The sequence below is a fragment of the Lynx rufus genome, unplaced genomic scaffold (assembly GCF_022079265.1).
Source record: "Lynx rufus isolate CCGP_SWC_20201006 ecotype Redwood Valley unplaced genomic scaffold, mLynRuf1.p SCAF_8, whole genome shotgun sequence".
NCBI lineage: Eukaryota > Metazoa > Chordata > Mammalia > Carnivora > Felidae > Lynx > Lynx rufus.
The window spans coordinates 114,734,851-114,879,029 of record NW_025814896.1 but is presented as its reverse complement, the minus strand read 5'-3'; the positions used below and the strand labels follow the sequence as shown (position 1 = coordinate 114,879,029).

Below are 144,179 nucleotides of genomic sequence, written 5' to 3'. Positions count from 1 at the left end.
AAAGACGGCGGCGTGCGCGCGCGCGCCGGAGAAAGATATGGGTGTGCGTGCGCGTGCGCGGTCACCGCTCGGAGCTACCAGGAGGCTGAGAGGACACCGAGAGGGAGGGGCAGGAGCTACCGACCGCTGGAGGAGGAAAGGGGTTGTGCTCTTGGCCGAGCGCGGAGAAAGGGGCGGAGCCTGCGAGCAGCGCGTGGAGGTGCCGAGCTCCTGGGACCGGCGGGCGCGCGGGCGTCTGTGGCCCTCGCCGTCCCAGTGGCCGCCGCCGTCGCTTGGTCGCCGTCGGTCTGCGGGAGGCGGGTTATGGCGGCGGCGGCAGTGGGAGCTGTGAATGAATTCTCCGGGTGGACGAGGGAAGAAGAAAGGCTCCGGCGGCGGCAGCAGCCCGGTGCCTCCCAGGCCTCCGCCCCCCTGCCTGACCCCCGCCCGTCCCGCCCCCAGGCCGGCCCCCCCGCCCGAGTCGCAGCATAAGCGGAACCTGTACTACTTCTCCTACCCGCTGTTCATAGGCTTCGCGCTGCTGCGGTTCGTCGCCTTCCACCTGGGGCTCCTCTTCGTGTGGCTCTGCCAGCGCTTCTCCCGCGCCCTCATGGCTGCCAAGAGGAGCTCCCGGGCCGCGCCGGCGCCGGCCTCGGCCTCGCCCCCGGCACCAGTGCCGGGCGGGGAGGCCGAGCGCGTCCGAGCCTTCCACAAACAGGCCTTCGAGTACATCTCCGTTGCCCTGCGCATCGATGAGGACGAGAAAGGTAACTAGGGGGCTGAGGGGAGGGGGGAGGCGGCGCCAGGAAGAAAGCGGTGGGGTTGCCGAGGGATGGCAACACCTGCGTCCCTTTGCTCTGGGAGTGGGCAGTGCACCCTCGGAATTGATCCACCCCACCAGACGGCTTCACCGCGGTCAGACCCTCGTCCTGTTCTCAGTTAAACCTCCCCCCGTTCAGCCACCCTAGCTGTCGACTTTGTTTCAGACACCAGCCTTCCCCTTCACTTCGACATGACCCAAGTCCCTGAGACAGCCGGACGTGCTAGTGACAGTTGTCCTAGAGTGACCACACGGATCCTTTCTAGCACTGTAAACAGTGTGTGGCTTCCTCTGAGCCAGGTTTCCAAAAGGTTTTGGTATCGGAGAAGCTGTGCCTTGTTAGAAGCTTTTAATGAAAGCAAGGTACTGTAGTGTCAGAAAAAAAAAGAACAAATGGTGACTTAATTTTGAAAGGAACAGCTGCATCGGATTATAGCTAAATTGGCATTTTGTTTGAAGTTACAGGACAGGCATTTTATCAATAGAATGACTCCCAAGTGCTTTTCTGTCAAGTTCTAGTTTAACGTGAAATTTGTGCCTTGTTTGATTTTATGTAAATCAGTATAACAAGGTTGCCTCTAAGTTTCTAAATTGAAATGTTAAATAAATGAACAGGAAAAACTTACATAGCTCGTTTTATAATAAAACTTGAAGCAAAGATGTATATCTTTTTTTTCATCTCCCTCTTTCCCACTTTGAATGAAAGCGAAATCTATATCCTTTAGATTTTTTTAAACGTTTTTAAGTGGTTCTGTGCACCAAGCACTGTACTATTAGGTTTGTGTGTATTACCTATTTAATCCTCACAATTACCCTGTGAGTTAAAAGTACTGTTAGTATCAGCATTTTACAGATGAACAAACTGAGTCCCAAAGGATTAAAGCATTTCAAACCTATGCTGATTGCTTATGAAAAAAAATTTTTTATGGAAGATGAGAGCTGAAGTTAGAAGACGTCTTAAAACATTTTGAAAATCCCTCCTTTCATCTCTCCCTCTGGTACGCTGAGATCTTCTTTTTCCTGTAACTACCAAAGAACATTTTTCTATCCCACCTCAATTAGGTGTTCACTTACATTGTCAGTTAGAAAGGAAAAAAAAAATCTGTTCATTTGCAATATTTCACCACTGTCAACTGCAGAAACTGTTCTAGAATTTCAGTTTTGTTGAAACCTATTTCCTTTGGATTTAAGGAAAGGGACAGGCATTCATGGTTTTTGATTGTTAGGACAGTGGAGGTTAAGAGAGTTCTAGGAAAGGACACCTTGCTGGCTCAGTTGGTGGAACACACAGCTCTTGATCTCAGGGTTCTGAGTTTGAGCCCCCCGTTGGGTGTAGAGATTGCTTTAAAAAAAATCTTTATTTAAAAAAAAAAAGAGTTATAGGAAGGAGTCTGTTTAAGAACAAAAATACCATGTGTTTGTGGAAGGAAGTTTTTTGTTAACTGCTTTATGCTGTACCACCACTTAGGAACATCCAAGGATCCTTGGTGAGGATGAAGAGTACCATCGTCTCTTCCTAGAGAAGCACTGTTTTATTGAACTATCTGGTTACAGTAGGGTCTTCAGAAGTTTACCAGTCTAGGTCAAAAGATGGTTTAGAATAGAGGGAAGATCTTTAAAGGTAGGTTCATTGTAGTATTTAGGAAAAGAATGCCAGAAAATATAAGGATATTTTATTTAACACTGAGTGATGGGAGTTAGGAGGGAGGTAGGATAAGAGGAGAGGGCAAGGAAAACCTAGATATGAGAAAAAAAAAAAAAAGATCTGAGGCTATTAGATTTAAAGAGAAATCAGTTTCATGTGAGGGATAAGTGACAGAAGTAGAATTTAGACTTTGTGTTTCATACTTATAATTTATCTTAGAGTATCACATGTATGCCTGCATCTATTATAGTTAAATCCTCCTAAAATATTTTTTAAGTATAAATATTTCAGCAATCCATGGACCACATCACCCTCATTCTACCAATAATGTTTCTATTCAAAGTTTTTTGCTTTATTTGAGTTTCTAAAAGATGTCGGAATGGGCTTTGGTAACTCTTCACTTTGAGTTCTGCAACTGATGCCTTATATGCCAAAACTAATTCAAACTGAAACAAATTATTCATTTTCCTTTAAAAATGAGTTAAAGCTAAGTTTATATTGTCATGGTTCCCTTCTATCTCCTATTTTTTCTTTAGAATATTGAAACTTTTTGTACTTGAGCCTTAATCCAGTAGTTGCAAGAGTTCACATTTGAAGCCTATTTATCTCTCAGCTGTCTTTGACAATATAGAAGAATACGAGAATTTCATTCTCCCTCTTTCCCACTGTGTCAAAATACTGTATATATGAACAAATAGAACCCTTTGAGGCTGCTGGGTGTCTCCATCGGTTAAGTGTCCGACTCTTGATCTTGGCTCAGGTCTTGGTCTTGGGGTCGTGAGTTCAAGCCCCACACTGGGCTCTGTGCTGGGCATGAGGCCTACTTAAAAAAAAAAAAAAAAGAAAAAGCAAGAAATGAATTGTCTTTAAATCAGTCATCAAAGGTTTCCTAACTCTGGTAAACCATCAAGGGGCTAGTAATGTGATGCAGTGCTATTCCCTTAGCAACTTGATTTAGCTTCTAAATGTGCTGAAAGCCACTTTGTTTCTGCAGGTGAAGTGCGCTATTTCAGACTGTAGTGGTGTTAATTAATTGAAACATTTGATGCTTTGAAGTAATAAAGGCCAAATTAAATCTTATTTTAATAAAGTAGTGTATACGTGTGGATTATATAGTGACTGCTTATTTTGTATTTTATTCTTTTGGCATACTCAGCTTTGATACTGAATTTTCATAAATGGCTAAGTTTGTATGAAGCCACACTATTTTAAACAGAGAAGAATAACACAGCAAATTCTGTTTACCTAATGTAAGGATAGTTGAGTTCTATTCATTAAAGCAAGAATTTATTGGATACTAATTCATTTGCATAGCTCTGCATTCTCGATGCTACTTAAGAAAAACTCACTTCCTCTCCAGTGAGATAAGACGGCATTTGCTATGTGATTAATAAAAGATGTGTGTGTTTTCATGCATTTTATATATTTCTCATTTTTGTCAAGGAGTTAAATAATTTGTGGATATATTTTTAATTGTTGAACATCTTTGGAAAACTGATAACCTTTTATATTCATCATGTGTATGGAGAAACTGAAATTTAAAGAGTGAACTCACATTAGCAGAACCAGGAACGGAGTTTAGGTGAACTTAAGAATATTGTACTTTCTGCTTTATACTAGGCAGGTTCTCTATTTTGTAATGCTTGCACTAGACCCTTTGGAATACTTGGGGGAAAGGAGGAGGTTGTCATAGTGGGTCTTTGGATTAACCGGAACATGACCAAACATGTTTGGCATGACTCCTGCAAGTAGTGGTGCAGGTTTTGTAGGTGTGGTTTGATTGCCTGGAGTATGTAGAACTTGACAGTAAGGGCCCAGTATGTTGTATGAAAGAGAGAGAGTTGGTTTCTCAGGATATTGTAGCGCTGAAGAACCTGGCATCAAGGACAGAAATTGTCTAATAGAATCTTTTTATATTTATTCCCAGTTTATATTTAAAGCAGAATTTTGAAAAATTGTATAATTGTATAATTCCCTATAATGCATCCTTACACTGTTTAAAACACGCACAAAATACTTGCCTATCTGTATTTTCAGAAGGTAAAGATAGAGAATAGAGAAAATAAATGTCAGATTTGGTATGCTTTCTTTTACCCTTAAAACCTGCTAGTCACCATGTTGAAAAGACTGATTTCAGACAATTTTCTTGGGCCTGATGATTATGCTCTGAAGTTTCTATGATTAGAACAAGGAAATAATTATTCTGATGGATGGACATTCACATAATATCACCCTTTTCCAAAAGAATAACATCATCTTTTATTAAATACACAATAAACATTTCACATTTCTCTTCAAGACTAGTTAGTGGCATTTGCACTAAAAAGACAAAAAGGCAGCCACTGTTCGGAACTGTATCCCTTGCTGTGTTTTTAGATCTTTTTTATTGCAGTTTATATTTTTCCTAATGTAGAATGTAGTTAAACCCTATAAAACTCACCTGGTAACTAGATTCCTAAGAATCTATCCAGATGAGTTATCTAGATGATAGTTGAGGAATAGTCAGTAAATGGATATTAAATTATTAAATTATTAAAATTATTAAATTATTGACAAAGGATCTTCCCTAACCTTTCCTACCTCTTTTTTCTACTATCATATTCCCCGTGCTCCATCCAATCCAGTAGTTGGCCTTTTGACTTCTAGCAAAGTATGGATTCTCTATTTTTCTAATGGTTTCCTCTTTTTTTGACTTACAATTCTCCTTGACCTATATAATACCCGTGAAATTATTAATGTGCTAATGTAGCCTATTTTTTCTCTTTGTGGATTAACTGCTCACGCTAGATATCCTATAGAATAAAACTTTGAGCAGACTCACATGTCAGCAGTTGTTCTTTCTGGTCAATGAAGAAAGAAAAATAGCAAAATCTATGATTATCTTGGAGACTTGTTTTACAGCTAACTAGGTAGAGCATAGACATTCTAAACTTATTCATGTATCTTTCCAGCTCTTCTACAGATACTTTATGCTACAATAGAGAGGAAGAGAAGTAACTGTTGTTTTTAAGTGGGTTTTGTCAATGTCTTTCAGTCAACCATCGCTAGGAACACACACCTGTAATTGAACAGGTGTGATTTATCGTTGAAGCAGGGAGAACGTGCACTGTGGAAACCATGGCATCCTAGGGAAGGGGTGTTGGAAATAACTTACTCTAGGATTTGGGCTTGTATTGGGTGATTTTGAGGAGGATTTAAGGAAGTAGAGTTTTACTCTGGATGATATGAGGAGGTGGAGATATTCTATGATTAAATGTGATTAAATGTGATTTAGGAAGAGGGAAGAACAGAATAAGGCTAAAGCTGTTACTGGTTGAGAAGCACTCATTAGGCTGAAAAGGGGGGTGTTTGGTATTTCATGGCTTGGACAGTGTTCATGTTTTGTCTGTGTCTTGTGTTTGTCTTGATCCATCACCATCATAGAGTAGCCTTATCTGATGCTAATGTTGTATGAAATTGTTTATGTTCAAAAGAACACCAGACCTAGGTGTAATGCCAGATCAACTCTTAGTTACACCAGACCCTAGCTGATACTGATAGTACTAGGCCAGCTCCTGGGTGTTAGGGACTGCTTTCCTCTTCCTTAGCTTTGAGGGTCTAATTTTATCCTTTTTTTAATTGCAGCGCCTAATATCCAAAATGGCATTTGAATTCTGACTATTTAAGATCTTGGGCAAGTTACTTACTATACTGAGACCATGTTTGGAAAATACTTAGTGCTTGCACCTAGTAGGTCCTCAGAAAATGGAACTACTGTTTTTAATTTCAACAATCCTCTTAAATTATAACTTCTAGAGGTTATGTTAGAACATTGTTTTAAGCCTTCATACCTAGTTTCTGTTACCATTTTTAGGACACAAGTGCAGTGTAAATTACATTTGGGAAAGACAGAGAATTATCTAAAGAGTGATATAAAAATCTTTTTGCTAATTGTGACCCTTAGTTCAGAAAAAAAGTTGGAAGTCTCTGCCTAAGCTCACTTAGTGTCTTAGCTTCTTATTATAAAAGAGATAAAATTAATGTTTTTGTACTTTCTTTAAAATTTTGGTAAAGTTTATTTTGAGAGAGAGCAAGAGCATGCGCACATGCACGTGAGCAGAGACAGGGCAGAGAGAGAGGGAGAGAGAGACAATCCCAAGCACGCAATCAGGCTCCACACTGTTAGTGTAGAGCCCGATTCAGGGCTCAAACTCATGAACCATGAGAACATGACCTGAGCTGAAGTCAAGAGTCAGACACTTAACAGACTGAGCCACCCCGGCGCCCCAATCTTTCTGTATTCATATATGAATGTAATGCAAGCTTTTTGTGGAGAATTTGGAAAATAGAGAAAATGCACCGAAAAAAATTAAACTTACCCACTACCCATAGTAAATACAAAAGACTTTTAAAAAGATAAATTAATTGGCATTCTTAAGGTTTAAAGAAAATGTCCAAAACCGAAATGATTTCTTTACAAGGGATTCAAAACTTTTTAATTCAAAACATGGGAATTAAATGGGAAAATAAGTTAAAAAATATTTTTTTAATGTTTATTTTATTTTTGAGGGAGAGAAAGACAGAACATGAGTCAGGGAGGGACAGAAAGAGAGGGGGACACAAAGTCTGAAGGAGGCTTCAGGTTCTGAGTTGTCAGCACAGAGCCCGATCGGGGGCTCAAACCCACAAGCAATGAGATCATGACCTGAGCCGAAGTTGGACCCTCAACCGACTGAGCTACCCAGGCGCCCTGGAAAATAAGTTTTTACTTTAGAAATAAACCTTGAAGTTAGAAAGTGAATGCAAGTGTGACTTTCTTGCTGAATTAAAACACAGTAGAAAGTGTCCTTTTCAGGGGCGCCTGGGTGGCTCAGTTGGTTGAGCGTCCAGCTTCAACTCAGGTCATGATCTTGTGGCTCATGAGTTTGAGCCCCACATTGGGCTCTGTGCTGACGGCTTAGAGCCTGGAGCCCGATTCGAATTCTGTGTCTCCCTCTCTCTCCACTCCTCCCCTACTCGTGCGTATGCACGTGCTCTCTCTCTCTTTCAAAAAATGAATAGACATTAAAAAAAAATTTTTTTAATTAAGTGTCCTTTCCAGTGATAGTGACCTATGAGAGAATTAATCTGGGGGCTATTTGCTGATGCTTCATGGTCCCTGTGGTTTCTTAGTATTTAGCACACAATAAAATCTATTGTAGGATTTTTAAAGATACTTGTTACTCTGTCAATTGTGACACTTGCAAGTTGCTAGCAGAAAATTGTGTAGGAAAATGAATATATTTGTTCCCTGGAATTTTTTGTAGGCATATACTAAGGACTAAATAAGTAAAAGCAGTGGCTTTATATAACTTAAATGAGGAAAACTCAAGAACGTACAACTGTGCATGCAGTTTAGAAGTAGAAGGATTTAAATTAGTCAACCAACAAATGTACTAAGTAATAAAAATAGTAAAAGTAATGTTTACATGCTTCTTTATTATTTAAAGTATTGTCTGTCACATATCCTATTTCATTTGATTTTTGACATAACTCGGTTAGGTAAAAAAATGTCATCTTGCTTTTAGGTCAGGAGACTAAAGCTCAGAGAGATTGACTGACTTTCCCAAAGTCATACAGCTATTAAATGATGACCAATGGGGTGCCTGAGTGGCTCAGTCAGTTGAGCGTCCGACTTCGGCTCAGGTCACGATCTCACGGCTCGTGAGTTCGAGCCCCGCGTTGGGCTCTACGCTGACAGCTCAGAGTATGGAGCCTGCTTTGGATCCTGTGTCTCCCTCTCTCTCTACCCCTTCCCCATTCATGCTGTCTCTCTTTCTCTCAAAAATAAATAAACATGTAAAAAAAATTTTGTAAATGATGAGCGAGGACTTATGTCCCCATCTTCTTACTTACTACAAACACATACCCTCTCTCTCTACCTCAAACTACTCTTGTTTTGACCCTCCCTCTGGCAGTGTGGGTACTACTACTGTATGAATGAAAAAGATGAAGTAGATAATTCATAACTTAGTCCACTATATTTAGCTCTATTTATTTATATTTTTTAAATTAAAATTGTTTATTTTGAAAGAGCGAGCGCAAGTGGGGAAGAGTCAGAGAGAGAATCCCAAGGAGGCTCCATGCCATTATGCAGAGCCCAGCATGGGGCTCGATCTCACCGATCATGAGATTGTGACCTGAGCAGAAATCAAGAGTCAGCCCCTTAACTGATTGAGCCACCCAGGTACCCCTAGACTTACCTCAAATTTAAAGACGGATGTTGTTAGTATTTCTGTTGCTTGTACAGTAGCACATACTCAAAAATTAAAATAATGAACAAATATAGGGAGTAAAAATCCTCTGTAATCTTAGCCTTGGGAAGATGATTGCTAATAAGTTATCTGATTTTGTTTACTTATATAAATGTAAGTATTCATTAGAGGAAACAAATGTTATAATAAACTGATCTGTACCTTTTCAATGTATTGGGACTCTCTTTGCATATCAATATATCTGATCTCCTGTTCTTTAGTTTTTAAGTAAACTTTGATTAACTTATATATAAAGTGCACAATTACTTTATTGCTTAATGAATTTTCAAAGTGAACATAGCAGTCTGAAACCCCACCAGGTTAAGAAATGGAATATTACTGGTGCACCTGGGCAGCTCAGTCAGTTGAGTGTCTGACTTCAGTGCAGGTCATGATCTCGTGATTCATGGGTTCAAGCCCCATGTGGGGCTCTGTGCTGACAGCTCAGAGCCTGGAGCCTGCTTCGGATTCTGTGTCTTCTCTCTCTCTCTCTCTCTCTCTCTCTCTCTCTCTCTCTTTTTCTCTCTTTCTCTCTGCCTCTCTTTCTCTCTGCCCCTCTTCCACTTGCTCTCTCTCTCAAAAATAAATAAAAACATTAAAAAAATAGAATATTACTTCAAAAAGCCTGCCTTTGTCATGCTTTCTTCCATCTTCCACGTGCTCCTTTTCCCCATCTTTTGTGAAGGTATCTACAAATCCTAACTCTAACACTATAGATCAGTTTTTCCTCATCTTGAGCTTTACAATGAAATCAATAAATGCTTGTCAATTATTCTGTGATGTTGCACATGGCAGCAGTTTTGTTCATTTTCATTGCTGTATACCAAGGGATAGCAAATTGCTTATAATGGGCCATTTAGTAATTTTTTTTAAGTTTATTCATTTTGAGAGAATGTGCACGTGCAGGGGGTGGGGTGGGGGGAGAGGCAGAGAGAGAGGGTGAGAGAGAATCCTAAGCAAGCTCTGTGCTAATGCTGGGCTCAATCTAATGAACCATGAGATCATGACCTGAGCTGAAATCAGGAGTCAGACACTTAACCAACTGAGGCACCCAGGTGCCCCAGTAATTTTTTTATTGTCGTAAAGCATAGATAACATAAAATTTGCTGTTTTAATCATTTTAAGTATACAATTCAGTGGCATTTAATACATTCCCAGTGTTGTGCAACCATCACTACTATCCATTTCTAGAACTTTTTATCAATCCAGACAGAAACTCTGTACCTATTAAATAATAACTCTCCACCTATATTCCCTTCTCCATTCTCCCCTTTCCTCTGTCCCTGGTAATTTCTGTTCTACTTTCTGTTTGTATGAATTTCCCTATTCCAGGTACCTTATGTAAATGGAATCATATGGTATTTTTTGTGTGTCTGACTTGCCTCACTTAACATAATGTTTTCAGGGTTCATTAGCCATGTTGTAGTATGTATCAGATTTCATTCCTTTTTTTAAATTAATTTATTTATTTTAGAGAGCAAGATCAAGCAGGGCAGGGGCAGAGAGAGAGCGAGAGCACGAGAGAGAGAGAGAGAGAGAGAGAGAGAGAGAGAGAGAGAATCCCAAGCAGGCTCCCCATTGCCAGTGCAGAACCCGAAGTGGGGCTCAAACCCATGAACCATTACATCATGACATGAGCTGAAATCAAGAGTCGGACTCTTATCCGACTGAGCCACCCGGGCGTCCCAGATTTCATTCCTTTTAAAGGCTGCCTAATATTCCATTTTATATATATATATATACATATATATATATATACACACACACACACACACACACACACCACATTTTGTTTAACTATTTGTCTTTTGATGGACATTTGGGTTGTTTCCATCTATTGTGAATAATGCTACTATGGACATGAATATACAGGTATCTGTTTGCTTCCCTGCTTTCAGTATTTTTGAGTATCTGCATAGGAGTAGAATTGCTGGATCATATGGTAATTCTGTGTTTAATTTTTTGAGGGACTTTTCCACATCAGTTGTACCATTTGTATGTTGCTACTACCAGTGGGCAAGGGTTTCTAATTTCTCCACATTGGTTAGTTTCAGGGTTTTTTAAATAATAGCCTTCCTAATGGATGTGAAACAATGCCTCATCATGGTTTTGATTTGCATTCCCTAATTTCTGATGTTGAGCATTTTTTCATTTGCTTATTGGTTATTTCTATATCTACTTTGAAAATGTCTTTTTATGTCCTTTGTCAGTTTTTATGTTGGGTTTGATTTTTTGTTGTTGAATTTAGTAAATATTTAGTAAATATTTTAAGTTGTCACAGCTACTCAAAATTCTCATATAGTAGGTGTGATCCAGTAAAGTTTTATGTACTAAAACAGGTAGTTGACAATATTTGACCTTTGGGTCCCTGCCATAGATTATGTAGTTTGCTTGTAGTTAAAATTATTAGCTAATAATTTCAACTACAACAGTGAATGTAAGTTTCTGCCGCCCCACTCTTCTCTTGACTTGGTCCAGTTTGGTTGGTTGAGTTTGAGTATTACTTGGGTTTATAGAGTTAAGAACAATGTATAAAGGAAACTAAGAACTGTATTGAGGGCCTTTTCTGTGCTGGAGACCATTGGAAGCTTTGGTTTTTCTGCCACAGTTTGGTCAAAAGGGTGATCAGTGGACGGTAGGGGCTGTAGTTTCCCTTACTTTCAGGGTAAAGGTAGTGAAGTGATTTAAGTATGGTTTCTAGCCATTGTGCAGGCTGGTCTAGTTCTTAACTCTTCAGTAATGCAGGGTCCCAACCAAAATCTTGGAAGCTTTGCCACTATTTTTTCTGGACACGTCCTGGAATTTGCATTTTGTCAATTTAGTTCTATGAGTCTGCTGAAAGCTCTGCTTAGTTTCTTGGCCACTTTTGCTTTCAGAATTGGCAGTTGCTTCAGGTAGAAAAGTGCTCCAAATGCTAGACCCACCTCTGTTGGCTTTTTTCCTTTCTATATTTTAGTAATTTTTGTAATTTTAGTAATTCATCCTAATGAATATGAAATGGTACCTTTACAAATTTTGGTACTTTTCACTGTTTTGAAAACTCTTTTATCCCTTTAAACAGATGTTTTAAAAATATTTTTCTAATTTTTGTATTTTAATCTTGTAATGAAGATTGTAGTTCAGGTGTAATATTCTAAGCCACAACGAATATACTTCTACATAAATGTTGAGAGTATTGCACTTTTTAAGAGTCAGATTTATTGAGGTATAATTTACATACAGTAAAATTGAACCCTTTTAAGAGTGTGTAGTTAAGTGAGTATTTACAAAGAGTTGGGTAACCATAACAACAACATATACTGAATGTTTTATCATTCCAAAAGCTACTTTGTGCCCCTTTGTAATCAGTCCCCTTGCCTTTCGATTAGCCCCTGGTAGTCACGGATCTGATCTGTCCCTATAGTTTTGTCTTCACTGAGTGTCATTTAAATGGATTCATACAGTCTGTAGCCTTTTGTGTCTAGCTTCTTTCGTTTAGCATGTTTTTCAGATTCATGCACATTCCTACATTTACCAGTAGTTTGTTCCTTTTTACTGCTGGATAATATTCTACATATGGATGTACCACATTTTGTTAATCCATTCACTAAATGATGGACATCTAGATTGTTTCCAGTTTTTAGCTCTTATGAATAAAGCTGTTGTTATAAGCATTCATGTACTGGTCTTTAATGTTTTCATTTCATTTCTTTGGGTAAATACAAAGAAGAAGGGATTGCTGGGTCATGTGGTAAACATGTGTATGTTAATATCATAAGCTATCAGACTTTCTCCCAAAGTGGCTGTACTTTGTATTCACCCTTCCAAGTATATGTGAGGTCCATTTTTATTTTGTCTTATAATTTTAAGTGCTTTAAAAAATTTTGGGGGGGGTATAGTCGATGTATTGGAATTGTTTTCCATTCTAAATTAGGTACTTAGTGGGATCTTGTGATTTTAATTTGTAGTTACCTAAAAGCTAATAATGTTGAACATCTTTTCTTGTGCTTCTTTGCGAGTTACGTCTGTCTTTGATAAAGTATACATTATTTGATCTTTTGCCTACTATATTTTAATGAGGATAATTTTTTTTATCATTGTAAGAGTTCTTTATGTATTCTGGTTACATGTCTTTTTTTAGACATAGTGGTTTGCAAATATTTTCTCCCATTCAATTTGGGGCTTGTGTTTTCATTATCTAACTCTGTCTTTTAAGGAGCAGGAGCTTTTAATTTTTTTTTTTTTTTTAAAGTAGGCTTCGTGCTCCACACAGAGTCCAGCATAGGACTTGAACTCACAACCGTGAGATCAAGGCCTGAGCTGAGATAAAGAGTTGGACGCTTAACTGACTGAGCCACCCTGGTGCCCCAGCTTTTAATTTTAATGCAATCTAGTTTATCAGGTTTTTTTCTCTTAAGGTTTGTGATTTTTATCTTCTAAATCTCTGCCTAAGCCACAATCACAAAGAATTTTGTCTGTTTTCTTCTATCAATTAAGTAGTTTTAGGTTTTACATTTAGGTCTGTGATCCATTTCAAGTTAATTTTTTCTATGTTGTATGAAGGTTTCTTTTTTATATGGAGGGCTGTTATTCTAGCATCATTTTTTGAATAGGCTGTTCTTTCTTCATTGACTTACCTTGTCATCTTTGTCAAAGTCAATCCATGTTATGTGTGTGGGTCTATTTCTGGACTTTCTCTTCTGTTCTATTGACCTATATATCTATCCTTTCTCCAGTAGTCTTGTACTTATAAGTCTTGTAATAATTATTTATGCATTTTCTACTATCATACTGACTTAGAGATTCAATTAATATAGCAAATCAACTACCTCGTATCAAAAAATGTTAGGTAATTGAGTATTGAGCACGTGAGTTTATCTGTAATCAGTCATTTCATTTGCAGATAGTAATATACTCAGCCTCCTTAAAACATTTATTTGGATGTTGCCAGTGGTAAGTGTCATACACTGCTATTAGGAGTGGAAATTGGTGCAGGCACTCTCGAAAAGTAGTTTGTTGATTCTGGTGGATGGAAATGAACTGAACTATGACTCATTAATTCTACCCCTTAAACATACCCTAGAGAAATTGGCACATATACATACAAGGACAGGTACAAGCATGTTTATTGCAGCATTATTTGAAATACTGAGACACTGGAAATAAACTAAATATATTTTAATAGAAAAATAGTCAAATAAATTATAGGATGATAAAGGATACTATATAGAGAGGCACCTGGGTGGCTCAGTCGGTTGAGCATCTGACTTCAGCTCAGGTCATGATCTCACAGCTTGTGAGTTTGAGCCCCACTTCGGGCTCTGTGCTGACAGCTCAGAGCCTGGAGCCTGCTTCGGATTTTGTGTCCCTCTCTCACTCTCACCCTCCCCCCGCTTATGCTCTGTCTCTGTCTCTCTCTCTCAAGAATAAATAAACATTAAAAAAAATTTTTTTAAAGAATACTATATAGAAGTCAAAATGAATGAAGTAGATCTCTATATGGCAACATAGAACTCAAAAGCGATGTAAAATTTTTAAATGGTAGAAATAAAATAGGTACAATAGAAAAACATGTACTAGAAAGATACTCACTGAATATATTATAGTGGTTTCTAGAAAGGAAAGGAGCTTGGAAATGGGAAGAGGCACAAAAAAGGAACTTCTTTTGTATCTATTATTGTAATTTATGAAAAAAAATGTTTAAGCAAATGTGACATTGTTATCATTTCCCACCACTCAGAATGCAAATGCTATTTTACTGTTTTCTATATTTCCCTCCCTTTTTTTCAAATTAAAAAACCAAAAGTACATGTAAATAGGTTTTTTTATTAAAAAAATAGGAAGGTCAGCATCCAAATAATTTGAATTGGATGGTAAGAAATTTGAATTGAATTGGTATGTAAGAAATTATTTTTTTTAAGTTATTTTGAGAGTGAGTGGGGACGGGCACAGAGAGAGGGAGAAAGAGAGAATTCCAAGCAGTTCCACGTTGTCAGCATGGAGACCCATGTGGGGCTCGAACTTATGAACGATGAGATCATGACCTTAGCCTAAACCAAGAGTTGGATGCTTAACCGACTGAGCCACCCACCCTTATAACAAATGCTTAATAATTTCTTCATGTGTCATTATTCTGGCCTAGAAGCTGTGTGAAATACTAGTGGCACTACAATTAGTAAGAAATTACTCCATCCCAGGGGCTGAATCTAGTTAGTGATTTATTTGGGGGATGATGGAAGGAGTAGGTGGTACACATTCATAAGGGGACAGCATTACTTAGTTGTGTGTGGTGCTTCTGGTAAGACTACTTCATCTTTGTTAATCAAGGGAGTCATGATATTTTCCTGGCTTTGAAATTTCAGATAATATTAAGGAATGACATGGGAACTGTTGTTTGATTAAATGGGGATATAAGTTGGGAAAAAAAGAAAAACTTAGTTCTGATAGATGATTTCCACCTTTACTGTATCTCTGTGCCACTTTTCAGATTCTAAAGACTAAGAAATTAATTTTCAAAAACAATGAGATTTGCATGTGGTTGTTACCACTTTACATACATACACTTTATAGAAATATTCTACATACGTATTGATACATATTGATTATGCTGAATTTTTAGGTCTTTTTTAGGCTTAACTTGGATCAAGAATTAATGTTGTAAACCAGTCATTTGTTTGAAAGAAAATAGACATTTACTAAATGCCACACTTGTAATCTCATGTATCAGTTCTCATGATGCAATCATTTTTAAAATAAAAGCTAACTCCAAAAAGGAGGCACCCAACAATGAACAAATTACATCCGATTTGAATACAATTGGGTTGGTTAAATAGTGCTTTTTTCCCCCATTATTGAAATCAGGTTTATGTTTTCTAACTGTATGTATTTTCAATACCATTATTTAAAATAAATTCTCCCTAATTAAAATTTCTTTCCATAGTACAGCATTTCAGTGGTTATAAGCATCAATACCATGAGATGATAAACAAAGGACTCAACCCTAAAATTTTGAGAAATATTGATGTCTATACCTCCCCTTTGGGAAATGTATACACATTAGGATGCTAAAGGTACCAAGAAGTTATATAGTAATACTCCTCAGATTTATTTGATCACAGTCCTCTTTTTCATATATCATCTAATAACAGCATGATTTGGGAAATGTTTAGTATATTCTAGTATGTAATGCCTCGTATATATACAAATAATTATTTCTGTTTTAAAGCAGGACAAAAGGAGCAAGCTGTGGAATGGTATAAGAAAGGTATTGAAGAACTAGAAAAAGGAATAGCTGTCATAGTTACAGGACAAGGTAAGATTTTATTTACATTTGTTTGGTAGCCATCCCAAATAATATTCATGTGATTGCCCTGATTTCAGATCCAGCTACTTCCTGAAAGTATTTGACAGATTTTTAAGAGTTATTATTAATGTGTATAGACTTACAGTTAATGCTTTATTACCTGTGTTCAAACTTGATTACCTATAGCATTCTGACAAAAAACCAGGATATTACTTGTGTCCTCCTTGGACCCACTGTTGGAGATGTTTTAGCCTCATTTTTAGCTCTGTTTTGAAACTGGTCCTTCCCTCATTGTCAAGGCAGGAAGGAGTGGTTTAATCAGACTCCCTTTTGTGTTTAAGGGTAATGCTTGACTGCATGTTAGAATATGAGCTGTAAATGTCTTACTTTGATGTACACTTGGCATTTTAAAACCAAAGCAGTTATTTTTCATCTTTACTTTCCTATCACCTAAAATTAAAAATTATAGTCTAATATAATCTTTATATAGGCAGCATTTATTTTACACTGTGCTGTGTGCCCAAGCATCAGTGTGTGTGCTTCATGTGTGTTCTCTCTTAATTTTCACCACAACCCCACACTCTGAGGCTGCTGCTATTATCCTTACTTTTTACGTAAATAACCTTAAGTACCAAGAAGTTTAGTAACTTGCCTAAGGTCTCATAGCTAGCAAGTGGTAGGTAGAGTCAAGATTTGAACTCAGGCAATCTGACTTCAGAGCCTGAATTCTAAAATACTATGCTGTGACTATTGTGCAGTATGTGGGCATCACTATTAAATAAGTAAAATATTTTAGTTATCATAGATAAAATAAATTCAGAAGGAAAAATTATATAGGATGAGAATCTTAGCCTTATGGATCAGTCCACCCAGGGATATTTGTTCTCTGGTTGGCTGATATCTACTACTTACATCATGTCATCCCCAGTAATTGCAACATGTCTAATGTCTGCCAGGTTTTTTTTCTTTGCCCTTTTGGACTACTTCTCTAGCTACTGGTGTCCTATAGAAAAGAGAGCAGAATAGAACAAGTATATATGGGAGGTTAGGCCTTTGAGACTTTTCATGAGTTTATGAGCATGACTTTATGAATTATGTACAGAATGTATTTGCTCTTCCTTGTCAATTGTGTAGAAGAGCTAGAAGAAAATAAATTATAAGAAAAATGGTACTTCACTGAATCGAAAATGCCTTTGATTATACCACTAATAGAAAAAACAGTGTCAGTTAAAATATGACACATTCTCTTCTTATCATCACTTTGAATTTGACTTTTACCTTATTGAATGTACTGTCTTCATCCTATTTAGACAAAGCTATAACAGCAATATTAACATCAATGACCAAATTTGTTCACGCATAGGCAATGACAAACTGTGGTATGACTGCAGCCTGGCTGATAGCTTTAGTAAGTTGGTACTGGTTGTAAAACCCATCTCAGTTTGAAAGATTTTTAAATGTAGGGGAAAAGATATGCTTCAAAATCCATGAAATAACACAGGAAATCCATGAAATACAACAGTAGATCTGAAACCATCAAAAGGAATGTAACTGATTTTTTAAAGATACTCTTTTCATTATAAAGACTATGACTCCCCATGAGATTAGTTGGGATAATATGTTATCTTCTTTTTTTTTTTCAAGTTTATTTACATATTTTGAGAGAGAGAGTGAGCAAGAGCAGGGGAGAGGCAGAGAGAGAGAGAGTGAGAATGAGAGTGTGAGAGAGTCCCAAGCAGGCTCCGTGGTGTGGAGCCCGATGTGGGGCTCGAACCCATGAACTGTGAGATCATGATCTGAGCTGAAACCAAGAGTCAGACACTTAACCGACTGAGCCACTCAGGTGCCCCGATAATATTTTATCTTGAAGTAATATTAGTAGGGAAATGTAGATGTTTTCACTTTTTTTCCTCTTTGTTCTTTCAGGTGAACAGTGTGAAAGAGCTAGACGCCTTCAAGCTAAAATGATGACTAATTTGGTTATGGCCAAGGACCGTTTACAACTTCTAGGTATCACTTAATGAATTGTATAACTGGAATGAGATGTATTTGAAATGTGTGTTCAGTGAAACTTTAAAATTAGATGGAAATAGATCAATCTTAAAAATGTGTTCTAGGCTTTTTTTATAACTTACAGAAAATTTCTAACATATAAAAAATAGAAGAGTATAATGAATTAATTATCCATCATTCAGCTCTAATAGTTATCAACTCCTAGTCAGTCTTGATGTATCTATATTCAAGGGCTGGCAAATTACAGCCCATGGGCTAAACCCAGTTCACTACCTATTTTTATAAGATGGCACACAGCTACTCATTCCTGTAGATACTGTCTGGATGCTTTTATGCTACAGTGACAGTGGAGTAGTTGATACAGAGATCATAAAGCTCTCAAAGCCTTTTGATATATAGCTTTTTAAAATATTTTAATATTTACTATCTGGCTTCTTACAGAAAAAGTTTGCCAACTCCAGTGTGTGTGTATGTGTATATATACATGTACATATGTGTGTGTGTATATATATATATATATATATATATATATGTACAGAATTTGTTTCAACATAATATGAAGGGGGAAGTGGGTAGCATATATACCCACTTTCCCCCCTTCATATTATGTTGAAACAAATTCTTGACATTTTTTTAACTCATTTATAAATATTTCCTATTGTATTTCTAAAAATGCCTTAAAAATAAAATTATCAAATGCCATTATCACATCTAAAAAATAACCAATATTTCTTTTAATATTAACAAAAAAATCATAGCCAAATAAATGATTAGTGTCCAAATAGAATTTATACATAATATATAATATAATATAATATAATATAATATAATATAATATAATGCATAATATAATGTTTAGTTAGTATCTCATAATTGAATAACTTAGTATTTTTCTGGTCATTTTTTGAATCAGGATCTCCAGAAGATTCATACGATATGCCTCTTTTAATATCCAAGTTCATCTGATAGGTGGTTTGTCAGTACTTCTGGCATTTTGTGATAGTAGTAGCAATTGATGACTGATGCTTAGTGATATAATTCTGTCATTCTTTCTGCATTTATCAGTTTGAATAGGTCTATAAAGAGAAACTTTTCATCTTCTCTTTGAAGGTATAGATTTTAAACTTATTTTTTTAAGGTAAATCTACCCCTAAAACAAAGTGGAACTAAAATCCATCCTTCTTGGGTGATTCTGTACCATAACTTGTTTTGATAGAAGTATATATTTGGTAAACAGATAGACCTTATATATTTATTACTCTGTGATTTATGGTAAGTTATTTAGCATGTTTGAGCCTTTTTTCATCTCATTTGTAATATGCTAATAGATAATACTTATCTCACTATATTTGTGACAGTCACAGAGACCATAGTAAGTACTCAAAAATGCTGGTTTTTATTCACCTCCTTATCTATCTGTAATCACCACCTTGCTTTTGTGGAAAAATGTGTTTACACATGCATATGTAAATATTTCATTCATTCATTCATTCATTCTTATATGACCCATTGTGTTGGTAAATTTTTTGCCCCACAGTGATGAAAAAGAAGCCTTTAATGTTTTCAGGTAATTAACAAGGCAATGTTCGCCTAGTGTCTATGGCTGACAGAGTTTGTCTTCTTACTTCCTATGTGAAGATCACTAGTGTATCAAGTAAAATTAAATATAATATCAAAGGTTATTGTAGTAAAATAATTAATTGTTCTAGTTGGTATTTTCTATGTTTTAGCTATAATGCCTTTCACTATATGTACAAATTATCATATCTATAATGCAGATTAAGTTTAATTATGGCACATTTAGTAGCATGTTTCTAATTGAGTAATTAGGAGTTGGTTGATTTATCTTTTGAAGATGTGATATGATGAATTATTGGAAGCATCTCATCTATTATAGACTTGTCTTTTAATGTGGCTTTGTAATTTCTTATTTGTGCTAGGATGAAAAGAGAATCTATAACAAGCTAGGCATTAAAAGAATTAATGTTTTGGATGTCATTGTCTGTTGTCATCCTCAAAAGTGCTCTTTGCCCGTTCATGCAAGAGGTTCCTTTAAAAAAGAAGAGGTGGAATAGAGGCCTCAACATATTCCTGTCTTCTGAGATCTCAAAGTCTAGGACCGTATCTACCAAAGACAGTAAAAAAGAGTTGTGCACACGTGCATAGTAGAGCATATTTATATACTACGTATTGATTGAGAAATGGAACTTTTCAGAGGTGGAATGCCCAGTAGTTACCTAGTTAGGATGGAGAATCATACTAAGAGTTCTGCCTTACAGATTGGTTAGAGAGGATGCAGACTCTCTGATAAAATGGGAAGAGTTCATATATATTAGATTCAAGTTAGTAAGCCTTCGAGCAAAGCTTAACCATAAATAAATAATTTTGGCATACCTGGAGGTTACCCTTTTGTAAAAAAATAAATAGCTTCATTCAACATCCACTTATTAAATCTTTACTCTGTACCAGATACAGTGCCAATAATATTAACTGAATTTATTTAGTAATTCAGCAAAATTTTTTTAATGTTTATTTATTTTTGTGAGAGAGAGAGAGACAGACAGACAGAGTGTGAGCAGGGGAGGGGCAGAGAGAGAGGGAGACATAGAATCCAAACTAGGCTCCAGGCTCTGAGCTGTCAGCACAGAGCCCAATGTGGGGCTTAAACTCACGAGTCATGAGATCATGACCTGAGCCAAAGTCGGACACTTAACCAACTGAGCCACCCAGGTACCCCTCGAATGTTTGTTTTTTTTAAGTTTATTTATTTTGAGGGAGAGAGTGCATAAGCGGGGGAGGACAGAGAGAGAGAGAGAGAATCCCAAGCAGGCTCTGCAGTGTCAGCGTGGAGCCACACATGGGACTCGATTCACAAATCCCGAGATCATGACCTGAGCTGAAGTCAGACGCTTAACCAACTGAGCCACCTAGGTGCCCCTCATCAAATAGTTTTTGGGTCATTACCATGTTCTACATATAAATGTTAGGGTATAGACAAGGATCCATCCTTCATAGAGTTTTTATTCCAGCAGGGGGAAGACTGACAGTAGGGAATAAACATAAAAAAGAATTAAGTTATACAGTATGTTGGAAGATGATAAATATATGGAAAAAAAAGAAAAAAATAAAACATAGTAATGGGGATTAGGAGTGGATGGGAGGTGGTTTGAGCTTTTAGTTTTAAATAGGATGGTTAGATACACCTCTTTGAAAAGATGACAGGAGTTAGCCATGCAGGTCTCTGGGAGAAGAATGGTCCAGAGAGAAGAGCTGATGTAAAACCTTAAGAAAACATACCTGGTGTGTCTGATAAGAAGCAAAGAGGCCAGTGTGCCCCAGCCAGGAGAGTATGGTAGAGAGGAGGTAAGAGAACTGATGGGGCAGGGAGGTTCATCCTAACAAGCAGGGCCTTATAGGCCACCATAAAGATTTGAACTTTTGCCATCTCTGAAAAAAGGAGCAGTTACAGGATTTTTAGGAAAGGAATGACATAATCTGACTTATATTTTTTTAAATGTTTATTTTTGAGAGAGAAAGAGAGACAGAGTGTGAGCAGGGGAGGGGCAGAGAGAGAGGGAGACCCAGAATCTAAGCAGGCTCCAGGCCCTGAGCTTTCAGCACAGAGCCCAGTACAGGGCTTGAACCCACAAACCATGAGATCATGACCTGAGCTGAAGTCAGATGCTTAACTGACTGAGCCACCCAGTCACCTCTCTGACTTAAATTTTGAAAAGATCACCTTGCTAATAGGCTCCAAGGGTAGAGCCAGGGAGAACAAGTTGGATCACTATTGAATTGTAGTAAGCTAGGAGAAAAATGGACCAGCATAATATGAGGAGAAATTGTAACAAGTGGTAGGATTGTAATTATATATGAAGGTTGACCAGATAGATATACTGACATATTGGATATAATGTTCCTCTCCCTAAGGCTCTCATGATATATTGGCTGAGGCAGATACATAAATAGATGAATCGTCATTACTGCTGGACGAGGTGTACAAATATTTTATAGGGGTGGAAAAATAGGTGTCTGAGAAATATTCCTGGAAGAAGTGAAACCTAAAGGGGAGATTAAAAAAGATAAAGCTTTCTTTTTTAAATTACTTTTATTTCTTTTTTAAGTTTGTTTATTTTGAGAGAAAGAGTACGAGCAGGGGAGAGGGAGAGGGAGACGGAGGGAGAGAGAGAGAGGGAGAGGGAGGGAGAGAGAATCCCAAGCAGGCTCTGCACTGTCAGCACAGAGCCTGAGAGCCTGATGCGGGGCTCAAACTCACGAACTGTGAGATCATGACCTGAGCCAAAACCAAGGGTCAGACACTTAACTAACTGGGCCACCTAAGTGCCCCAAAAAAGACAAAGCTGTAAAGAATGTTTGGAAGAAAAGACATTTCAGGAAGAAGTAACAGTATGAACAGAGGTTCTCGGTAAGAAATAGCATGGCAAGTAGGGAAGGGTGCTGGAGAAGAAGTGAACATAGGATTACTCCAGTATGAGAGATGCAGGCAGATCATGGAGGGCCTTAATGTTATATAGCAAGAGGTTTGAGCTCTGGTCTGTGGGCAGTGGGAAGCTGCTGAAGGGTTTTAAACAGAAAAGTTACGTGGTAATATTTTCCTTTTAATAAAGTAGATGACTCGGATGGTTGTGTGGGAGCCAAGAAGCAAGGTGATGGTTTTATTTTAAATCATTAATGAATCTATACAACCTTAGTGATTCTAAACAGAAACATTAAACTAAGTTTACTTTCTTTAACAAAAATGAATTGGAGCAAGCTCATATTAGCAGTATAGTAGTATTGTGTATATGTGTGTTTCCACACCTATAAATCTAAACCCTACACACCAAAACAACTTCTCTGGCTTTTTATTCCTAGTTATTAGTTATCAAAACCAAGGAGTTAGTTACTTTATGTTTAGTATGTAATGAATGTATACGTGATCTTCTTGTTACATTTCAGTGAAGGGAGTGTTAATTGATAAAGAAGATATTTACAGGTTTTTTTCTAAGTTATGTCTATTACCAACATAAATGGTTTCTTTCTCAGTGATTTGAAAAGTATTATCATTGAGAAAAATCAGATGACCTATCTGTTAACTAACAACAACAACAAAAAGCTCCAAGGTATATTGTATCAGCCAGTTCTAGGATACAAAAACAGTTCAGTACTTTGTGCTTTGTGCAGAAAGGGTAGCTGCTATTTAACCTGTCCCAAAGGCATGTGTGGTTGTACCATAAACCAAGCATGGCGCCTGCTTGTCTGACCTTAGAAATGAAAGTTTAGGAGAGTTAGTATATATGTGCTACATTTTTTCGTATATTCATTGAGCTCCTAGTACAGAAGAAAAGAATCAGTATGACAGTTGGGAGTACTGCAACAAAATAATTATGGTAAGAATTGGGCCCCTGTGATGAATAGGGGCACACAGCAGGTTCTTCCTGTATATTATTTTGTTTAATCTTTGAGACCCTCAGAAAACTGAGGCTAAAGCAAGTTCATGCTGGTAAGTGGTGAAGCAGGGTAAACAGGGTCAACTAGTAGTATGGATGACTTGAATGGGGAAATGGTAGTGCATCAGTGATAGGGGCAAGATAGCACAAAATGGTACCCTCCTGGGCTTGAGGTGCTAGACATAGCGACCTGGGTCTTGAGAGGATTTGTCGTTACTTGAAATTGAGAGTAGGGTTGAAACAATCTTTTTTTTTTCTTTTTAAAAATGTATTTATTTTTGAGAGAGAGAGAGAGAGTGCAAGCGAGAAGGGGAGAGACAGAGAGAGAGGAAGAGAGAGGATCCCAAGCTTGAACCCATGAACCATGAGATCATGACCTGAGCTGAAATCAAGAGTTGTATGCTTAATCGGCTGAGCCACCCCAGGTGCTCCTATACAATCTTTTTTTTTTTTAATATATTTGTGTTGTAAAAAAAATAAAAAAATAAAATAAAAAATTGTGTTGTAAGTTGCCAGCCATGTTAAAGAAGTATCTGGATGATAAAAACAATATTCATTTTTTTGTCTCCAGGCTATTCCCCTACATAATGATGCGGGTATATTAGATGCTCAGAAAATATTTGCTGGTGATAGTGGTAATATGAAACCTGCTTCAGGTTACAACACCTATATAAAGCATATTTTGAAAATAACCAGTTGTGAACTTCTGTTGCTATTTTAATGTCTGAGTTTTTACTAATTATATTTTTAAGATAATTTTATATAAATGCCAAAATCCTTCATCTTCTAACACCTTGAATTACTTTTTATTTTCACATGTACATCTTATTTTTTCATTATGTGTTTTTGCTTTTTATTTATTTTGTTCTTTTTTTTACCTGCCTCTGTTGCATAGAGAAGCTGCAACCAGTTTTGCAATTTTCCAAGTCCCAAACGGATGTCTATAATGACAGTACTAACTTGACATGCCGCAATGGACATCTCCAGTCAGGTGGGTTTAGGTTAACTAACATGGAAGATAATAAAGCTTGCATGCAGAGTAGAGTCCTATATAACCTGATAATGTTGATTTGATTTTATAATGGTTTATTTCATTGGCTTTTGTTTTCACAGGGCTGTGTTGAAAATACAGTATCCCTGTCATTCATGGTATATAAATATGTAGCAAATAGGATATAACCATTCTCAACATGCTTTATTTGCTTATTTTGCAACCACCCATTTTTTGAGATTATAAAATATGAAGGTTCATTTTCCTAAGCTATTAAAATATTCTTTTGTTGCTGTTGCATTTTCAGCATTTGTGGTTTTTTTCATGCATACCTGTACCAAGTTTTCATGAAGTGGTGTTTTTTAAGTCAGAAATTTTAATTTCTCTTTGTTAAATATCAATATTAATTGCACATATTTAATTACAATTTTAATTACTATGCATGAACGTTTTAACATAGTACCTTAGGAAAAATTTGAAGCTGAGTTCACATAGTAAGGGGAAACATTAGAATACTATTATTAACTATGGGTTAAATTTGTTTTCCACGAACTTTGGGGTATCAACTCCTACAGAAGCTTACAGCAGATCTTCATTTCCTAAGTTCTCTGACATCTTGGCTAGTTTTATTGGTGACTTTTTCAGCATTAGTTTCATGTACAGGGCTTAAATTTTATGAAAGTAAACATTGCTTTGTTCAATTTGTAGCAGAAAAACCTTAGTTTAGACTATAAGACAACTGTCTTCTTTATTCATACATAATACAAACCTTCAAGACTTGAATTAAGAAGAATTAAGGTAAGTGGACTGGAGACAATAGGTCATCAGATCTTTCCCTTCTGGCTTTACTTCTCTCTTACGGAGTTCTCATTTTGGTTTGGTCTTCTAGTACAGAGCCCCTTGTGACTGGCTGTATTCCTTTTCCTCCCTGTACATGATTTAAAAAAATAATATTTAAGGTTTATTTATTTTTGAGAGAGAGAGGCATAGTGCAAGCAGGGGAGGGGCAGAGAGAGAGGGAGACACAGAAGCTGAAGCAGGCTCCAGGCTCCGAGCTGTCAGCACAGATCCCAATGCAGGGCTTAAACTCACGAACCGCAAGATCATGACCGAGCCGAAGTCAGACGCTTAATCAACTGAGCCACCCAGGTGCCCCCTTCCTGTACATGATTTAAAACACCATTTCTAGGGGCGCCTGGGTGGCTCAGTTGGTTAAGCAGCCGACTTCGGCTCCGGTCACGATCTCGCGGTCCGTGAGTTCGAGCCCCTCGTCGGGCTCTGTGCTGACAGCTCAGAGCCTGGAGCCTGTTTCCGATTCTGTGTCTCCCTCTCTCTGACCCTCCCCTGTTCATGCTCTGTCTCTCTCTGTCTCAAAAATAAATAAACGTTAAATAAATAAATAAATAAATAAATAAATAACACCATTTCTAATATAGAAATAAATATTTTGCCTGTTTCTCTCAGCCCGGCTATGAAGAGCTGACGTTTTCATAAGGAACTTTTTTAAAAACCAAGAAATGTAAGAATTTACCACATATAAATAATTAAGTTTCTAAGATATAAATTTGAGATCCTAATAATCCTCCAATGTAAACAGCAAAATTTTCTAGCCCTGAAGAGCTGGTATGCCTTTCCCTTGTTTTCTTGCTTCTCTTCTACTTCATTTCACATGTGAGATCCCATTGTATTTTTCTGCCATGCAAGAAACCCAAAACAAAACAAAAAAGCAACTTTCTCTTCCTGATACCTATGTTAAAAAATCAAACCATCTTATTTCAAATCCCCTGTGATCAGTTTTTATATTTATTTATTTATTTATTTTTATTTTTTAAGATTTACATCCAAATTCGTTAGCATATAGTGCAACAATGATTTCAGCAGTAGATTCCTTAGTGCCCCCTACCCATTTAGCCCATCCCCCCTCCCATAGTGATCTGTTTCATCCTGTTTTCTTGATGGGGGTATTTACCAAGTGCACAGCTAATTAATGCAGCACTGGTATTTGATACCCATTGAGTCCTAGTCAATGAACTTGCTTACTCAGGCCTATTTTACGAGTGTCACACACTCCTGGAATATTCTGTGATGTTTCACATGGATGAGTTATTTCATCTCTCTTAGGAAATAGTTATGCGTTATCTATAGTGTCCAGTTTTCAACTCAGAATTTCCAGACATACAAAGAAATAAGAAAGTGTGACCGTTACTTAAGAAAAGAATCAGGGGCGCCTGGGTGGCTCAGTCAGTTGAGCAGCTGACTTCGGCTCAGGTCATGATCTCGCAGTTCTTGAGTTTGAGCCCCACATCAGGCTGCGCTGTTCTGACAGCGCAGAGCCTGGAGCCTGCTTTGGATTCTGTGTCTCCCTCTCTCTCTGACCCTCCCCTGCTTGTGCTCTGTCTCTCCCTCAAAATAAACAAACATTAAAAAATTAAAAAAAAAAAAAAAGAAAAGAATCAGTCACGGGTGCCTGGGTGGCTCAGTCGGTTAAGTGTCCGTCTTCAACTCAGGTCATGATCTCACAGTTTGTGAGTTTGAGCCCCACGTTGGGCTCTGTGCTGACAGCTCAGAGCCTGGAGTCTGCTTCAGATTCTGGGCCTCCCTCTCTCTGCCTCTCCCCTGCTCACACTCTCTCTCTCTCTCTCTCTCTCCAAAATAAATAAACATTAAAAAAAATTTTTTGTAAGGAAAGAATCAGTCAATAGAAATTGACTCTTGAATGGGCCCAGTTGTTGATGTAGCAAAGACTTACGAGCAGCTATTATTAAATGTGTTCAAAGAGTTAAAATACGGCATCAGGGGGCACCTGGGTGGCTCAGTTGGCTAAGTGTCCGACTTCAGCTCAGGTCACGATCTCGCAGTTTGTGGGTTCGAGCCCCGCATCGGGCTCTGTGCTGACAGCTCACAGCCTGGAGCCGGTTTCAGATTCTGTGTCTCCCTCTCTCTCTGACCCTCCCCCGTTCATGCTCTCTCTCTCTGTCTCAAAAATAAATAAACGTTAAACAAAAAATTTTTTTTAATAAAAAAAAATACGGCATCAGTTAGCAAACCTGTGATCTTAGCACATAACATACTATACAATAAAGATAATGGAAATTCTAAAGTTGAAAAGTATACTTGCTAAAATAAAAAAAAAATTACTAGATAACCTCAACAACATATTGGAGATGTCATATGAGAGATTCAATGATCTTGATCCTAGATCAATAGAAACTACTAAATCAGGTGACCCCCAACATTGTCAGAAAGCATATGAGTGTTTGTGTAGGGCCAGGGGCAATAAGGGATGCAGTGCAAATGAGTACAAAGAAACTTTTGGGTAGGATGGAAACATTTTGTATCTTGATTTTAGTGGCTATTTCATCTTTTTTTTTTTTTTAACATTTATTTTGAGAGGGAAAGTGTGAGAGGGGGAAGAGCAGAGATAAAGGTAGAGAGAGAATCCCAAACAGCCTCCACAGCCAGCACAGAGCCTGAGGCAGGGGTCAGTCCCACCACCCATGAGCTCATGACCTGAGCAAAAATCAAGAGTTGGATGCTTAACCTACTGAGCCACCCAGGCATCCTGTCATCTTTATATCTTTATAAACTCAATCAAATTATACATTTTAAATGGATGCAATTTATTACTCATAGATTATACCTCAAAAGGTTGACTAGAAAAGAAATACTGAAAGGCTTGTAAAGAAAGATAGTAATCCTGGGATGCCTGGGTGGCTCAGTTGGTTAAGTGTCCGACTTCGGCTCAGGTCATGATCTCACGGCTAGTGAGTTTGACCCCTGCATTGGGGTCTGGGTGACAGCTCAGAGTCTGGAGCCTGCTTTGGATTCTGTGTCTCCCTCTTTGTCTGCTCCTCCCCTGCTCGTACTGTCTCTCTCTCTCTCAAAAATAAACTTAAAATTTTTTTTTAAATGATAATAGGTTAACACTTTTTTCTTGCTACCGTGTTTTGAACCTACCTACTCTGTTGCCTACTAAACTTTTGCTATTTTTTATGAAAAGTCTGCTGTCTGTTCTCTTAGTTCCTTGTGGAAATTTCTATTCACTTACAATCTTAGGACTGTATGTTTACTGTCTGAAGAAATTCTTCTCCACTCTTTTTTTTTTTTTAATGTGTATTTATTTTGAGAGAGAGAGAAAGAACTTGAGCAGGGGAGGGGCAGAGAGACACGGAGAGAGAGAATGTCAAGCAGGCTCTGCACTTTTAGCGCAGAGCCTGACACAAGGCTCAAACTCACAGACTGAGAGATCATGACCTGAGCCAAAATCAAGAGTCAGACGCTTAACTGAATGAGCCACTCAGACACCCCTCCCTCTCCTTTTTTCCCTCTGAAATGAATCTTTATCTTATCTCACATGCTTTTTTATTTTGGGGTGGGGGACAGATACTCATTTCCTAAGTTCTGTGACATCTTGGCTAGTTTTATTGGTGACTTTTTCAGTATTAGTTTCATGTCCAGGACTTAAATTTTATGAAAGCAAACATTGCTTTGTTCAGTTTGTGACAATAAGAGCAGATTTTGCTCTTTTTTCACACCTTTGCTTTCCTTATTATTTTCCCCTTTTCTAGATTGCTTTCCTGCTTTGTCCTTTAGGGTCACTATCCACTAGTTCTTTGAACATATGGTTCAGAACTTTACATTTATTTACTGGAAGAACCTCTTGATCACCTTTCTCTACTCTAACGTTCTCTTCCTTTGAGTTTCCTTAAAACACTTAGAGGGATTTGATGAAAAACACAAAAATAAGGTTTTTGTCTTTTCTTTAGGCTGTTCTAATTTGCTGACTGATTTAACATTTGTCTTTACTGTAAACATTGTTGCTAATAAACTGATGTTTGTTAGGGAGTATATAAAAATATTAGAAGTAGTAAGATTTGAACATTTGAAAGCCTGTAATGTATGTAGAAGTGCAATATAGGTAGGTCAGGTAACCTTTTAAGCTTAATTGAAAATGTTTTATATGTGTTTATTTACATATATACAGCACATAGAATACTCAGCATATAAAACCACATCTTTGTACCCTTTAAATTAAAAATTGATTGATATTAAATTAATTGATTATTTCCTTTGGTGGGCACAGACTGTGGACTTTCATACTATTTTATAGTCTTGAAAGTTTGGAACAAGGTAATGCAGTGTCCCCCCCCCCCCCCCCCTTCTTCTACAACATAACTTTTTTTTTTTTTCTATTTTTTTTTTTTTCTAAATTTTTTTTTCAACGTTTTTTATTTATTTATTTTTGGGACAGAGAGAAACAGAGCATGAACGGGGGAGGGGCAGAGAGAGAGGGAGACACAGCATCGGAAACAGGCTCCAGGCTCCGAGCCATCAGCCCTACAACATAACTTTAATGCCTTTATTGCATTTTGTTTTTTAAATATTCAGCAACTTTGGGTAATCTTCTTATGTCCTCCTCCTGTCCCCACAAATAAATGTGGTTCTTCTTATTACAAATAAATATTCCTTATAAGACTATTATAATATACATCAGGAAAAGGAAAAACCTAAATACCCATAATCTTGTCCACCAAGTGATAACTCCATGACCACCCTAGTAGATAGTCTAATTGAAATCTTATTTTGAAATATTGCTAATGTAAAAAAAAATAGTATTTAGCTTAGTTTTGCAAATTTGTACCCATCTTTATTTTATAATGTTTAGCCACAGTTTTCTATCCATGATGATTGTACTTTTTCTTTGATAGAAAGTGGAGCTGTTCCGAAAAGAAAAGATCCCTTGACACACACTAGTAATTCACTGCCTCGTTCAAAAACAGTTATGAAAACTGGATCCACAGGTCTTTCAGGCCACCACAGAGCACCTAGTTGTAGTGGTTTATCCATGGTTTCTGGAGTGAGACAGGGACCTGGTCCTGCAGCTGGAACTCATAAGGTATTTGGAGATAGTAACTTTAATTGCTTGCTTAAGATAATAACAAATACTTTATAATATCTTAAAGCATTGATAAGTTTATACAAAGTGGAATGTAATTTTTTTTTTAATCTACAAGAAAAAAATCTATAAGGACAACTTGCTATTAAAAAGTAAATCTTACTTTAACTCCCTTTGGACCTAATTCGGTATTGTTTAGTAAACTGCTTATCCAGTCTGTTTTATATAATGCTATGGAGTTCATTTTAAATTTGTTACTCAGTTGTTTAAGTATATGTACATGTTTTATAACATTAACCACAGAGTTTTGTTAGAATTCTAACAATAATCAAAATTATCATAGTGTCTTTTTATTTTATGGTATCTAAATCTTTCTGGATTAAATCCTCTCGTAAGCCCACTTCATGCCAAATGTAGTTGTGTAGTTAATACCATTTTGCCTTGGAGTAAATACACAGTTTTGGGTTTTTTATATCCTTTTTCCTATTGTTAAGCTTTTAATTCTGTGAACTTGGAGGTTAATTTACTTGTGAAAACTGTTGTTTGTATTTTTACATTATAATTTTGTGTCCTTTAAGAGTACACCAAAAACAAACAGAACAAATAAACCTTCTACCCCTACAACTGCTGTTCGCAAAAAGAAAGACTTGAAGAATTTTAGGAATGTGGACAGCAACCTTGCTAACCTTATAATGAACGAAATTGTGGACAAGTAAGTTTTGCCATCTAAAGTGTTTCATTTAATGGTTTTAGTTTTGAATTTATTTATTTAATATAAGTAAAATAGATAACAAATATCTTGTCAAGGAGCACCTGGAAGCCTTGGTCTGTTAAGCGACCGACTCTTGATTTCATCCCGGGTTATGATCTCACAGTTTGTAAGTTCGAGCCCCACATTGGGCTCCATGCTGACAGCACAGAGTCTGCTTGGGATTCTCTCTCTCCGTGTGTGTGTGTGTGTCTGTCTGTCTCTCAAATAAACTTAAAAAAATAAAGTATCTTGTCTAATATACTTATTTAATTTTTATGTTTTCAGTTACAGTAAATGCAGAAAACCATTGTTTTACTGATTTAATTATACTTTCACAGTTAACATAAAAATAACTGTATTTCAAAAAAAACTTTATTTCATATGGTAGTAACTGAAGCATATTTTGTTGTGGAGCTAACTGTAATTCTCTTTCTTAGTGGAACAGCTGTTAAATTTGATGATATAGCTGGACAAGAGTTGGCAAAACAAGCCTTGCAAGAAATTGTTATTCTTCCTTCTCTAAGGCCTGAGGTAAGCACTTTATATTATCATTTTCCTGTAGCATCATTCATTACTGAATCCATACTAGCAGTAAAGAAATGTGTGAGCTATGCTAGACTGATTAATTCATATAATTCATTTGATGTTTTTAAAAAAGAAAAAAACAGGGGCGCCTGGGTGGCTCAGTCGGTTAAGCGGCCGACTTCGGCTGAGGTCATGATCTCGCGGTCCGTGAGTTCGAGCCCCGTGTCGGGGCTCTGTGCTGAAGGCTCAGAGCCTGGAGCCGGTTTCAGATTCTGTGTCTCTCTTCTCTGACCCTCCCCCGTTGATGCTCTGTCTCTCTGTCTCAAAAATAAATAAACGTTAAAAAAAAAAATTAAAAAAAAAAAACAAAAACATTAGCAATTGATGTTGACTGGTTATTAGAGGAGAATGACTATAATGGTTCCTAATAACCAATCTATTTTTAACATTCAGAGGGAAAAGTAGGTAACAAAATAATTTTTATATCGAGGGAAGAGGAATTTAAAATTAAGAGACAAATCATACTGCAGACAAGGGAAGTTAAGATAAAATTATGAAGTTTGAAGAGAACTATTTTCTGTCAAAGTAGAGTTGAGATACCATGTTATTTCAGTTTCAGGTGTACAACATTGACAACTCTGTACATTAAGTCGTGCTCACTATGATAAATATGGTTATCATCTGTCACCATACGATGTTACTACAGTAGAACTGTCTATAGTCCCCATGCTGTGTTTTCATCCCTGTGACTTACTTATTTTAAAACTGGAAGCTTGTACCTCTTAATTCCCTTCACCAGTTTTGCTCACCCCTCAACTCCTTCCCCTCTGGCAACCACCTGTTTGTTCTCTGTATTTATGATTATGTATCTGTTTGTTGGTTCTCATTGTAACAACAACCAAAAAATGATAATTGTGTGAAGTGAAGGATGTGTTAACTAACCTTATTTTGGTAAATATTGTTCAATATATGTATGTATCAAATCATACCGTACACGTTTAACTTAGCGTTATGTCTGTTATATCAAAGTAAAACCAGAAAATGTTAAAAACAAAAAAAAAATGCCACAGTAATCAAGATAGTGTGTCTTTGGCAAAAGAATAGACAAATAGATCAGTAGAACAGACTAGAGAGCCCAGAAACACAAGAGACACAAATATCATCAGTTGACAAAGGCACAAAAGTAATTTGATGGAGAAACTATGGTGTTTTCCACAAATGGTGCTGGAACAAATAGGCATCCATGTGAAAAATAATTCTAGAACTGTACTTTCCCACCTTTCATAAAAATTAATTCAAATTGGTTATAGACCTAAATGTGAAAAGGCAAACCTAACTGTAAAACTCCTAGAAGATAATATAGGAAAAAAATCTAGGTCATCTTTTGGTTTGAGGATAGCTTATTAGATATAACACCAAAAGCACGATCCTTAAAAGAAAAATTGGTAAGTTGAACTTAATTAAAATTAAAAACTTTTCTGTGAAAGATGTTAAGAGAATGAGAAGACAAGCCACAGACCAGGAGAAAATCTTTGCAAAATATATTACATGATAAAGGACTGGTATCCAAATATATACAAAGAACTTTTAAAACTGCACAGTAAGAAAACAAATGACCCAGTTAAAATGTGGGCATAACCGTAAAATACCTAGGAATAAATATAACCAAAAAGGTGAAAAACCTATACACTGAAAACATTAGAAAGCTAATGAAAGAAATTGAAGAAGACAAAAAAAAAAAATGGAAAAATATTCCATGCTCCTGGGTAAGAAGAACAAATATTGTTAAAATGTCAATACTCCCCAAAGCAATCTACATATTCAATGCAATACCTATCAAAATAACACCAACATTCTTCACAGAGCTAGAACAAACAATCCTAAAATTTGTATGGAACCAGAAAAGACCCAAATAGCCAAAGCAATCTTGAAAAAGAAAACTAAAGCTGGAGGCATCACAATCCTGGACATCAAGTAGAATTACAAAGCTGTAATCATCGGGGCGCCTGGGTAGCTCAGTCAGTTGAGCATCCGACTTCCGCTCAGGTCATGATCTCGCGATTTGTGAGGTCGGGCTCTCTGCTGACAGCTCAGAGCCTGCAGCCTGCTTCGAATTCTGTGTCTCCCTCTCTCTCAGCCCCTCCCCTGCTCATACTCTGTCTCTCTCTGTCTCTCAAAATTAAATAAATGTTAAAAAGAAAATTAAAGGAAAAAAGCTGTAATCATCAAGACAGTATGGTATTGACATGAAAACAGACACTCAGATCAGTGGAACAGAATAGAAAACCCAGAAATGGACTCACAGACATATGGCCAACTAACCTTTGACAAAGCAGGAAAGAATATCCAATGGAATCAAGACAGTCTCTTCAGCAAATGGTGTTGGGAAAACTGGACAGCGACATGCAGAAAAATGAACCTGGATCACTTTCTTACACCATACACAAAAATAAACTCAAAATAGATGAAAGACCTAAATGGAAGACAGGAAGCCATCAATATCCTTGAGGAGAAAGCAGGCAAAACCTCTTAGATCTTAGCTGCAGCAACTTCTTACTAAACACGTTTCCTGAGGCAAGGGAAACAAAACAAAAATGAACTATTGGGACCTCATCAAAATAAAGAGCTTCTGCACAGCAAAGGAAACAATCAGCAAAACCAAAAGGCAACCGACAGAATGGGAGAAGATATTTGCAAATTACATATCAGATAAAGGGTTAGTATCCAAAATCTATAAAGAGCTTCTTAAACTCAACACCCAAAAACCAATCCAGTGAAGAAATGGGCAAAAGATGTGAATAGACACTTCTCCAAAGAAGACATCCAGATGGCCAACGAACACATGAAAAAATGCTTAACATCACTTGTCATCAGGGAAATACAAATCAACACCACAATGAGATACCACCTCAAACCTGTCAGAATGGTTAACATTAACAACTGAGGCAACAACAGATGTTGGCAAGGATGCGGAGAAAGAGGATCTCTTTTACACTGCTGGTGGGAATGCAAACGGGTGCAGCCGCTCTGGAAAACAGTATGGAGGTTCCTCAAAAAATTAAAAATAGAACTACCTTGCGACCCAGCAGTTGCACGACTAGGTATTTATCCAGGGTATACAGGTGTGCTGTTTCGAAGAGGCACATGCACCCCCATGTTTATAGCAGCACTATCAACAATAGCCAAAATATGGAAAGAACCCAAATGTCCATTGATGGATAAAGATGTGGTGTGTGTGTGTGTGTGTGTGTGTGTGTGTATACATACAATGGAGTATTACTCGGCAATCAAAAAGAATGAAATCTTGCCATTTGCAACTACATGGATTGTAGTATTGTAATCATTTTTTTTAATACTTATTTTTTTTTTATTAAAATTTTTTTTTTTAACATTTATTTATTTTTGAGAGAGAGAGAGACAGAGCATGAACGGGGGAGGGGCAGAGAGAGAGGGAGACACAGAACCGGAAACAGGCTCCAGGCTCTGAGCCATCAGCCCAGAGCCTGACGCGGGGCTCGAACTCCCGGACCGCGAGATCGTGACCTGGCTGAAGTCGGACGCTTAACCGACTGCGCCACCCAGGCGCCCCTTAATACTTATTTTTGAGAGAGAGCATGAGCAGGGGAGGGGCAGAGAGAGAGGGAGACACAGAATCTGAAGCAGGCTCCAGGCTCTGAGCTGTCAGCACAGAGTCCGAAGTGGGGCTCAAACTCATGAACCACAAGATCATGAACTGAACCGAAGTCAGACGCTCAACCGACTGAGCCACCCAGGTGCCCCCAAAATAAAGTTTTTTTGAAAGTTGAATATCTGCCAGATCCTTTGTCCCCTTCTCTCTCTGCCCCTCCATGACTCGTGCTCTCTCTCTCTCTCTCTCTCTCTCTCTCAAAAATATATAAACAATAAAAAAAAATTTTGTTAAGTATTAGCCATTTCATATAGTTCAACTTAAAAATACATACTCTTTCACTATTAAGCAAAGTGATATCAGTCTCGTGCTTCACACTTGACTCTTTGCCATGCCTGGTGTCTTTGAGTCTGGAGACTCAGGTTTAATATCTCTAAAGAACAAGATTTTTGCCTCCTTTGTTTGTGAAAGAGGAGTACTTGGATCTTGGTGATCTTGGTGGGGGGGGGGGGGTGGGCACCTCAGTTTAGTTGTTCCTCATACAAACTTTCAAGCAGTTCCTCTGTGGCTGTCCGCCTTCCTCCTGCTTTCTCTGATACATCATACTTCCACGTCCTGACGTTTTCCAGGGTTTTTGTTCACTTCCACTCACTGCTGGTATCTAGGTATCCCTTTACAATCAGGCACTTAGGTTTTAGCTCCATCACCTCTGCAAAATAATTTACCACACTTTGTCCGTTCTCTCTCTACAAAAATTTTTGTGTCTTCTGTTTTTTCCTTTTGTGTTCTCTTTATTTTGAAGATTTATATCTTCTTTTTTCATCTACTATTTTTTTGGTGAGATTTCCAAAGGAAGTAGAGAAGCATATGTGTTCATTATGTCTTGTTTAACCAATTTGCTTTAATTTTCAATGAGATTCTTAAAAACTTTGTTTTCTTCTGTTTTTAATAATTACACCAATTTATTGATTGTATGTGTTCTCCTTAGAGCTCTGAGGAGTTCTGTTTAGGAGGATGCTACGGAAAAATGCTTTTTTTTTTTTTATTTTTAACAATTATTTTTTAGAGAGAGAGACAGAGTGCAAGTGGGGGAGGGGCAGAGAGAGAGAAAGACAAAGACAGAATCTGAAGCAGGCTCCAGGCTCTGAGCTGTTCACAGATCCCTATGCAGGGCTCGAACCCACGAACCATGCGATCATGACCTGAGCCAAAGTCAGATGCTCAACCAACTGCACCCCCAAACGTCCCCAAAATGATGCTTTTCAGATGACAGACTTAAAATGTTTGGGAAAAAAAGTGTCTCCAGAATCATAGTTGTGAACTAAAGTATATGATTTTAGTTGTTCACAGGGCTTAGAGCTCCTGCCAGAGGATTGTTACTCTTTGGTCCACCTGGAAATGGAAAAACAATGCTGGTAAGAATTCTTTTAGAATTTGAATGTTCTGTTTAGATAATTAGAGATAATGTTATGAAAAAAAGTTTATATTGCCTCTGAGTTATTTTTTAGTATATGTGCTGCCGAAGCGTGCACAACCCGAGTTATTTTTATGATTTGCTTTTGGTTATAATATACTTCTCCTAAGTTTTTTTTTTTTTAAAGTTCTTTTTTTTAACGTTTATTTATTTTTGAGACAGAGAGAGACAGAGCATGAACGGGGGAGGGTCAGAGAGAGAGGGAGACACAGAATCGGAAACAGGCTCCAGGCTCTGAGCGGTCAGCACAGAGCCTGACGCGGGGCTCGAACTCATGGACCGTGAGATCATGACCTGAGCCGAAGTCGGACGCTTAACCAACTGAGCCACCCAGGCGCCCCTTCTCCTAAGTTTTTAAACATGTTTTCAATGAAGAAGTAGATGGAAAAACACATTATGTTCTCTTCAGTAGTATGTTTTGGAGTGGTTAAATTTAAGTGTAGTTTTCATTATTTTCCCAAGTTAAATAATAACATTTTTACCTCAGAAAAGCTTGCCTTACTATATTCTGTATCTTCCTAGCCCTTGATTTTTTTTTTCTTCCTATCTTAACAGCTTTATTTAAATATTCAGCAGAGCGGGTGCCCAGGTGGCTCAGTCTGTTAAGCGTCTGACTGTTGATTTTGGCTCAGGTCGTGGTCTCAACGGTTAGTGAGTTTGAGCCCCATGTCAGGCTCCCAGCTGGCTGTGTGGAGTCTGCTTGGGATTCCCCCTCTCTCCTCTCTCTCTCTCTGCCCCTACCCCCCCCCCCTCTCAAAATAAATAAAATAAATAAATAATCAGGATAACACACTTTTTCTTTTTTTATTGAAGTATAATTTACATACAACATTTTTTTTTCCAGTATCCTTTTGCCCAAGGTTTTACTGGGATCTGGATACCTCTTTCTCCTGTATAGCTCTTTTAGAGGGGAAAAGTAAAGAGGAAAAGAGTTTAGCTGTTTCTCTTTCCCCAACCAGTTATCTTTCTATAACTTAGAAGGGAATTAACACCCTTTTTTTTTAACCACTCCTTATCCATCTCCCTTAGAAAAAATAGGGAGAATGGAAAGAAGCATAGCTCTTCCTAGACTTTTTCTTCATTGCTGAGAAGAAACACACTGATTGCCACATATCAGGAATCATGTAATATTTTATATTTTTGGAAAGTCTTTTTTAGTGTTTAAGTTGATCAAATGTTCTTTTATTTAAAAAAAAATTTTTAATGTTCATTTGAGAGAGAGACAGACAACACGAGTCGGGGAGGGGCAGAGAGAGACGGAGAGAGAGAATCCAAAGAGGCTCCAAGCTGTCAGCATAGAGTCTGACGTGGGGCTCAAACCCACAAGCCATGAGATCATGACCTGAGCTGAAGTTGGATGCTTAACTAACTGAGCCACCCAGGCGCCCCTCAAATGTGGTTCTTTGTAATGTTTTGCCCTTGTGATTTTTAAGGCTAAAGCAGTAGCTGCAGAATCCAATGCAACCTTCTTCAATATAAGTGCTGCAAGTTTAACTTCAAAATATGTGAGTGTTCTTTTTCCAGTATTGTCATATTTTATGTTGCTGTCTAGATGTTACTAAGTATAAATGGTAATAACATTACACAAAAAATATTTTTGAGTTTTATATCTATTATTTAGCTCTGATGGACATTAATCACTCTTCAAAAGACAAAGTTAGGCTTTTTTGAAGTTAGGATTGTGCTCTCAAATACTGTTTTAATTTGCTGGGGCTGTGTAACAAAGTACCATAAACACAACAGAAATTTATTGTCCTATAGTTTTGAAGACTAGAAATCCAAGATCAGATATTCGCTGAGTTCTCATTTTTATAAAATAATTAAAAGTAACTGTAAAATGATATCTCTTTTCTTAGTTATATTTTACTTTCTATGTGAAATTTTATAAGTGAAATTGTTATTAAAGTAGATGTACCCAACATGATACACATAGTATAATGGAAAACACTGTCTTGGAAGTTAGGAGATAGGGATTCCAACTTAACTGTTGGGTACTGAGCTGGTGTTAAGAAAAGAAAACTTTTAGGCCTTATTTATAAAGTGTTGATGTTGTCAGCAGGTGATCTCTCACGGGGGTCCTTCAGAATATTTGCTTTGTGATTCTAAATCTGAGGCCATTCTTTTTTTTAAAGAAATTTTCAATTAAAAAAATAGATGCCACCTAGAGGACAGAAGAGTTTTTACAGTGGATTACCCCAAACCTCATGAACCTTTCATGAGTTGATTTTAATGCATAGAATTGTTTTATTATAGCATTTCATCCCCTGGAATGTCGCAAGGGGTGTTCATAGATCTCCTTGGCTATCTAGAAATACTTTTATACTTATTGACAGTGATATTGTGAGAGTTAATTTAAGTAAGTTTAGTTTAGTAGAGCACTTTGCAACTTACCTAGTTGTATGAATATACCCTACAACCAAGGGCTTAAGAAATATGTACAGTGTCTGTTTCTCTCTCCTAATATTCCATCTTCTCACTAGTTATACCCCTAATAGCTATTCCATTCTCAAGTCTTAAGAATGTAGGGTCAAGCAAAGCAGAGATGTATTTCATTTTTTAAAGTACTTACCGGACCAGTCTAGGGGTCAGCACCAAAAAAACCCCAAAAAAACCCAAAAAACTTATCAGACTGTATTAAATAATAGTCTTTTTTTTTTTTTTTTTTTTTTTTTTTTAATAAGCGATGGTTCAGTAACCTTCCTCCCACGATTCCTTAAACCAAATCTTTGGTTGTTGCAAAGAAAGGAAATTCCTAGATGTAAGACTTTTAATCGGGAAATTTAAACAGCTGGAATAATGTTGCATTTTATGTGTATTACAGTGTATAATGCCTTGTTTTTAGGTGGGAGAAGGAGAGAAATTGGTGAGAGCTCTTTTTGCTGTGGCTCGAGAACTTCAGCCTTCTATAATTTTTATAGGTAAGAAAATGTTTTCTAACTAAGTTAGTTGAATATTTATGAAATTCCCTTCTCCAAGTTTGAGAGATATAATGAAAGAGAGTATTCAGAAGGAACACATTTTAAAGAAGTGCAAAGTTAAAGACTAATGAATTGTGCAGGACCTACAATATTAATAACTTAAGTAGTAAACTAGATTAATCTCAGATGACTGGTGTTGTGTGGCTTTAAGTTAAAGTCTTACCCTTTTGTTTCCTTTAGATGAAGTTGATAGCCTTTTGTGTGAAAGAAGAGAAGGAGAACATGATGCTAGTAGACGTCTAAAAACTGAATTTCTAATAGAATTTGATGGTGTAAGTATTGATTATGGTATTTTTAAGGTGGTAGCATCTTAGTGTAGATATTTTCAAATTAAATGACTCAAATTAGAAATACAGATTTTATTGTATTTTTGTTATTACTTTACCTAAAAGTACTGAAAAATTTTTTTGTCTTACAGGTACAATCTGCTGGAGATGACAGAGTGCTTGTAATGGGTGCAACTAACAGGCCACAAGAGCTTGATGAGGCTGTTCTCAGGTAGGGGGATTTATGTAGAAACACACATCGATTACAGGTGTATTTGCTCCTGTGTTCATCTCACATATGTCTTATTTCCTTCACTCTCAATTTGAAGACAAATTATTTCCCTCCTGGTATTCATCCTTTGGCCTCTTGTTACCTACTAAAGATTTTGAAGGCAGAGCCAACATGATACCACGAAAACTAGTTTTCACTTTGGTTGCAGGCAAATTGTTTATTTCTTCTGATTAGGATTAAATTATCTTAAAACACCAGAATTGATTCTTACTTTTCTTTTAGTTGGCTTCATGAAAAGCCAATAAAAGCAGGATTCATGGAAATTATGTTCTGTGTTCTTGTATGATTGAACAAATTTATTCCCTTCCCACTAGAAGGATGGTTTGACTCAGCATAAAATTCTTGGGCCTCCCTTTCTTGGCCTGACGAATTTATTACATTGCTCCATTGTTTCTAGGATTAAATGTTGCAGTGTAGAAGTCTGAAGCCAGCCTGCTTTTTATTCACATTTATGGATTAACTTGATTTTTTTCTCTTTATTGGATATAATTTTTAACTATTGAAATCTAGTTATTTGAAAAAGATGTCGATCTGTGTTTATTTTTTCTGGGATTTGGTGTTTGTTTAAATTGAGAGTTAGGAATCTCTTTTGTTTTAGGAAAGTTATTTTGAATACTACCTTTAATTGTTTTTCCTGATTCATTATTCTGGTTTTTTTTTTCTTTCACACAATTTATGCATTATGTTGCCTCTTTTTGTCTTCCTTATCTTTAATTTCCTTTCTAGTCCTTTTTAACTCTAATGTCTTTTTTTGTTTGTTTGTCTTCTTGTTTGTTGTCCTTATTTCCTACTTAGTTTGTGTCTGAACTTCTTTGTGCTACCATTGTAACCTCTGTGTCTTTGGTGGTTTTCTTCTTCGCTTTCGTTGCTTTCTGGATCTCTGCAATCCCATTTTTCATCTTCTATTGTCTTATTTCCTTGAGCTTTTGTGTGTCATTGCCTTGAGACACTTATATCTCATTGAGCTCTTGTTTTGTAAAAAACTTTTTTTTTTCATTAAATAATTTTATTTCACAGAAAGTTACTTGGTCACAAATTTAATTTGCTCTATGGCAAAATCTTTTTGTGTATGTTCTCTATATTTATTGTAACCTTTTCCCTCTTTTTTTTTTTAGCACTTAAAAGAATAGCCATGTGCTTTTGCCTGTTTGGTTACTATTTTTATTTGAATAAAGGGGAGTTTTCTTGGCAAACCTAGTTTTGGAGTGATACTCTAGGAGAAGAGCTACCGAGCAAGTATCTTGAGTTGTCGTATGAGTAGACTGGACCATCAGGCAGTCTCCCTGAGTCACAATCAAACCGTACCTGATGAAGATTAGTCCACGCAAGACAGTTTGTGATCTTGCCAGGCTGATTGATGTTTTCTTACAAAGATGATGTGTCTTTGAGTTTCTTCGTTCAGCCCCACCTGCCTTGCAGTTCCCCTGCTTCTGCCTGACTAGGTTTCACATGATATGCAGAGCCGTTCTTCACATGCTTGTTTAAATATGGGGAGGTTGGCTTTATTCCTCCTGAGTGTGCTCTGTTTCCTTTGGAAAACTCTGTGCTCTGATAGCCGTGTCTGGAACCTCCAGCAACAGATGCTATGTGTACCCTCCTTCATCGGTATAATTTTCACTGCCCTAGGCAGCCCTTCTTCATACACTCTAGTTGTGTAAATGTTACCTGAGTTTGTTGATAGTGAAGTTTGCATATCTGTTTCTGTGGTCCTTGTTGATTTTAATTGTTTTCCCTTTCAAGAAGACAGTGGAGATCTCTATTCTCCTCATATCAGATTTTTTGTTTTAATAGCTCTCATATGTTTGTATTAAAAACATATGAGAACTTGACAATAGTGAATTAAGGAATTTTAAACATTATCTAGAGAGTTGTAAAGAGTAACTCAAGGGGCACCTGGCTGGCTTAGTCGTGTGCCTCTTTATCTTGGGGTTATGAGTTCAAGCCCCACGTTGGGTGTAGAGATTATGTAAAAATAAAGTCTTAAAAAAAAAAGTAACTCAAAATAACTCTTCATTTTAATGACTACTAAAATGCATTCAGATACCTTGAGTATAACACTTAAAACTTTTTTTATTGTTGGGGCGCCTGGGTGGCTCAGTTGGTTGAGTGTCTGACTTCGGCTCGGGTCATGATCTCACAGCTCATGAGTTTAGCGTCGGGTTCTGTACTGACAGCTCAGAGCCTGGAGCCTGCTTCAGATTCTGTGCCTCCCTGCCTCGCTGCCCCTCCCCCAGTCGCATTCTGTCTCTGTCTCAAAAATAAATAAACATTAAAAAAAAAAAACTTTTTTATTGTCATTTGCTGCTTGAGTGGAGTTACCTGTAAATTCAAATCTATGTTTCTGAAGTTGTTTGAATCCTTTTTTTTAGGCGTTTCATCAAACGGGTATATGTGTCTTTGCCAAACGAGGAGGTATGTATCTATGTCTGAATTTTTTTTTTTAACATTTTTTATTTATTTTTGAGACAGAGAGAGACAGAGCATGAATGGGGGAGGGGCAGAGAGAGAGAGGGAGACACAGAATCGGAAGCAGGCTCCAGGCTCTGAGCCATCAGCCCAGAGCCCGACATGGGGCTCGAACTCACGGACTGCGAGATCATGACCTGAGCTGAAGTCGGCCGCTTAACCGACTGAGCCACCCAGGCGCCCCCTGAATTTTTTTTTTTAACATGGAAACAAGGACTACCATCTTGACAATATTGATCTTCCAATTATTGGTACAGCCAGATTGGAAATCAGTTTGGCAATTTCTTAAAAAGATAAATGTAAACTTACCATAAGACCCTATAATTCCATGAAAACATGTCTACACAAAGACACATATAAGAATTTTTATAGCAGCATTATAAATAATAGCCAAAAACTGTAAGGAGTGTAAAATTTTCATCAATTAGACAATGGATAAACAAATATGGTATATGCATTTAATGGAATACTGTTTAGCAATGAAAGGATTGAGATACTTAACACATGCTGTAATATGGAAAAACCTCAAAAACATACTAAGTGAAAGATACCAGATGTAAAAGATAACCTATCATATGATTCCATTTATATGAAATATCCAAAAAAGGCAAATTTCTAGAAACAAAGGAAACCGTGGTTTGCAGAGGCTGTGGGTGGGAATGGGAACTAAGTGTAAATAGGCGTGATTGAACTTTTTGGGGTGTTAGAAATGTTCTAAAAGTGGAGTATGGTATGGTTGCAAAACTATATATTTATTAAAAGTCACTGAATGTTACACTTAAAATGGTGAGATTAGTGTTATATGAATTCATACCTCGAGAAAAGTGTTTTTTTAAAAATTGTGGTTGTCTAGCTCAGACCTTAACATCCTTGATAGTAGCAGCAGCTAATTCCTTAGTGCTTTATTTGGATTATCTTTAAGTCTCTTAAGAGCTCTCAAAAAATGGTCGTTTTAACTCCAATTAACAGACATGAGCGAGGCTCTAAGAACTAGAGTGATTTGTGTGTGATCATTCAGCTCGTAAATGAGGGTCAGGATTTGAATCTAGTTTTTGGATATTTCATTAAGCTAATTCTTGAGACTGATAATTCTTTAATATTTCTTTTTAGACACGACTACTTTTACTTAAAAATCTATTATGTAAACAAGGAAGCCCATTGACCCAAAAAGAACTAGCACAACTTGCTAGGTGAGTAATTTGATTTGGTCTATCTTAAAGTTTTTTCTTTTATAAAGAAGTCTTTTTCTTTTTTGTTTAAAGTAAACTCAAGTGTGAAATGAGTAATTTATTTTTCAGAAAACTGCTCGTCTCATCCTCTGCTTCCTTTGTTTTTTCTTATCTCTCATTGTTAGATATGGTATCTAAATTTAAATTTCTAGATCCTCTACAAGACATGACCTAAATATCTGATAGTAGTACATGCTTTTTATAAATTTATTAAAACTTATAAGTGGTATTAAAATAGTTTAAAAATTTTTAAGACACTTACCTCTGCCCACACCAGCACAAATATTCTCATATAAATTTGTTCTTTATATTACACATAATTTTTTTAACTTTCACATCTTCTAAGTGGTGTACTTAAGTAGAAACTGAATATGGGAGGTGCACTTGTTGAATTTTAGTCTCTGAAAAATCTCACAAAGTAATTTAAATATTCAAGAAGTATGTGAATAGCTGGTAATTTTAGTAAATACTCTGAGTCCCAGATAACCTATGAAGAAAGAATAAATTCAATACTTGGAAATAGTGAAGTTCTTCTTTGTTGTTCCAGTAAAGAATTCAGCTAATAATGTTTGATCTCTATAGTTATTTAACATAGTACATGATAAGTAAATGCTTTCTTTTCGTGTTTTATTTTCTTCTTCCCCTTTGCCCTCCTAGTTCTTAGTTCCCTTTGATAATCTCTTGGCTGCCCAGGACTCTCCACTGTGGCATCCCATTCAGGTGTGCCTCTTTTTGCCAATGTCTTCTACCCCAGACCCGTCCTTTACCTTGTCTGTCCTATATTTAAAGAAATGTACCTTGGACACCTGGCTGGCTCAGTCAGTAGAGCATGCAACTTTTTATCTCAGGGATGTGAGTTCAGGCCCCATGTTAGGTGCAGAGCTTACTTGAAAAATTAAAAAATATATATTCTTAGTTAAAAAAAAGAAAAGGAATCTACCTTGACTGGCAGTGTTCTTTGTCAAGGTAAAGAAACATTCATTTCATTAACTTACTTACAGAGCAATAATTAATGGTTATGTATCAGTTGGCCAGCAATGGCTTATGGCTGTTACCTTTCCAGGGGATGTATTTATAATCTAATGGAGCTTCCTGGACATATAATATGCCTTAATGTAAAGAAATGATTCTTATGATGAAAATTTGAGACATTCATTCTAAGGAGCCTTGCCTGCCATAGATGGTTTTCTTTGTTTTCAGCAAGTGGGCCTTTCTGTGCCCTTAAAATCAAAGTGTGTAGCTGTCTGCTTGATGACAGAGGCAAACTAGATTTTACACTCTTTCTACATGGAGGATTTTAAATCTGCCAAGATGAGAATCATTTGCTCTTTCTTCCTTCCCATTCTCAGAATGACCGATGGATATTCAGGAAGTGATCTAACAGCTTTGGCAAAAGATGCAGCACTGGGTCCTATCCGAGGTATGTGTACAGAGCTTGAGACATTTAGACCTATTTATTAGACCACTTTCGAAGTTTAGGAAGCCCTATTGAGAGGTGTTTTTTAAGTAGTAGTAGGAAAGCATTGAAGCTGCTGGAAAACTTGATATGAAGTAGTTTCTTTTTCTTGTTTGTTCTTTTTAATTTTTTTTTAATGTTTATTCTTGAGAGAGAGAGCGAGAGAGAGGGAGACAGCACAAGGCGGGGGAGGGGCAGAGAGAGAGAGGGAGATACAGAATCCAGAGCAGGCTCTGAGCGCTGAGCTGTCAGCCCAGAGCTCAATGTAGGACTTGAACTCATGAACTGGGAGATCGTGACCCAAGCCGAAGTCAAGACACTTAACCACTGAGCCACCTTGGTGCCCCAGTATGAAGTAGTTTCTAGACTGAGTGTCCACAAACTTTTCAGTGAAGGGCCTGATAAATATTTTAGGCTTGTGGGACCACATAGGCTCTCCATTGCATATTCTTTTTGTTTTTTGTTTGTTTTTATAAAAAAACAAAAATGTGAAACCATTCACAGCTCACAGACCATACAAAGACAGTCCATGGGTCAGTAGACCATGACCCCTATTATAAACAACAGGTTTCAGTTGTTTTTTTTTTTTAATTAAAAAATTTTTTATTGAAATATAGTTAATATACAAGATTATATTCGTTTCAGGTGTACAACATAGTGATTAGACAGCTCTGTACGTTAAGGAGTGCTCACCATGATAAATTACCATCTGTCATATGTTTCACTTCTTGATAGTAGGTAGCCAGCAGAAAACCCAAAGGAAAAGAAAACATTTTTAAGCAAGCAAAAAAAAAATAAAGGGAAAATGTTCTTTTCTGGTTTTGGGCTTTTTTCAACTTGAGTAATCTGATTATCACTTGAAATTAAAGTGTGTAAGAGAAGTTTTTACTTGTATTATTATTTGTTATCTTTTGAGGAATTGCTTTGTGTTGATTCCTATTTGTTGTTTCTGAAATACCGTTCTGATACCACTTTAGACTAGATATTCTCAGCTGCTTTTCCACAGGCGGCATCGGCAGTGGATGGGTGATGCTCTTAACTATGCACTCAGATTGCTGGCTGTGGTAATAAAATAGAACATGGAACATGCAGCTTCTAGAACACATCTCCTGCAGTGAGACAGTGTACTGACTCGGAATTGCTGCTTTGGAGCAAAATAAGTATAACCTTGAGAATATATTTTGAGATTCTGGCAAAGCATTCTAGTCAAACTCTTACTGCCAGAGGTACAAAATCTTGTTCAAATAGTGGACTCAAAACAGTAGCTAATATAAAAACCATTTGTATTTTTTCCAGAATGTTTTAGCTATTAATTCGGAAGCAGACAAAAGCTGTTGGCTTAAAAAAAAAATAACCTAAAGCCTTTGTAAAGAACAAGTTGAATCTTTTAAGTTCAATCTCAAATTGGTAAAATTTATGACTCCTAGGCAATATGCAAAGAAATTGAATGCCTCCCAGTTACTCCTAAGAAGGAATGTTATTCTAAGCATTTATAAATTGTGCTTAATATTTTGTGTCTTCCTTTTAATACAAATAATTTATATCAAACATGTACTTTTAGATCATTTTACTTGGTTTTGCTTTTCAGCAATTTAAACTTACAGACCTTTTTTTAAAAGTGGCTGTCTTATATTTTACAGAACTGAAACCAGAACAAGTAAAGAATATGTCTGCCAGTGAGGTATACTGTTCTATAATTTTCTTTGCTCTGGTTCTCTATATTGTAAGACTTCTCTTTTGTCTGGATTTTTGTCTGTGATTTGGTTAGAAGCTAGAAAAAGTTCTTTGTTTCATTTCAAAATCTAGAGGCATATCAAATTACAGTCTCTTACAATGTTCTTTGGTAATGGACAAAAAATATTGTACATAGTCATTAGGTCATTTTCTATCAAATCATGTTATGTAACTACTAAACAGAAGAAAATCATAGAAAACTTGAGGATTTTACTCTTTGTAACAAGTTAATCCCTTCATATTCTATTAGTTTTTCAGTGTTTGTTTTCCTCCTTATAAAAACAATACCAATGTAATGTGATTCATTACAGTTTCTTAGTGTGATAGGCCCTCTTATGAGATGCTAACGCATTTCTTTTTTTTTTTTTTTTTTTAATGTTTATTTCTGAGAGAGAGAGAGACACAGAGTGCTAGTGGGGAGGGTCAGAGAGGGAGGGAGACCCAGAATCCGAAACAGGCTCCAGACTCTGAGCTGTCAGCACAGATCCCATCGTGGGGCTCGAACCCACCTGAGCCGAAGTCTGACGCTTAACCAACTGACCCACCCAGGCACCCCCATACTACATTGTTTTTTATTAGTACTGGTGTTGAATTAGACTATTCCAATGGCAAGAGCCTGAAAATACACGTATTTTTAAAATACCATGAATTCGTTCTGATGGAGTACATTTATTCCAGTATTACAGCATAATATCTACTTGAATTTTAATCCCATACTTAAAAATATAACTTTATCCACTATTTTAAAAATATATATGAACCTTATGTAAAAATCTTTTTAATGTTTATTCATTTTTGAGAGAGAGAGAGACACAGAGTGCGAGTGGGGGAGGGTCAGAGAGAGAGGGAGACGCAGAATCTGAAGCAGGCTCCGGGCTCTGAGCTGTCAGCCCAGAATCCAAGGCAGGGCTCGAACCCACCAATGGTGAGATCACACCTGAGCCAAAGTTGGACACCTAACCGACTGAGCCACCCAGGCGCTCCATGTGAACCTTATTTTAAACTAAATGTTAGGAACACTAAAATTAAATATGAAGCTACTGAATGAATTACAAGAAATAACATTACGGTACCTTTTGTGACCTTGTTATAAGTTTTGGTTCTGTATGTTTTATCCAGTTTATTTTTAATCTGATGGTTTTAGTATTAATTATTTGGTAGACTTTTAGCTGTTAGTTCCAAACTTATGAGTAAATATATATAGCATGCTTAAAGCAGACTGGCACTTACATAGTATCCTAGTATTCACAGTATCCATACGGAGACTTAGTTGTGTGTAATGTGTGGATACTGTGTATCCATATGTAAGTGTCCATAGACTTAAAAATACATAAATATTTAATAATGGCATTTTGATATAGAAATTAAGGAAATCTATTTTATCAGTCACATTTATGAGATGAGAGGAAAACAAGTAATTTGGTTTTTAAAATTGTATACTAGAATTTTGTAATTTTTTAAGTTTTATTTTTTTAAAGTTTACTCATTTATTTTGAGAGAGAGAGGGCACACATGTGAGTGAACATGAGTGGGGAGGGTCAGAGAGAGAGGGGGGGAGAGAGAATCCCAACCAGGCTTTGCACTGTCAGTGTAGAGCCCCACACGGGGCTTGATTTCACAAACTGGGAGATCGTGACCTGAGCCAAAATCAAGAGTCGGACACTTAACCGACTGAGCCACCCAGGTGCCCTAAGTATACTAGAATTTTATTTAGTACTACTTTAATAACTAACTGTATTGTCAGGTACTGGTTTGTATACACACGTTTAGGTGAGATGAACTCCATTTGACTTTTCTAGTTTATCAGAATAGAAACAAATAATTGTATTGGAATTCTGTGTTTTTAAAAGTTAATGCTAAAAATTTGGGGTTATAAATTCAGGGTATAATATACTTTGTTTTTAAAGCGCACAGTTTGTATCCAGCTTAACTTTATTATTTCATTATTTTGTTAAGACATCTTTGCTATTTATTTTTCTCTTTCTCAAATTAGCTACCATTTGCTTTTTCCTGTTGTATACATTTGTCTCTTACTAACTTCAAAATATCATATATAAATTCCATATGTATATGTACACCATACTTTACAGTTCAATTAGAATTTCGTCAAAACCTTTAAAACCTTAATTTCTATAATAAATTTTATTCAGGAATATCATAGGTAATACATTTATCATCCTTCCACACTTTGGCCTTTAGGAAGAGCCAGTGTGTGTTTTATAGCTAAATAAGAAAACATGTAGGGCTCATATAGTGATTATGTGGTAACAATATATCCTTTTACTTTTTGACTAAGATTAGGCTACAAGTTACAAATGTGGGTGATTTTCTCAATCTGTGCACATCAAGATATCAGAGCGTGCGTGAAGTATTTAGGTTGGGTTTTATAAGAGTCATAAAAAGAATATATATAAATATCCAGTTGACATTTTATCTCAGATTCTCCTTTAACTTCTTTTTGGGCAAAATACACATGTATATACTACTGACAATTTTTAAAAATGGGTCGTTTCGTGCCAAGCTCCTTTTGGGTTTTAAAAATCTCTCAGTAGATACAGATACATGTTAACTCAGCATTGTTTTGGTCTACATTCTCATAGCCCATTAAAAAGGTCAGAAAATGAGACAAGAAATGTAAAAAGCAATATTTCCTTAAAGTCTCATGTGCTTCTTGTAAACCCTCTTTCCCTTTTTGATAAACATAGCATGAATTTAGCTAGTGAGTGAAACTTGAGAATTCTGAAGGGTGGGATTGTGATTCTTTTTTCTGCCTGTCTATATTTTGTCACATTTTGTATCATGAGTGTTTTCTGTTTTTAAAATGGGAAGATACTATGATTTAAAATGTTAATGCCTAAGGAGCTAAACACATATGTTAGTATAGCATTTTTGTAAGATTTCTTACATAGCAAACTTGCGTACCCTATAATAGGTAAAATAAGATGATTGGCGTGATTTTCTACGAATATATTTATATAGATTTATAACATTAATAAGCAATAGCATCATTACTTCAGTCCATCTTTGGGTTAACTACTGTGTACGTATTCATCATTTGTATCGTCGTGTGTTTTTTTAAAATCTAGATGAGAAATATTCGATTATCTGACTTCACTGAATCCTTGAAAAAGATAAAACGCAGCGTGAGCCCTCAAACCTTAGAAGCATACATACGTTGGAACAAGGACTTTGGCGATACCACTGTTTAAGGAAAGACCTTCATAAGCCTGCAGAACGTTTTTGCTTTCGAAGAGAGTAACACACCATCTTCGTCGAATAGTTATCAGCTACAGAAATTCAGCCTAAGTTTACAGGACTTTTCAGAGTCTTACAATTACTTGTGCACCCCAGCAGATGAACCATACAACAAAGTTAAATAAAATATACAATGCAAATGGAGTATTTTGTTGAAGGCCTTCTTGCCTATGTTGCTAGTTATCCCAATGGGCACTGTAAGTTAGAGCACAACAAAAACTGATTCTGGTCTTCTTTACCAATATAATCATAATGTAAATAATAATTTGTATATTGTGTTGCAGATGAAAGTATTCCAGAGACAGTGAATGGTAGAAGACACAAGCGCCTTTGGTTGTTTGTCTTCTGATGTCTTTTCCTAAAATAGTAATTTTTCTATTTTCCTTTCCTACTGTTGTCTTTACTACAGATTAGAATACCAAACACTCTAAGTTACTTTTTTTTTCTTCCCTCTTTACAAATCCAGTGTGCCAAATGAAACTTCTTCCTATGTAACGGTAAAAGGAAAAAGTGTTTTGAAGATTTTGTTTGTTTTTTTTTCCATCAATCTACAGTCAGGATACAATTCCATTTTCACCTTTCTGTTACCTTGCTGCCAATTTAGAAAGCCATTTGTTGATAGCAACAAAGCAAATCTAGTAAAATAGAAAAGGAGAAGGTTAGAAGGTTTGAGTCACTCTGTCATACAACGTGTAGATCAGTCCTCGTGTGACCTGCAGTATTTTTTTCTAATATATTTGTCAGAAATCTATTGTAGACTGTTAATTTATTCCTAATGGAGTTTATTTTCTGCTAGATTTATTCTAATATTTAAGAAGGCCAATTTTAACTGCCGTAAAAGTGGTTCCTGTGTGAGAGAAGGGAAGTACTGAGAGCTAAGACGTTTCTAATTTATTGCTCATTGCTTTCTTACTGTTTACAGGATAATTATAAGCCAGTGGATCTACCATCTTTTATTCCTAATAATGATTAATCCCTTCAATGAAACTTTAAAAATTACTGAATTTTTATACATTGCGTACATTTTATAGGTTTCTTGTGCTCACTTTGTTAACTGAAAAGTTAGTCTGTTAATCTGCCTTTTGTTCCCCCAAAAATGTACAGTAATTCCGTTTCTTGTTTGTATAAGTATGCCTGGATTTTATTATAAAACTGTCATTGTAGGAAGTAGTGACTCATATCATGGCTTTTTAAATACTGTAATAAAGGCAAATGGATATTTGCCCTTAGTTTACTGGTTAAAAGTTTGTTTACAGAAATTTTCTTTGGTGCTTTTATGTAAGATGTCATGGGTGGAAAGAATAATTTTATAGTAGTAACAAAGATTTTTTCATTTAGGAGAAACACCTTTGGTTTTGAAAGAATACATTAAAAACTTGCCCTGGCTAGATAAGAATTTTATAATGAAAACATACATTCTTCTTAAATTTCCTCTTCTTCCTGTCAAGGATTTATGTAAATATAGAAGATGTATCATTTCTTAAGATAATATGCTATTTGTAGCTGTAATTTAAATGTTTCTTCTAATCATGACCTTAGAACTCCCTAGGTAACAGAAGTGAGGCTTGGGATAAATAGAAAAAAAATTTTTTTTTAAGCCAGAACCATGCCTATTTTCAGTCGTATGTTCTATCTTTTTAAGGTCTCAAACATTAAAGCATCAATTATAAAATCTTGGTAATAAAAGATGATGCAATATACATACCTGATGACAAGAATTGGGAATATCCAAAGTTAAGACATTTTCAATAAAGCTCATAAAATTTCACTTTGTATTTTCATTTAAATAAAGGATTAGCATTATTCATATGTGAATAACTGTTCAGTCATATTAAAGATCTGTGTGCTTCAAGCCCAGCTTTTAAAATATAATCTTTAAAATTATCATGATTCTACCTGCAGTAATTTAATGTAGCTCACTATTTTTATTGGAATAGTTTTTATGTAACAAAGATTTCAAATATTAAAAGGTAGACAAGTTAATATTGTCATAAACACTAAGAATTATATTATTGTATGAATAACCATACAGTATAGAAATTATTTTACTTCCCTGACTAAAGTCTGAAGTTGAGCTTAGAGCTAGAGACCTACTTTCTATGACTTACTATGACCAAGTTTTATTTTAAGCGTTTTTTGTTTTTTTTTTCATAGAAGGATCATGAAAATAAGATAATGATTTAATAGTAGGTGTAAGGAATCGGTCTGGTCATTTTCGATAAAGATAGAAGTTGTCGAGGCTTTCTGAATTAATATTAGATTGTGACCTTTTGGGTTCTGCATTGAGCTCTGTGTCATATTAACGTCATGAAAGGTAATGCTTTAAAACATTCAGCTTTGGTGTGCTCAGGTTAACATGGCAGAGTTTTATAAACTACATTAAAACTTACTGATGTACAGGACTTTGAGCTAGGGGAAAAAGCAGTACTGTCTTTCCAGATAACTTAAGGGTAAAAGCTTATTCTTTTTTATTTTTTGTTAATGTTTTTATTTATTTTTGAGAGACAGAGTGCAAGTGGGGGAGGGGCAGAGAGCAAGGGAGACCCAGAATCTGAAACAGGCTCTAGGCTCTGGGCTGTCAGCACAGAGCCCAATGCAGGGCTCAAACCCACAAACTGTAAGATCATGATCTGAGCTGAGCCAAAGTCGGACGCCCAACTGACTGAGCCAGCCAGGCAACCCAGGTAAAAGCGTATTCTAAGTCAGTCTACCCACTGAGGTTATTAGATTTCTGACTGCTTTGTGCTTGGGAAGAAGTGGAGGAAAAGCAGCTACTAGCTTTCCAATGTAAGTAAATATGCAGCAGTCTTTGTTTATAGGCTAGAATTCTTTATATTTTGTACAAAAATGAATTCTTAAAAAAAATTTTTTTTAACGTTTATTTTTGAGACAGAGAGAGACAGAGCATGAATGGGGGAGGGTCAGAGAGAGGGAGACACAGAATCTGAAACAGGCTCCAGGCTCTGAGCTGTCAGCACAGAGCCTGACGCGGGGCTCGAACTCACGGACCATGAGATCATGACCTGAGCCGAAGTTGGCCGCTTAACCGACTGAGCCACCCAGGTGCCCCCAAAAATGAATTCTTTTGGTAGAATGAGCCTTTTACAGGTTGGTTTTTGACCCTTAAGTCAAAGGATTTTCCTTGAAATGCTTCAAATTTTAATTTGGTCTTTTGTACTTTTCTTCAGAAAAAAAAAATGAATTAGGTTCAGCTGCATAAAGTGGGTTTTTATCCTAATGGAGTGGAAATAAATGATAAATTTTATTTTGCCTTTAACTTGTTTATTTGAAATGTGAGGTTTCAGAGGTTGCAGTCTAGCAGTAGCTTGTATTGGACTAACTCTTGCCAATAATTATAAACTGAATATAAAAAGCAATAATTAGAAGACTCTAGAGAGCAAGCAGAAATAGGCAGAAATTGGACAAAATCATGTACTAGAAGAGATCCACGTTAACTAGCTTTTGCCCCAAGGGCAATTTCCAGTTTGTGCACTGTGCTTAGAAATAGACTTCAAGTAGAATGTAATAGTCTTTCTGGGCTGAGGGGACATTTGGGGCTTGTAGAACAGCTGGAAATTAGGAGAGAAATCTTGAAGAGAATTTCAGAACTATAAGCCCTAGAATATGCCTACAAATTTCTTTCAAATCCTTAGTGAACTCCAAAATTGTACCTGTGCGGTATAATAGTGAAACCTAGCAGAAAGCAATAGTTGAAGTCTAACGAACTGTAGAGAAGAAGTAGCTGCCAGGGGAATACAAAGTTCGAAATTTCCACTAAGAGACGTTTAGTCAGTATTTTGGGTTTCCCATTGAAATCCAAAAAGGACCATAATAAGGAGAAAGCACAGCATCCTAGACCTAAGGACCATACTTTTGTTAGGACTATGGGCAAAAGGATAAACTCACTGTAACAAAGTTTAAAATAAAGCTTTCACAGCATCAAGATTATCCATTGGTAATTTAACAGCTAGCCAGAAGAAAACACATTTTAGAAGAAAATAAAATCCAGAGTCCTCACAACATATCCACAAAGTCCAGTACACAATAAAAAATTAATCATACAAAGAAAAAAATCCATAATCAATATAAAATATGTAGAAGCAAATGCAGAGATGACCCACAGGTTGGAATTAACACAGTTATTTTAAAACAGTTTTAATACTTCTTAAAGAATAGGGAAAAAAGATGGATGAACAGATTAGGATTTTCGAGAAATAGAAGTTAAAAACCAAATGGAAAGTCTAGTAATGAAAAGTAAAAATCTGAAATGAAATCTATAGTATCTGAAATAAATTTCACTGGATGGGCTTCAGAGTAAACTGGACACAGCAGAAGGAAGACCCCCAGAAGACAAGCCAATATAATTACAAATTCAAGCACAGAGGAAGAAAAAAAAAATAGCAAAGGTTTGATACCTGTGGGACAATATCAATCTTTTTGCTTTACTTTATTTTTAATTCGTGTGTCATTTTTGTTTTACATATTTTTATTTAAATTCTAGTTATTTAACATATAGTGTAATATTGGTTTCAGGAGTAGGGGAAAATATCAGTCTAATTTACCTCTGGTTTGAGGACCGAAAAGTAGAGGAGAGGAAGAGAATGGGGCAAAAGAAACATTTGAAGCAGTCATACCTAAAGTTGCCCTCGATTTGTTGAAAGACATCAACTTACAGATACCAAAAGTTCAGTGAACCCCAAGAAGAATAAATACAACAAATATCATATCTGGATACATCAGATTGCAAAAAATAAAAAAAGCAAAAATATTTTATAAGCAGCCAAGGAGAGGAAATGATATTACATTCAAACCATCATTGACCCCAGAATATAGACTAACCAAAATGATACATGGACAAGACAGGGAATGTCCTCACGGAAGCCCAGGATAACCAAGGCACAATTTGACAAGTCACTTTTTCAACAATTGATTGCCAGTCTAATGGAACTTCCAATTGTTAGGTCTTAGAACTGGCTAGGATTGAATTGAAGGTTTAGCAGGTTTATACTCCACATCTGTTTCCTTTGGAACAGTCCCTTATACATTAAATAATATGTGAACAAAACACATGCAATGAGACTTTATACTACAGATAATAGCAAAAGAGCTGGAAGGAGAATAAGGTTAACAGCAAAAATATTTTCAAAATAAAAAGCCTGATGACATTTTATACAAAGATCTAGGTCTAATTACAAAATAGTATGCCTCCAAACTAAAAGGACTAATTACTCAAATAACCCGTTTCTGTGTTTCCTACTTTGTTGAGTGTTTTTCCAAGTAGGGGTGTTGGATTTGTCAAATGCTTTTTCTGCATCTATTGAGATGACCATGTGATTATCTGTCCTTTATTATTATGGCATATCACACTGATTTTCATATGTTGAACCAACTTTTCATTCCTGTGATAATTCCCACTCATTCCTGTTATATGATTCATTTTATATGTTGGTGGATTCATTTTGCTATTTTGTTGAGGTTTTCTGCATCCATATTCACACAGAATGTTGGTCTGTAGTTTTCTTGTCTTTGTCTAGTTCTGGTATCAAGGGTAACTCTGGCTTTGTAGAAGGAACTGGAGAGTGTTCCCTCTTATTTTGGGGGAAGAGTTTGTGAATGGTTGGTGCTAATTCTTTAAATATTTGGTAGAATTCACCAGTAAAACCATCTTTGCCTGAGCTTTTCTTTGTGTAAAGTTTTTTTTCTTTTTTTCTTTTTTAATTTTTTTTTAAATTTTTTTTTCAACGTTTTTTATTTATTTTTGGGACAGAGAGAAACAGAGCATGAACGGGGGAGGGGCAGAGAGAGAGGGAGACACAGAATCAGAAACAGGCTCCAGGCTCTGAGCCATCAGCCCAGAGCCCGACGCGGGGCTCGAACTCACGGACCGCGAGATCGTGACCTGGCTGAAGTCGGACGCTTAACCGACTGCGCCACCCAGGCGCCCCTCTTTTTTAATTTTTTTAACATTTATTTATTTTTTTTAATTTTTTTTTTTAACGTTTATTTATTTTGGGGACAGAGAGAGACAGAGCATGAACGGGGGAGGGGCAGAGAGAGAGGGAGACACAGAATCGGAAACAGGCTCCAGGCTCTGAGCCATCAGCCCAGAGCCTGACGCGGGGCTCGAACTCACGGACCGCGAGATCGTGACCTGGCTGAAGCCGGACGCTTAACCGACTGCGCCACCCAGGCGCCCCAACATTTATTTATTTTTGAGACAGAGAGAGACAGAGCATGAACGGGGGAGGGTCAGAGAGAGAGGGAGACACAGAATCTGAAACAGGCTCCAGGCTCTGAGCTGTCAGCACAGAGCCCGACGCAGGGCTCAAACTCACGAACCGCGAGATCGTGACCTGGCTGAAGTCGGACGCTTAACCGACTGCGCCACCCAGGCGCCCCTAAAATATAGGCATTTATAGCTATAAATTTCCACCTACAGCTTTTGCTATATCCAGTACATTTTGTATGTTGAATTTTCATTTTCATTCAGGTCAGTGTGTTTTCAAAGTTCTCTTGAGATTTTTTCCTTGACCTACTGACTTAAAGACTATGTTTTTTAAATTTCCACAAGATGTGAAAATCCCAAATTTCCTGTAGTTTTGGATTTTTAATTTCATTCCAGTATGTCTGGAGAACATATTTTTGATTTTAATCCTTTTAAATTTTTTGAAAAATGTTTTATGACCTAACATATGTACTATCCTGGAAAATGCTTCAGATGCACCTGAGAAGAATGTGTATTCTGCTGTTACTGGATGGTGTATTCTAGAGATATATTAGGTCTAATAGGTATATAGTATTGCTCAAGTCTTCCGTTTCATTGTTGATCTCCTGTATAGTTCTTTCCTATGATTTTATACCCAATTCCCTGTAGTATATCTTCTTTTTTAAAATAGCTTGAGAGATTTCTTTATGCTACATTTACACCCTGTTATACTCATCACTGAGGAATTATGTACGTTAAGGCACATGCCTATGATTGAATTTTTTAAGGCCAGTAATACAAAATTCTGGAAAAATTAAGATACAAGAGAAAGAAAAGTCAGAATACATCCTTACACAAAACAGTACAATATGTACTGTTTGATTCCAATTTTGTTTTTAAAAAGACTGTAAAGAAACTTCAAAAATCAATGATTTGCTCTGTGTAAATGAAGCAATAACATCCTAACCTGTCTTCCTGCTTCTAATCTTGTCCAGGAGTAGTTAGCACAGAGAAACAGGTAAGGCTTAGAACTAAGTTGTATCCTACAGAATTCCAGCTTTGTTAGTAAGTGTGTGACCTTGGCACACAATTTTCCAAGCAGGGATTAAAATAGTATCTGTATCAAATGGCTGTTATGAGGATTAAATGAGCTAATACATGTTAAACGCTTAGAATGGTGCCTACCACATAAGTGCTTAGTAAATGTTTGCTCTTATCATCCACCTCCAGTCCAGTCTCCATATCACAGTGTAAAGGTCACTCCCTTGTTAAAACCCTCCACCAGCTTCCTGTTTAAGCAAAAAACAACAATCCCCTTACCCCTAAGTTAGAAATTCCTGCTTCATCTGACCCATTTACCATTTAGATCTCTTCATTTCTTCCCCTCAAGCACAAAGCTCCAGACATACTGTCTTCTTTCAGTTCTTGAAACACTCCTGCTTGTTTTTGACTTAGGCACACGGCTTCTTTATCCTGCCTTGAATAATCTTCGCAGAAAGACTTTTGTCTTTCAGAAGTCAAATTTTATTTCCTTTCTCTGACTAGTATAAATGAGCTACTCAATCACACTTTGTAGCATGACTCTATTAATTTCCTTGTTTCAAGCCAGCTCAACCAGGGCTGAACCCATGACCTGGAGATCAAGGCCTGAGATGAGATCAAGAGTCAGATACCCAACCAATTGTAGGACTCAGGCTCTACCCCACCTCACCTCATAACTCTATTTTTACATGACACTATCAATATATTAAACATTGTTTTCTCCCTACTTGTTTTGTGTCTTCTTACTAGTATATAATTTTCATAAGACTATTTCCTGATACTTATGTGCTGGGTACTCAATCGTTATCAAACTATTTTATTTCCTGTATTCTATAATATTACTTCCGTAATAAAATTAATTGTATGTCAATTTAGTGTTTTAGGAAATAGAACACGATATTCTGTAATTAGTCTGAGTTCAAATTCAACTACTACAGAGACCCAGATGTACGCCTCTGGGCAAGCTTCTTGCTCTTCCGGCTTCCTCAAATGGGAATACTATTTATTTCACAAGGTATTGCAAAAAAATTAAATCACGTAACATAAAAATGTTCAGCACTAAGTGAAAATTTGCCAGCATTAGAAATAAATGCCAAAGTCTCCTTGACTTTAGCGCTCTACTCCACCTAAGCCTCGGTAGGGTCGCTCTAGCCTCTACCTTCACCTCTATAGAACTCAGGGGCAACCCAGGAGGGGGCGGGAACAAGAGGTCCATGCACGCACTTCCGCCCCCGCGTCTCTCTCAGCCAATCGGCCTCTGATACCCCACCCCTTCCGCTCTAGGGAAAAACTAGCTCCCAGGTCGTCTTCCGGCGGGAGCTGTGCTGCTCCTTATCATGGTGAGTTGGCTGGGGGTGTGAGGGCTTCTGTCGTAGGTGATTCCTCTTATCTTTTCTCAACCTGAAGCGGCCTTGACATGCCTCAGCTGCCCAGAGGAGGGGGTCCTCGAAGTTGTCCTCCGGCGTCCGGGGAGAAGCGGCTGACGTCCGAAGCATTCCCCCTAGAGTTCTGATCCCCCTTCGCTCCCTCACCCCGTTCCTTAGACGCTCGGGATCCCAGCCCTGCTCGAGGCCGAGTTTCCAATTCTTAGCAAGTTTGACTTTCCCCTGCCGAGATTTACTTGCTATAGAAATAAGTCTCCACTGGCGTCAGCGACTACCCCAGCAAAAGATATGAAAACAAGTCCCCAGCAACAGCGACCCTATTTAGTGAGGCTTATATCAGTGACAATTGTTATTGGCCTTAATATGAATAGGGTACTGAGACTGACGCCCCACTGTGCAACTTGGCTTTATGGAGTGCCTGATGCAGCTTTCAAAAGGCCAGTGACTGGAGAAAGTCCAGGTGTTGGTAAAACGTCTTTGGTGCACTTTTCCCCGGCGTTTGTAGATTCCAGTATACCTTATGGTTTGGGGGATGTGATGTTTAATCTAAAGGGGTTTTGTAAGAGAAATTAGTCTCGTTATGCCTTTAGAAATCAAGTGTATGGCTCTCCGAATTTTATCAAAAGATATATTGATTGTAACTTTAGCGTCAAAAGAGGTATGCACCATTTTATCTAAAAAATTCATGGATTTCTTACTGATAGACTACGGAGGAGAAAAGGACCACGTTTCAGTGTGCCTAAGCCATTGTTACTCTAAGTCTTTTTCCTTGAGTGGGTATGGTCGATAAAATGTTTTATTTGTACTTATTTTTTTTCTGCAAATTTTCTGTAATCCCTCTTTTACACACAGAAAGTGGGTAAAAGTTTACTTTTGGGGATCTAACCAAATAGCCTTCGAGCTCCTTTCTTCAGAATACTCACCACTGTGTAGCCAGAATTAAGTTTATAAAATTTGACCATGCTACTCCCTTGCTCACTTGATTAAAATCCTTCCATTCACCACGCCGCATAATCCTCAAGATAAAGTCCTGTTTGCCACGGCATACCAACCTGTTGTCAAGCTTCTTTATAGCCTCTTTTTGCATATACTTATATTCATTTTCCGGTCACAGTGAACAGCTTGCAGATCATGCTCTAAGGATTAGGCCTTTGCACCTAACTTGTGCATGCTCTTCTGCCGAAATCATTGATCTCTCACTACTCATTATTATCAGTGTAATCCTTACATGTCCTTTAGTCTCTCATGAGCCTTTCTGCCATGTCTCCAGATTCTGTTAGGCACCTCCTTCATGGTCCCATGATAACTTGGTGCTAATTACCAATAACATCTGGCCCTTAACAGACTGTTAAAATTGTGTATTCAGGTGTGTTTCTCACTTCCTAGACTGTAAGCTCTTTGAGAGCAGGACCTCTGTATTCACTCTGGTATTCCCAGAGCCTTGTAACAGTGCCTGGCCCAGAAGAGGTTTTTCAATATAAACCTGTTTTATAAAACACCAAATAAATATCTATGGCACTAAATTTTTATGCTTGAAACATTAGTAATACAGGAAAATAGTAGCATTTAAGGTATTATATGCAAAGCACAGTGCTAGCTTAGAAAATGTAAAGGAAATAATAGCCCTTGTCATTAGTGAAGTTACCAAAAAATTAACTTCAGTGCAAGATGACAAGATGAAAGCTATCCTCTGGTTCATTACAAAGCAAGTGGCATAAAAAACAGTATCGTTTGGAATAATCTAGGAAGGCTTCATATAGAAAGTCACCCATGAAACGGTGCTTTGTGCCTTACTCCATCACTCTGAATCTACTTTTCATTACTCTCCTTTGAATGAGGAAACAGAGGTCAAGTAACTTGCCAGGTATTACAGGGCTGTTAGAGCTTGGGTTAGACAAGTCTGGCCTTTTCATTCTAGAGTGTTAACCATCATGAGACAGGGGTACACCAGTTTAGTTTGAGTTGATTTCCTACCTGAAGCAAGAGGTAAAGCTGGAAAGAAACTGAGGCTAGGTCATTGAAAGCATTGAATTTCAGATTGTAAAATTAGGAGTTTATCTTGATAGCAGTGGACAGCCAATGTAATTTTGGAAAAAGTGACATGAATTTAGGATTTTCGTGGGTTCTTACCTCTTTTAGCTAATATCAGAATGGCATCAGAAATGGCCCTCTGCCTTTTAAAAACCTTATTGTCTCAAGCTAAAACTTAAGTTAAAGTAACTTAAATAATTTAAAGTGGGATGAAGGTAGAAGATAACAGTATTAAGCAGAATTTATCTTTGGGACAAAATAACTGACATATAACTCATTAAGAATAGGGTATATTCATTAACATTAACATTCATTAGCATTTCAAATGAAAGTAGCATATTGTTCCTTTTCACCTGAAGTAGCTTAGCAAAGCCTTAGAGTTACACACACACTGGTCTTTATTCGGATAGCAAAATCAGTAACACTTTGTTCTAATGCTTTATTTTTATATTTTAAAGTCTGTTTCACTTAAAAATTTTTTTATTATGGAAATTTTCAAACATAGGAAGTAAAGTATAATGGGCCCCCGTGTAGCCATCACTTGGCCTCAACGATTATCAACATTCTGTTTTTTTATGCCAGATTTCTAGTGGCTCAACCTTATTTTTTGCCTCTTCTGAGTCTCAACCTAATGTAACTAATGACATGTCTGAGTTTTGAAGGATGGGATATATCTTTTTTTTATATAACTACTGAGATGTTCCCAGATGCTAACTGTGGGAAAATCATACCTGTGCTTGAGTTGAATCTGAGTTTTCCTCACTTTAAATCTGTTAACATTCAGTTCCACTGCTTTCTGTGGAGTTTAAGTGTTTAAGTCAAAGCAGCCAGTGGTAATGAGGTAGAAATGTAGTATGGTTGTTAATGGTGATCATGGCCTTACCATCTAGGAAAGCATTTTGCTAAAATTAAAATCCAAATAAATATTTAAGTACATGGCACTTAGCAATCAAATTATTGTACATGACCCACTGAAAATTGTGAAAGACTTTTTTTTTATCCCTAGAAACAATACTCTGCTTTTGGAATAATAATTAAAAATTATTTTTTCCACAGTTTGTCTTTCCTCCCAGAGTTGTCTTTGTTTTTATTTTTCATAGGGTATTATATTCCCAAGATAGTGATGAAATTATACATCCATAAATTTCTTCAAGTACGCGATAGTTTTGTGTTTTAACGTGAACAGAATAAAAAATCAAAGTAAGAAATATAGTAAGGATCCAACTTAATTTTTCCAAGAAACCATGTATTGAGTAGCTTTTATTTTCTCCTGCTGATGTTGGATACTGCTTTAGTCATAAAACAGTTTCCCATATGTGCTTAAACTCTCCTTTATGCTAAGGTTTCCTATACTTGAGTGACAAATTCTAGTCTCCAGTTAACATTTCTTCTCTTGCTAACCCCACCATCATGCCTTTTCTCTACTGGACCCATACTGTGAACTAACAAGGACTACAGAGGCTAGCCAGGATGCTAGATACTTTGCCTAAGACAGAACCTCTTGATTAGGTAAATGTAATATTTTATTTGCAGCAGAGCTGTTTGGCAAATGGTTTGCTTTTCTGGTTCAAAATTACCTAATCCACTTAAAAATAAAAGAGTATAGTCTGGTACTAAAATGCCTGGGTTTGAATTCCTGCTCAATCAGTTGTTAGCAATGTCCCCTTGGACAATTTACTAAAAATTGTTTCCAGCTCATAGATGATTGTGAGAGTTAAATAGATACTTATAAAGTGGTTAGAATAATTGCCACATACTGAGTGTTCAGCAAATGTTGTTACCATTATATCGCATCACAGGATATGAAAAAGATTACATGCTTAAATGCTGATTTGTTTATTTTTGTTTATTTTAAAGGGGACAATTCATCTCTTTAGAAAACCACAGAGATCTTTTTTTGGCAAGTTACTACAGGAATTTAGACTTGTAGCAGCTGACCGAAGGGTAAGTTATTTATTAACTCTATTTTTAATCATTGCACAGACAACATAATGACATTGAAAAAGATCATTTTTCAGGTACAAAGAAATTACTCTTGATCCCACCACACTGGTTTTGTTTTTAAGTAAACTCTACACCCAATGTGGGATTTGAACTCAACAACCCTGAGATCAAGAGTCACATGCTCTACTGACTGAGTCAGCCAGGCGCCCCACCACACTGTTTTCATTTTTTTATGTTGGATAAGCAATTTTTTTTTAAGTAATCTCTGTGCCCAGTGTGGGGCTCTAACGCACAACCCCAAGATCAAGAGTTGCGTGCTCTACCAACTGAGTGAGCCAGGCACCCCTGAATAAGCACATTTTTAATGTAAAAGTATAGTATTTTCATACACAGTTGTTTGCTTGGGAGGAAGCTAGGCTTCAGTTAAGGTTCTTATTCTAATTCTAATGAGTGTTAAAGATAAATTATTTTGTGATTGCCTTTTATTTATTTTTTTCAGCATCTCAACTTTATTTTTTACCTTTTTTTTTTTTTTTTTTTTTACAAATCTAATAGGTGTAGTTTGAAGCCATGTTTACGTATTTTTATTGTATGGAAAGAAAAATAATTTATGCTTTGATACTGTAAGTAAAAAGATAATTGGTTTGATCTCAGGGTTGTGAATTCAAGCCCCATATTGGTCACCAATATAGACCTAGTTTTGTTTTCATTGTTCTTGTTATTGTGTAAATTATACTATAAGCTCCCTGAAGACAGTGACTGTATCTTATTTTGTCCACTTTTTAATAAAAGTACAAAATAAGCAATAAATATGTGAAGAATTTCAAATACACCTAGCTTCACTGGAACATAAGTAAACCAGTGATATTGGCCATGTATTGTGATACTCGACTAGAGACTCTGTTCTTTGTTTGTTATCACTGTATCTTCTGTTTGCTAAAACCTTGGAATATAGGCAGAACTCAATAATTCTAATATTTGCAAACAGTATACTGCTGTGGTTGTTAAACTTAAAGAGCCAAAGGTAGGAAATTCATCTGCTACTTGTGTGTCTAGTCCATTTAGGATGATCTTTTGAAACAGATAAGTAGAACTTTATAATGTTCTGTGGAAAGCAACCACATTACAGAAGTAAACAGGAAACTCCTGAACCATATACAGTACACCACGGAATTGGTAGTAGGAACAAAACTGATCTAGGAACACCTACATTGTGCAGATAACTCTATCATAACTTAAATCTTACAAGATGTACCCTAGCTCGTCTCTTTTTACTACTACTCCTATCTTAGTTCTTGGTAATTTCTTATAAAGAAGATCCTTACCTCTCAGTTCCTTACTTCCTTACCACAAATAATCTTGTCATACATCCCTTCCAACTATCCACTTCTGTGATCATACTACAGACATTATCATTTATAATAGCTAAAACTGCCTGTTGTCTCATTTTCAAGCATTTCACTCATAGTTACCATCTGTCTTTCCAGTTCACTCCTTGTATTACCCCAATTCCAGTAATTTTTCAGTCTTACTAGGATCTCTAATCCATTGACTGCCATCCTTTCACTATTTTTTACTTCTCTTATCCTCATTTGCTTACTTATCCAGTTTAGATTCTTTGGTTCATCATTACCAATTTCATGCATATGTCTTAAACTCCTTTGTGCCCTCCTTCCATCTGTCTCTCATCCTCTGATACTTTCTGCAAATCCTTAACATCATTAAGTTTGCTTTCCTCCTACTCTGTGGCTGCACCCAATTGAATGTAGCCTAAGAGAAACATGGTGACTGGTCTGATTTTAAATTCATGGTCAAGTATGCCATTAGAGCTGCCCATTCTATATTTTTTAGTTCATTCACTTTTCCATTTTTCTAGATGGTTATTTCAACCCATTTTCTTTCACTTCTGTCCTCAAACTTCCAAAACCTTATTCATCCTCACTCTGACCTATTGGTCTTGCTTCCTGTTTCACTAAAGGAAAAGAAGTAATCAGAAAATGCTTCCACATCCTGTCATCCACCAACACTATCTTTGAGCCTGTCTCTATAAACGAACTCTGTTCTTTGTAAGGCCAGTGCCTCTACTTGTTGCTTACTCAAAGACAACTTTCCTACGATTGTTCCTTCTGTCTCTTGCATCATTGTTCCTTCTTGCATCATTATTACATGCCATGTCTTCCACTGTCAGCTACTCCCTCATTTCTCTGCTTCCTTTTATAGAACAAGTACTTAAAAGAATTGTCTTTACTCTGTTCACTTTCTCTTCTCCCTGGCTCTACTTCCCACCAATCCACTCTAACAGCTTTAACAAATAACCTCTGTGTTGCCAAAATCAATGTTCATTCTCATTTCCCATGTTACTTAACCTTCAATAGCATTTGACAAAAATTGGTCACTTTCTTAAAGCCCTTTTTTCATTTGGACTGAAACATCACTCTTGGTTTTCCTTCTACTTACTTGGCTGTTGTTCATCACTTTCCTGTCATCTTTCTGATCTTTAAGTTTTAGAGCATCCCACCTCTTAGAGCTTTAGCCTCTGTTGCTTATGTTTGTTACATCTAGGTGACACTGACTTCATATGCTGATGACCCCATATATATATCTCAATCTCTAACTTCTCCCCTACTTCTAGATTCCTATGTATAATGGCCCTTTCAGCATTTCTTTTTTTTTAATTTTTTTTCAACGTTTTTTTTTTTTTATTTATTTTTGGGACAGAGAGAGACAGAGCATGAACGGGGGAGGGGCAGAGAGAGAGGGAGACACAGCATCGGAAACAGGCTCCAGGCTCCGAGCCATCAGCCCAGAGCCTGACGCGGGGCTCGAACTCCCGGACCGCGAGATCGTGACCTGGCTGAAGTCGGACGCTTAACTGACTGCGCCACCCAGGCGCCCCCCTTTCAGCATTTCTACTTGGATATCTAACAGGCATCTCAAATTTAATATGGTCAAACCTGAACTTTGATTTTCTGTCCCTTCCTCACTAAATGGCCACTCTTTTCTTGCGGTGCACAGGCCAGAAACCCTGGAGTTGTTCTTACCTCTCTTTCTCTCGTTCCTCATCCATTTTATGAGTAAATCTTGCTAGCTCCATCTTTAATATAGTACTCAGAATCTGACTCTTTTAACACTTTCTTACCAACTTCAAAGCCACCATTTCTCACATGGATTATTGCAGTCATGTTCCAAATGGTCTTCCCACTTCTCTCTTTGCCCTTATGCAGTACATTCAAAATAGAGAAGCTAGATGATCTTTTATGAAAGCTAAGTCACTTTCCATCTCATTTGAAATAAACCCCAGGTCTTTTGCTAGCATACAAGATACTACTCGATGGAGCCCCAGATTCCCTCTCACCTCTCTTGCCTAGCCTTCCTAGGCCAGGTACTCTTCTATCTTAGGGCATTTGCACCGTGGTACCCATTTTCTTTCCCAGATATCTGCATGCTTAGCACCTTTGCCTCTGTAAAATCTCAGGTCACATGTTACCTCACCAAAGGGGTCTTTTCTGACTACCCTGTCTACTGTCTAGTAGAGCAACCTTTCCATGACACCCATTACTGAGTTCTTACACACTTTATTTTTCCTTTGTAGCGCTTACCACCACCTGATGTTATATATTTGTTTGTTGTCTGTCATCCCAGCTAGATTATAAGGTCCATATTTTGTTCATTGCTGTATCTCCAGTGCCTAGAAAAGTGTCTGTTACAAAATAGGTACTCAAATATTTGTTGATGAATAGCTTGATTCATCAGTAGAGCTTCAGAGAAGGTCATTTTCAAATTACATGCTTTTATCCTCTTTTTCTGACTATTCTTCAATCCCTGTCCTGACTAGAGCTCATGTCCAGTCATTTCATTAATGTCCTCACTTTTAGAGTCCCTTGTCCCATTAACCTATCCTATCAGCTCTCAGTCTCTGACATCCCTACCTCACCTATTTCTCTGGTTTTGCTCCTAGGGGTAGGGGAACCTGCAGAATGCTGTCTACCATAAATTCATGCTGGTAATTCTTTTCTCTTTTTTGACAGTTCTGTAGTATTCTCACTATAATAGCTATTCTGCAAACTCTCCTCTTGATTTAAGTCCTACTTTACCATATCCCTTAATTTTCGAAAAACACGTTGTTCTTTTCTGGAGATTTATAAGGTATTAGCTCTGTGCGATTTCGCTGTCACTTCTTTCTGCCTCACAGTTTCTGTCCCTTCAGTCACCTTCTTATCCTTCTCACCTTTCTGAAAAGAGTTGTTCTTCATTCTAAACCTGCATTTTCCATCTGTGTTCTAAAGCCATCCTATCCCACACTTGACTTTTGCAATTATATCTGTTTAATCTTAATGCCTACATACAATTCCCTTTTCACTAATTTCTTTCACTTCTACATTCACACAATTATAGATCTCCCTTCTTTGTACGGAGTAGAGTGGAAACAGAATTAAAAAAAAAAAACGCTTGATCTCTTGTTTTTAGAATTCCCTTTCTCCTTCTGATGAAATCTTCTGATGAAATCCTAGCTACTCTCAGGGTGTATCTCAGGTCTGTGAACTTCTAAACCATGGTAGTCTTTCCCTCTTTTGTAGTCCTATTTCATATGACTTATTTGGTGAATAAGTAAGTGCTGCCCTTTATCAGGGGAGGGAAGGAATAACTTTATTTTGATATAATTTCAAGTTTACAGAAAAGTCACAAGATTAGTGTGAGGAACTCCCTTAAGCCCTTTACTCAGGTTCGCCATTTGCTTTATATTTTGCCCCATTTGTTATCATTGTCTCTATGTACATATTTATAGAGACAACATGGTGTTAAAGTAAATGCCTATTTTTCAACTGTTTGAGAGTTTTTATGGCAGGATTTTTTTTCTTTTGAAGAATTCCCCTTCTATTGTTTTAGATTTACATATATTATAATAATAAATTGGTTGATGATAATTTTGGTAGCTATAGAAAATGTGACACTGACTTTTTGAAGGAAGTTGGGTTTATTCCTTTGTGGAGTATGAATTGCAGCAACTTGAATAAACCCAGTGAAGTTTATTAGCACTATGCAAATAAGAGTGATTTTCTTTTTCACAGTCCTGGAAGATACTGCTCTTTGGTGTAATAAATTTAACATGTACTGGCTTCCTGCTTATGTGGTGCAGTTCTACGAACAGTATAGGTATGTCACCATTCTTATTTTTGTGCAATTAATTATTAGTTTCACATTTATTGTTCTGATCTTAAAAAAAGGTATGTCTTTCTTTACATGGGGTATATTATTCTGAAATATAACTCAAAAGATTTAATTGTGAGAATCTATTTGAAAAGTATCTTGTAAACGGTACAGTATGGTTTAATTATTAGGTATTATCATTTTTTTTAATGTTTGTTTATTTTTGAGAGAGAGAGACAGAGCGTGAGTGGGGAGGGGCAGAGAGAGAGAGGGAGACACAGAATCTGAAATAGACTACAGTCTCTGAGCTATCAGCACAGAGCTCAACACAGCTCAAACTTGGGAATGGCGAGATCATGACCTAGGCCGAATCGGACATTTAAGTGAGTGAACCAGCCAGGTGCCCCTAGGCGTTCTCATTTTAAATCACCTCTTTTTTTTTTAAGTTTTAAATCCTTTAAAAAAATTTTTTTTTGTTGTTTATTTATTTTTGAGAGAAACAGAATATGGGTGAGGGAGGGGCAGAGAGAGAGGGAGACAGGCTCCAGGCTCCGAGCTGTCAGCACAGAGCTCAAAGCGGGGCTCGAACTCATGAACCCTGAAATCATGACTTGAGCCAAAGTCAGATGCTTAACTGACTAAGCCACCCAGGTACCCCTGTAAGTTTTAAATCTATTTGAAAAACTTAGATGCCTATTTAACGTGATAGACTGTCCCTTCAGTTTATACGGTTTCTCCGTAAGATTTTGACATTTATGTTTATTGGATTTTCCTTGTAAAGGGAAATCTGTAATATTTTGTTTCTTGACCTCGTATATTTAAAAAAAAATTTTTTTTTAATGTTTATTTCTGAGACAGAGAGGGACAGAGCATGAGTGGGGGAGGGGCAGAGAGGGAGGAAGACACAGAATCAGAAGCAGGCTCCAGGCTCTGAGCTATCAGCACAGACCCCAACGCGGGGGTCGAACTCACGAACCACGAGATCATGACCCGAGCCGAAGTCGGACACTAAACCGACTGAGCCACCCAGGCGCCCCTTGACCTCGTATATTTTTATGTATCCTTATTTTCATCCCGCTATTTAAAGAAGATATTTAAAATAGTATTCAGATGACAGAAAACGGCAAAAAACCAAAAACGATTACAGCACTTTTGGGTATATGCTGCTTCATTTTTCCTGATGGAGAAATCAGGTTCTGAAAGTAAACTATTAAATTTACCTTCTTTGTTTTTTGTTTTTTAAACTTTTTTTCTTCTTTAAATTAAGTAGTCCCATGCCCAGCATGAGACTTGAACTCGTGACCCTGAGATCAAGAGTCACATCCTCTAGCCATTCAGGTGCCGCTGTACTTATCAACTTTAGCTACATATATATTAGTCTAAGTAACTGCCAACATATGAGGTTAATTAGTGACTCCATTTTTTTTTTTTTTTTGTAATGGATACTTCTGGTGTGAACAATCCTGATGATGAGCTATATTTCCTAACAGCAACATTTTAATCATTTGTTTTGTTGTTGTTTTGCAGCTTTAACTGCCTATACTTACTTGACCATATTTGACCTTTTTAGGTAAGTTTTAGAAGATCTCTTCAGTGTTTTGAAACTAATAAGGAATTTTTGCACTGAATTTATGAAGCTTTCTCTGCTTAAAGCAATGTGTGTAACAAGTAAAATTCTCAACAATATATATACAAACAATAACAATTAGGAGATATATTGGAAGAAATTATCTCATTTATAGAGGAACAGAAAAGGTAATACTAAGGCATTAGACCAGGTGCTTGAGGTGCCTACCTGTAGTTGAGTCAGCTGTGTCCAGGGAGCAGGGTCAAGTAAGAACATACCAGTTTCTTCTGTAACCATGTAGATGGGCATTAATAACTAAAGTGAGTAATTGTGAGCTAGGGAGACACCTTTTTTGGCTCCCTGCTTTGTAAGACCTTTCATATTACTGTGTAAGGGTTGTAAAATACTTGATGTTTTCAAGAGCGATGCCTTAGGAGTATTACAATGTCTTTTCATCAGTCATCTAACTAAATCTACTTGACTGGTCTAAAACAGATAGTTACCACCTGAATTTCACACTGTAGTAATCTCCACTGTACTTGGAAAATGAACATCCAGAACATTCAGAATGTTGTTAAGGTGTTACTAATATTTAGTTTAACTTTTAACAAAGATTAAAGTTAATCAGAGTCAAGATTTATTGTCTGTGGCTAAAATAAAATATATTATTTATTTTTTATTATTACCTTATTATTACTGTCTCATTTTTGCATGCTCAGTTATGGAAGCCATTTAGCATGGATAACTTACTGAGTAGAGAAAGAATGGATTTAGGTTCTATTTATTGACTTGATGTATCCTAATTTTTTTCAGTTTCTTCACATGTTAAAGCTGAGGTATTAGGATTTTGTGATTAGATTTGGGATTATTTGAATAATTTATTTAGTCTTCAAACACTGATAACTTTCACCAAACTTAGGAATTCTGGAAACTTAATTTATTTCTGTGTGTTCTCGCTCTAGTTCTAAAGCAAAATTTATTTTCCTTTTTACTTAGTTTAATAACATGTTTGATAAGTTACTGGGTAATGATGAGGAAACCTAGCCCTGTCTATTCATTTGGGTAAGTTCACGTCCTTTTATTTTCTGGTAACTTATTGCTATTAAAATGGTAGGTGTATCAGGAAGTAAAGAGCTAGTTAGAATATTTGTAGAGAATAAATGCTGCCTGCTTAGTGGAATGGGGATCCCAAATAGTGAAATAGATTTAAAAAAGTATCTTCCAAGAGGATTTTAGATAAGAAACATGAATATTTACATTTAAATAGTATTAAAATAAAATGTTCACATTAAGTTTTTTTTTTTCTATTTTATAAAACAAATATTAACATGAAATGTTCACATTAAGTTCTTGAGTATTTTGGTAATCTCTTAAATTTTAGTTAAAGGGAGTACAAAGGATCTTCCTATGTATGTGTTAGAAAAATGTGATATACTTTAACATTAATGCAGTGATAGAGATATATTTTTATCTTAAAATTGGATTTGTGATAGCTATGGGCTAATAGAATTTGAGATTCTGTTTCTGTAGTTTCAGAAATTACTCAAAGTTGAAAGTTGGAAGATAATCTTTTGAATTAGAAGTTTTTGTTAATATATTAGAAAAAATGAGTTTCTTTCAGATTTTAGGAAACAATGTGAAATTCAGTTTAGGGGGGATAGAATTAAGATGGTGGAGTGGTATGGGGACCCTGCGCTTGTCTCATCCCTGAAACCCAGCTAGTTCAGCATCAAGCCATCTTGAACACCTAGGAAATTGATCTGAGGATTAACACAACAGTCTGCATAATTTGAGCTACAGAAGTTGGCAGGTACGCAGTGTGGAGAGGTGAATTGGAGAAGAAAAAGGCTGCAGAGAGTACGGAGTCATTTTTGCGGAGAGAGGACAAAGAGAGAGGGAGAGAGTGCAGCACATCAAGATCACACAAGAACAGCACTCCCCTTCCCTCAAAAGTAGATGGAGGAAAAGAGAGAGAGTGAGAGAAAGAGAAAGAGAGAAAGAGAAAAGACACTCTCAGGGGACTGGGCAAGAAGTCTGTTCCCCAAGACCATGGGCAGGGAGAAAAGGGAGGGTTTCAGTGTCCCCAGGATTCTATAAGCAGTGGAGCAGACTCTATTTTTTTTTTTTTTTTGGGACAGAGAGAGACAGAGCATGAACGGGGGAGGGGCAGAGAGAGAGGGAGACACAGAATCGGAAACAGGCTCCAGGCTCTGAGCCATCAGCCCAGAGCCTGACGCGGGGCTCGAACTCACGGACCGCGAGATCGTGACCTGGCTGAAGTCGGACACTTAACCGACTGCGCCACCCAGGCGCCCCCAGTGGAGCAGACTCTAAAGTTTCAGAGCTCACTGCCTGGCGCTGCTCCAGTGAGGAAGTAGGGATTTATTCCTGGGCTGCAGGGATTCAATATCCACACATCAATTGTGGTTCAGTATCCACACATCAATCAACATGATACATCACATTAATAAAAGAAAGGATAAGAACCACATGATCCTTTCAATAGATGCAGAAAAGCATTTGACAAAGTACAGCGTCCTTTCTTGATGAAAACCCTCAAGAAAGTAGGGATGGAAAGAACATACCTCAACATCATAAAGGCCATATACAAAAGACCCACAATTAATATCATCCTCAATGGGGAGAAACTGAGAGCTTTCCCCGTAAGATCAGGAACATGTTGTTCAGCATAGTACCGGAAGTCCTAGCCTCAGCAGTCAGACAACAGAAAGAAACAAAAGGCATCCAAATCAGCGGGGAAGAAGTCAGACTTTCACTCTTCACAGACGACATGATACTCTACCTGGAAAACCCAAAAGACTCCACAAAAAACTACTAGAACTGGTACATAAATTCAGCAAAGTCACAGGATATAAAATCAATATACAAAAATCGGTTGCATTTCTATACACCAATAATGAAGCAGCAGAAAGAGAAATCAAAGAATCAATCCCATTTACAATTGCACCAAAAAACCATAAAATACTTAGGAATAAACCTAACCTAATAAAAGATCTGTATGCTGAAAACTAGAAAGCTTATGAAAGAAATTGAAGAAGACACAAAAAAATGTAAAAAGATTCCATGCTGCTGGATAGGAAGAACAAATATTGTTAAAATGTCGATATTACCCAAAGTAATCTACATATTCAATGCAATCCCTGTCAAAGTAACACCAGCATTCTTCACAGAGCTAGAACAAATAATCCTAAAATTTGTATGGAACCGGAAAAGACTCCAAATAGCCAAAGCAATCTTGAAAAAGAAAACCAAAGCAGGAGGCATCACAATCCCAGACTTCAAGCTATACTACAAAGCTGTAATCATCAAGACGGTATGGTACTGGCACAAGAACAGACACTCAGATCAATGGAATAGAATAGAGAACCCAGAAATGGACCCACAGACGTATGGCCAACTAATCTTTGACAAAGCAGGAAAGAATATCCAATGGGAAAAAGACAGTCTCTTCATTTTTTTTTAAATATATGAAATTTATTGTCAAATTGGTTTCCATACAACACCCAGTGTTCATCCCAAAAGATGCCCTCTTCAATACCCATCACCCACCCTCCCCTCTCTCCCACCCCCCCATCAGCCCTCAGTTTGTTCTCATTTTTTTTTTATTTTTTTTTAAACTTTTTTTTTTCAACATTTATTTATTTTTGGGACAGAGAGAGACAGATCATGAGCGGGGGAGGGGCAGAGAGAGAGGGAGACACAGAATCGGAAACAGGCTCCAGGCTCCGAGCCATCAGCCCAGAGCCCGATGCGGGGCTCGAACTCACGGACCGTGAGATCGTGACCTGGCTGAAGTCGGACGCTTAACCGACTGCGCCACCCAGGCGCCCCTGTTCTCATTTTTTAAGAGCCTCTTATGCTTTGGCTCTCTCCCACTCTAACCTGTCTCTCTTTTTTTTTTTCCTTCCCCTCCCCCATGGGTTCCTGTTAAGTTTCTCAGGATCCACATAAGAGTGAAACCATATGGTATCTGTCTTTCTCTGTATGGCTTATTTCACTTAGCATCACACTCTCCAGTTCCATCCATGTTGCTACAAAGGGCCATGTTTCATTCTTTCTCGTTGCCACATAGTACTCCATTGTGTATATAAACCACAATTTCTTTATCCATTCTTCTGTTGATGGATATTTAGGCTCTTTCCATAATTTGGCTATTGTTGAGAGTGCTGCTATAAACATTGGGGTACAAGTGCCCCTATGCATCAGTACTCCTGTATCCCTTGGATAAATTCCTAGCAGTGCTACTGCTGGGTCATATGGTCGGTCTATTTTTAACTTTTTGTGGAACCTCCACACTGTTTTCCAGAGTGGCTGCACCAATTTGCATTCCCACCAACAGTGCAAGAGGGTTCCTGTTTCTCCACATCCTCCCCAGGATCCATAGTCTCCTGATTTGTTCATTTTGGCCACTCTGACTGGCGTGAGGTGATATCTGAGTGTGGTTTTGATTTGTATTTCCCTGATGAGGAGCGACGTTGAGCATCTTTTCATGTGCCTGTTGGCCATCCGGATGTCTTCTTTAGAGAAGTGTCTATTATTCATGTTTTCTGCCCATTTCTTCACTGGATTATTTGTTTTTCGGGTGTGGAGTTTGGTGAGCTCTTTATAGATTTTGGATACTAGCCCTTTGTCCGATATGTCATTTGCAAATATCTTTTCCCATTCCATTGGTTGCCTTTTAGTTTTGTTGATTGTTTCCTTTGCTGTGAAGGAGCTTTTTATCTTCACAAGGTCCCAGTAGTTCATTTTTGCTTTTAATTCCCCTGCCTTTGGGGATGTATCAAGTAAGAAATTGCTACGGCTGAGATCAGAGAGGTCTTTTCCTGTTTTCTCCTCTAGTGTTTTGATGGTTTCCTGTCTCACATTCAGGTCCTTTATCCATTTTGAGTTTATTTTTGTGAATGGTGTGAGAAAGTGGTCTAGTTTCAACCTTCTGCATGTTGCTATCCAGTTCTCCCAGCACCATTTGTTAAAGAGACTAAGACAGTCTCTTCAGCAAATGGTGTTAGGAATGCAGGACAGCAACATGCAGAAGAATGAACCTGGACCAGTTTCTTATACCATACATAAAAATAAACTCAAAATGGATGAAAGACCTAAATGTAAGATGGGAAACCATCAAACTCCTAGAGGAGAAAACAGGCAAAAGCCTCTGACCTCGGCCACAGCAACTTCTTACTAGACATGTTTCCAGAGACAAGGGAAAACAACAGCAAAAGTGAACTATTGGGACCTCATCAAGATAGAAAGCTTCTGCACAGCGAAGGAAACAATCAACAACACTAAAAGACAACCAACGGAATGGGAGAATATATTTGCAAATGACATATTGGACATATCCAAAATCTATTAAAAAGTTAACAAATTCAACACTCAAAAAACAAATAATCCAGTGAAGAAATAGGCAGAAGACATGAATAGACACTTTTTCAAAGAAGACATCCAGGGGCACCTGTGCTGACCTCTCAGAGCCTGGAGCCTGCTTCAGATTCTGTGTTTCCCTCTCTCTCTGTTCCTCCCCTACTTGAGCTGTGTCTCTCTCTCAAAAATAAATAAACATTAAAAAAAAAAGACATCCAGAGGGGAAACAGACACATGAAAAGATGCTCAACATCACTCATCATCAGGGAAATACAAATCAAAACCATGAGATACCACCTCATTACCTGTGAAATAACTAAAATTAACAACTTGGGAAACAACAGATGTTGGCGAGGACACAGAAAAAGGGGAACCTTTTGCATGTTGGTGGGAATGCAAACTGGCGCAACCACTCTGGCAAACGATTTTTGAGGTTCCTCAAAAAAATTAAAAATAGAACTACCTTACAACCCAGCATTTGCACTACTAGCTATTTATCCAAAGGCTACAAAAATACTGATTCAAAGAGGCACATGCATCCCAGTGTTTATAGCAGCACCATCAACAATAGCCAAATTATGGAAAGAGCCCAAATGTCTGTTGACTGATGAATGAATAAAGAAGAATAAAGAATACATATATGTGTATATATATATACACATATGTATGTATATGTATATAATATGTATATATGTATATGTATATATACATATAATGGAATATTACTCAGCAATCAAAAAGAATGAAATCTTGCCATTTGCAGCAACATGAATGGAACTAGAGTGTATTATGCTAGGTGAAATAAGTCAGAGAAAGACAAATCTATGATTTCATTCATATGTGGAGTTTAAGAAACACAGTAGATGAACATAAAGGAAGGGAAGGAAAACTAAGACAAAAACAGAAAGGGAGGGACGCCTGGGTGGCTCAGTTGGTTAAGGATCTGACTCTTGACTTCAGCTCAGGTCATGGTCTCATGGTTTGTGAGTTTGAGCCCCATGTCAGGCTCTGCACTGACAGTGTGGAGCCTGCTTGGACTTCTTTCTCTGCCCCTACTCTGCTTGCTCTCTTTTTCAAAAAAAATAAGTAAACTTAAAAAAAACAGAAAGGGAGGTAAACCATAAGAGACTCTTAAATACAAAGAACAAGCAAGTTGCTGGAGGAGTGTTGGGTGGGGGGATGGGCTAAATGGGTGATGGGTGTTAAGGAAGACACTTGGGATGAGCACTGGGTGTTTTATGTAAGTGATGAATCACTAAATTCTACTCCTGAAACCATTATTACACTATATGTTAACTAACTGGGATTTAAATAAATTTTTTTTTTAAAAGTTTGGGTGGCGGGGTTATTGTGATAAAATGTGCATAGCATAAAAGTTACCATTTTAATCATTTTCAGGTGTACAATTCAGTGGCAGTACCTTCACGGTGTTGTATGAGCAATGCCATTATTTCCAAAAATATTTCCTCTTCCCAAACAAAAACTCGTATCCACTTAACAGTAACTCCCTATTCCCCTATCTCTCAGCCCCTGGCAACCACCATTCTACTTCCTGTGTTTATGAATTTGCCTGTTCTAGGCACCTCACATAAATGGAATCAAACAATATTTGTCCTTTTGAATATGGCTTATTTCACTTAATGTTTTCAAATTTCATCTGTGTTATAGCATAGATCAGAATTTCATGATTTCCTTAAGTTGGATAATATTCTATTGTATGTATATATCACATTTTGTTTATTCTGTTGATGGACATTTGGGCTGTATCCACCTTTGGGCCATTGTGAGTCATGCTTTTATAACAATTGGTGTACAAGTATCTGTTTGAATCCCTGCTTTCAGCTCTTTTGGGTATATACTCATTCCTGGATCATATTCTGTGATTCCATGTTTAATTTTTTGAGGAACCACCATATAATTTTCCACAGAAGCAGCACCATTTTATATTCCCACCAGCATCCTCACCAACACTTGTCATTTTTCTTTTTCTTTTTAAGTTTTTAAAATTCTAATGTAATTAGCATACAGCATTATATTAGCTTGAGGTGTACAGTATAGTGATTCATAATTCTGTATGTTACCAACTGCTCATCACAGTAGTATACTCTGGAGTGCCTGGGAGCTCAGTTGACTCACTGTCTCAATCTTGATTTTGGCTCAGGTCATGATCTCACAGTTCATGAGATCAAGCCCTGTGTCGGGTTCTGTGCTGACAGTGCAGAGCCTGCTTGGGATTCTCTCTCTGTCTGTCTGTCTCTCTCTCTCTCTCTCTCTCTATTATTTGCAAATATCTTCTCCCATTGAAAGAAGAATTTAACTTTCTGGCCCTCCCCTGTGCATGCTCTCTCTCTCTGTCTCAAAATAAAAAATAAACATTAAAAAAAAAACAATAAGTATACTTTTAATTCCCTTCACCTATTACACCCGTGCCCACCCCCCCTTGCCCTCTGGTAACCATGTTTATTCTTTGTATTTAAGAGTCTATGTTTTGTTTTGTCTCTTTTTCTTTGTTTAGTTTCTTAAATTCTACATATGCTACTTATTTCATTTAGCATTTTACCCTCTAAATCCATCTATGTTGTTGCAAATGGCAAGATTTTATTCTTTTTTACGGCTGAGTAATAATCCATTGTGTGTGTATACACACACATACAATACCTGTTCTTTATGCATTCATCTATTAATAGATCCTTGGGGTGCTTCCATATTTTGACTCTTAAGTAATGCTGCAATAATCATAGGGGTACATGTACCTTTTTAAATTCGTGTTTTTGTAGTCTTTGGGTAAATGTCATATAGTAATTTTATTTTTAATTTTTTGAGGAACCTCCGTACTGTTTTTCACAGTGGCTGCACCAGTTTGCATTCCCACCAACAGTGCACAAGGGTTCCTTTTTCTCCACATCCTCAACAATACTGGTTGTTTCTTGTGTTTTTGATTTAAGCCATTCTGACAGGTGTGAGGTGATTGTGGATTTGATTTGCATTTCCCTGATGATGAGTGATGTTGAGCATCTTTTCATGTATCTGTTGGCCATCTGTGTATCTTCTTTGGAGAAATGTCTGTTCATGTCTTCTGCCCATTTTTAATAGGAAAAACATTTTTTTGATGTTGTATAAGTTCTTTATATATTTTGGATACTAATCTCTTATTGGGTGTATTATTTGCAAATATCTTCTCCCATTGAAAGAAGAATTTAACTTGGCAAAGAAACTTGGACCAAACTTACCCATCTTCTCTACCATACCATTCATTGGGAATATTCTTTTGAACAAAATCAAGTTTTGTTTACTTCAACAATGGGGCAAAGTAAACATGAAATTTTCATGCAAGATGAAGATACTCATAAGTGTCACTAAAATTTGATAGCGTTGGACTGTTGCTATGATATTTGGTTTTAAGGTACATATAGATATCTCTATATGGAAATCTGTGACTCTGAGTTAAGGCTTTTGGTTGTAAGTGACAAAAATCCAATTCAAACTAGTATCGAGGGAAAATGGGAACTTTTGTAATTTATGTAACCAGAATGTGGAAAGACTGAGGTAACTGGCATAGGGACTAGCACAGTCAGGACCCTTGTCTTTCTCTTACCTCTCAGGCCCACTTTTCTCTGCATGTCAGGTTTAGTTTCTCATACCATGTTTCCCCACCATACTAGAATAACTCCTAGCAAGACCTTAACTTGAAATTTCTTAACTACATCCTAGATAAGGAAAGATGCTTCCCCAGTGCTAGTAAAGAAAATCATGGGAAAGAACTATTGATTGGTCCAGCTTGGAACAGATATTAGTCTCTAGATCAGTTACTGTGACCAGGAGACCAGGTTAAGCAAGGACATGATAGCTCCCACTTACTTAGACTGAACAAGAAAGGAGGGAGCAATTAAACAATAAAATTAACATCCAAGTATAATTGTCAGTCACATAGCTTGAACTGTCATCTATATATATATTTTTTAATGTTTTTATTTTTGACAGAGAGAGAGAGAGAGAGACAGAGCATGAGTGGGGGAGGGGCAGAGAGAGAGGGAGACACAGAATCTGAAGCAGGCTCCAGGCTCTGAGCTGTCCTCACAGAGCCCGACGCAGGGCTTGAACTCACAGACCACGAGATCATGACCTGAGCCGAAGTCGGACGCTCAACCAACTGAGCCACCCAGGCGTCCCTACTATCTATATTTAATAATTCCAAACTCCATTTCTCTAGCCCTAAGATCTGTCTTGTTTCAGACTACCTTCTTGACAGCATCACATGGATATCTATTTGGTGCCTTAAACTTTGGCTAGAATTCTTGTTTTCTTCCCTAAAAACCTGTTCCTCTGCAGTTTTTCCCATCTTAGTTAATACCACCACTCATTTGCTCAAGCAAAATTTTTAGTCTTCTCCCATTCCCCACATTTATCCATCAGCAGGTTTTTACGGGGTAACCTACAGACACATCCAGAATCTGCCCTGACCCGCATTTCTATCTCAACAACTACCATCGTAACTAAGCTACCTTCATTTCTTATCTTTATCAATGTCCAGTCTCCTAATTGGTCCCCATGCCTCTCCTCTTACCCCCCTGTAGACCATTATCCATATAGCAGCCAGAGTGTTTTCCATTTTATTTTTTATTTTAGTTTAGCTTAGTTATGTTTATTTTATTTATTTATGTTTAAGTAAGCTTCACATCCAGCATGGAGCCCAACTCAGGGCTTGAACTCACAACCCTGAGATTAAGACCTGAGCTAAGATCAAGAGTTGGATGCTTAACCAACTGAGCCATGCAGACACCCCATAGTGTTTTCCTTTTTAAACTTAAATCATGCTATCACTTTCCTTATAACCACCCAGTTATTTGCTGTCATACTTACAATAAAATCCTGACTCTTTTCTCTAGTTTACAAAATTCTTAGATGAGCTAGTCTCTGCCTACTTCTCTTCAAGTTTCTACTTTCATGCCCTATATACCACACAGTCTTTCTTTCTGTAATTTGTGTACAGCGCATATATTCCTGCTTAGGTCTTTTGTACAAGCTATTGTCTCTCCTTGAAATTCTCTTCACTTCATCTTTGCAGGATGTGCTCCATCTTGTTACTCGAATCCTAATATCACTAAATGCCAAATGTCATTAAGTAACTGGGCCCAATCTGAAATAGATTCTAAAATAGATCACCTGGTTAGCCTCTTTCCATGTCAGACTACTATTATTCTCTGTATAGCATTTACCAGAAGTTATAAATTGTTACTCTGTCTCCCTCCTTAAAATGTAAATTTTGGGGCACCTGGATGGCTCAGTCAGTTAAGTGTCTGATTTCGGCTCAGGTCATGATCTCACAATTTGTGAGTTTGAGCCCTATATCAGGCTCTCTGCTGTCAGCCCTGAGCCTGCTTCAGATCCTCTGTCTCCCTCTATCTGCCCCTCTGCTCTTGTACGCTCGCTCTCTCTGCACCCCCCCCCCAAATAAATTAAAAATACTAATAAAATGCAAATTTCATGGTAGCAGGGGCCAAATCTTGTTCTTATATCCTTGTACAGTTTGGTGAATTTTAATAAATGAATATACCTGTATAACTACTACCTAGATCATGATATAAAACTTTACAAATCCCCCCAAAAAGCCCCCCCCCTTTTTTTTGAGTCAGAGTCCAACCCAACAGAAGTAATCAGTGTTCTGACCGCGTTCTTTGCACATTATTGTTGCCTGTCTGGAGGCACATTAATGGGATTACAGTATATACTCTCCTATAATAGTGGTTCATTCTGGTCCATTGCTCTCATATCCCATTATATGAATATACCACAATTTCTTTTTATGTTCAACTATTGAAAGGCATTTAGGTGATTTTCAGCTTTTAGCTATTATAAATAAAGCTATTTGTGAATATTCTTGTACATGTCTTTTGGTATACATGTGTATCCCTTTATGTTGGATATGTATCTTTGAGTGAAGTTACTCAGTCATAGGAATTGTATATGTTCATTGTTGGAAGATAAGGTAATACCAGTTTTCTAGAGTGGTTTTACCAGTTTATTCTTTCACTGGCAATATTTGAGAGTTCTGGTTGCTTCATGCCTATACCAACAGTTGGTATTGTCTTTTTATTTTTTAAGCCATTCTAGGGTATGTAGTTGTGTCTTTTGGTTTTAAATTATTATCCTGATGACTAAATGAACACTTTTTCATATTATTGACTTTTTCATATATTTCTTAGTCATTCAGATTACCTTTTTTGTCAGGTGCATATTAAAATGTTTTACCCATTTTTAAATTGGGTTACCTTTTTTTTCATATTGGTCTGTAGAGTTCTTCATATATAAATAACTTTTCTCATGAATGAAAAGTTTTTTTATTTCAATAAGTTCAATTTATCAGTTTTTCATGGGTTGTACTTTTTGTGTACTTGTCAAGAAATCTTAGCCAGCTCCGAGGTCATAAAGATACTCTACTATTAGCTAGAAATCTTGTCGTTTGACCTTTCACATTTAACACCTACAGTCAAACTGGAATTCATTTTTGTATATGGGTTGAGGTAGAGGTCAGGGCGTATTTGTTTTTATATAGCTGTTCAACTGATGAAACATTTATTGGAGGAAAAGTTAATCCTTTTTCTCCTGCGTTTATGTGCTACCTTTTTCATAAACTAGGTGACTATGAATGTGTGATTCTATTTCTGGATTTTCTTGTCTGTTCAATGTCAATATTTGTCTATTCTTGCATTAGTACTTTGCTATATTAACTACAGTAGTTTTGAATAGTTTTGAAATACATCTTGACATCTAGTGGTGTAAATCTTCCAGCTTTGTTCTTCTTTGGATTGTCTTTGCTTTCTTTCACCTTTTGTGTTTCCATATATGCACTTTAATATCAGTTTATTAGTTTCCATAGATAACATTTACATACTGCATTTACATACTGTTTTTTATACTCTTTTATAACCCACTCTTTTCATTTATATCTTTCCATGTCAATAAATACATTTCTGTTATATTTTTAATAATACGTTGTTGTTGATTCCAGCATTTTTCCCCTTTAAAAACAGCAATGTGATCAGGATTCTTAATTATTTTATTGTCTTTACTGAAGATATCTAATTCCTTGAGAAATTATAAGCATTTATACTTATCACAAATATGGAATGCCATTAAACTGTTGTGGGAAAAACTAAGATGAATATGATTACAGGCCTTGGCCTTGAGCTTACATTTTAGGGATTATAAGGCACACACATAATCAACTGCAATTATTTGCTTCAGTGAGAGCCCATATAATAAGTGGTTAAAATCATGAACTGTGGAACTAGAGTGCCTGAGTTTGGAAACCTCACTCCTCCACTTGCTAGCTGTATGACTCTAATAAGTTACTTTTCCTTTTTGTATTTCAAGTTCCTTATCTCTTTTTCTTTTTTTTTAAAGTGGATAGAGTAACCTTCATAAGGTGTTGGGTAGTTTAAAAAAATTTTTTTTCAACGTTTATTTATTTTTGGGACAGAGAGAGACAGAGCATGAACGGGGGAGGGGCAGAGAGAGAGGGAGGCACAGAATCGGAAACAGGCTCCAGGCTCTGAGCCATCAGCCCAGAGCCTGACGCAGGGCTCGAACTCCCGGACCGCGAGATTGTGACCTGGCTGAAGTCGGACGCCCAACCGACTGCGCCACCCAGGCACCCCAGGTGTTGGGTAGTTTAGAAGAAATTGTATGTTAAGCACTTTGACCAGTGGTCTAACATAAGATGGGTCAATCAAGTGTTACCTGTTATTGTGATAATAATTATTTCTAGAAAAATAACATCCATAAGTGGGCCTAGGAATAGGTGTTGTACATATAGGCACTTTTTTTTAATCTGTGATAATCATTGTTTATCTTCATTCTAGAAAATCTGTAGTCTGTTCTAACAGTGTTTGGCTTAGGGCGCCTGGGTGGCTCAGTCGGTTGAACGTCTGACTTCGGCTCAGATCATGATCTTGCAGTCTGTGAGTTCGAGCCCCACATCGGGCTCTGTGCTGACAGCTCAGAGCCTGGAGCCTGCTTCGGATTCTGTGTCTCCCTCTCTCTCTGCCCCTCCCCTGCTCATGCTCTGTCTCTCTGTGTCTGAAAAATAAATTTAAAAACATTAAAAAAAATTAACAGTGTTTGGCTTATAGTAGACACACACAAAAAATTGAATGTGTGAATAAATGAATGAAAATGTGTTCTGGAGATACTGGTGTATGAATTGTGCTGATCTAATTAATTTTCTTGTTTCAGATTTGAAAGATTAGAAGTCTTGGCTGTATTTGCCTCCACAGTCTTGGCACAATTGGGAGCTCTCTTTATATTAAAAGAAAGGTACATTTGTTTTATATGTCACTTCGTTGTAAATTCCACCTTTGGCAACATGAAAGAATCCAGTGAGACACATTTGGTTTAAAGGGTATACAAATTAAGATGAGCAGTGCTGGAGTTTTGATAGGATGTCCTCTTCATTTTTCAGACTTTTCTCCCTTCTTTTCACCCTCCTTTTATTACCTAATTTGATGCTACTAAATCCTGGGCAGGTATGAAGGAAAGGGGTTCAGTCAGACATGTTTTAATGCTTGGTATAAACCCATTGGAAAAAGTTTGGTGGGGAAGATTGATACTACATATGGAGGATAATTTGTAAGTCTTGTCTGATCACTACTAATAATCAACAGTTGGTTATCATATTAAAAGATTTTGTTCAGGGCTCCTGGCTGGCTCAGTTGGAAGAGCATGTGACTCTTGATCTTGGGGTCATGAGTTTGAGCCCCATGTTAAGTGTAGAGATTACTTACACAAATAAACTAATTTAAAAAAAAAGATTTTGTTCACTTATTAGATTAATTCTATATTTAATAAAGCTTTTTACTTTCATAATTTTTAGAACTAATTTAATACATTTTTTCTTTCTTTTAGTGCAGAACGCTTTCTGGAGCAGCCCGAGATACACACGTGAGATTTTGCTTTTGACATAACATAATTTACTATTATGTTTGATCCCCAGTTATTGAGAGGTACATTAAGAATAATGGTTACTTTGGCCAGTCATAGGTCAGAGTGTGGCAATATACATTTCACTGATAATTCACAAACAAAATCCCCCAATTCCAAGACTCCTTCTCAGCCTTAACTGTTCCCAAGTCCTTATGTTTTTATATTGCACAGGAAGGCCTTTGTACTCTGGCTTTAGGTCCCTCGTTATTTTCAGGCCTAAATCAACACATAAACTAGCCATGTTGGTCTTCTATGATTTAAAATTTGATGCCCAAAATCTTTTAGTAGCACCTTTAGAAAAGATAAAATTGAGCCGGGCTGGCTCAGTCAGTTAGATGTCTGACTGATGATTTCAGCTTGGGTCATGATCTCACAGTTCTTGAGACTGAGCTCTGCGTCAGGTTCTGCAGAAAGCATTGAACCTGCTTGGGATTCTCCCTCACCCTCTCTCCCTCTGCCCCTCCCCTGCTCACTCTCTCTCTGAAAATAAAAAAATAAACATTAAAGAAGTTAAAAAAAAAAAGATAAAAGTGTAATTGTCTACTACAGAGTTGCCAAATACATGGACTTTTTCTGTTTTGACCAGTTTAATTCAGGATACTCTGACCTGCCTAGTATCTTGTAAACCATATACCATTGCATTTATATAAATTTATAACAGCAGTTACCTGTAGGAAGATACTGTTCATGCTGAGAGTCCGTTTTTGTCCTGTGTAAGATGGAACTCGAAAGCCAGTTCAGAGCCTGGCTCCACAAATCCCAAACCACTGCAGCAGACGACTGTCCCTTCCCATCTCCTAGTCTGTCTGCATGCTGAAATTACGTGTTGCTATAACCAAGAAAAAATAATGGTAAATGTTATTGTTCTTTTTAGGGGAAGATTATTAGTTGGTACTTTTGTGGCTCTTTCCTTCAACTTGTTCACAATGCTTTCTATTCGGAATAAGCCTTTTGCTTATGTCTCTGAAGGTATGATTTTTATTTACCATTAATAAAAAATCCAATTCATCTCTCATAAAAACAAGTCCTGTGTTTGTTTTATTAACTCACATCACCTAGAAAGGTTATCCTGAAGAGAAGAGAGAACTATCCTAGAGGTTCTCAGGTCTTTTCTGAGTAGAGAATTACAAAACAAAATCTTATTAGTTCAAGCTTTAAAAGAATGTATTACTTTAAAATGAGCAGAACTGACATATATTAAATTATATGTGATGAAAAATTACATTTGCCAAATAACATGAGTGGGATTTTAGATGTGTTACCTACTTAGAAAAAGTCTATTGCACACATTTTGGAAACATCAGTATATTTCAGATGGTTGATGTGCTCTTTGCAAATAATTGTATTCTGTTAAGTAAGTTCCCAGGAACTTCTCTGTGTCAATGGTGGATGGGCATATATTATAAAGTAGCATATATATTTTGAAATATTCTTTTATTTTCAAGTCTTTAAAAATTTAGAGTGTTATTTCTCTTCAGTAGTTAAAATTATTGTCATTTTTTGGTAATTTCCATGTTCTGGATTCCCACTAACCCACAAAGGGTTAAACACTGATTGGTGGAGAAGTGAGGTAAAAATAAAAGTGGGCTGTGTGCACAGACCCACACTTTGAAGCAAAGATAGGAGAGGATCTTTTTAGGTCCACTGACTTGAACACTAAGACAATCAAGAGAAGAAAGTTTTCTGAATTTCCCATTCAAATTTAAACACCTTCGTGAATATTATGAAGCGTCAGTTGTATTTGTATGAATTAAAGTTTTAGAATTACTGCATGAACTAGAAAATACGGTATTTGTGATGTCCAGAATTATTTTGAAAAGAAAAGCATAAGTTATTAAAATAGTATAATGTTCACTCTAGAGATTTTAAGAAGGTACAAAGATTTAGAAATTATCTCTCCATAAAGATGAGGAAGATCCAAGTTTTCCTTTTATAAATAATGCTACAATCTGCTCTCTGATATCACATTTCTTTTATGCATCTGTGAGTCTTCTTCAGGATGAATTCCCAGAGAAATTATAAATGGGTTAGAAATATAATATCTTTCAAGTCATTGATATATATTGTGCCAGACTTATTTCTGGAAAGGCTATCTAGTTTATATTTTCATTAGCTGGATATTAAAGTTCCCAGAAACATTAATATTTGTGACATTAGTTGAAATTTGAGTGAAAGATAATACTGAGCACTTTCTGTCTACCAGACACAATGCTAAACTCTTTATGTAGATCAGCCCATTTAATTCTCCCTATAACCACATGAGGTAAATAATTTTATTATTTTTATATTACACTGAGGCACTGAGAGATTAAATCACTTGCCCAAAGTCAAATATCTAGCTAAGAGCTGGGTTTTAAGTCAGATATTCTGGCAATAGAGTCTGCTCTCAACTGCTCTACAATATGGCTTTTGTATAACCTTGCCAGTCTTTTTTACATCATGTTACACATGAAAAAGTGAGTATTTCTATAATCCTGAGATAACTGTAAAAGGATGTTTGAGCCTGGGGGCTACTTGTTCAGGAACAGTAACTGGCAGGTTTCTGCATGTAGCCAGATCCCCTACCTGGCCTTTCTGAGAGCTGGGGGAATTAAGAATTGGTATACCTATAACCCATTCTCAGCACACTGGTTAGCAAGTTCTGCTTTACATTTAAAGAGCCTTTAAAGTTAATAGTACACTGACATATGTAATTCCTCCAGGTCAGTGATATAAATAGTTGAAACTGCTTTTGCTTTATTATCTTGAAGGTATAAAAGAGGGAAAAAGTCTAGATTTAAGTAGCATGTCCTTTTGTAAAATGTTATACAGTCATTACAAAACTTATCTTTTAAATTAAGGAAATCAAGTATTTGTGGTCGTGGTTTATTTTTCTGTATAGGTAATTTACGTGTTTTCTTCTTAAAGCTGCTAGTACGAGTTGGCTTCAAGAGCATGTTGCAGATCTTAGTCGAAGGTAAGATGTTATGTGGGGTTTCATGATACACATAATTTCAAAGGGATGTACAAGAAATGCATCTGTCATGGGAACTTACATTATTCATTGCTGAGGTTGCTACATGAATCTCACAGATCAAACTTATGCGCCTTTTACTTATTGATGACATAAGATACCTTTACGAGTGAGAGAACTTTGTTCCCACATCCTCTTTGCTTTCTATAAGACCTATGGTACTAAAATACAAGTTGTCTTTCACAAGATTTCCATCAGTATTACATTGAGGTCTGCTAACGAATACTCTTTGTTTGTTTCTTCATAGCCTGTGTGGAATTATTCCAGGACTTAGCAGCATCTTCCTTCCCCGAATGAATCCATTTGTTTTGATTGATCTTGCTGGAGCATTTGCTCTTTGTATTACATATATGCTAATTGAAATTAAGTAAGTAGTTTTTATTGCTGTCAAGTGGTTCCATTTTGGGGGCCTGACTTTTAAAGGCATCTGTGGGGTAGGTAAGGATTATGCTTACAGCATGTTTGCTTATGGCCTGTGTAGCTTTGGTCAAGTCTTGTCCTTAAGTATCTTCATCTGAAAAATTAAGGGGTAGGATTCAATAAGTATTTTTCACCACAGTCTATAATTCAGACTGGAAAACTACTTAAAGTCCCTACTGCTGACTTGGTGAGTGAAACAGAGAAGATGACCGTGACAGAAGAGGACAGAAGGTGACAGATAAGCCATGGCTACTATTTGTGAGAGAAGGAAGGGGAAGTAGGTATGAAAAAAAATTTTTTTAAGTCAAGCCTTAAAAAAAAAAATAAGAAAAAGGAAAAAAATAAATAAAAGGCAAAACTTTTAGGAAGTATACTTTATAGCTGCTTTAACCTTCCCTAGCATCTTATGACATGTGATTCTTCAACTACCTACCCTTTAAATATTAGGGTTTACTAGAATTGGTCCTTAATTATTCTTTTTCCTATTTTGCATACTCTTCTGGAAGATTACATTCAATTACTCGTTTTTATTTACCACCTCTGTGAGTTTCCCAAACCATTATTTCTAGTCCAGATGTCTATTGAATCCCAAAAGGCATATCTTACATCTATTCATGTCTACATCAGCTGAACCTATTTTCCCCATCCCCAAAGTGGTTTTTTCTTATATTTTCGACCTCAGTGAATAATACCACTACCATCTATTCTGTTGCATTGTTTTTTTTCAATGTATATTAAAACTTGAACCATTTTTAATCATACAGTTCAGTCGCATGAAGTACCTCACATCATTGTGTAACTGTCACCATTGTCCATCTTCAGAACTTTTACATCTTCTCCACCTGTAACTCAGTACCCATTAAAGAGTAGCTCCTCTTCCTCTCTTCCCAAAGCCCCTGCTAACCACTATTCTATTTCCTGTCTCTACGAATTTGACAAAGTACTTCATGTGAATGAAATCATACAATATTTGTCTTTTTGCATCTGGCTTATTTCACTTAGCATAATGTTTTCAAGATTCATCCATGTTATAATATGTATCAGAATTTTCTCCTTTTTTAAGATTGAATAATATTCCATTGTACATACAGAACACATTTTGTTTGTTGAATTATCCACTGATAGATATTTGGATTGTTCCCACCTTTTGGCTATTGTGAATAGTGCTCTATGAACATGGGTATACAAATACCTGTTTGAGTCCCTGCTTTCTATTCTTGTGGGCATATACCCAAAAGTAGAATTGCTGGATTATAGGATAATTCAGCGTTTAATTTTTTGACGAATTCCACTGCACTCTTTTTTTTTTAATTTTTTTTTAATGTTTATTTTTGAGAGAGACAGATACAAAAGCTTGAGTGGGAAAGGGGCAGAGAGAGAAGGAGACACAGAATCTGAAGCAGGTTCCAGGCTCTGAGCTGTCAGCACAGAGCCCAATGCAGGGCTCAAACTCACGGACCGTGAGATCATGACCTGAGCCGAAGTCCGACACCCAACCGACTGAGCCACCCAGGCGCTCCCCCCCCCCGCTTTTTTTTAATGTTTAACTCCAGTGCACTCTTAAATATCATACTTCTCCCCTCTCACCTCTCCCAAAGCTGGTTCTAATTGGTCACCTGGTCTTGAATTTGTTTTTTTTTGTATTTTAAAGTTGTAGTCATCATGCTGTACAGTACATCCCCAGAACTTGTGTCTCATAACTGCAACTCAATACCTTTTGACCACCTTCACCCATTTCTCCCCCACCCCCAACCCCCTGCGTTTGACAGCCACCAAACTCTTCTGTGTTTCACAGGAGTTTGGATCTTTAGATTGCACCTGTAAGGGAGATCATAACAGTATTTGTCTCTCTCTACCATGTTGTTGTAAATGGCATGATTCCCTCCCTTTTTTGGCTGAATAATTCTCAAGCCAGTGTGTGTGTCTGTGTGTGTTTATAGGTGTGTGTATCTTACATTTTTTATCCCTTCATCTGTTGGTGGATACTTTGCTTGTTTCCATGTCTTGGCTATTGTAAATAATACTCTTATCAGCCAGTCTGATTGGACCTTCTTTTTTAATATTTATTTGTCCTCTCTTTCCCGTTTTTATTGCTGCTTCCCAAATTGAGGCCTTATTATTTCCTTGGTCTAATTACAATAGTCTTCTGGTCTTCTGTCATTGTCATACAGCTCTAGTTATTTTCCATTTTGCTACTAACGTCATCATTCAAAATTGCACCTCTGGCCATAATATTTTCCTGTTTCAAAATCTTCCTCTTTGCCTGTTAAAAAAAATAAAAGCTTGGGAATGCAAGCTGGTGCAGCCACTCTGGAAAACAGTATGGAGGTTCCTCAAAAAACTAAAAATAGAACTACCCTATGACCCACCAATTGCACTACTGAGCATTTATCCAAGGGATACATGTGTGCTGTTTCGAAGGGACGCATGCACCCCAATGTTTACAGCAGCACTCTCAACAATAGCCAAAGTATGGAAAGAACCCAAATGTCCATCGATGGATGAATGGATAAAGAGGATGTGGTGTATATATACAATGGAGTATTCCTCGGCAATCAAAAAGAATGAAATCTTGCCATTTGCAACTACCTGGATGGAACTGGAGGGTATTATGCTAAGTGAAATTAGAGAAAGACAAAAATCATATGACTTCACTCATAAGAGGACTTTAAGAGACAAATCAGATGAATATAAGGGAAGGGAAACAAAAATAATATAAAAACAGGGAGGGGGACAAAACAGAAGAGACTCATAAATATGGAGAACAAACTGAAGGTTACTGGAGTGGTTGTGGGAGGGGGATGAGCTAAATGGGTAAGGGGCACTAAGGAATCTACTCCTGAAATCATTGTTGCATTATATGCTAACTAATTTTTTTTAATATGAAATTTATTGTCAAATTGGTTTCCATACAACACCCAGTGCTCATCCCAACAGGTGCCCTCCTCAATACCCATCGCCCACCCTCCCCTCCCTCCCACTCCCCATCAACCCTCTTTACGAGTCTCTTATGTTTTGGCTCCCTCGGTCTCTAACCTTTTTTTTCTCCTTCCCCTCCCCCATGGTCTTCTGTTAAGTTTCTCAGGATCCACATAAGAGTGAAAACATGGTATATGTCTTTCTCTGTATGACTTATTTCACTTAGCATAACACTGCAGTTCCATCCGCATTGCTACAGAAGGCCATATTTCATTCTTTCTCATTGCCACGTAGTATCCCATTGTGTATATAAACCACAATTTCTTTATCCATTCATCAGTTGATGGCCATTTCGGCTCTTTTCATAATTTGGCTTTTGTTGAAAGTGCTGCTGTAACCATTGAGGTACAAGTGCCCCTGTGCATCAGCACTCGTGTATCCCTTGGGTATATTCCTAACAGTGCTATTGCTGGGTCATAGGGTAGGTCTATTTTTAATTTTTTGAGGAACTTCCACACTGTTTTCCAGAGCAGCTGCACCAATTTGCATTTCCACCACCAGTGCAAGAGGGTTCCTGTTTGTCCACATCCTCGCCAGAATCTATAGTCTTCTGATTTGTTCATTTTAACCACTCTGACTGGCATTAGGTGGTATCTGAGTGTGGTTTTGATTTGCATTTCCCTGATGAGGAGTGATGTTGAGCATCTTTGCATGTGCCTGTTGGCCATCTGGATGTCTTCTTTAGAGAAGTGTCTATTCATGTTTTCTGCCCATTTCTTCACTGGATTAGTTGTTTTTCGGGTGTGGAGTTTGGTGAATTCTTTATAGATTTTGGATACTAGCCCTTTGTCTGATACGTCATTTGCAAATATCTTTTCTCATTCCGTTGGTTGCCTTTTAGTTTTGTTGATTGTTTCCTTTGCAGTGCAGAAGGTTTTTATCTTGATGAGGTCCCAATAGTTCATTTTTGCTTTTAATCCCCCTGCCTTTGGGGATGCGTCAAGTAAGAAATTGCTGCGGCTGAGGTCAGAGAGGTTTTTTCCTGCTTTCTCCTCTAGTGTTTTGATGGTTTCCTGTTTCACATTCAGGTCCTTTATCCATTTTGAGGTTTTTTTTTGTGAATGGTGTAAGAAAGTGGTCTAGTTTCATTCTTCTGCATGTTGCTGTCCAGCTCTCCCACCATTTGTTAAAAAGACTGTCTTTTTTCCATTGGATATTCTTTCCTGCTTTGTCAGAGATTAGTTGGCCATACTTTTGTGGGTCTAATTCTGGGGTTTCTATTCTATTCCGTTGGTCTATGTGTCTGTTTTTGTGCCATATGCTAACTAATTTGGATGTAAATTTAAAAAATAAAAAGTAAAACTAAAAAAGAAATAAAATAAAATAAAAAATAAATAAAAGCTGTTAGCATGGTAAGGCCCCTACTGACCTCACTGGCCATCCGTCTGTCTATATTTGCCTGTTCCTACTTCTGATGCTGTGTCAGGACTTTCACACCCTTGCACATGCTGCTTTCACTGTCTGTGATATCTTCCTCCCATCATTTCACTCGTCTTTGAAGGGTCAACTCATATGTCTCTTTTTCTATTTTATAATCCTTTCTGGATTATCCCTACCTCGGGAGGCTTGCCACTCACTCTTTTGTGCATCCCTGATACCCTGATTGCTTTATTTTCTTTACATGGTTATCTCCTGCTATTTCAAAGGTAGGGGCTAGGTCTTACCTCATGTTTCTATTGCCAGCCTCTGGGAAAAAGTAAAAAACAACACAAATAAAACAAAAACAAAACATGATCAGCTTGTAATCATTGGCATTGGCATTTTGGTCTGTCTTATTAACAGAACAGTCTGAACTACTGATGAGTGTTGCACTTCAGTGACGATGTTCCTCTAACAAATTCCCATAGAATCTCACCTTGTGTAATTCCTGAGGAATTTCAAAAATTCTTGGTAATAATTGGAAAATTATTATTTATAGGAAAATTGTTGGATGAGATACATTAGCCTTCTCTGTATCAGAAATTGTAAGTTAAAGGTTTTTGTTTGTCACAACAAATGAATATATATGAAACCTTTCTCGTTGACAAGTAGATTGAAAATACATAATGAGGAAATGGTCACATTTTTTTTCTTCACCATCTCTTCATGCTGCTTAACATAATTATTATTTTCCACCAAACTTGGCAAGAAAGGATTCTGAAAACTTATTATTTATTTATTTTGAGACACTCTCTTTGCCAGTGGTGGCCACTTGTGATCAAAGTCCTGTTGCATTAGACAATGTTTTGGAAGATTGAATTGTAAGAAGCCCAGTGACGCATATATTTGAGATTTAGAATTGTTTTTTCCTTTTAGTAATTATTTTGCTGTGGACACTGCTTCTGCCATAGCCATTGCTCTGATGACATTTGGCACTATGTATCCCATGAGCGTGTACAGTGGCAAAGTATTACTGCAGGTAAGGGTCCTTTTTCAATGCACATGCTTAATATTAGCCAGGTTTTTCTACCAGAGAATAAAATTATATGTTCTCTTCTACCAGATTATAAAATTTTTAGCTATTAGAAGGCCCTGTTAGAAATGAACTCAAACAGTGATATCTGAAATCTATACAGTAAGAAGCAGAGGAAATTCTCTTGGCCCATAAAATATGCACAGATCTTCCTTTATTTATAAGACAAAATCAGAAGCTAAAAATATTTTGCCCTTAATAATGTTTCAAGTAAAAACAGTGTTACTTAGAAATATTTTTTACCTATTTATTTTCCCCCAATAAATATGCTTTGGCTATTATATAGTTTGGTTGTGATTGTTTTCTTATTTCCTGTCATTGAATCAGTGAGACTTCTAAATTTCAAACTTAAAATCGAAAATGACAAATTAGTCCTTATTTAAACAATAGAAACACCTGTAGACAAGGCCCTGAATGCAAAGGTAGTTTCCCAGGGATGGATGTGTATGTAAGCACTGCTTACCTTGTGTCTTACCCTCATGCCCTTTCTAAAACTTAGGGGCAGTAGTTTTATCTCCAGAAACTGTAGTAACAATAAGATAGTAGTTGTGTCATGCTGTGCCATACAAAAGATTTTTACTTGGTTGGCTGATTCTTCAAGAGTTGTTTGGGTGTAGAGATAAAAAAATAAGCATGGGCTGGGGCGCATGGGTGGCGCAGTCGGTTAAGCGTCCGACTTCAGCCAGGTCACGATCTCGCGGTCCGTGAGTTCGAGCCCCGCGTCGGGCTCTGGGCTGATGGCTCAGAGCCTGGAGCCTGCTTCCGATTCTGTGTCTCCCTCTCTCTCTGCCCCTCCCCCATTCATGCTCTGTCTCTCTCTGTCCCAAAAATAAATAAACGTTGGAAAAAAAAAAAAAATTAAAAAAAAAAAAATAAGCATGGGCTGATGGTTGATGTTGTCCCACTAGTGGAGCCAACTGAAACCTCTCTTCCCTAAATCATGATAGGCTGTCAAACAAAGCAAAGGCTGGTATAAAATCCAACTTTTTATTTTCAGGACCACTGTGCAAAAATTCTTTTATCTCCTAAGTTATTCATATCTTATTTTATTTTTTCTCCAGACAACGCCACCCCATGTTATTGGTCAGTTGGACAAACTTATCAGAGAGGTAAGGTAGAATAGAAAATAAAATCCTTTTAAATTATAATTAGAGAATGGAAAGAATGGGTACAAATGATACTTTACTCAGCCCTATCTCTATTTTATTTTAGGGGAGTTTGTGTTCTTTATACTAAATAACACAGTAGTAGATATAAAATAGTGACAGAAGTATAAAAATTTGAGGAATTGCTCAGTCTGGAAACTTGAAGTAAATGTGGAAGGGAAGGTAATGGTCTAGAGACCACACTACTAGCTGTGTTAATGCTATGGTTTTTATGCGTCTATATTCAAATCTAGGATTTTGATAGAAGTCAAAAACTACTTTTACATGTTGATTGCTTCATCACTTAACATTGATTTGTGAGTTTAGATTTTGTATTGTATAAATACCCACCTGCTTACTAATTGAAGGAATAAGATAATGTAATTATTTGGATTTTGAGAATATTTCAAACTATTGATTGTTGGTATCACAAAGGCCACTATTTATCAGTATAGCTGGCTGTTTGTCTCAGCCTGTGTTATACCAATGGGACATACACTACATATCTGGTCTTGGAATTTCCTCTTGGTCCACATTCACATAACATCCTGTGTTGTGCAGAAATTTGCTAAAAGAAAGAAATGATAGAGAAGAGTCCCCAAAAGGGGGAAAAAATCTAATACCACCAGTGCTGGATATAAATATGTGACATACTCACAAAATGAAAAGAACCATCCGCTGTCGAACAAGGTGGTGGTGAGGGTAGGTGGTAAACACCTGATTCTAAAAGGATTGGGCCAGACAAGAAACGGAACACAAGGCCTTGGCTCACTACTGAACAAGTAAAATGATACCTTAAGTGGTCTAGGACTTCTCTTGGATAATGAGTGTCTTCATGCAGGATTTGGCCAGGTCATTTCTAGGCTTAGGTCAAGTCCATATTGTGACTGAACTGTGTTGGATATGTCAAATATAAACAGCCCAGTTTCTTTGTTTTTGATTAGGTATCTACCTTGGATGGAGTTTTAGAAGTTCGAAATGAGCATTTTTGGACCCTAGGTTTTGGCTCACTGGTATGTTTTCCATATTAATATAGTTGTAATTTAAAACATAGTTTATATTAACTAACTTGGATGTAAATTAAACAATAAAAAATTAAATAAGTGAAACATAGTTTATAATTTTTAAAACTAAAGAAAGTACTTCTTCAAATTAAAAAAAATGTTTTAATGTTTATTTTTTGAGAGAGAGAGACAGACAGACAGAGCATGAGAGGGGGAGAAGCAGAGAGAGAGGGAGACACAGAATCTGAAGCAGGCTCCAGAATCCAGGCTGTCAGCACAGAGCCTGATGTGGGGCGTGAACTCCCAAACTGCGAGATCATGACCTGAGCCGAAGTCAGATGCTTAACCAACTAAGCCACCCAAGAGCCCCAACTTCTTTAAATTTTTATAGAGCCTTTGATTACCATTTCTGTTTAATAGAGTCTAAAATGTAGATGGATTCAGTAACCTAATTGATATTAGTTGAGGGATATTTTTCTTTTATTTTTCCTTTCAAACTACTGTTAATGGTCTTTTTTTTTAAAGGTTTTTTTTTTTTTATGTTTATTTTTGAGAGACAGGGAGAGCGTGCATGCGTGGGGAGGTGGGGGCACAGAGAGGGAGACACAGAAATCCAAAGCAGGCTCCAGGCTCTGAGGTGTCAGCACAGACCCCCATGTGGGACATGCACTCACAAACCATGAGATCATGACCTGAGCCAAAGTCAAGATGCTTAACCAACTGAGCCACCCCGGCTCCCCCCCATGTTTTTGATATTAACCTTAAAAATAAGACCACTTATTTTACTAGCAAAAATGAGTTTATTTCGGAATAGCAGAGAATTGCAATTCGGGATAAGCAAGCTACAACAAAACAATAGGCAAGTCTGAAGAACAAAACAGAGGAACAGTCTGCTATAGAGGAAAGGGGGAAGTTGAAAGCACTGTTACAAATGAAAAATCCAGTGAAGTAAACCAGGAGTTCAAGTGTAGTGGCTTTCACTGCCTGAGTTGTATTAGTCTCTCATTGGCTGGGCTTTTGTCAGAGAAGGAGGAAGAAAACCTCTTTCCTCCTGTTGATGTTATAAAGAAGTAGCTAAAGTAGAATGGACTTTACCTCTCTTCCTGTTGAGTCTACAATTGACTCGGGGTAGTAGGGGTTGAGAGACCCTCCCTTTTGGCCTCCCATCTCCCATTTTAATAAGGTTTTCCTTTTATTAATTTTTGCGAATCCAGTTTGGACCTATTACCAGAGAGACAGTTATGGCATGGTTCCATTCCTGTGTCAGGGATGATGAGGAAAATACAGAAAAGTACTCTGGAAAAAAATTTAATCACCACAATCCCATCATATAGAGATGCCTGCCAGGATGTTTTCTTATTTATACTTACCTATTTTCTCTCCTTAGAAAACGAAACTATGTGGGGCCTCTGGGTGGCTCAATCGGTTAAGCGCCAACTTCAGCTCAGGTCATGATCCCCCAGTTTGTGGGTTCCAGCCCTGTGTTGGGCTCTGTGCTGACACCTCGGAGCCTGGAGCCTGGAGCCTGCTTTGGATTCTGTGTCTCTCTCTCTCTGCCCCTCCCCTGCTCATGCTCTATCTCTCTCTCTCTCTCAAAAACAAATTAACATTAAAAAAAAATGAAACCATGCAGTTTTTATTTTGCTCTTTTCACTTAATATATCGTTTACAGTTTTCTATGTCATCAAATAATTACTTTTTTGGTCAAATATTTTTTTCTCTCTTTTTTAAAATTTTTGAATGCTTATTTGTTTCTGAGAGGGAGAGAGAGAGACAGAGTGCAAGCGGGGAAGGGTCAGAGAGAGGAGACACAGAATCTGAAACAGGCTCCAGGCTCTGAGCTGTCAGTACAGAGCCTAACGTGGAGCTTGAACTCACAGACTGCAAGATCATGACCCAAGCCGAAGTTGGACACTTAACCGACTGAGCCATCCAGGGGCCCTAATTTTTTTTCTCTTGAGTGTGACTTGATCTTTGCCTAGATACTCCAAGACTTTTTTTTTTTTTTTTTTTTTTTTTTTAAGTCCAGTAAGTTCACTAGCCTATGTCTTGGTGTTGGTCATTTTGGGTCGGTTACTCCAGGTTTGCATTATAGCCTTGTAGTAATGTTACTGCAAAAAACTTGTTTTATCTTTCAGGAAAGTTTTCTTTAATTGTAATTATTAATACTTATTTTGTTCTCTTGCTTTTAGTATCTTCTTTGGGATCTACTATTGTAAGCACATTGGGTCTTTTATATTTATTTTCTTTCAGTTCCTTATTATATCTTCAGTTCCTTTGATTTTTGAAACTAGCCTTCTCATCGCCTTTTATTCTCTCACAGTAGACCTGTATATTTATTTCCTTTTGTATTCGTTCTAGTCTAGTCTTCATTTCTTTTTCCTTTTTTTTTTAAGTTTATTTATTTTGAGAGAGAGCAAGTGAGCGATGAGCAAGTGAGAGAGCAAGTGAGTCTTCATTTCTTTTTCCTTTTTTTTTTAAGTTTATTTATTTTGAGAGAGAGCAAGTGAGCAATGAGTGTTTTCTCATTTTTGAGGTATTTTTTTTTTAATGTTTAGTTTTGAGAGAGAGAGAGAGAGAGAGAGAGAGAGAGAGAGATAGTGCGAGCAGGGGAGGAGCAGAGAGAGAAGACACAGAACCTGAAGCAGGCTTCAGGCTCTGAGCTGTCAGCACAGAGCTCAACATGGGGCTTGAACTCAGGAGCTGTGTGATCATGACCTGAGCTGAAGTTGGACGTTTAACCAACTGAGCCACCTAGGGCCCCTCATTTTTGAGGTTTTTGAATGCTGATTGATACTGTTTTATGTGTTTCATGTCTTTCAGCTTCCTTTGAAAAAGTAGGTCATAGTTCTCATGTGTTTTATAGGTGACTCTTTTGGGCAATCCTTTATAATCTATTTTTTTCTTACAATAGCTTTGTGTGCGATTTGGAATCAGTCCTTTTCTGTTTCTCCTTTTTATGCAAAATTGTTTTCCTGAATTTTAAAATAAGGAGTGGTTAGGGTAGTGTGTTTGAATTTATGGTTCTAAAGCTCCCTCTTCTGATTGAGTGTGTGAAGTGAAAGTTTTTTCTTTCTCCTGGGTCTTTTCCTGCCATTTGTATCTGCTCTTTGTTATCTCTTGTTTCTGCTGTGTTGCTCAATTTGGATTCTGTTCCCAGTTGTTTTTTCTTAATGTGGGGCTTTCTACTGGCAGGGAGCTTGCTTGCTTACTTTGGAGAGCTCACAGGGCTTAGGCTGCTCCAGCTCTTCAGATCTTACAGCCAACTCAGTGTACTCACCCACTATTGAAATGTGCAAATCCCCTCCCAGTTTCCCAGCTGCCTTTCTCAAATTTGCTGCCCTAGATTTCCATTGAGTACAGGTTAGCTGCTTTGAGGTTTTTAGGTCCATCAGGTATCCTGTTGCTTCCTCCTTCACAGGTGCTGATACCTTGCAGGTCTCACACCTTAGGATTAGGGTGATTAGGATTTCTTGGGAAAACCATGTTATCTAGTTTCTTAATAGATGTTGCCCATAGGTTTTTGGGGTTGATGTCTTAATTTCGGTTTTTCTGGGCATATTTGGGGGAGTTTCCAAAAAGTGCCACCATTACTGCTGTCTTTGAAGAATCCCAACATAATTTTTAATGGCTGCAGTTTTACATTATTTTAATATGCCATCATTTACTTAATCACTCCCTTAATGGCATTCCATTTTTCCCTTATAAACAGAGCTAGGATGAACATTTTTGTGGAATCATCTTTGCACATACTTGTGATTATTCCTTAAGATTAATTTTTAGAAGTGGTTTTGTGAGTCAAAGGATATTCACACTGGGGTGCCTAGCTGGCTCAGTCAGTATTGCATGTGACTCTTGAACTTGGGGTTGTGAGTTCGAGCCCCACATTGGGTGTAGAGATTAGTTAAAAATAAATTTTTTTTTAAAAAAAGGATATCTACATTTTCATGGCTTTTGATGCAGCCAATTACTTTCCAAAAATGGCTATACCAATTTACATTCCTTTAGGAACACAGTTTGTCTTTAATCATTCTTTTAATTTTACCGATCTTAATAACATAGAAGGTAAGTGTTTATTTAGCTGGGTGGCTTATCCACACAAAGAATTAGGTCACCCAGCTGTTCAGAACATGGCCATCTAACCACTACCCCCAGGTAGTACCTAATTAAGACTAAGGAAAAATAAAACAAGCTTTTGAGCTCCAAGAGTAGTTGTCACAAAAGCCATAAATTAATGCAAACACCATAGTCACAGCAGACTCTGTTCAAGCTCCTGCTCAGAAATGATTTTCATTTATTTTAATTGCTTTAATTTCCGTAGCAGACTGGAAGAGGTTACGGTGTCTTTTATAGTTTTGTCTAGTGATAACTGTGAGATGGTAGTGGCCAAGAAAAGGAAGAAATCAAAGGTGACTGCATTTCTAAGCATGCCTTGTCTTTCATAATAAACTAGAAGTCAAATTCAAGCATTATAGATATTTTCTCCATCTTATGATTGACAGTCACTACTGTTAAAGTCATAGATTCAGACACATTGTAAATAAAACAACTACTTGTATTTGACTAATTTATGTGAAACTCATTCTTCGTTATAGTTTTTTATCTTGAAAATTGAGTTTATCTAGAAATCAGCATTGAGTCTGCTGGACATTTTGTTTCATTTTACTTACTATTTATTTTTACTTAAGTTTCATTATGCAAATGGTACCTGATTCTTAGAAAAATTGTAACTAAGTCAAAGAGAAGCGAACAAAAAACCTTTAATAATTATACTATCTAGAGATAAGTGTTGTCACTCTTGGCTATTTTTCTCTCTGTGTATGTTTTAAACAAAATAGAATCATTTAAAAACATAACGTATGATAAATATCTTTTCAGTAAACAGACTTCTAGCCATCATTGTAATTGTAAAGCCTGGGGTTCTCTATCCTCATAGTAACACAGGCTAGAAACCTTGAGATCATCTTTGATGAGTCAGTCCATCTCCCTCATCCACTACATCCAATTGGGTATCAAGTCCCCCCACATCTAACCCAGGGAAACTCATGAATCCATCTGTCCCTTTCTGATCCCATTATATTTGTCCTGTTCTGCCCTCTTCATTTCTAACCTAGAGTGTTGCAGTCATTTTTTACCTAATTACCAATCATTCATACCTACACTTTTTCTGAACTGTATTTCTGATTGGTTGCTACTATTAAACTCCATATCATGATTTTTAGAGTTCTCTGCTAGCCTTTCTTTTAACCTTACTACCTGTTTTTCTTTCTTTTTTCCATCCTTCTTTCTTTTCTTTTCTCTCTTTCATTATTTTTCTGCCCCCTGAAATATTTGTACTTCTTTATATATTAGTAATATTGCTTATTCTGTCCGAACATGCCATGCATTTTAATTGCTGTTCTCTCAGCTTAGAATATCTGTCTCCACTTTTGAAAATTACATTTCACCATCAACCCTGGATCAAATGCCACCTTCTTTACAAATCTTCCTTAATTTGAATTAGCAGCTCTCTTTTCTGCTCTTCCATTGCATTTTCTATATACGTTATATTCTGCATTAGGCTATAACATGCCTGTCTTCCTCCCACATATATATTTTTTTCATATATTTTAAAAAGACACATTTTATTTAGTCACATAATTTTATCAACTCTTCACATCGACAGTCACTGCTGAGTAGTCTTCAAGGAATATCAAGACATGATACTTTCTCTTGTTTAAAAGAAAACACCAAGTACAGTTACAGCCAAATCATAAATAAAATATTTATTTCTAGGGGAATTTTCAATGGTATAATTTTAAGTATCTCTTTCTTATGATGTTTCCCCTTTTAGGCCGGATCAGTGCATGTAAGAATTCGACGGGATGCAAATGAACAAATGGTTCTTGCTCATGTGACCAACAGGCTGTACACTCTAGTGTCTACTTTGACCGTTCAAATTTTCAAGGATGATTGGATTAGACCTGCCTTACTGTCTGGGCCTGTTGCAGCCAATGTCCTAAACTTTTCAGATCATCACATAATTCCAATGCCTCCTTTAAAGGGTACTGATGATTCAAACCCTGTTACGTCGACTCCAGCTAAACCTAGTAGTCCACCTCCAGAATTTTCATTTAACACCCCTGGAAAAAACGTGAGCCCAGTCATTCTGCTCAACACCCAAACAAGACCTTCTGGTTTGGGTCTTAATCATGGACACACACCTTACAGTAGTAGCTTGCTTAATCAAGGACTTGGAGTTCCAGGAATTGGAGTAACCCAAGGATTCAGGACTGGTTTTACAAATATGCCAAGTAGATACGGAGCTAACAATAGAACTGGACAACCAAGACCATGATGTACTGCAATCTAACTTATTTTTATGAGGAACATTGACTCCTTGATTCCATTTTATTTACTAATCCAGCTGTGCACCGACTGTTCAATCGTTTACTCTAAATGATAGAGAATAGTAGGTTTGTTCACATTACATGAAACTGATGAAAGTACCTTTTTGTAAATGTATTTGGGGCTGTGAGAACCTTCTAAATGTTATAGGGTTTGAAATTTAGGCTTCCTTTAGAAAGCGTGTTTCTCTGAATTTAAATTTTGTTATTTGCTTTTGTAGTTGATTGCAGTGTGATAGACATTATAAGAGAACCACTTGATGGAGCAAATCTGTCACATTATTAAAAGTATAATATTTTCTTCAATGAAATTTATAAACATGCTTCTTGAATAATGACATACATTTTAAGAATGGAAAAAAACATCCATTCTGAAAGTAAAAGTCTCTTTTATAGTTTTCCAAACTTAATTGCTACATTTTTTTTGAGGTCCTCCTGATTTATGTCTTGCAAAAGAAAGAAAAAGTTTTTATCAAAAATTTTAAAGCATATTCTGTCTAGCATAATTTGAAATTTTTAATTATCAAAATTTTTTTAGTTTTTTCATTAAAATATTTCAGTACACTTATAAATAGTCTGTGGTTCTCAAGGTGTTTTATTTTGGTTAAATGAATACCAAATCCCGTGCAGTGAAGGAATCCAGTTTTCTATATAACATACAATCAAATTGATATAATGAAACAAAAACAAACCCCCAAAATACTGACATAATGATGGAATTTATCTTTTTTGTCACCTTTCCATTGGTTGACTTTACTCTCTCACTTTATTAACAAAATATATCAGATATATTACCAAAATATATAGAATTCCATGCATAATGTGGGATTTGATATCTTTTCAAAGTTGCATAAACAATTTGAGTTAACATTATATAATTTTACCAAAACATAATAGATCCTACGTTATAGAGTACAGTATTGTTATATCTGTAACAGGCAATTTCCAACTTATTTTGTTTTGCTTTGTCAAAATCATAAATTGTTAACTGTGATGAAGTGTGAGAATCGTGTGGATTATCTTGTTTTTTGATTATTTTCCAAATGCGAATGTTAAGGACTTGCCAACATGGTCAGTATTACTTACAAAAAGTATCACAAGCAGCAGTCACAAATTACCTGAGGTAATTTTTTAAATTTAATCATGAGTTTTGTAATTAGAGTTTTAAAAAGGTATTTTGAGAGTGGATTCAACTTTTCTGGAATCTAGTACTCCTGGAGATTTATGATTTTTCCAGCCATCAGCCAGCTATGTAGAGAAGATTTTTGTTTTTGTAGAATTTGCAAGTTGCTTCAATCAGCTCATCCTCTTTTAAATATGAGCAGCACTTCCAAATCTGATTTCACAGTGGAATAACATCCAAGAAGCCATCTTTGTCAAGCAGAGTTATAGTCATCCTGTAATAAGTGGCCATGTCCCAACTTTTGCTTGGTGAGGAGTTTGTCATTGTCTTTAACATCCGCAACCCTGTTCAGGCATTTGACCTGCTGAAGAAATAGAGCCCACACTACCTTGACTTCTGGGAAAAATGAAATTTTGTAAATGTAATAAGGCAATCTGTTCCTTGTCCTTTGTCTTATGTTCTCCAACTATTAGTATACCTATTATTGGTCTACTATTACAGGGTGATTTTTCCTCCATTGACCTCATCTAAGTGGGTCACGCATGAAATCTGAAGAACTGCCATGTACTGAGTGATGATTAAGAGGTATGTGCTGCCCCCCCCCACCGCCGCATGTCTTCTCCATTCTCATGAGATTTTTAAAGTGTACAGAACACAATTCTGCATGAAGTTAAATGCCTGTTTCCTCATCACCCATTCAGAGGCAACACCTGTGTAGTTGTCCCACCAAAGGTGCTTTGATACCCACCTGCACTGTTTAAGAAGTTTGCTGTGGGTTTTGGAGGAATTGGCTCTACTTCCTGAAATTCACTGATGCCAACTGCTATAGGTGACATTGGTCATTCATGATTATATAAAGAAGTCTTATTTGCCAAGCTCTGGCCAGATTCTGGATATGAAAACAAGAAACTTGGCCAACCTAGGACTATGGGCAATAGCCTTGCTGGTAAATCTTGCCACAGAGTCACTTGAAGCCAAACAAGGAAGTTTGAATTGAATATTTGGCCCATTGTTTGTGATTAAGAGCAAGTTCTATGGAGTGTAATTAACCCCGTCTCAGAAAACGCCATACTGTAATGGAAAAACACTGGACTAGAAGTCAGGAGATTTGGATTCTGATCCTGACGCTGCCATTATGTAAGTATTTTGTTACTGTGGGCAAGTCATTTAACTTCTCTCTGCTTTATCATCTATAAAGTTGGGATGGGAATGGATTAGTTAATCTGTAAACTGTCAGCTCTAAATTTCCTTCCAGTGACTACCTCAGCATACAGGCCAAGTGTTACCTACACCAACACCCAAGCCATTAATTTGAGGTGCCATGAGTATAGAAGGTGAACTGCAGGTTAAACACCATTTAGGTTTTTGTTTATTTCACACTGGACTTAAATCTGTTAAGATTAAACAGATTTTTCTTGGACTTCTTTCTTTGTGGGGAAGGATTATTTTGGGTGGTATTGGCAAAAAGTTTAGGACAGGGTACCTTTAGCTTCCTCGGGTACAAAAGAATGGGGTACATTTTTCTTTCTTCCTTAATCTATAAAGATAACAGTTGGAAATACATACATGTATAAGCAAATGGGGAGGTCCTGAATATCAAGCCTCTGATTAAGCTGCTTGTGAACTGCCAGTTTTTTGCTTGACTAAAGACTGCTGATCTCTTTGGGAGTCTAATCTGCTTATATGAGAAAATGCTTTTTACATCCCAAATTGTTGGAATCACACTGTTTGAATAAAGAACGTACATAGAGTTTTCTCTCTGATCTTAAATAATTTTGGCTTGTTTTTTATTCAATAGCAATTTATTGGTAATTTAATTTAGTTCAGCAAATACTTGTTGCGTATCCAGTATGTGCCAGGCACTGTACTAAGTAAATATGCATACAGTATATCAATTTTTGTGACCTATTCCCAAGACCAACGGGAATACAAGGATAAACGATATCACTTCAACTACATGGTAATCCTACTTGTGATGAGACACAGAATAGCTCATGTTGTCCAACTGCCCCCCACTTGCTCCTCTTCTTTGCCTCATTTTCTTGGCATTCTCCTTTTATCCTCTTGCTTTTTTTTTTCTTTTCTTTTTTTTTTTTTTAATTTTTTTTTTTCAACGTTTATTTATTTTTGGGACAGAGAGAGACAGAGCATGAACGGGGGAGGGGCAGAGAGAGAGGGAGACACAGAATCGGAAACAGGCTCCAGGCTCTGAGCCATCAGCCCAGAGCCCGACGCGGGGCTCGAACTCACGGACGGCGAGATCGTGACCTGGCTGAAGTCGGACGCTTAACCGACTGCGCCACCCAGGCGCCCCTCTTTTTTTTTTTTTTTTGAATAATGAAACTAAGGAAGCAAATTTCCATGGACGAGGCCAGCTACAGAGGTCATGATGTCACACATTATCCTGATACCAGGAGAGGAAGACAAAGTTTGGAAAGAGCAAGTTAGGCAGACACTGTTGAGAAGGATAATTTTTGTTTTAATGTTTATTTTGAGAGAGAGAGAAAGTGGTAGCAGGGAGGGGCAGAGAGAGAGGGAGAGAATCCCAAGCAGGCTGCACATTCAGCACTGAGGCCAATGCAGGGCTTGATTTCACGAACCATGAAATCATGACCTGAGCCAAAATCAAGAGTCAGACACTTAACCGACTAAGCCACCTAGGCCCCCCAAGAAGAATAATTTTTAGGCTATATAATGGGTTGTCATATACATTCAGACTCTTGCACTGGATGAGCAAAGATTTTTAGGTCACCAGGCTAAAAGTAATGGGGTCCCCAGAGCATTCATGGGCTTAAGGTGACTTTTATTTAAGTTACTAGTTTAAAAGCACCTTTAATAACACTAATATCATCATCATCAAACTGCCACCCAACAAGCCTACCTTCTTGCAAAAAAGTTAACTTAGATAACACATGGCCAAGTTTTCTGACTAATGCTGCATCAGGTAAAAATCTTGTAGTACTGAAGTCAAAAAAAACTAATTGCTTAAGATTCTGAAATACGTTCATGAAGCCAAGCCATCCATCACTGCTCACACAATTTCCTGCCAAATCCAGCTGCTGGAAGTTTTTCAGAGGTTTCTTTTCAAAGAATGCACCTGGGTGAAAAAATAGAAGTAAGTATGTTAGAAGTGAAATAATTTTTTTAAGAGAAATGGCTGTTTGAACCAGTCCTTTGCTTCAGAAAGAAATTAGAATTCTCTATAGATAGGGCAGTTATTATGAATCTGTTCCATTATGTTTACAAGTTATATTTGTCCTAAAGTGTAAGGGAATCTGATAGATAGTAATTAGTAGCAATATAGCAAACCAATATAAATGAATTACATATTTTTTTACTTTTCCTGATTCTTCCAGGAAATGGAAAATTGCTTTAAAATTAAAGTGTGAGGGTCACCTGGGTGGTTCAGTCAGTTAAGCATCCGACTCTTGACTTCAGCTGAAGTCGTGATCCCAGGGTCATGGGATTAAGCCCTGCATTGGGCTCCACCCTGAGCATGGAGCCTGCTTTTAAGATTCTCTCTTTCCCTCCCTCTGCCCCTCTCCCACACTTGTGTTCTCTTTCTCTCAAATTAAAAAAAAAAAAATGAGGTATGAGAGATGCTATTAAATATTTGTCACTGGTTTCAAAACTAGAGTCAGACTTCAATCTTAAGTCATTTCCTCTTCTTGAGAAGCAAATACTAACTGTTGTTTCTTTGAGTATGGAATGTTCCTAATCGTAAGATTAAGTGAGACCCTTTCAGTATCTCAAGATTTGGATCTTTGGGATTGCCTTTTTTTTTTTTAATGCACCTTAGGCTCTTCAGGAACTTCTTCCATTCCTTACAGAATAGGGCACTCCTACAAAGAGAAGGTGGACATCCTAGCCATGAAGTCAAAGTCAAACTCTAAGGAGTAGAGGGGTCAAAAAAAGTAGGTTTCTGGGTCTGAAAGATTGCACAAAACAACACCCACCTGCCTAGACTTCTCGCTTTGGGACTATTAACAGAAGAGGGAAATAAAATTCTGTGTTCTGTAAGCCATGGTGTAGGTGGGTCTCTTGTTATACCAGCTTAAGCCTATGCCCAGCCTAACTCCTACATAGGGCCTCACTTTCTCCTCTATTCCTCCTTCCCCTAAGGAGCCCTTCTTTATTCCTTATAAGCAGCTTTCTCCCTGCTGTCTTGAACTTCATATTCATATCCATTCAGGCTCCTCCCCTTTTTTCATGTGCTTCCCAGCATAGCATGCACTCAGCCAAAATACTGGTTGCCACTTGTGTCTCTGTATAAGGCTCCTTCCCTAAAGAGTAGCTTTTCTCCTTCTCTACTAGCAGGAGAACAGATCTTACCAACTCACAGGAACTTAACAGAGTAATTTAAAGCCAGAATGTTTTCCTAAGTGGATGGGAAGAAGGATTTCATCATGGCTTTGATTTGCATTTCCATGATGGCTGATGATTTTGAGCATCCTTTCTGGCTCATTGACGGTTTATATATCTTCTTTGGAGAAACGTCTATTCAGATCTTTTGCCTGTTTTAAAAATTGAGTTACTTGGGGCGCCTGGGTGGCTCAGTCAGTTAAGCATCTGACTCTTGATTTTGGCTCAGGTCATGATCTCATGGTTTGTGCATTCAAGCCCCACATCAGACTCTGCCCTGATGGCACAGAGCCTGCTTGGGATTCTCTCTCTCCCTCTTTGCCCCTCCCCTGCTTGTGCTCTGTCTCTCTAAATAAACAAACAAACAAACAAACATTTTAAAAATTGAGTTGTCTTTTTATCAATGAGTTGTAAGAATTCTTTATATATTTTACACAATAATATAGAAAATAATGATTTGCAAAGTTTTTCTGCCATTCTGTGGGTTCTTTTTTCACTTTCTAGATGATGCCCTTTAAAGCACAATAGTTTGTGATCTTGATGAAGTCCAGTTTATTTATTTTTTTCTTACTTGTGTTTGGATGTCCTATCTAAAGACTTTGCCTAACCTGAAGTCATGACAATTTACTCCTAGATTTTCTTCAGAATTTTTTATAGTTTCAGCTCTTACCTTTAGATCTTTGATGCATTTTGAGTTAATTTTTTTGTATGGTATGAGGTAGGGGTCCAAAATCATTCTCTTGCCTGTGGTTATTCAGTGGATATATCTATCCTTATTCCAGTACCACACAGTCTTAATTACTGTAGCTTTGTAGTAAGTTTTAAAATTGGGAATAGTATGTATTTGAGTTTTGTTCTACTTTTCAAGATTGTTTTGGCTATTCTGGGTTCCTTGAGTATTCATATGAATTTTAAGATTAATTTGTCACTTTCTGGGAAAGAAGCCAGCCGAGATTTTGATAGGGATCACACTGAACCTGTATATCAATTTGGGGAGTATTGCCATCTTGGTAGTATAATGTCTTCTACTCCAGGACCATGGGATGTCTTTCAGTCTATCTCTTGTTTAAAGTGGGGTGTGCCAGGCTTTCTATTGTAAATTTGTAATTTTCCCCTTTTTAATTGATAAATATCATAGGTGAGATACTAATAACCTTTTTCTCCTCGAAGTTTTGCCCACTGATTTTAGCTTCCGCCAGTTGATCTTTCCTGTAACAGTTACTACTTTGAGGATTCTCTAATAGTGAAACTAGCCAAAAAATGCCTCTCAGGTTAGTTTTTCTCTTTATGGAAAAAAGTTTAATTATATCTTCCATTTATATTATATCTATGGATTATTTAGATTTTCTCCTGATTCTTGAAACAGTTTGGTAAATTATATTTTTCTAAAACATGTCTTCTTTGTCTAAGCTTTCAAATTTGTTTGTGTCATAGTTGATGGGTTTCCATATCTTTTAAACCTCTGAGTTATCTATAATTATGACTCCTTTTTTGCCTTTGTGTGTGTGTGTATGTGTATAACACAAGCAGGGGAGGGGCAGAGAGAGGAGGACAGAGGATCTGAAGTGAGCTCTGCACTGACAGGCTGACAGCAGCCTGTCTCACAAACTCACAAACTATGAGATCATGACCTGAGGTAAAGTCAGACACTCAACCAACTGAGCCACCCAGGTGCCCCAATGCCTTTGATTTTTTAAACAAACTTTACTTTTTTAGAACAGTTTTAGATTTATAGAAAAATTGCAAGCCGTACACAGAATTCCCATACACTCCACACTCAGCTTCTCCTATTTTTTAAATTTTCTGTTATCTTAGCATATCTGTTATAATCAATAAGCCAGTATTGATACTTATGTCGATAGTGTATTGAGATTTCTTTAGTTTTTACCAGTGTCTTTTTTTCTGTTCCAAGATCCCATCCAGGATTTCTCATTACCTTTAATCATCATGTCTCCTTAGGTTCTTCATAGAACTTCTTGTCTTGTGACAATTTCTCAGACCCTCGTTTTTTATTACCTTGACAGTTTTGAGGACTTTTGGTATTTTGTAGGAGTTGTCTGATGTTTTTCTCATGATTAGATTGGGGTTATGCATTTGGGGAGGAAGATCACAGAAGCATAGAGTACCATTTTTATTATAGCATGCTCAGGGTGCATGCTGTCAGCATGATTTGTCACTGCTAAGATTCACCTTGATCATCTGGGTAAGGTGGTGGTCAGTTTATCCTCTGTAAAGCTACTCTTCTTCTCCCCATTGTATACTATCACTGAGGAAGTCCCTATGTGCAGTCTGCACTTAAGCAGTGGGAGTTATACTCCACTTTCTTGTGGGCAAAGTTATCTACATAATTACTTGCAGTTCTGCATGAGAGATTTATCTCCTCCCCCATTTATTTATTTATTCAGTAATTTATTTATGTCACTATGGACTCATGGATATTTTATGCTTTGGGATATCATCCAATTCTTTATTTTATTGTTTCAGTTCCAGCTTTAACTACTATGAGCACTTTTAGTTGGTTTCTGTGTCACTTTGACTTCCTCCTGTTACTGTGGGTGGTTTTTGTTGTTTGTTTTTTGTTTCTATGTTTTGAGCACTTCCATATTTTTCTCACACTACAGGATGCTCTAGGCTTATACATTTCCTGCCCTAGTCCTAGAATCAGCCATTTTGTCAAAGTGCCCTGGTTCCTTTTATTAGAGAATGGTATTAGATTTCAAGATCTGGGTACAAGGAGTGCTTATGGCTTCTGAGGTATCATTGCTTCTAGGCCCTCTCAGCTGACAGAGCAAAGAATATGTGTATGTATATGTGTAACAAAAACTCAATTCATTCTACCTCCAGTTTCCTTCCTGTGTGTCTCCTTTACTGTGCATACAGAATACTTCAGACATTTCTGGTCGTCAAATGTGTGGAGGCTTTTCCCCCCACCAGGAAATTCTGTGCAACACCAGGTGGGTGTCCTACAAGTTAACTCAATTCTAGCACTGTCTACCTGGAAGGAGTGTCAGGTCCCACAGGTTAAGGGCTCAGTCCCACAAGACTGCTTCCATCCCACTTCAGATGCCAATCACAAGTAGTAGGTCCCCAGGTTATCCACAGTTTCTGTCTGCTTAAGCTACAAATTGGAGGTTCCCATATGCTCCTCCTCATGTTTGATTAATTTAGTGTTACAGGAAACTCTAGAACTCCAGGAAACACTTATATTTACCAGTTTATTAAAGAATATGCAAAAGATACAGATGAACAGCCAGATGAAGAGATACATAGGGCAAGGTCTGGGAGGATCCTGAGCACAAGAACTTCTGTCCCCATGGAGTCTGAGGTGCATCACCCTCCCAGTGTGGCTTTGTTTGCCAACCTGGAAGCTCCCTTAATCCTGTACTGTTGGGACTTTATGTTCAGTTTATCATCTGTAAAGCTACTCTTCTCCCTTTGCTAACTATCACTGAGAAAGTCACTATCTACAGGCATGATAAATTGTTAACTCGGTTTCTAGCCCCTCTCTATTCTTTGGAGGATGACGGGTGGACATGAAAATTGCAAGCTTCTAATCATGGCTTGGTCTTTCTGGTGACCCATCCTGGAGCCATCCAGGAGCCCACCCAGAGTGTTCTCACTTAGGAAGTTACAGAGGTTTCAGGCATTGTACCAGGAACTGGGGGCAGAGACCAATATTTATTTTCTATTATTTCACAGTATGCTATATATATTTTTTCTAGATGTAACCATATATATTAATGTAAACATGAAACGAGTCCATACTGATGTCTCCAATTCTAATCCATACCCACATGGATTATTCTAGCCTTCTTCTTTTGCTGTAGATTCCTACCACAGCAATGAAAACCCTGGGTCCCACCATCTGCCATCCATTTACTTAATTATTCCAGTGTAAATGTATATAGCAGTATCAAAATAATCTATACTCCAACTGAATATAACTTTATAAGTTAGAGTACAGTGTTTATGTGCAGTTTATTTTGCCTTTAGTTTTACAGACCACTCATTTCCTAAGTTATTTATGGCAGCATCTTTGTCCTTTATCCCCTAGTGAGGTTGATTCACATTTTGTAATACAGTTAGAGTGTTTTGGATTCCTCATTCCATCATCAGGTTTCTCAGACCTACTAAGTGATTGTTTTTAATTTGATTTTTGTTTTGTTTTTTTTTTTTTTAGTAATCTCTATACCCAGCGTGGGGCTCGAACTCATGGCCCTGAGATCAAGAGTCACATATTCTTCTGACTAAGCCAGCCAGGAGCCCCCTAAGTGATTTTCTGGTTCTTCTTTCCTTTCATCTGAGCTTCTAGAAACCCCTGAACTTTGTTTTAAACTTGAAGTATAGCTGACATATAATATTATGTTAGTTTCAGGTGTACAACACAGTGATTTGACAATTACATACATTATGCAATGCTCATCATGATAAAAGTGGTTCCCATTGGTCAGTTATTATTGACTATATTCCCTGTGCTCGCTAGGTTATACTTTTCATCCCCACGACTTTGAGTTATACAATGCAAATTCTTGACAGGCAGCATGCTCTAATTTTGAAGCTTTTCTTCTCCATATTTCTTTTAAATAAATTATTAACATTCTGACTTCAGAATTTGCATTGTATAACTGGAAGTTTGTACTTCTAAGTCCCCTTCACCTATTTCACCCATCCTGCCACCCTTCTCCCTCTGGTAACCACCAGTTCTCTGTATCTATGACTGTTTCTATTGTTGTTTGTTTATTTGTTTTATTTGTTAGATTTTAGATCATAGGGTATTTGCCTTTCTCTGACTTATTTCAGTTAGCATAATACCCTCTAGGTCCATCCATATTGTTGTGAATGATAAGATTTCATTCTTTTTTATGTCTGGGTAATATTCCACTGTCTATACATACCACATCTTTACCTATTCACCTTTCAGTGGACTTTTAGGTGTCTTCCATATCTTGGCTATTATAAATAATGCTACAATAAACACAGAGGTGTATATATCTTTACAAATCAGTCTTTTCATTTTCTTTGGGTGAACACCCACAGTCACTGAACTTTTTGCTGTGCTTGTCCAAAATGTCATGCAGTTGGTTTCATATGTTATGTAGCCTCTTCAGACTCGTTTCTCTTACTTAGCCCTATGTATTTAAGTTTCTTCTGTGGCTTTTCATGGCTTCTTGCTCATATCTTCTTACCACTGAATAATACACTATTGTGTGGCTGGACCACAGTTTGTTTATCTATTCACCATTGAAGGACATCTCAGTTGCTTCCAGTTTTTGGTGATAATGAATAAAGCTACTACTACATGTGCCTGTCTCTATTTTAATTAATGAAATTATTTATGTCACTCAATCTTCTCTTTATCAGTCTTGCTTGACTTTTTTTTTTTAAGTAAGCTCTATATGGGGCTTGACCTCACAACCCCGAGGTCAAGAGTCTCCTGCTCTGGGGCACCTGGGTGGCTCAGTTGGTTAAGTGTCTGACTTCAGCTCAGGTCATGATCTCATGGTTCGTGGGTTTGAGCCCCACATCGGGCTCTGTGCTGACAGCTCAGAGCCTGGAGCCTGCTTCAGATCCTGTGTATCCCTCTCTCTCTGCCCCTCCCCCACTCACGCTCTGTCTCTCTCTCTCTCTCTCTCTCTCTCAAAAATAAATAAACATTGAAAACAAAAAAAAGAGTCTCCTGCTCTACTGACTGAGCCAGCGGGTGTCCCAGTCTTGCTTGACTTTTATTTATTTTGTTACTCTTATTAAAGAACCAACTTCAAGCTTTATTAATCTTGCTTAGTGTATTTTTATTTTCTGTTTCATTGACTTATATTTATGATCTTGGGTTTACTCTGATGTTTTTCTGGCTTCTTAAATTAGAAACTTACTAATTTTGGTCTTCTCTCATATAAAGAGTTAAGGTTATGAGAATTTTATTCAAGCCCTGCTTTTGCTGCATGCCACAAGTTTTGGTGGTGTTTTCTTGCCATTCACTTCTAAATGTTTTTGATGAAATTGTAGCATACCTATCTGCCAAATTGTGTGATATTCCCCAATATCCTGAGTATGTGTACAGAAAAAGTTGAAATATAGGGACAACCCAGGCTTAGAATTTTTCCAGGAAAGTACATTCCAACTACTGTATCTAATTTCATACCTCACATCCACATCTCATTTTCTCCCTCCGTCTCATTAGATCGTCTTTCTTCAGTTAGAGACTCTCTCTCTCATTGCACATTCTTCATTTCACTATTGCATCTGTCACACGTACCCATCATTAAATGTTAATGCCTAAATTGACTGATAATACTGGGGACTATGAGAGATGGAGATGGGAGAGGGCAAGGCAATTGAGTGGCAATTGGAACCTGAATTGACAGAATTGGTTAAATATCTCTGAGAGTATGGAAGCACCAATATTACATTTAACATAATCTGCTGCTAAGAACTATCACAATTACCCACAAGCGCTCAGTATATTTGCTATATCTGTGATTATCCTGGGCCCTTCTTATAGAAAATGACAAGTGACTGTTCTCCCTGTCCAAGTCTCTTGGAAAAGAGGGAAAGGAACCTCTGCAGAAGACTAGGTGACACAGATCCAGAGACACATGGGAGTAGAGACAGCCAAAGTGATATGGAAACAGAAGCCCTGGATCTAGGCTGACATCCTGGGCAGGATATGTATTAGGGCAGTGTTTTTTGTAAGCTTCAGGGTGTCCCCTCCTTTAGAGGAGTGTGAAATAAATTTAATGGGTTGCAATCAGCATCTATTTTAAGTGAAACAGAACAGAAAGAATAGAAAATAACAGCTTGTGTCACACATGGCATAAGATAATCACTTTCTGTGAAACTTTTTTAATGTGTATGTATGTGTATGTTAGATCATAAGATAAAATGTATTTTTTAACTGTGGGTCATAATCAAAAACAGTTTAAAAGACTCTGGGCAAGAGGCTTAAAGCAGACATCCAAGTTACATATGGCAGAAGAGAGAGCATAGGAAGAGTATGTGACCAAGGAGGAGATATTTCAGTTACGTCTTACAGGGACTGTTAGAGAAGGGAAAGGATGTTCTGGAGAAAGTGCGTGTACAAAGAAACTTTTGGGGAACAACAGAAGTCCGTGAGGATGGAACCTCATGTAAGTAGGGAGGCATGGCAGAAGATGAAGGTGAAGAGGAAGATAAGTTGAGGTTCCATTGTGAATGGTCTTATACATGAAGCAAACAGGGTTTGTTTTGATAAATTTTATTTGTTTTTCAGGCTGAGGAAGCTTTTTTTAAAAAAGGAAGATAAGCCTAGTATCTTGAAGTCCACCGAGGAAAATGATCACGGTACCGTTTATTGAACATAGACAATGGGTCAATGTTGAACTTCTTACTTTATATACATTAGTTTTATAACTGACTGGCACAGTAACTGCTAATATGGTTAGTATTACAGTGACTCTCGCTTGACAGATGAGCAGACCGAGGCTCAGAGACTTTTAGTTGCTACAGGCCATCCATCTATCAAGTGGAAAGGGTGGGCAAATCTGACCCCAAAAGCAGGGCACTCACCATTTCACAAAGATGGAGCCTCTAGATAGCAGCCTCATCACCTGGGAGAGACCAAAGGCAGAGAATACTTGGTTTTCACTCCAGCTTATGGCTCAAGCACAAGCAGACTGCTTTTCCTACTTGTGGGAGGTGAAAGAAATGTCTGGAGGGGACTAGGGTAGGGACCAGCAGCCACACTGTCTCCCCACATCTTCAATTCTTGCTCTTCTGTCTGCAACCCTTTCTTTCCCTGCTTTAGTATGACTACCTTATGTCTCTGCCTTTTTATAAAACAGGGATAATGTTATCTGTTATTAGGGATGTAATGATAATTCCACAAGTTCTTCTTTAAAACACTTTGAGAATAAAGTAGTTACTGCTATTGAGTTGTTCATTTTATACTTTTTTTTTTTTACTTGCATTTGAGGGTACATTGTTACAGCTCAATTTCCAAAAGCCAGCTGCCTTTTGTTACTCTTATTTTTCTCATTTACATGTGGAGGCTATAAGGCCCTGGGCAACTAAAGTCAAGTGGCAAATTACTGCCTAGCTCAGTTCTTACTTAATTAAATGTACAGTCTCTTTCTCTGGTCTCACTGGCCAGCCTGAGAAGTGGGCAAATCAGGCAGCTAACTACTTAAATATGTGAAAGATGCTAAAAGGCCTCTACCTAAAAATGCCTCCCAAACAAATGATTCTAATTCTACACACTTTCCAGTGGCCTGAAACAGACACATCCCTTGTGGAGAAAGGGGAACCCTCTTACACTATTGGTGGGAATGCAAACTGGTGCGGCCACTCTGGAGAACAGTAAGGAGATTCTTCAAAAAGTTAAAAATAGAACTACCCTATGACCCAGCAATTGCACTACTAGGTATTTATCCAAAGGGTACAAAAATATTGATTCAAAGGGGTATATGCACCCAATGTTTATAGCAGTGCTGTCAACAATAGCCAAATATCTATCTCTCTATCTATCTCTCTATCTATATCTATACCTATCACGGAATATTACTTGGCATTCAGAAAGAATGAAATCTTGCCATTTGCCATGATGTGTATGGCACTAAAGTATATTATGCTAAGCAAAATAAGTTAGTCAGAGAAAGGCAAATACTATATGATTCTACTTATGTGGAATTTAAGAAACAAAATATGAACATAGAGGAAAGGAAGGAAAAATAGAGAGGGAGACAAACCATAAGAAACTCTTCATATAGAGAACAAACTGAGGGCTGCTGGAGGGGAAATGGGTGGAGGGATGAGCTAAGTGGGTGATGGGCATTAAGGACACTTGTGATGAGCACTGGGTGTTATATGTAAGCAACAAATCCCTAAATTCTACTCCTGACCCAAATGCTACACTATGTATGAGCTCATTTGAATTTCAATAAAAATTTGGAAGAAAAAAACACATATCCTTTCCAACTTGTTTAAGGTATGAAGTTACCTGACAGGGATAATTTATTAGCTAACTAATTAGCCTGTCACAGAAGCCACCTGCCTCCAAAATCACCCAGAATAGAGAAGGGATCTGTAAGAATGACACCCAGAATTACATGATTTGATGGGTTAAGGGAGTGAGTAAAGTTAGAGTTAGGAATTAAGGGAAGAAAAAAATCCAGCATTTGAAGCACCATTAGGGAAGGCTAAAACCCTGGAGCAGCCTAAGCACTTAGAGACATAAGCATCTCTAGGAGAAAAGGTTTTAAATACAGGAGTAGGTGGGGAGTTAGTTTTGTAATGGGTACAGAGGTTTAGTCAAGGAAGATGAAAAAGTTCTAGAGATGGATGTGACGGTGGTGGCTCAAAAATGTGAATGTCCTTAATACCACAGAACTGCACACTTAAAATGGCTAAAAGCATAAGTTTCATAATTTTGTACACTACAAATATATTCTAGACAATCTGTGACAGAAATAAAGTCAAGGTTGCTTTCACCAATGTTGCCTTAGATGGTATTGTAGTCAGCAGTTAAGATGGGGCCAGTGATCCTCACATCCTAGTATATTCTCCCCAGTGTTGTCCCATCCCACAGTGGATAGGGCTGACCCAAGTAACCAACAGCATATAGCAGAAATGACCTTCCAAGGCCAGCTCATAAAAGACATTGCAGCTTCTAAATGGTTTTCTCTTACATCTCTTGCTCTGAGGGAAGTGAGCCGCCACACTGTGAAAACACTCATGCAGCCTATGGAGAGGTCCAGGGATGAGAAACTGAGGCCTCTGGGCAACCTGCCAACCCACTGGGGAGCCACCCAGAAAGCAGATCCTCCGGCAGCCCCATCCAACATCTGGACTGCAACCTCGTGACAGAGCCTAAGCCAGAACCACACGGTTACCACTTTCCTCACCCACAGAAATTGTGAGATAACATTTATAGTTATTTTAAGACACTGTTTTGGGGGGTAATCTGTTACATAGAAATTAGTAACACACAGGTAGAATGAAGACCTTTCATCAACTGCCTGAGGTTAATGGAATCTTCAGTCATTTCTATGTCTCTATTTGTTCCTGGATTATATCACAATTGCTTAAAGATATTCAGTGATCCCATTTAGATAAAGTTGCATTTACCTTTATATTTTTTTTAAGCTTATTTACTTTGAGAGAGAGACAGCACGAGCACATGGGTGCATGGGAGAGGGTCAGAGCGAGAGGCAGAGAGAGAATCTCAAGCACGGGTTTGATCCCACGAACCGATAGATGGCGACCTGAGCAGAAATCCAGAGTCAGACGCCCAACCACTGAGCCATGCAGGTGCCTCTACCTTTACATGTTTTAAATACCCAACAGGTAACTTAAAAATATTTCCCCAAACTGGAGGAGCATTGCTGAATTTCAGACAGTTAAGGGTAGGAAGAGCAATTCCTAAACATAATATACCTTCTCAGGTAATGGGAATGTTTTTCCTTTAATACTTTTTAATGCTTAAAAACCTGAAGGCAGGCCAGTGTTTTAAACCATTTTACTCCTTAGGGCTCCTGGTAGCTCAGTCGGTTAAGCACCTGACTCTTGATGTCAGCTCAGGTCATGATCTCATGGTTCTCTGACAGCACAGAGCCTGCTTGGATTCTCTCTGTCTCCCTCACTCTCTGCCTCTCTCTGTCTCTCTCTCTCTCTCATAATAAATGTTTAAAAATGTTTAAATCATTTTACTTCTTAATCTCTTGATTAATTAATACTCCTTGAATGCTCTTTAAATATACTTGTACAAAAAGAGGAGGTGGGGCCCCTGGATGGCTCTGTTGGTAGAGAATGTGTCTCTTGATCTAAGGGTTGTGAGCTCAAGCCCCACACTGGGTGTAGACATTACTTAAAAATAAAATCTTGGAGCACCTGGGTGGCTCAGTCAGTTACACATCTGACACTTGATTTCAGCTCAGATTCTGATTTCATGGTTCATGGGAGCAAGCCTTGCGTCTGGCTCTGCACTCACAGCATGGAGCCTAGGATTCTCTCTCTCCTCCCTCTCTCTCTGCCCCTGCCCCAACTTACGCACACACACTCTCTCTCTCTCTCTCAAAATAAATACATAAACATTAAAAAATAAAATCTTAACAAAAAGAGAAGGTAAATAAATAAATACAATTAATTAATTTTTAAAACCAACTTAAGAGCTTTGTTAGAGCTCACTTCTTTTCTCTTGGCTCTGTATGTATGTACCTACCTAGAATTCTAATCTCTGCATCTGTGAGTCTCCAGTTTTTCAGCCCAAGCTTGATGAGCCGCAGGGCCCCCTCCAGTTGCTCCAACAGCCTGGTCAGACTAACTCGTACATCACTCCACCAGGGCAACATGAGCACAGTCAGCTGTTCCAGGATGTACAGCCTGTCAACTTCAAGAACCAGAGAGCAATGCAGGAATTGAATCATCTCAATGGATTCTTCTTGATAAAGAATGAAGGGATGTGGGAGAAGGAATAGTCTTTATCTCTGCAGCCTACTCATTGTGCAATGATGCGATGAGAATCTACTTGAATTTTGGTTAATATTTTTGTGGAAAGCACTCAAGAGTATACAAATATTATGCAGAATAGTATAATGAAACTATATGTACTAATAAGCCAACCTTCAACAAACATCAGTTTATGGACAAGCTTCCTTCATCCTCACTTAATTCTTTTTCTCCTGAATTATTTTAAAGCAAATCTCAGACAGTAAATACAGTTCTTTTTTTAATTTAATTTAATTAATTTTTTTTTTATTTTTTTAATGTTTATTGTTGAGAGACAGAGTGTGAGCGGGGGAGGGGCAGAGAGAAAGGGAGACAGAATCTGAAGCAGGCTCCAGGCTCTGCAGAGCCCAATGCAGGGCTCAGACTCACGAACCTTGAGATCATGACCTGAGCTGAAGTGGACACTTAACCGACTGAGCCACTCAAGTGCCCCATATAGTTCTTAAAAAAAAAAAAAGAAAAAAATGTAATCACAATATCACTATCACACTTTAAAAATCTTATCATTGGGGTGCCTGGGTGACTCAGTCAGTTAGGTGTTTGACTTTGGGTCAGGTCAGGATCTTTCAAACTCAGGTTTGTGAGTTTGAGCCCCACATCAGGCTCTGTGCTGACAGCTCAGAGCCTGGAGCCTGCTTCAGATTCTGTGACTCCCTCTCTTTCTGCTCCTCCCCTGCTTCCACTCTGTCTCTTTCTCCAAAATAAATAAACATTAAGAAAAGAAAAGAAAAGAAAAATCTTATCATTAACTCCTTAAACAAATTCGTTTTGAATATCAATTAGTCTCAGACACTGGCCCCCTAGAATGAAGCAAGCAGTTGGGAGCCTCAGCGTGTGTGATGAGCATGTGAAAACTGGTAGCTCAAAGTCATTGGTCTGTGTCCCTTGAGGGACGTATAGTAAGGCACACATGGACCAAAAAACATCAGGGCCCAGATACGTGTTTCTGACTATCTAGTACATATACTCAACTATGTGATTTTGGCTAAATTGTTATTCTTACTCAGTTCATGTAGAGCTTCATTTCCATCCTTTTCCAGGTGATTTTCAGATAAATCAAGAATGCTCAGTTTGGCCAAATTGTGAAGATTCTGAGCTGGGAAAAAATTTCAATCCAAAATTAAAAGGCTTTTACAGAACTATATATATATGCATTTAAAAAATATCCTTAGGAGAATCCTAAGTCCTTGTCTTCTTTGTTGATAGCATACACATCATTATTTGACCTGATTAGTTAAATTATTTAATTATTCCCAAAGGTATCTGGCTAGATTTAACCCTGAACTTTCATGGCTATGACTAAATGGACAGATAGATATTTCCAGTCCTAAGCTCTGACTAATAAACTTCATGTAAAGCCTAATGCAGCATAAAATATACTTGTTACATAACTATAGGAAGGTCACTCCATTTCTCCAAGCTTCCACTGAAGCTTCATCTTTAGAATGAGGAAGTTGAGGGGCGCCTGGGTGGCTCAGTCAGTTGAGTGTCTGACTCACAGTTCCTGAGTTTGAGCCCTGATTCAGGCTCTGTGCTGGTGGGGTGGAGCCTCCTCAGAATTCTCCCTCTCCCTCTCTCTCTGCCCCTTCCCTGTACACACTTTCTCTCCCTCTCAAAAATAAACTTAAAAAAAAACACACAAAAACTTAAAAACAAAGAACAAGGAAGTTGAACTAGATAAAATGTAAGATTGCTTCCAATTCTAACATGTCCTTATGCAGGAGAAACAAAGGAACAACAACAACAACAAAAACAGATGAAATGAGCAGTTCTTTGTTTATCTTCATTTAAATGATTTTGGTAATGTCATAGATGTGATGTTAATAATAAAAACTTAGGAAGTAAAAAAAAAAAAGACAGGTGAGAAAAATAGAAAACAAATAGCAAAATGGCAGATGAAAATCTATCCACATCAATAATTACATTAAATGTAAATGGACTAAGCACTAATTAAAAGGCAGAAATAAGACTGGACTTTTTTTTTTTTCCCCAAAAAGCAAGACTCAATTCCATGCTATCTGCAAAAGATATAATTATGTTGAGGTAAAAAATATGGAAAATTATTTTACACACAAACATTAATCATAGAATACCATCACTCTAGCTAAAAACTGCTTAGTTCTTTTCTTTACATTAGGTATTTATCATGGTTGTTTAATCTAATTGAAGTTTCTCCTATCAAGACTAATAAGAAATATCTCTAATTAAAAGAGGTTTTTCATGATATATACTCTTATTAAACTATTAGCTATTATTATTATTATTATTATTATTAGCTGTTTTTAAAATTATTTTTTTAGGTAAGCTCTACACCCAACCTGGGGCTTGAACTCATGACCCCCAGATGAAGAATCACATGCTGTACTGACTGAGCCAGCCAGTTGCCCCACTTTTACTCAATTGTAGAGTAAAATAACCTCTGGGGTTTGGTGCTCTAACATAAAAAACCCATGGAACTCCTCTCAAAAAGGGTACAGCTGCTATTTATAGTTCTAAGTCTGTCTGTTTTCAGGATCAGGTAGAGAAGTAGGACCTACTTATCCTTGTTTTCCTAGTGTTTATCTAGCCTCTTCTAATCATGGGTTTCTCTAGCTTTTGGTTTATAGTAGCATACAAATGATTTCATTTTACAGATTCCGAGCAGTTTTTTTTAAGTTTATTTTTTTAAGTTAAAAAAAATTTTTTTTGGTTTATTTGTTTTGAGATAGAGCACAAGTGGAGGAGAGGCAGAAAGAGAATCTCAAGCAGGCTCTGTACTGTCAGTGTGGAGCTCAACATGGGGCTTGATCTTACAAACCATGAGATCATGACCTGAGCCAAAATCAAGAGTCGGACACTAACTGACGGAGCCACCCAGGCACCCCAAGACTCAACTCTTATATTAATGTATGTTAGCTGCATTTTAAAAGAGCAGTGGGAAAGAATTGGATGGCCTGAGAACATTTAAGAAAATCCTTCTCTCTCTGCTTCTCAATCATTTATTTATCCATCATCTAAATATTTATTAGGCAGTTATTATATAACAGAGCACGTGCCAAGTTTCAAGCACCTATTTCTTCTTTTCTTTTTGTTCACCATATCATAAAATTATAATATCTTCCATTATTCTGAAATGTTCTCCTAATTCTCCATTTTCATTCCAGTCATGGAGAAGATCATTAAAAACAGGCTAGATATTACCTGGAAGTCTTTATTATCTTTTCCAGTTTCTCTAAAAATTAAATTTCCTTTTGAGAGACTTAACATGCATCAGTATGAAAGTATCACATGTTCTCTCACACTGTTCTCATTCACTTAATGCAGGCAACAGTTACCTAGGGTTTTCATAGCATTGGCAGACAGGCAGCAGGAGACTAATTGGATTTCTTCAAGGTCACAGGGTTCAGCTGACAGAGACTTTACTATGTAATCCATTCCCTTCCCAATGTCAGACAAGTGGGTCATATGAAGTAAACACAACTTCTTCAGGTTTGTCAGACCTTCAGCTGCAAAAAGTAGGAAAGGAAATACATTAGGACACCAAGTTAATTTGATTTAAACATAGACTAATGGACTGAAAAGAAGGCAAAGAACAATTGCACACAGATCTTGCCACACTCTATCTCTAGAGACCTTGAGTTATAAAAGCTGAAGAGAGTTGTTCTTCTTTCAACCATTACTCTCCAATCTCCTGGACCATACCAAGGTCACCTATGTGGAGGTCATTCTCTCAGTAACATGAGAAAAACTATAGTAAATGGGCAGTATTTTAATGCATATCAATGTGTGCCTTTTACCATATTTTTGGTAGGATGAGGATGAAATATTCTGAATGAGCACTTTCTCTTAATCTCCCCCCAAATTTTAGGAGGGGTGGAGTCTGAATTCAGAGGGGTAGCATGGGGACTTCAGTTCCTTGGTGTGCTTCTAGTGTAACTGTTTATAGTCAACTATATAGTTTAGGGGTTGTGAAAATGAGCTTTGCAGTCAGTTTGATTCCTGGATCCCATACTTTAATTGTGTAACCTTGGACAGGTTATTCAACATTTTGGCTGTGGATTTAGAGATAATTATACCTATGTCCTGGGACTATTATGAGGATCCAATGAGAAGAAGTATGTAAAAGTACCTAGTGTAGTGTCTAACCTATGCATAGTAACCCTTTAATAAACAATAAACTTAGATTTGTCTATTTAAGCTCAGACTGGTTCCTTTTTTTGTTTTTAAAGTAGGCTTCATACCCAGAACAGAACCCAATGTGGGGCTTGAACTCGGAACCCTGAAATCAAGACGTGAGCTGAGATTAAGAGTCAGATGTTTAACTAACTGAGCCACCCAGGCGCCCCCTACCCCAGACTGGTTCCTGGGGACCAGATCATCTGAGATAGGTATTTTTGAACCCTTTGTACCAATTAGTGAGACCTTGCACAAGTCAATAAACTGTTCTAGGTTTCAGTGGCAGTAAAATGAGAGAGTTGAACTAGATGCTCTGAGGCTCCTTCCAGCTCTAATACTCTGAGTAATTTATAGGCATGCAACAGATGTTTATTGAACACTGAATTAATCTGATTATTCTTATATAGGCCATGTAATGAAAAAAAGGGCAGCCATTTTTCAATTGTAGGATAAGGTTGTCTTTAGGCAGGAAGCAGAATAAAAAAGAATAAAGCTGAGGAACATTTAACTGAGGGCTCAAACAGTGGGGGGAAAAAGAGGCATGGGGGAGGGGGCAGAAAGCAGGGACACTGGAGGAAAACAGCTTCAATGGGAATTCTCCCTGTCCTGGAGAGGCTGGCTGCCTGTGACAAACCACACATTTTGCTCGTACTGTTTAGGTTTTCTTGGTCCACATTCCTTCTCGTGTTCCATTCCATTTACAAAGCTTTATTTAATTATGAAACCACAGTATAAACTTTTTTATACTGTTTCTATGCTTCAAATATAAACATTGTCAATCAGCCAGGAAGATAAAAACATATCATGGCTTCTGTCCCCCAAAGCATTACAGTCTACGTGTGTGCAATTTACATAAAATGGTGCTGAAGGATTGGAATGGCCATGGAGAAAAACGTCTAGAAAATCAATGTAACACAAGTAGATAAAGGCATCCTTGCCTTATACTGACACAACCAGTGTCTAGGAGTCTTAAGTTAACTGTTCTTATTATCAAACTTACATTAATAAAAATAACAAAGAAAATAAAAATCTGACCTAATTTTATAGCATCTTCCTCATTCATCTTAATGTTGTACAGTATGAGCTTCATAAGATTCTTCAAATTACCCAAGCTGTCAGTCAGACCACCTGGAAAAAGAAAAAAGAATTGACTATGTTCATTTGTCATTTACTAGATTTTTGTTACCAATCAAAAAATTTTAGCTCCTCCATGGGCAAGAAATGCTCCTGAAATTGACACAAGAGTGTTTTGCTTTTGTTTTTTTTGGTCAGAGATGGGCATCTTCTTTAGCTAAAAGCATGTTCTCTGAATATAATGGAGTTAGACTAGAAAATAGTAACAGAAAGATAACAAGGAAATTTCCAAATACTTGGAAATTTAATAATAAGACTTGTAAGGTTTTCATGATGCTACCATTAAATGATATAAATCCCAGACCAAGAGAATAAAACAAAAGAAAACTTAAGACGAGTATCATTCATGAACATAGAAGCAAAATCCTCAATAAAATATTACTAAAGAACTCAACCATATATAAAAAGAATATTATACAACCACCAAGTGGGCTTTATACAGAGAATGCAGAGCTGTTTCGATATTTGGATATCAATGTATGTAATTCAGTGTATTAATCTAAAGAAGAAAAACTACATGATCAAGTATGTTGATGCAGAAAAAAATATTTGACATTATCTGACATACATCCATAATAATTCTCAGCAACCTAGGAATAGAAGGAAATTTCTTCAACCTGATAAAAGTCATCTACAAAAAAACTACAGTTGATATCATACTTACTGGTGAAAGTCTGAATGCTTTGTTGCTAACATCAGGAACAAGGGAGGATGTTCACTCTCACCCCTCCTATTCAACATTGCACTGCAAGTCATAATCAGTGCAATAAGGCAAGAGAATAAAATAAAAACAAATTGGAAAGGAAGAAATAAACCTGTTCTTTTTGGAAGTGACATGAAGTGAGTGTAGCAAATGTGTAGATTATAAGATTGATACACAAAAATCTATTGCATTTCTATATAGTAGCAATAAATATTTGGCAACCAATTTTTTTAAAATTCCATTTATAGTAACTCCAAAAGAATCAAAAAGTTAAGTGTAAATCTGATAAAACATATGCAGGATGAACATGATGAAAACTATAAATTATGATAAAAGAAATAAAAGAAAATCTAAATAAATGGAAAGAGAAACCATGCTCATGGATTGAAAGATTCAACAAAATAAAGTTATCAATGCTCCCTAAAATGGCCTATAGATTTAATATAATTCCAACCAATATCCAGGAAGTTTTTGATTATATAAACAATGTGAAAGCCAAAGGAACCAGAATATAAAAAACAATTCTGAAAAAGAATAAAGTTGTAGAAACAACACTATTCAATTTTATGACTTCCTATAAAGCTACAGTTACTAAGACAAGATGAAATTATCAAGGAATAGACAAGGGTACTGGCAATTAATGGATCAATAGGCGAATAGAGTCCAGAAACACAGCCAACATAATCACAGCCAAATGGTTTTGGACAAAAGTACAAAGGCAATTCAAACATGAAAGAATAGTCATTTCAGTGAATAGAACAACTGGATATCCATATGCAAGAAAAATGAACCTTGATCTAAGCATCATATTTTATATAAACATTAACCCAAATGGATCATAAATGTCAATGTAAACTTTAAGAAAAAAAGATAGGAGAAAATCTTCATGACCTGGGGTTAGGCAAAAAGTTTTTAGACATGACACCAAAAGCTTGATTTGTACAAGAAAAAAATGACTGCAACTAAATCTAAAATTTTTGTTCTATGAAAGATGCCATTAAGAGAATGAAAAGACTAGGGGCACCTGGGTGGCTCAGTCGGTTAAACGTCCAGCTTCAGCTCAGGTCATGATCCCATTGTCCATGGGTTCGAGCCCTGCGTCCGTCTCTGTGCTGACAGCTCAAGAGCCTGGAGCCTGCTTCAGATCCAGTGTCTCCCTCTCTCTCTGCCCCTCCCCGACTCATGCTCTGTCTCTGTCTCTCTCAAAAATAAATAAATATTAAAAATTAAAAAAAAAATGAAAAGACTAGCTACAGATTGGGAGAAAATGTTTTCAAATCACAGATCTGACAAAGGACTGGTATTCTTCATACATATTTGAGCATATAAAGAACACTCAAAACTCAACATTAAGAAGATAAATTACCTAATCAACAGATGGATGAAAACTTAAGATACTTGGCCAAAGAGGTATATAGTTGGCAAACAAACCTATAAAGAGTTTTCTATTTTATCAGATAAGTATGATGAAAGAACACTACAACCAGAGTTCCAGTTGCTCTACATCCTCGTCAGCACTTGGTGTTGTCAATTTTTTTTTCTTATTTTAAGGCAATTGTAGAATGACAAAAATCAAACACACACACACACACACACACACACACACAGGATGGTAAGTGCTAGTGAGAATGCAGAGCAGCTAAACCCCTCATATATCGCTATTGGAAATGTCAATGGTACAAACTGGAAAATAGCGTGGAAGTTTCTTAAAAAGTTAAACAAGCACGAGGGGCACGTGGGTGGTTCAGTCAGTTGAACGTCTGACTCCGGCTCAGGTAGTGACCATGAGTTTGAGCCTCACATCAGGCTCGCTGCTGTCAGCACAGAGCCCGCTTCAGATCTTCTGTCCCCACCCGCCTCTCCCCTGCTTGCGTTCTCTCAAAAATAAATTAACATTTAAAAAAAAGTTGGGAGTGTCTGGGTGGCTCCGTGGGTTAAGAATCTGACTCTTGATTTCTGCTCAGGTCAAGATTTCTTGGTTGTGAGTTCAAGATCCACATCAGGCTCTGTGCTGACAGTGCCGAGCCTGCGTGGGATTCTCTCTCCCTACTCTCTCTGCCCCTCCCCAACTTGTGCTTGCTCTCTTTCTCTCTGAAAATAAATAAACTTAAAAAAAAAATTTAAACAAACACTTGTCATATGGCTTAGCAATCCCACTCCTAGGTATTTACCTGAGTGATTTGAAAACTTGTGTTTCACACAAAAACCTGCATACAAACATTTATAGTATCTCTGTTTATAATTGCCCAAACTGGAAATAACCTACGTGTCTTTCAGAGGTGATGAGATAAACTGTGGCATGTCCATATAATGTAATACTATTCAGCAAAGAAACAGATGAACTAGGAATATTCTGAAGAGATGTGGAGGGCAAAAATAGAAATCAACCTTGGGTAGAAATGTCAGGGAACTGAATTTTTAGCTATAAGAAAGAGTGAGCACTGATTATAAACTCAAATGTCAACAAGGTCCAGGGAGATAATGTCATTCCAAGAAGTAGAACAGGTGGGCACTGTGCCCACGTGGATATTATGTATCTTGTCCAAAGGGCACAGGAGAAGTTCATGAAGCTCTACCAATTATTACCAAGTGAAGATGCAGGCCCACAGTTGCTGGACCTACAATTGTCAAGAGAAATGAGTAACCTGTGTTTTCACACTGCAATCTCCCAATGTCAAAATGCTGACAACTCCGGCAGAAGGGTCATGGCTGGGGGATGTGAAAGGGAAGGAGGTTTCACTGTAGATTGTTTTATAATTTGAATCATGTGAATATATTACTTAAAAAATAAATTTTAAAAATTAAGAACAAAATATTGGCAAACATTCAAAAGAAAACTCTACATAATATGTAGGCTAAATTCAGCACAGAGGTGACAGTTTGCAAGATCAGCAGAAAGGAATAGCCATCAAGAGGAGATAGTGAGCTTCCCTACACAGAAGGTAATCTAAATGAAGTCTTGGTGACTATGCCGAACCTATGGAAGGGATTCCTGCATTAAGTAGAAGGTTGCAAAGATTATCTGTGCAAGAGATTCTAGATTTTTCAAAATATTTACTTATCGAGGTGGGGGAGGGGCAGAGAGAGAAGGAGAGAGAGAATCCCAAGCAGACTCCATACTGTTAGCTCAGAGCCCCACCAAGGGCTCAATTCCATGAACCAGTAGTGGAAATCAAGAGTCAGACACTTAACCAACTGAGCTACCCAGGCGCCCCAGATTCTAGATTTAAAAACAAAATTTTTTAAAAATTTTTTTTTTCAACGTTTATTTTTATTTTTGGGACAGAGAGAGACAGAGCATGAATGGGGGAGGGGCAGAGAGAGAGGGAGACACAGAACCGGAAGCAGGCTCCAGGCTCCGAGCCATCAGCCCAGAGCCTGATGCAGGGCTCGAACTCACAGACCGCGAGATCGTAACCTGAGCTGAAGTCGGACGCTTAACTGACTGAGCCACCCAGGCGCCCCCAGATTCTAGCTTTTTAAAGTGATGTGAAATTTCCTTTACAGGGTGACAGATGAGGTAGAGCTTGATGAGAAATCTATTGCAAATGAAAAGTAATCTTGGATTACAGTCAAGTAGAGCAAGGCTCCTGCCAGCCTGTAGGTGCACACCACAAAGTAGCCCCTGTTCGAGTCACCAGGCTGGTCTACACAGGTAAAGCTGGTCTATACAGGTAAGGCAAACATTCACCTTTAATAGTATTTTGCATTTGGGGAAAATTTGCCTTTATTCAGAAAGATTGGCTCAACTTGTATGTGTCTGAGATCTGAAATTTCTTCATGTTAGACAAAATCTGTCCCCACAATCTTTTTTCAAAATGAAATATAGTTGGCGTTGGGGGTGGGGGGGGGTGGGTATGCTCTGCAATCTCCTGGATGAGAATCCAGCAACACAATTAGCTACCAGCTCCTGCAAGTGATGAGTTTACAGGCTGGATTTCCTCCCAGAATTGAAGTGGGGAGGGGTGCCATTTGGCAGGGAAGCAGTGGGTAATGGATAGAGATGGAGAAGGGGGACAGGTCAGTGAAGATGAGCTTAACCTACCTCACATGGACGCACGCACGCGCGCACACACACACACACACACTACCATATAAACTATATTGCCATTCAGTCAGACCGTATAGCTTCAGCTCTGGGAATTCTCCCTAGGGCCTCCCCGTATGACAGTCTACCCCCTTATGGACCTCTCTTGCTCAGTCCTCCTACCTCTCTTCCAAGTCCTGACATCTGGTTGAAACTTTTAGAAAATTCAGGGACCCGTGGGTGGCTCAGTCGGCTAAACATCTGACTTTGGCTCAGGTCACGATCTCGTGCTTCATGAGTTCGAGCCCCAGGTTGGGCTCTGCGCTGACAACTCAGAGCCTGGAGCCTGCTTTGGATTCTGTCTCTCTCTTTCTCTCTCTCTGTGCCCCTCCCTTGTTCATGCTCTGTCTCTCTCTTTCTCTCTCTCAAAAATAAACATTAAAATTTTTTAAAAATAAAAAAGAAACTATTAGAAAATTTAAAGCAAAACTGTATGATATCTAATATTTCCATGGCACCCAAACAGGCTTGATTATAGCTTAAACTGCTGATGTTTGTAATACCTGGCAGCCGTGGAGTCTGTAGGTCCTGAATACTCAAGGTTTTTAGGTTTGTCACGGATGTGATATGCTGCTCATCTTCTATGGTGAGCGGACTGGCTTCCAGGATGAGAGAATAAATGTTCTTACAGGTGCGGAGGACCAAACTAAAGCTTCCGGCCACACCAGCACATCTCTTAATGCACAATCTGAGGTTTTTAGCAGAACTGAATATCTTTCCCAGATATTTGATATCTTGTTTATTCAACTTGCTGAAGTCCCGGAGTGTGACCTCCAGAGTCTTGAATTCCTGCTTCCAGTTGAAGAACAAAGACACAGCCCTGCTGGGAATGTAGGTTTCTGAGGACCCTTCCTGAGTCCTGCTTGTGTCTTCTGTGGTCATGTCCCTCAAAGCCATAGCTTCTCCGTAGAAGTCCAGTTTAATGAAGTCCAGAGCACTTGCACAATTAGGCAAGTGTTCAAAGAAGTCAAATAAGTAATCGGGGATGTTCTCTGAGTTGATATATAAGCTTTTGCCACAAAAGAAAGCTTCAAATTCTTTACTCAGATCTGATTTGGATATACTCTCATGGAATAGATTAATGCCACACTCTGTAAAGGAACTGATGTTTATGGCTTTCAGAGTTTCTTGCACGGTGGTGTTTTTCACATTTTGTATAGACTCCTGCCTCCAGAGAGGCTTCTGGGTGACGGAGAGCCCAAGGAGGCTGCCATGTTGATACACTGCTGCAAGGTGTTCCAGAACAGTCCTGGTGGCTTCAGGAGATGATCCACATGTGTACAGGAGCAGGTTGCTATACTTGGATGTAATGTCTGAAATGAAAACCATTTTCTGCAAATAACCTTTCCCCTTGGTCACTTCCTCTGGCTCTTGAGACTTCAGCAAACTGCTGAGTCTGCGTCCTGCTATGTACTCCTGGAAGGAGTTATGAAAGAATTTATACTTTGGCTTGAACTGTTGAGCTGTGTATTTACAGAGGAGTCCAGTTGTCAGTAGGACATCCTCGTTCACACTGGACATGTCCTCCGGTTGGAAATCAAACCTGTGGGAGAACACACCCTCCAGAGCTAGGTCTCCACAGTGGTTCAGGCTCTGAGCAAAGTCACCTGCAGCCAGCCCCTTAAGTTTGTACTTGTTCTTCTGTATCAGCAGGTCATAGAAGGTGCGGAACAGTGTTGTTTGTGTGTAGGAGTGGAACTCGCTTTCCCCCATCTGGATTACACAAGTGATGACCACGAAGAGAGGGGTCTTCATCAGGTTCCTCAAGCATCTGGATTTCCTAATTTGGAGCAACAAGCCTTCAGCATGCTCCTTCATCAGCACTTCTCGGATGAGAGTCTGGGCACTGTCCTCTGTCATGTCCCCTACCTCGGCAATCAGGGCACCAAACTGCCTGATGTGTCTCAGGCACTCAGTGGTGGTGGTGACAATGACCGTATTCTTGAAGCGGTGGTTCTCCTTTATGAGGGCTTCAATCTCTGGGCAGTTCTGGGCCTTGAATTCATTGTAGCCATCAAGAAGAAACAGAACTCTCTGCCGTAGCTTCAGCAGCATGGCCATGAAAGTCTGCTTCCTGATGGTGTCAGGTATATCCAGGAGTTGATCACACAGAGTTTCAAGGAGCCCACCCTGGGCCCTGCTCAGACGGACAAAGAAGACTAATTTGAACTTGGTGAGAGCCCCACACGTTCCGGAAGCCCAGAGCATGGCGATTTGCTGCAGCAGAGTGGACTTCCCTTTGCCTGATTCCCCCTCAATGATGCAGGGACTTTGAAGAGTGTCTAGCAGCCCATCCAGGGTCAGCTGCTCCAATCGGTGATGGTGATGGTCCTTCTTCCATAGAACAGGTTCTGTGAAGGTGCTTTTCAAATTAAAAATAATGTCGAAGTCTTCACCCAGAGGATAGAAGTTCAGGAAAGATGGAGTATTGTATAAATACTTTAGACTCTGAGCCAAATCATCTAAGACTTCTTCTGACATCTGCTTAGAAAGACCTGTTAGAGAAGAGGTAAGGTTAGAGGACCCAATTCTGTGTTTCCCCAGAACTTAAGTTTTCAGGAGGATGAAGAGGGATTTATGTTGGGAATACTCCATTGGTGACTTTACTTTCCTTCTCCAGTTCTGAGCTGGCACAAAGGGTTCCAAATATTTACTCTTCCCCTTTTGTCTTGTTTCCTTCTTTCCACCACATGGTCTTTGCAGCAGTCAATTGGAAATAGGAGTCTGTGTTTGGGTTAAGTTCGAAAGTGTGTGAGAATAGTGGGGTGGTGTGGGGTGGTGTGGGCCGTGAGGGGTGGTTAGGGGTAACTTTCCCCAGATCAAGCCTTAACCTTGATTAAAATCTATCATAAAACAAAATACAAGTTATTATTTAATGATAATATTATTAAAAACGATTCCGCATTGGCCTAAGGAATGTCAAGAACCATGACTGCATTAATTTAAGTGCCTTCATTATCCAGTTTGATTTTGAAATGAGTCTTTACTAAATCATTAATCCCTGACCCTGGCATTACTTATTTGGCTCCACCAACAAGGGATATAATGGGAGTTTTTTCTGAGAGTGTCTGACTTTTTCCTTTGCAGAACCAAAACCCACTACCCAGTGATGTAAGGAGGGAGGAGGGCAGAGGCTCTCTCGTGGGGATTATGAATCTTCTTCATGGTTTATTCTGTTTGTAGAACAGATACAAGAAAACTGATACTTACTTTGTCCATTCAAGTCCTGAAACAGGGGATAGTTCCATTTTTCAAGGGATTTGAGAAAGAGGTTACAGGATTCCGAACCCTTCTTCAGAATCATGTGAATGATCCCTCTTGCAGCATCCTGCTCAACCTTCTCACAGCAAATGACACTTACTTCTTCGTAATTCAGAACATTCCACACAAATAGCTCGTCCACAATTTGCTTTATAACAGTCATTCCCATCCTTTGAATGAGCACTTGACTATTCTCCTTTATGAAATTCACTGAGGAGATGGGGGAAAACACGCACATCGATTTATTTACGTAAAATGTACATCTCAGCATCCTGTTGACAGAGCAGTAGGGTCATGCAGTTTTCCCCCTCTGGACCCACCTTGAGCTATGGAAATGTCAAATGTTTGAATTCCAGGCCCTCAAGAAAAGCTCTGCAAAACCCTCACCCTCAATCCCAGAGTTTTTATTGAGCAACATGGTGTTTCTTTGGTCATGAAGTAAGGGGACCAGTCTTGTGCCCCAATATAAAAGGGTCTCTAGGGAGGTCATAGTGGTAAGACTGTGGGCTTTAGAATAATGAAACTGGCTTAGGATCTGCTAGTTGCTACCATCGGTGTAACCTCAGCAAGTTGCTAAATCTCTCTGAGCCTATTTCAGTGCTGTGCTGCTAAATATTGAACACACTTGGGACGCCTGGGGGGCTCAGTCGGTTAAGCATCTGACTTTGGCTCAGGTCATGACTTCGCAGTTTGTGGGTTCAGCCCCGTGTCGGGCTCTGTGCTGACAGTTCAGAGCCTGGAGCCTGCTTTGGATTCTGTGTCTCCCTCTCTCTCTGCCCCTCCCCCACTCACACTCTGTCTCTCTCTCTCTCTCTCTCTCTCTCTCAAAAATAAATAAACATTAAAGAGTCTATTTCATATATATATATGTATATATATATATATGTATATGTGTGTGTGTGTATATATATATATATATATATATATAAACACCCTTTCTCTCTGGGGGTAAAGGCCCTAATTTGTAGCATGTCACCAATCTCCATGGTAGAAATATTTTTGCCATGGCTGATTTCAAGCTAATAACATGTCAGCTGGCTAAGAAAAATCATGAAAATTCAACAGGTCTCACTAAACAGTAAGAACCAGCTCCACTCCAGCCCTGGTTGCTTACCTGTCACACTGGAGCTGGGAACACTATTGAACTTATGAAGTTACGAGAATTCCTGTATAATATCTCATACAAAAGAATAGCTCAATACGTTACTTACTGTTTTTAGCCAACGATTCTGCTGTCACCACTCAAAGGAGTAGCACATTTTACCTCCCATAGAATTTGGTCTTTTCTGTAGAGTATGTGTGCAAAACAGTCGTCTGTACCAGGGGTGAGCTCTGGCACCTCTCCAAGTTCCCGGAGAAGCTGTACACTTCTGGTTCCAGCTCCCTGAGATCTAACTCTCAGATGCAGACCACACTGCACCTAAGCAGCCCTTCACAGCTTGGAGAAATGTCTCCCTGGTTTTTCACTCTTGGGCACTGTCTGCACTAGTTTTCTTCCTGTATTAGGCTGCTCCTGCTTTTCAGATCTTAAGCTCATCTCATATAAATGATGTGCTCCTCCTGAAGACCCCAAGGCCTCTCTGGTCTGAAAGGCACCATCTGGCACTCATTCCGATCCCCAGGATTTCACCCAGCTTCCCTTTCTGTCCGTCTCAGTTTCTACCACTAACCTCAGTTGGAATGGTACCAGATGACAGTGCACATGACCTGTCAGCGAGTCTTACCTCTCCCCTCCAGGGTCTCATCTGTCCTCTTGGCTTCTGCAGCATCCCTACAGAGACGACCCTTGAGTCTGAGTCTAGCCAGGCTCTTCATTGGATAGCCAAAGAAATGTCACCTCAGAGAGGCCTAGAGACTATGAAAGGTCACAAGGCTAGCCTTTTTAAATTTCTATTTAATATTTATTTTGAGAGACAGAGTACAAGTGGGGGAAGGGCAGAGAGAGAGGGAGACAGACTCTGAAGCAGGCTCCAGGCTCTGAGCTGTCAACAAAGAGCCCAACATAGGGCTCGATTCCACAAACCGTGAGATCATGATGAGATCATAACCTGAAGTCAGACGCTTAACTGACTGAGCCACCCAGGCACCCAATGCTAGCCTGTTTGAGACTAACATTTCTTCAGCTATAAAATTAAGACATTGATACTTTCTCTGTTTGGAAGACTGATGAGAAAGATTGAATAAAATTGCATAAGTCACATACATAAAAATGTTTTAAAATTTGAAAAGTGCACTGCTGTGTAACTGTAAGGTATTCTTATTGTTAACCGTGGTGTACCTCCCCCTGTCTGGACTACCATACTCCTCTCTTATCAAGTAATTAGGTGAAAACACTGCTGCTTATTCATTCATTCATTCATTCATTCGTTCAGTATTCATTCTTATCAGATTCTATCTAGGTCAGTGCTAATACAGTACAATATTCTGAGATGATGGGCATGTCCTCAGTTTGCACTGTCCAGTAGAGTAACCACAAGCCACGGTGGCTCTTGAGCACTTGAAATGTGGCTTGCCCAACTGTGCAACTGAATTTTAAATTTTACTTAATTTTTATTTATTTAAATTCACATTTAAATAGATACATGTGGCTAGTGGTTACCATATTGGATAGCACGGGTCTCACTCCAGTCATCAAAGTGGAAAGCATTACATTTTGGTTGCCACTTGGATCCACACCATGTTTCTTCATAATGATCTTGACAGGTGTAGCTCTTTGCTGTCTGGCTGGGAGGATGCGGCTGAATAGGGAATGGCAGGGGACCAACATTTTAAAACATACCCCTGGTTACTCTTTGTGCGTAAATCCTGTTCTATGTGGGGTTGTGCCGGTTATCATGGGTTGCCATGTTTGTAACTGAATTCTCAAAACCACAGAATATTTATGGGGAATTCCACAAATAACTGTTGGGGAGAAGACACAGATTGATTTCCCATTCAATATCATCCATATTTGGTGGCACACTATACAACCAAGCAGATTTAATTTCTAGTATACTTACTTGTTCTGAAAAAAAGATTTTCACTTTTCTATATCTCAATAGATGATATTTCCAAATGCACAGGTCAAAGATGATACTAATAGTGTTCCCTTCTTTTTGTACAACTGCTCCTCATTCTGTAAAACTAACAAAACAGAACCAAAAGCTATCAGGCAGCAACCATTGTCACTTTTGTACTTATTTTTTTCCACACCAAATAGGGACACACTGTATATACTGTTTGACATTCGTTTGTTTGTTTTTTTAATTTACTATATGTTTTCAGACCTTTCTATAGCAGTTAAGTTTTAAACTAATTCATTTTATTTAGTTATGTTTGTTTGTTTTAGTTATCTCTACACCCAATGTGGGGCTTGAACTCACAACCCTGAGATCAAGCGTCACATACTCTTCTTACTGAGCTAGCCAGGTGCCCCTTAAACTGTTTCATTTAAAAATTCAACCTCGGGGCGCCTGGGTGGCGCAGTCGGTTAAGCGTCCGACTTCAGCCAGGTCACGATCTCGCGGTCCGTGAGTTCGAGCCCCGCGTCAGGCTCTGGGCTGATGGCTCAGAGCCTGGGGCCTGTTTCCGATTCTGTGTCTCCCTCTCTCTCTGCCCCTCCCCCGTTCATGCGCTGTCTCTCTCTGTCCCAAAAATAAATAAACGTTAAAAAAAAAAATTAAAAATTCAACCTCATTGGGGAGCCTGGGTGGCTCAGTTGGTTTGGCATCTGACTTTGTCCCAGGTCATGATCTCTTGGTTGACAAATTTGAGCCCCACGTTGGGCTCTGACAGCTCAGAGCCCGGAGACTGCTTAGGGTTCTGCGTCTCTCCCTCTCTCTGCCCCTCCCCTGCTCGTACTCTGTCTCCCTCTCAAAAATAAATAAACATTAAAAAAAATTTTTTTAATAAAAAAAAAATCAACCTCGTTAGGGCTCCTGGGTGACTCAGTTGGCTGAGTGTCCAACTCTTGATTTGGGCTCAGGTCATGATCCCAGGCTTAATTCTCCTCTCTCTCTCCCTCCCTGTGCCTCTCTCCCCTGCTTTCACACACACTCTCTCTCTCTCAAAACAAAACAAAACAACAACAACAACACACAAACAAAAATATCAACCTCATTAAGGTATAATTATATACAAGACATACATATATATGGTATATTTGTATGCAGGTATTATATTATGTATTTGATGTATACATGTTTATTATATATAATAAATGTTAATGATTATAATAATTATATATTATATAACACATTTGTATGTATATATTATTATATTATATTAAAATATAATTATATATGATACAAAAACTACAGACAGTAAAATGCAAGGAGCTTTGACAAATGTACACACCAAAGTCAATAATACCCCAGTCTATATTTAGACTATTTCTATCACTGCAGAAAGTTTCCTTGTATAATCCATCCCTCCTATTCCTCACCAAAGCAACCACTGATCAATTTCTTTAACTGTAAATTAGTTTCACCTGTTCTAGAGAGTCATATAAATGGAAAAATGTAGTATGTTCTCTTGTGTCTGGCTCCTTTCATTTACCATCATGTTTTTGAGATTTGCCTTGTTTGCATTTATTGGTAGTTAAGTCCTTTTTTGATTGAGCAGTATTCCATTGTATAAACAGATCAGTTTATTTATCAATTTGATTGATTGGCATTTGATTTGTTTCCAGTTTGTGGCTATAATGAGTGAAACTGCTATGAACATTCATATATTACTATCTTTATTGACATGTATTTTCATTTCTCTTGGATAAATACCTAGAAGTAGAATTTCTGAGTCATACGGTAAGTGTATGTTAATTTTTTTAATGTTTATTTTTTGAGAGAGAGAAAGAGTGCGTGAGAGAGTGGGGAGAGGGGCAGGGAGAGGGAGACAGAGGATCTGAAGCAGGCTCTGGTATGACAGCAGAGAACCTGATATGCGGCTCAAATTCACAAACCGTAAGATCATGACCTGAGCCAAAGTCCGGTGTTTAACTGAGCCACCCACGTGCCCCAAGTGTATGTTAATTTTGTAGAAGGTGCCAAACCATTTTTCAAAGTGGTTATTACCATTTTACATGCCTACCACCATGTAAAACTAACAGTTCCAACTGTTCTAAATTCTCACCAACACTTGGCATTATCTATCTTTTTTATTTTAGTGGTATCTCATTATGTATTTTTAATTTTCATTTAATGATGTTGAACATCTTTTCATGTACTTTATCATTCTTTCATAAATCTTCTGTGAAGTATCTGTACAGATCTTTTGCCCATTTTACAAATTAAGTTGTCTTCTAATTACTGACTTTCAAGAGTTCTTCATAGATTCTGGATATAAATTGTTTGTTGGTTATATGTACTGTGAGTGTTTTCTCCTAATCTGTGGTTGCTTTGATTGTATCCAGGAATTAATTTATAGAGATAATGGAGTGACCAAATGGAGAGATCAATACCAATAAAAGAAGTTTTATTACTTACAACTCCCAGTAGAAAGAGGGGACGCCACATCACACAGGGCTGCCCGAGCAGCACCGGAATTGATCAGGAGACAGGAGAAAAAGAGAAAGCTTAGCCCACAGCCTGCATTATAGTTTTCACAGGAAGAAATGGGTAAGGCAGGGCAGGCAAGTTTGAACAAGTTTAGGATTAGACAGTTTGAATAATTTTGGCAAACTCTGGGATATAATGGTGACTCTGGAGTGATTTAAGGCAAGGGAATAATGGCTTGGTGCCTGTTAGTAAAGTTGGTGGTTGGGGATGTCTTTGGATTAGTTGTTTTGCGTAAGAAAGGCACACATAGAGACAAGTGTTTCGCTGTTCCTAGGAATTAGTTAGCCCTGGTAGGCACAGGCTCTCCCAGCTAGCAAAACCCCCGAGCAAGCCAAGCATCATAAAATATAAAATATTAAAAACATGGTTAATACAAAGGTTTTATTAATACAACGGCCTTGTATCTTTTGGAAAACAAAACATTTTCCTTTTTATAAATTCTACCTTGGTGTGTTTTTTTTGTTTTTTTGGGGGGGGGCTTTGTTTGTTTTTTGAGAGAGAGATAGTGGGACTGAGAGAGAGAAAGAAAGAGAGAGAGAGAGAGAGAGAGCTAGAGTGAGCATGTGCACACACTCCTGAGCTCGCAGAGGGAGAGGGAGAGGGGCAGAGGGAGAGGGAGAGAGAGAATCCCAAGCAGCCTCCACACCCAGCCCAGTGTGGAGCTGGACAAGGGGCTCAATTGCACAACCATGAGATCATGACCTGAGCTGAAATCAAGAGTCGGACGTTCAACAGCCTGAGTGACCCAGGAGCCCCTGAATTCCACCTTATTAATTTTTTCTTCTTTGGTTCATGCTATTTGTGTCCTATCTACAAAATCATTGTTATCCCAAGCCACAAAGATTTTCACCTAAGTTTTCTTGTAGAGGTTTTATAATTTTAGCTTTTACATTTAGGTCATTGATCCATTTGGGGATAGTTTTTGTTTATGAAGATGATGAGTTGAAGTTTGTTTTTTTTCCCCATAGAGATGTCCAATTTTTCCAGCATGATTGGTTGAAAAAAATATCCTTTACCCATTGAATTTGTGAATCTGCTTCTGGATTCTATTCTGTTCCATTGATTTATATGTCTGTTCTTATGCCATTATCACACTGTCTTGATTATTGCATCCTTATAATAAGTCTTGAAATCAGGTAAACTCTTCAATTTTTTTTTTTAAGAACTGTTTGCATTTCCATATAAATTTAAAGTTTTACTGATTTCTCTTGGGGCGCCTGAGTGGCTCAGTCGGTTAAGTGTCTGACTTCAGCTCAGGTCATGATCTCAAGGTTCATGAGTTTGAGACCCGCATTGGGCTCTGTGCTGACAGCTCAGAGACTGGAGCCTGCTTCAGATTCTGTGTCTCTTTCTCTCTCTGCTCCTACCCTGCTCACACTCTGTTTCTCTGTGTCTCTCAAAAATAAATAGATGTTAAAAAAATTATTGATTTCTATTTTTTTAATGTTTTATTTATTTTGAGAGAGAGAGTGTGTGAGCAAGGGAGAGGCAGAGAGAGAGGGAGAGAGAGAGTCCCAAGAAGGCCCCATGCTCAGCGCGGAGCCTGATGCAAGGCTCAACCTCACAAACCATGAGATCATGACCTGAGCCGAAAGCAAGAGTTGGACGCTTAACTAAGACACCCAAGCACCCTATTGCTTTCTATTTTTAAAGGAAGCCTTTTTGATTTCTGTTTTCTGGTCTGGCTTATAGAGAAGTCATTACTCCATCCGCATACCAAGTAAAAAGTAACTGCCTAAACTGAAAATCAACACCTCTTTTTAGATCTGTCAGAGAATTGGGGCAAACAGGTGCTCCCCCAGGCTGGAGAGAAAGACAGGAAGATACAGCAAGTCCTACTTCCTGGAGTAGAAACCCAGAAGGAGTAGAAACTGATAATCAGAAACCTCTCAGGAACCAGTATCAGAAAAGAACTGGACCCCAACACATTTATATGTAGAGCTGGAGGATCTGAGGCTTTCAGAGATGAGAGAAACAAGAAAAGTTGTCAAAACGAGAAAGAGTATCTTCGTGAGCAGCTTTTCAAATCGGCCAACTCATTAGCAGGTCATGATAGTAACTTAAGTGGGTTACAATTAGTATATATATTTTTAGTTTTTTAATTTTTTTAAGTTTATTTCTGTTTTTATTTTAAGTAATGTCTACACCCAATGTGGGGTTCAAATACACAACCCCAAGATTAAGAGTCGCATGCTCCTCTGATTGAGCCAGGCAGGTGCCTTAGGATATATATTTTTAATGACATAGAATTAAAACTATCAGAACACATGAACGTTTTATTTCAATTATTTATGTACCCTGGCACTGGGTAGTGATAGAAGATGTATTTCTTTAAAAAAAATTTTTTTAATGTTTATTTTTGACAGAGAGAGAGACAGAGCATGAGCAGGGGAGGGGCAGAGAGAGAGGGAGACACAGAATCCAAACCAGGCTCCAGGCTCTGAGCTGTCAGCACAGAGCCCGACGTGGGGCTCAAACTCACAGACCACGAGATCATGACCTGAGCTGAAGAAGGACGCTCAACCGACTGAGCCACCCAGGCGCCCTTAGAAGAGGTATTTCTTATCGCGAGTGGCAGTCAATGCAGTTTTGAAGGTCAGTGTTCTAGAGCAACCCCTGTGGAGGGATATTTAATTCTGCCTGGAAGAGGTGACTTTTGAGTTGTTTTGAAGGAAACCAAAGTTCACCAGGCAGTAAAGGCAGAAGGGTATTTCTAGGCAGAGGGGCAGCATAGAGAAGGAGCCATGGGAGGTTACAGCCTGGAAGCAAGGATGAGGATAGCACGTGAGTGTGAGCAAGGGCCTATTTTGGTGTCAGGACTGAGTGCAAATTCCAGCTCTACCACTGTTAAGCTGGGAGGCCTTAGTACACAGAAAAGACTCAGTAAACAGGAGCTACTATAGTTTCTTCCCTCCCTTTCTACCCCCACAAAAAAGGTATGGGTCTTGGAGGTATCAGACCTCCACTGACTAAGCAGAGTTCAGTGAGAACAGACAAGAGGGAGAAGATAGAGGAAGGAGCCAAGAAGATCCTTGTATTCACATGTAAACACAATAAGCTAGTCCCTGAGTTGGCCATCAGTCACTTTGTCTGCTAAAATAATGAATTAAAATTAAAATTGCTAAGGCATCTCAGCTGATTCTGAAGTTGCCAAAAATTCATATTCAGTTTGGATACTAGAAAATATTATTCTTACTATTAGTGTTGTAGCTGAATTATGTTCCCCAAAATCCATATGTTGAAGCTCTAACCCCCAGTACTCACTCTATGGCTATTTGGAAATATGGCCTGTAAAGAGGTAATTAAGTTAAAATGAGGGTGGGCCCTAATCCAATCTGACTGGGGTCCTATAAGAAGGTAAGATTTGTACACGCAAAGAGAGACCCCAGGGATTCTTGCCCAGTGGAGACCATGTGAGGACACAGTGAGAAGGCAGCCGTCCGAAAACCAAGGTTTCAGGTGACACCTGGGTGGCTCAGTTGGTTAAGCATCTGACTTTGGCTCAGGTTATGATCTTGCCGTCTGTGGGTTCGAGCCCCGCGAGGAGCTCCGAGCTGACAGCTCAGAGCCTGGGGCCTGCTTTGGATTCTGTGTCTCCCTTTCTCTCTGCCCCTCTCCCACTCATGCTCTGTCTCTCTCTCAAAAATAAATATTAAAAAAAATTTTTTTTGAAAACGAAGGTTTCAGGAGAAACCAAAACTTCTGACACTTTAATCTTGAACTGTAGCCTCAAGAACTGTGAGAAAAATGCTTTCTGTTTCTGTGGTATTCTGTGATGGTGGCCTGAACAGACTATAAGACAGCAGAGAAGTTTGCCCAACTTTTAAGAGAGTGACAGGAGACGTGGTTCTATCTTTTTTTTAAAAAGGTTATTTATGGGGCGCCTGGGTGGCGCAGTCGGTTAAGCGTCTGACTTCAGCCAGGTCACGATCTCGCGGTCCGTGAGTTCGAGCCCCGCGTCGGGCTCTGGGCTGATGGCTCAGAGCCTGGAGCCTGTTTCCGATTCTGTGTCTCCCTCTCTCTCTGGCCCTCCCCCGTTCATGCTCTGTCTCTCTCTGTCCCAAAAATAATAAATAAAGGTTGAAAAAAAAATTTAAAAAGGTTATTTATTTTAAGAGAGAGAGAGAATTCTAAGCAGCCTGATGCAGGGCTCAAACCCACGAACAGTGAGATCATGACCTGAGCCAAAATCAAGAGTAGGTCACTTAACCAACTGAGCCAACCAGGCACCCCGAAGCAGTCATTTAAACTCTCTGCCAGTTTCCACCTCTCTAAACTAGGGTTGTAAGGATTAACTGAGAGAAAGTATGTAGAGACCCTGTCAGTACTGTCAATAATAGATGTCCTGTGAACAGCAGTTTCCTTCACTTCTCTCTCCAGATATCAGCTTTCTTGTCAGGAATTCAGAGGCTGAAGGGACTACATAGCTCCCCCACCCCCAGGCCTTTTCAGTTCTGACCTATGACTCTAACAACACTTTTAGGAAAAAGAGTAGGTTTCCTTTCTATAAGTCCAACAAGTATTTTTCAAAGTCCTTTCCTTCACTTTGTCTCATAGAAAAACACACCTCTCTGACTTAATGTGCATTTAACATCAATTCCAAGTAATCTCATGACACCCCAGCAGACCAGGCTAACACCCCTAAAAGTTTCCCAGCAGTCAAATCCAGCCATGCAAAAGCACATTCTTCAGTGGTAAGCCTTTTATATCCCCACACCCAAGCTTTAATTGAATGTAAACCCACAGTTTAGTATTTGATTCTGAAACCCACCTAAAACCCCCTTGTCTCTCCCCACATTACCTGGCTGAGCAATCCAGTTGCCCTCTTCTTGGTGTATCAAAAGAGGCTTTCAAAATAAAGTTTCTTCTTATTAGCTTCCCGTTTCACGTAAAGTGTTGTGTGGGTTGAATGTCTCCCTGCCCCTGTGGTAGGGGATTGTAAGAGAAGGGCCAACATAAGTTCCTTTTTTTTTTCTTTCCAAAGTGTAGTAAGAATGGTTTGGATACCAAAACTACCGGTTCAGAAAGGGAAGATGAGAGGAAGTAGAAGTAGCAAGGGAAAGAAGCTGACCGTGAACCTTAAAGGCACAATAGCTAGAAATTCGCATCAGGAAAGGAATTACTCATGAGACACTATACTCATTATTCACAACACATCAGTCTTACTTCTGTTGGTTTATTTATTCTATAGCTAAAATGAAGCAAAGTGTTTTTGAACATTTAATACATACTAATTTTTATGATTAAATGAGTGAGAGAGAAATTAAATGAGCCAGTTGGGTTGGCTAAAGCATATTGCTATTGCAGTCATAGCCACCCGTGCCATGGATCCCAGCAGACTTCTAGCACATGTATATTCTCGGTCATCAGGGTCCTGGGCAACATTAGCACAGAGCAAATGGATGCATGGGACATTCTCCTGAATGTGAAGAGCCACAGGTTCCAGTGACACACACACGTTCAAACCTTGTGATCACAGACTCCAGGAAGCCAGTTGACATTCAGCTCTGGAAATGGAGAAATCTCCCGGAAGTTCTCTTGAAAAGGACACTCTTGTGTAATCTTTCCTCTATCTTTGCACAAACTACCATGAACTTTTTATGTTCCTTAACTGCCTAGTTCAAAAAGAGCACTCTGACGTTCACCTGACAGAGGGGGATATCTAAGTTGTCCCCTAAATCATTTTCTGCATATTGGGTTTTCTATGGGAGTAACAGCAGTCTTTTCCAGCTTGTGAGCTGGGTTTCTCTGATGTGAGATCAAGGGCTGCGCTACTGGCTGGGTTTTAAATTTTTTGTGTGTGTATATTTATTTTTGAGAGAGAGAGAGAGGGAGAGAGTGCAGGCTAGGGGCAGAGAAAGGGGGACAGAGGATCTGAAGCAGGCTGTATGCTGACAGCAGAGACTTGGGTGCAGAGCTTGAACTCAAGAACCACGAGATCATGACCTGAGCCAAAGTCGGATGCTTAACCAACTGAGCCACCCAGGCACCCCCTAAATTTTAATGTAAATGTATGTTCATGGAGAAAGAACTATATAAATAATCTGGGGGGAGGTAGGATTATGGTAATTAACATTTTTCTTCTTTGCTTGCTTGTCTGTATATTCTAATTTTCTGTAATAAACTCATATTGCTTTTTAATAACAAATTATATAATACAGGATAAAAAGGGGAAATGTAGAAATGTGGTCATAGTGGGCCACCCAAATGTATCAGGTCTTAACCCCTGGAGATCGTAAATGTTGTATTTTTGTAGATGTGGATCTTGAGATGGGGACCTAATCCTGGATTATCTGGATGAGTTCTAAATGTGATCACAAATGTCCTTATAAAGGAGGGGCAGGGGAACCTGGGTGGCTCAGTCGGTTAAGTCTCCGATTTTAGTTTGGGTCATGATCTCACGGTTTGTGAGTTCATGCCCCATGTTGGACTGTGTGCTGACAGCTCAGAGCCTGGAGCCCACTTGGGATGCTGTGTCTCCCTTTCTATCTGCCCCTCCCCAGCTCTCTCTCTCTCTCTCTGTCTGTCTCAAAAATAAATGAACATTAAAAAAAATTTTTAAAAACTGCCAAACAGTTGTCCTTATGTGTTAAGAGTTCCAGTTGGTCCACAACCTCTCCAATGCTTAGTATTATCAGTCCTGTTAAATGTAGCTATTCTAATGAGTCTGCAGTGGTTTCTCATTGTGGTGATAATTTCCATTTCCATTGTGACTAATGATGTTGGGCGCCCTTAATGTGCTTATTGGCCAAATGAATATCTTCTTTCATGAAATATATCTGTGAATTTTTCTTCCATGTTTTAATGACAATGATTTATAAAAATTATCTAAGTATTCTAAAGACAAATCATTTGT

The 144,179-nt window shown here is 37.8% G+C and overlaps 3 protein-coding genes and 1 long non-coding RNA gene across 6 annotated transcripts; 3 read left to right on the top strand and 1 right to left on the bottom strand.

The window, feature by feature from the left end:
- Positions 1-79: 79 nt before the first annotated feature.
- SPAST (spastin) lies at positions 80-51,646 on the top strand. Of its 2 annotated transcripts, none has more exons than XM_047068029.1 (17): positions 80-746; positions 15,924-16,007; positions 17,925-18,008; positions 24,357-24,452; positions 30,161-30,348; positions 30,927-31,060; positions 31,537-31,630; positions 36,593-36,667; positions 38,160-38,231; positions 39,569-39,644; positions 39,885-39,976; positions 40,123-40,202; positions 42,632-42,674; positions 43,839-43,918; positions 45,307-45,377; positions 47,054-47,094; positions 50,234-51,646. In XM_047068029.1, the coding sequence occupies exons 1-17, from the start codon at positions 332-334 to the stop codon at positions 50,354-50,356; spliced, it is 1,848 nt and encodes a 615-aa protein (XP_046923985.1). In that variant the 5' UTR covers positions 80-331; the 3' UTR covers positions 50,357-51,646. The 2 variants fall into 2 exon arrangements, with proteins under 2 accessions (XP_046923985.1, XP_046923984.1); XM_047068028.1 differs by having other exon boundaries at positions 15,921-16,007.
- Positions 51,647-58,920: 7,274 nt separating this feature from the next.
- Positions 58,921-104,379, top strand: SLC30A6 (solute carrier family 30 member 6). 2 transcript variants are annotated; one of them, XM_047068244.1, is made up of 14 exons: positions 58,921-58,988; positions 62,922-63,008; positions 68,078-68,162; positions 69,684-69,726; positions 70,720-70,785; positions 83,341-83,421; positions 84,010-84,045; positions 84,962-85,056; positions 86,995-87,043; positions 87,348-87,467; positions 92,795-92,897; positions 94,013-94,060; positions 95,041-95,109; positions 100,934-104,379. In XM_047068244.1, the coding sequence occupies exons 1-14, from the start codon at positions 58,986-58,988 to the stop codon at positions 101,435-101,437; spliced, it is 1,389 nt and encodes a 462-aa protein (XP_046924200.1). In that variant the 5' UTR covers positions 58,921-58,985; the 3' UTR covers positions 101,438-104,379. The 2 variants fall into 2 exon arrangements, with proteins under 2 accessions (XP_046924200.1, XP_046924201.1); XM_047068245.1 differs by lacking the exon at positions 70,720-70,785 and having other exon boundaries at positions 100,934-102,477.
- Positions 104,380-105,215: 836 nt separating this feature from the next.
- On the bottom strand, positions 105,216-142,303 carry NLRC4 (NLR family CARD domain containing 4). Its single transcript, XM_047068243.1, has 9 exons — positions 142,125-142,303; positions 134,789-134,912; positions 131,739-131,999; positions 129,032-131,023; positions 123,640-123,732; positions 121,764-121,934; positions 119,453-119,545; positions 118,163-118,330; positions 105,216-105,706 (listed from the first exon to the last, which is right to left on the bottom strand). Coding segments are annotated over exons 2-9 (3,069 nt in total). The 5' UTR covers positions 134,790-134,912; positions 142,125-142,303; the 3' UTR covers positions 105,216-105,416.
- On the top strand, positions 115,771-130,266 carry LOC124503300 (uncharacterized). Its single transcript, XR_006960145.1, has 4 exons — positions 115,771-116,857; positions 127,949-128,115; positions 129,160-129,359; positions 130,179-130,266. It is a non-coding gene; the product is annotated as an uncharacterized LOC124503300 (long non-coding RNA).
- Positions 142,304-144,179: the final 1,876 nt, after the last annotated feature.

What these genes read in the sequence shown, in the direction of transcription:
- NLRC4 (XM_047068243.1), bottom strand. An exon ending in GGAAGATGCTATAAAATTAG is followed by an intron (nt 121,935 to 123,639) that starts GTCAGATTTTTA and finishes TACTTTTTGCAG; the next exon opens with CTGAAGGTCTGACAAACCTG. An exon ending in TGCAGAGATTAGAATTCTAG is followed by an intron (nt 105,707 to 118,162) that starts GTAGGTACATAC and finishes TTTTTCACCCAG; the next exon opens with GTGCATTCTTTGAAAAGAAA.
- SPAST (XM_047068028.1), top strand. Translation starts at nt 332, where the DNA reads ATGAATTCTCCGGGTGGACGAGGGAAGAAGAAAGGCTCCGGCGGCGGC. An exon ending in CTGCAGCTGGAACTCATAAG is followed by an intron (nt 30,349 to 30,926) that starts GTATTTGGAGAT and finishes GTGTCCTTTAAG; the next exon opens with AGTACACCAAAAACAAACAG. An exon ending in GAAATGGAAAAACAATGCTG is followed by an intron (nt 36,668 to 38,159) that starts GTAAGAATTCTT and finishes GTGATTTTTAAG; the next exon opens with GCTAAAGCAGTAGCTGCAGA.
- SLC30A6 (XM_047068244.1), top strand. An exon ending in TTGTAGCAGCTGACCGAAGG is followed by an intron (nt 63,009 to 68,077) that starts GTAAGTTATTTA and finishes TCTTTTTCACAG; the next exon opens with TCCTGGAAGATACTGCTCTT. An exon ending in GAGCAGCCCGAGATACACAC is followed by an intron (nt 84,046 to 84,961) that starts GTGAGATTTTGC and finishes TGTTCTTTTTAG; the next exon opens with GGGAAGATTATTAGTTGGTA.